This window comes from Stegostoma tigrinum, chromosome 13 (genome assembly GCF_030684315.1).
Source record: "Stegostoma tigrinum isolate sSteTig4 chromosome 13, sSteTig4.hap1, whole genome shotgun sequence".
NCBI lineage: Eukaryota > Metazoa > Chordata > Chondrichthyes > Orectolobiformes > Stegostomatidae > Stegostoma > Stegostoma tigrinum.
The window spans coordinates 75,266,930-75,411,108 of NC_081366.1; the positions used below are offsets into that span (position 1 = coordinate 75,266,930).

The window sequence follows — 144,179 nt, forward strand, 5'->3', positions numbered from 1 at the left end:
CCCAGTTATAGGAAGGATATTATTAAACTGGAGAGGCTTCAGAAGAGATTTGCCAGGATGTTACTGGGTATAGAAGGTTTGTAAAGAAAGGCTGGGACTTTTTTCACAAGAGTGTAGGAGGTTGAGAGACAACCTTACAGAAGTTTTACAAAATAATGAGAGATATAGATAAACTTAATGGTAGTTTTCTTTTCTCGAGAATGGGGGGATTTCAAGACTGGAGGCACATTTTTGAAAACAGAGATTTTAAAAAAGACATGAAGGGCATTTTTTTTTACACACGGTGTGGTTCATGTGTGGAATGAACTTCCTAAGGAAGTGGTGGATGTGGGTGCAATTACAAGGTTTAAAATACATTTGGATAAGTACATGAATAGGAAAAGTTTGGGGGGCATGGACCAGGAGCAGACAGTAGGGACTAGTTTCATTTGGGATCATGTTTGGCATGGACTTGTTGAACCAAAAGGGTCTGTTTCTATGCTGCATGTCTCTATGTCTATGACTGTACATAGAGGGTTGTGTATTACCCTTTTAAATAGTTCGAATGTTTGTGGTTCACTAAAACCATACTTAAGACATAAGATAGATGGAAAGTAAACTCAAACAGGGAATAATTTATTGTGGATCCTGTCAGATCCACAGTTAGTTTCAGACTACTGCCTTCTCTGGGTCACCTGACTTGCTTCTTAAAGGGGAAGATAGACCCAACTATTTACATAACAAATGCTTTTCTGGGGGCGATGTGAAAATGTCAGGTTTCCTACACTTGCCGTTCACACCCATTGCAGCACTTCACCCTTCCCCATCATATCTGTAATGGGTGACCTCTGAACCAGAGGGGATCCCTGTCACTTCCCATTGGCTTCCCACCTGGAACTTTATGAAATTAGGTTAGCAACATGTGAATGAAGCTCAAAAATTAAAGTATCTTTACACTGCAGTGTGGGAGCTGACTCCAAAACCCGCCCACAGAAATCAAATCCCTAAAGTCTGAATTTGCGCATCCTGAGACAAATGATGCTTCAGTCTTATAGCCATTGCATGCAACCGCTGCCAATTAAGCATTATTTCTTTGTGCTCCAGAAGTGTTGATTTACTAAAAAGGTATCAAATCATGCAAAGTAAATTACAATGCAAGACCATTTTAATTAACGCAACTTCTTGTTCAGAAAAGTTAACTGCAGCTTGATTTTTCATATCACCAAGCCATGTTTATAAAACTTCATTGTCTTAGCTAATAGGGTACTGGCAGTAATGAAGGAGTTCAGAAGGAAGTGGAGCCAGCTTTGGAACACAGCCAAATGTGTTTCCAATGCTAAACGATCCCTATAATTATGTTGGTGATCATTATCTTGGTCAACTGTTAAGAACCCTGTTAAGATGAGCATTGATTAGCACATCCTTATAAACGATGACAGATGTAACGCTGTATTTTCTCAAATATAGAAGCAAATTACTGCAGATATAATGTTTAGTTCCATGAACCTTAAGAGTAGGTCGCCTTTCCTGACTGCAGCTGCATTACATGAGATGAATACTTACATTAACACTCAAGCCCACGAGAATTAATTTCAGGGGCGCAGCCTTCTCAAACAAAAATGGACACTAAACATTCGTGTTAACAAAGTGTGAAGCTGGATGAACACAGCAGGCCAAGCAGCATCTTAGGATCACAAAAGCTGATGTTTCGAGCCTAGACCCTTCATCAGAAAAGGGGGATGGGGACAGGGTTCTGAAATAAATAGAGAGATTGGGGGAGGCGGACCAAAGATGGACAGAGGAGAAGATAGGTGGAGAGGAGAGTACAGGTGGGGAGGTAGGGAGGGGATAGGTCAGTCGGGGAGGATGGACAGGTCAAGGGGGTGGGATGAGGTTAGTAGGTAGGAAATGGAGGTGCAGCTTGAGATGGGAGGAGGGGATAGGTGAGAGGAGGAACAGGTTAGGGAGGCAGAGGGGAAGAGCTGGACTGGTTTTGGGATGCAGTGGGGGAGGGGAGATTTTGAAACTGGTGAAGTCCACATTGATAACATTGGGCTGCAGGGTTCCCAAGTGGAATATGAGTTGCTGTTCCTGCAACCTTCGGGTGGCATCATTGTGGCACTGCAGGAGGCCCATGATGGACATGTCGTCTAAGGAATGGGAGGGGGGAGTTAAAACGGTTCGCGACTGGGAGGTGCAGTTGTTTATTGCGAACCGAGTGTAGGTGTTCTGCAAAGCGGCCCCCAAGCCTCCGCTTGGTTTCCCCATTGTAGAGGAAGCCACAACGGGTACAGCGGATGCAGTATACCACATTGGCGGATGTGCAGGTGAACATCTACTTGATGTGGAAAGTCATCTTAGGGCCTGGGATGGGGGTGAGGGAGGAGGTGTGGGGGCAGGTGTAGCACTTCCTGCGGTTGCAGGGGAAGGTGCCAGGTGTGGTGAGGTCGGAGGGGAGTGTGGAGCGGACAAGGGAGTCACGGAGAGAGTGGTCTGTCCAGAAGGTAGACAAGGGTGGGGATGGAAAAATGTCTTTGGTGGTGGGGTCGGATTGTAGATGGCGGAAGTGTCGGAGGATAATGCGTTGTATCCGAAAGTTGGTGGGGTGGTATGTGAGGACGAGGGAGATTCTCATTTGACAGTTATTGCAGGGGCGGGGTGAAAGGGATGAGTTGCAGGAAATGCGGGAGACACCTTCGAGTGTATTCTCGACCACTGTGGGGGGAGCATTGCAGTCCTTGAAGAACGAGGACATCTGGGATGGACAGGAGTTGAACGCCTCATCCTGGGAGCGGATGCGACGGAGGCGAAGGAATTGGGAATAGGGGATGGAATTTTTTCAGGAAGGTGGGCGGGAGGGGGTGTATTCTAGGTAGCTGTGGGAGTCAGTGGGCTTAAAATGGACATCAGTTTCTAGGTGGTTGCCTGAGATGTGTGGAAAAGTTGCCCCTCAGGTCTCTTTTAAATCTTGCCCCTCTCATCTCAAAACTATGGACACTGGTTTTGAGCTCTCCTACTCTAAGGAAAAGACCTTTGTTGTGCACCTTACCCATGCCCCTCATGATTTTATAAACCTCTCAGTCAACGATGGCCCAGGAAACAAAAATGTCCCAGCTTACCCAACCTCTCTTTATAACTCAAAGCCTCCAGTCCTGGTAACATCTTTGTAAAGCTTTTTCTGCACCCTTTCTAACTTAATAATATCTTTTCTGTAACGGGGTGACCAGCGTCGCACACAGTATTCCAAAAGTAGCCTCACTATTGTCCTGCACAGCTGTAACATAATGACCCGACTCCATTTCTCATTTCTCTGACTAATGAAGGCAAGTGAGCCAAATATCTTTTTCACTGCCCTCTCAACCTCTGACGCCAATTTCAAGGAACTATGTACCTGAAGGTGTGTCTGTTCAACAACATTCCCCAGGGCCCAACCATTAGCTGTACAGGTCCTGCCCTGGTTTGCATCGACAAAATGCAATGTCTCACATTTATCTGAATTAAACTCCACCTGCCACTCCTCAGCCTATTGGCCAATCCCACTATACCCTCGGTCCACAACGTTACCTGTTTCGGGAGCTGCAGTTAGTGCAAGAGCATGGGTCTTTATACCTCTCACACTCCCATGCACCGGCCACCACCACTCTATTCTTGTACCTTTCTTCTTTCTGATATGTCATCCAACAGTAGCCTTTGTCACCCAGTAGCCACCCTTTGATGTCTCATGGCTCAATGTAGGTTTCACACTGCTGCAGAATGCAGGGTACATGGTTCCTGCCAGGACTGTAGGCAGTGAGCCACAAGATACAATGGATATAGTCATGCACCATCCGGAATCTGGGAGAGTGCAGTCCCTTCACCTGCATGGACACTCAGAGTTGCCAATCTGTGCCATCTGCAAGGTGATGTGTACATAATTAACAGCATTCTACATTGGAAAGCCTGCAATTTTCGCAAAGCTACATGTTCAATTCATTTTGAAATAATGGGAACTGCAGATGCTGGAGAATCCAAGATAACAAAGTGTGAAGCTGGATGAACACAGCAGGCCAAGTAGCATCTTAGGAGCACAAAAGCTGACATTTCGGGCCCGAAACGTCCGCTTTTGTGCTCCTAAGATGCTGCTTGGCCTGCTGTGTTCATCCAGCTTCACACTTTGTTACCTATGTTCAATTCATTTGCTTCGCTCCAGCAAGGTAGAATTAAACATATTCAACTCCCTTTACATTGGCACCGTGAACAAAGTCTCTCATTCAGTGGTGAGAGGAAAACAGAAATGTTACGAGCGTTACCTGCCCCAGCCAAGATGTGTAAAGTGGTCATCTTCACCTGCATAGCTCTGCTTGTTCTCTTCTGTTGCTGCAACTTTGTCTGCAGCAGGTAATAGATCGCAATGTGAAAGTGCTCACTGAAGTATTGACATCTCACACTTTGATCAGACAATAACTGGGCCACATTTCGTGTTCCACTGCTCGGTGTGAATGCACAATTGGGTAGTACTTACTGAACAACCCCAAGTGCACCAGTAACAATCCAAACATGTAACTCACCATCTGTCAGGCTCATAACATTTACCTTCGCTAGAAGCAACGTGCATTCGCGTTCAAACCCAAATTCTGTGCAAACTAGTAGAATGTGCTCACGTCTACTCCTTCTTCTGAACCTTCCAGGAAAATGCAGAGTCTATAGTTTTCTGGCATTTTCTCAGCCTCAGTCATTCACAGTCAACTTGTCAGCTTATTGAAACTCTTCAACACAAGTTGTTGTGATCGTTTGATATTTTGCATCCTTATCTGTCTTGATGAGTGCAAGGGTGACTTCTTTTTTAAGGGGAAAATTTGCCAATCAGCAAAAAAAGGGAGTGAAAATGAAATTAATATGATAGCTCTTTGAAAGAGCCAGTAGAGGTATGGTGGGCTGACTGAGCTTGTTCTATGCTGCATCATTCTACAATTCTCTAATGTGGATGCAAAAAGTAAATTCTGATCCCATTTATTCCAGAATTTCCAATGGATTTAGGGGCTGCAAACAGCTGTTTGGGAAATTGCATGTACTCGGCTATGGAGGTCTCTGGAATTGAACTCAATGTGACTGAGCAGGCCACTTCCCACACCAGAGATCTCTGTGCACGGGGGGATAAGACATCACATAAGTGCACAGGATGAGTCTGATGTTGTATCCTGTTCAATCACTCCTTGGCCTCATCATTTAGGCTTTTGGATGCAAAGTACCGTGCAGCTTGATGCACAAGCTGCTGTTATTTTGAACAATTCTTAGTAATCTCACACCAATCGTTAATGTCAATGTATCATAGAATCCATTCTGCACAGCTGGAGACAAGCTGGCTCGATCAAGTCTGTACTAAACCCCCCAGGAGGAGCGTTCCACCCAGGCCCACACCCTACTCTATTCTCATAACTCTGCATTTCCCATGGTTGATCCACCTAACCTGCACATCTTTGGACTGCGGGAAGAAACCAGAGCGCCCGGGGAAAGCCACGCACACACAGGCAAACTCCATCGTCAGACAAACAGAGAGTCACTTGGGGGTGGTATCGAACCTGGATCCCCAGCGCTGTGAGGCAGCAATGCTAACCACTCAGCTGCCCTCTGCGGCCACACTTCAAGGAAAGTCTCAAGCTGCACACATGCCACATTCAGCCGTCTCAGTCATAAATAACTCTTCATTTATTTGGGAAGCCAGAGTTATAGCTGGCGACGTGGACGCTGAGACCCAGCTCAGATGCACTGGATGGTAGTCTCTCCAACTTGGCGTACGCCAGGGGTTTAGAATTTACGTTCCTCAGCCAACACCTTCCTCTTCTGGCATACCTTTTCCAAGCTGATAGGCTTCACATAAAAGCTTCACTTTGACTTCCAGCACGTCCCTTGGTTCCCACAATCCATTCTGAGGCACTAGCACAATTACAGCAATTGGACTGTCGTTGCTGGAATGCCAATAAAGTCAGCTCCGATTTATTAAATAATTGAATGCTGCCATTGTACAAACACAATGATCAAAGCTGTCTGAGGAATAGTTTGCTACCCACTGTGTCATCCCTTTGCTTCATGCTGCTTAACCAACGCTCTGGTCTTTGCTCCTTATTTCCAGCATCTGCAATATTTTGCTTTTTGTTCTGATTTAATGGCTGCCTTAATGATTGGGCTGATTGACAGGCCACTAGAGGTCTGTGTGCAATTAAATGCTAATTTCCCAGTTCCTTTTTAAATTACCCTCCGATTTAGTCATCTGTTGGAGACTTTTAATTGAGTGCTTAAGGAAGAATAGAGTTCAAAATCAGTGGCATTCACTCAGTTGCGCATTTAGCATTTCCTGCTTGTGTCGGACTTTGTGAGGAGAAGTAATTTCACGCCTGTGAAAACGTTGTGCAGCTGCCATCAGCGTGGGGCAGTCCAGTTTGAATCTCAATGAAATGGTAATTCGCTCTCTGAAGTTTTTCCATGGCTCTGAATTTTGTTTCCCCAGCAACCATTTCTAAAGAAGGTTTTTGCAAAGGTCACCAGGTGTGCCTGGTTGCTCCAGGACTGCCCTGTACTTGAGCTGGATGAGGACAGCAGGCCAGGCAGCATCCGAGGAGCAGGAAAGCTGACGTTTCAGGTGTGGACACTTCAGAGATAAAAGGGGCCCTGCCCCGAAACGTCAGCTTTCCTGCTCCTCTGATGCTGCTTGGCCTGCTTTGTTCATCCAGCTCCCCACCTTGTTATCTCAGATTCTCCAGCATCAGCAGTTCCTACTATCCCTGTACTTGAGCGATGTCGCCTGTGATCCAGATTGTCTCTTGCCGGGATGTCCTTTTCCTGTAATTTACCATTTTGCAGCACACCAACTCCACCCCCATCGACTCCAATAGCTCCTGTAGCATCCCGTACAATGCACCCTCATCCAATGTGTCGCCTGAATTATCACCCAAGGTTCAACCCCATCTTCTTCGGGGATGCAGAGGCAAACGTTTAACCCAACTAGTCATCAGGTCATTGTGTACGCCCTAGATATCATACATGCGAATCTGTCTAAAAACAAATCCTAGAGGGCATAGGTTTAAGATGAGGGGAGAAAGATTTAAAAGGGACCTCAGGGGCAATTTTTTACGCAGAGGCTGGTGCGTGCCTGGAATGAATTGTCAGAGGAAGTGATACAATTATTACTGTCATCTGGATGGGTTTATGAATAGTTAGGCTTTAGAGGGAAATGGGCCAAATACTGGCAAATGAGACTAGATCAGTTCAGGATGCCTGGTCATTGCAGATGATTTGTATCACAGGGTGAGTTTCCATGCTGTACGACTGTTCATCCCAACAACACAAACCTAACATCAGGCAAGTTTTTTCTCCTCCTTATTCATTCGCAGGATGAAAACGTCATTGGCTAGGCAGCTTTTATTGCCCATCCCTAATTGCCCAGAGTCAACCACATTGCTTTGAGTCTGGAGTCACGTGCAGGCCAGATCAAGTAAGGAGTGCAGTTTCCTTCGCTAAAGGACAACAGTGAACCAGATGGGTTTTCCCGACATTTGATAATGTACCTCATTCGACCCTGAATTCCAGGCATTCTTTTTTAATTGAAATTCCGCCATCTGCCTTGGCAGGATTCCAACCCAGGTCCCCAGAACATTACTTGGGTCTCTGGATTAACAGCCCAGCGATAATGCCCCCAGGCCATCGTCTTCCCTATATTGTAGGGGATGGTGCAGGAGCTATTGGAGTGAGGGGGAAGGCCAGAGTTGGAGTCAGTGTGTTACATGTGTAAAAGCAGTAAATTACAGGAAAAGAACAGCCCAGCAAGAGACAATCTAGAACACAGGGGACATCGCTCAAGTACAGTAAATCCTGGTAACAGATTGCATACCACTGTAATAATGACCAGATCCTCATCATTAGTAACATTGGTGATAATGCCACTATACCATAGCCTCACTACTCTATGCTTCATGCTGAAAAGTGTAGGACAATGACCAGCGCAAACTCACGAGAAAGATGCAAGTCAAAAATGTCCCTCATCTTTCTCAAAACAACTGTTTTCTGAAGTTACCCTCTCTCCATCTTTCTCCGGTTCATTGTGGCTCACTTTCCATCAGTACTCCATACGTACGGCTCCAAATGAACCCTCAGGCTGTTTGAGCTGGACTTATTTTGTTGATTACGTACCCCCCTTCTTTATCAGCCACCAGTAATTCCTACTGTCAAGACTTCAGCACAAAATCCAGGTTAGTATTCCGTTGCAGCGAGATGCTAAAACTAAGACCCAGCCGTCATCTCACTGGGACACAAAAGATCCTAAAGCACCATGGTAAAGAAGTGCAGAGAAGTTCTTCCAGATGTTCAACCTACATCACTAAAACAGATTACTTGGTCATCTAAACATTGTTTTTGTGGTAGTTTTCTGTGTACAAATTAGTTACTGAGGTTCCTGCATCCCAACAATAGCTCCACTTCAAAGGTACTTATTGGCTGTAAAGCAGCTCAAAAGACCCTGAGGAGAAGACAGGCACCATATAAATGTAATCTTGAGGAAGGGTCACTGGACCCGAAACGTTAACTGGGATTTCTCTTCACAGACCTGCTGAGCTTTTCCAGCAACTTCTGATTCCATTTTTGATTTACAGTGCCCGCAGTTCTTTCGGTTTTTGCTGAGTAAATGTTAGTTTTCTTGGCTCTACAGGCCTCAGTGAACAGTATCCACTGGAAGGCACTGGCCTGTCCGACAACATTTTTCACAGCAGGTGCGACTGAGTTCCGGAACATTCTCAACTGAGATAACTGAAGTTGGGCATTCGCAGTTCTTCATTCCACCTGTTGACTTCAGTGTCTGAGCTGCTTTTTACATCTCACCTCTCTTCCCTGTAGACATCCAGCATTTTCCAATTCAGCATCCCTGCCGCAGGCCTGGAGTGGTTTGGGGAATCTGCTGTTCCTAGTTTGGTCTTCCAAGTAAGTGTGTATGAAGCTGCTAGGAGCCTGAAACCCCTAAATCTTTGCTGAGTTTTACTTTTACAGAATGCCTTGTCTGTGTGGCAATTTTTTCCCCAGTGATGTGCAGTGAACATCTTTGGCCAAGAGAGGGACCTCAGTTACTAGGATAACCCCTGCAAGGTCCACGGGGGATGACTACTTAATCTCCTCATGGATCTCATTGAGTATGAGTTCCCTTGACAACGGGCAATGACCTTGCCCCTCTGGACCTCATCAACTGAGCCCTTTATAAAGCAGACACAGATAAACCTCCTGTGGCACAATGATAGACTCACTACCTCTAGTCAAGAGATCCAGCTTCCAGTCCTACCTGCTCCCAAGGTGTATAATAATGTTGATGAACAGGTTGATTAGAAAAGTAGATCGGTAGTTTTTTTTAAATTATAAAGCAACCCCAGGTTATTTTTGGAGATAGTAGGAACTGCCGATGCTGGAAAATCTGCGATAACAAGGTGTAGAGCTGGATGAACACAGCAGGCCAAGCAGCATCAGAGGAGCAGGAAAGCTGATGTTTCAGGTCTGGACCCTTCTTCAGAAAATGGGCCCAGGCCCGAAATGTCAGCGTTCCTGCTCCTCTGATTCTGCTTGGCCTGCTATGTTTATCCAGTTCTGTACCTTGTTATCCCAGGTTTTTTGTTTTTTTTTACTTTTTCATTCTGGGATGAGGGTGTCATTGGCCAGGGCAGCATTTATTGTCCATCCCTAATTGCCCAGAGGGCAGCTCAGAGTCAGCCACATTGCTGTGGGTCTGGAGTCACATGGAGGCCAGACCGGGTAAGGATGGCAGTTTCCTTCCCTGAAGAACATGAGTGAACCAGACAGGATTTTCCTGACAACTGATTCATGGTCATCACTAGATTCTTAATTCCAAATAATTTTTATTGAATTCCAATTCCACCATCTCCCACAGTGGGATTTGAAACCTGGCCCCCAGAATGGTATCTGGATCTCTCGATTAGTAGTCCAGTGGTAATACCACTAGGCCATGGCGTCCCCTATTGGGATGGGGTATTGGGATTTCAGCTCAGGGATGAGGAAGATTTTGTGGCGTGGAGACGTATATCATTGGTGGAAAAAGAAGGAAAATATTCTGCACAAATGGGAATTGTCTTCTCCCAATTTCTCTGCTTTATGAACACTGAAGAGACTTTGTTTTCAATCTCCTGTCCCAGGACCTTATAAGGGGAGGGTTTATAAAAAAAATGGAAAATCAAACCCAGAAAACACTGTGGTGCAGACGGCCTGTCTCTGCCTCTGGAGCGAGAGGCCCACATTCAAGCCTCACCCGCTTCAGAGATGTGCAAAAGCATCTCCGAACACATTGTTTCGAGGGAACAAAAATAGCAGATCCAGGCCCCTTCCCACAGAATGAAAGCAGGCCATTCAGCCCATTGAGTCCACTGCAAACCTCAGAACAGCAGCCCATCCCAAGCCACACCCTCTACCCCATCCCTTTAACCCTACATCTACCATGGCTAATCCATCTAACCTACACTTGCCTAGACACTGTGGTCAATTTAGCACAGCCAATCTACCTAACCTGCACATATTTGGACTGTGGGAGGAATCCTTCTCGAGCACAAGGAGAACGTGCAAACTCCACACAGGCAGTCACTCAAGGGTGGGATCGAACGCAGGTCCCCGGTGCTGTGAGGCAGCAGTGCTAACCACTGAGACGCCATAACCAATTGCTCTCTCTCTGTCTCCCTGAATTTGAAGATTTGTGTCAACATTATCCGGCTTTGCATTTAAATATCAATTGGTTCAATGGGCATTTCACTGGTAGTCGTTGATAGTTAAGAATGATAAAAAATCACAGATATTTGGTGGTGAGTTGTAAGAGATAACATGTCCAAATGTAAGAAAAATAAAGCAAACCCAGGGATAGGTTTGCCCTGTGCTGGGACTAGTCTATGTTGGGTATAGGCAATATTCCTTTCCAGTTGGGTTTCTTGAGTTATTACAGTCACATTCGTAATGTTTAAGAACTGAAACAGACAAATTTCTCAGCGGACAGAAATAATTGCTTACAAATTCAGATCAGGCAAAATATTACCACATGCCATTAGATTGAACAGGAGAGTTTAATGAATGCTCTTTTTCACAAAATGAAGTGCAAAATGTGCAAATATCGCAGCACACAGGCAATTTACTTTTATCTTTTGGCATTTTGCTAAACCCACGCGATACAGTGTAAGGATGAAGATTAGAACCCACTTCTATTTGGATGCATCACAGCTGAGTACAACACTGCCCAGAGCCAAGAGAAACTGTGGTGAACACAGACCAACCTTCCGTCCATTGACTCAAAGATTATCATCTCTGAATCCCTACAGTGTGGGGACAGGCCATTTGTCCCAACAACTCCACACTGACTCTCCAAAGAGTATCCCACCCAGTCCCTGTAACCCTGCATTTCCCGTAGCTAGTCCACCTAGCATACACGTCCCTGGACAATTTCCCATGGCCAATCCACCCTTACCTGCACATCTTTGGACTGTGGAGGAAACCTATGCAGACACAGAGAGAATGTGCAAACTCCACACAGACGGTCACCCGAGGCTGGGATTGAACCTGGAATCCTAGAGGCAATATTGCAAGCCATTGTGCCATTGTGCCACCCAGCTCCAGCTACAATTCTTGATGGGATGGGAAGGCAGCCAACAGCATCAAGGACCCCTCCCGCCCCCAACATAATCCCTTCCAAACTTCTCCATAGGGCAGAAGATACAAAAGCTTGAAAAAAATGCACCCTCTGTTATTAGACTGTTGAATGGATCTCTCAAATTTCAAAACTAATATTGGGCTCACATTTTGTGCACCTTCTTGCAGCCATAACCTCATATTCCTCATTCTGTTCAAACACCCGATGATCTTAGTATCTTAGTATAGTATGATCTGCCGGTACTGCACACAAAACTATTCACTGTACTTAGGTACATGTGACAATAATAAATCAAATCAAGTCAAATGAAAGAGAACAGGACCACAACTGTACAGTCATTTCTCAAAAGGAGCCAAAATAAATGAACACAAAAGATTCATCAGTGACATAAGAGCATTGATGGGGTGCCAGACATGTTAGGAATTCTAAAAGCTGCAAATGAAGCTGCGTATTAGCCAGCACTTTACAGAAGCAGTGACACATTACATATCTATCAATGAGCTGTAAGTGTTTATTTGAATAGGTGCTAATTCCAGAGGGAAGGAGGATGAGTCAACTGCTATAACTTGGGAGCAAAAACAGAAATTGCTGAAAAAGCTCAGCAGTTTGGCAGCATCCATGCAGAGAAATCATAGATTAAATTTTGAGTCTGGTGACCCTTACTCAGAACGCCAGGTTCCCCAGAACTCAGGTCACCGGATCCAAAACGTTAACTCTGATTTCTCTTCACAGATGCTGCCAGAGCAGCTGAGCTTTTCGAGCAACTTCTCTTTTTGTTCCTTACTCATAGCACCAGCAGTTCTTTCGGTTTTTATTTAGTGTTATAACTTGGATGTGGCTCAGAAAGTGTGCGAGCATCGACACAATCTGGTGACGAGGGTAATTGTAGAACAGAAGGCATGACAATGCTTCAAAGTGAGTGTTGTGAACAGCACAAACATTGACATGGAAAACCTGTTCAGCTGGTGATTTGGTCCAAGGTAGTATTAAGAGGTTAGCTCTGATCACTTGGTCTGCGCACAAGTCATCCTGCACTACAGCTTCACCAGGTTGAAATCTTGGTGGAAGTTTCTCTCACTGAGACTGTTTAGGGGAGTGGGTGTAAATGAGGAGGGGCTTCTGCTCAGGGAGTGAGGGCAAGTGACAAGCTTATTCATACAATTAAACTCATGGCATATTCGTGTGCTAAAACACCACATTCTGTGGACAGGTTGGCCGTGCTCTGTCGTGAACGTTCTGGGCTCTGGCACCCATGTGCATTACTGGAAAGGCACCGAGACACCACTTCACTCTCTGCAACCTGGGAGAAATCACTCGATCTCTGCTCAACTCCTGCACCCATATTCTGGGCGTCAGTGACCAGGCCAGAAGTAACACTGCCAAACCTTAGTAATGCCTCTCTAGAGTATCTTCTGAGGGCCTTCCAGGATTGAAGGGATGTTCTTGGCCCAAAGGAATGACCATCCCAACTGATGAAGGCAACCTGGACAGTGGTGGTTACAAAGGTCAAAGCCCATGGGCACTTCAACAGGCTCGGGCTCCAGTGCCAAAGGAGAATGAATGATCTGCTGCCCTAGGCCAGGGCCTGCGCTACTGTTTCCTCAGTGCATCCTGCTCCTGTAATTAGCTTTGAGAGTTTGCTACCGAAAAGAACTAGTATCCAGGGGTTGTGTGCTTATCCTGGTCTTTAGATGCCTTGTGTGTAATTAATTTCTGTTACATCTGTACCGCTATAAATGCAGTCCCACTGACACCACAGTGGTACTGCCTCTCACACACCTGCCAGAGTTCACTCTGAAAGTCTAGAACACTGTTATCAGATTTATGAATGGGGCTCTCAAATATTCGAGTTGATCTTTCTCTGAACCTTCTCCGTAGCTGTAACACCATGTTCTGTAATCTGCTCTATTACCCTGATGTGGTACGGTATGATTTGTCTGGATGGTGCTCAAAATAAAGCTTTCACTGCACCTTGGTACATGTGACAATAATCAATCAAATCAAATTCATTTAAATCATGAGTGAGGACATGCAGAAGCTCACACACACTCAGTTCACTGACCTCTCATCACAACGAGGAGAGGGTTCACATCTGAGAGCTTTTCATCAAAGAGCTGCAATAACGTTGAAGAAGAGAACAGCTCTATTGTAATCACAGTGAGAACAGCGACCTGCTAGACAGCATCCAGAGGGAGAAACAGCAGAGGAAGATCCCAGGGGCTGGATAGCATCCAGAGGGAGAAACAGCATAGGAAGATCCCAGAGGCTGGACAGTATCCAGAGGGAGAAACAGCATAGGAAGATCCCAGAGGCCGGACAGTATCCAGAGGGAGAAACAGCAGATGCAAATTCCCCCAAGGAGATGGATGAGAATGACCAAACTTTGAAACTACCTGCCTCACTGTCATTATCTACAACTTCTAGACACCTATTGCGGTCTGTGACTAATGATCTCCCGTGTTATCATTGTCAAATTGTGTCATAAGCTGAATTAAGACTTCTACTTCAAAAAGTCCAGAGGTTATCTGATTACAATCAAAGGTATATTGGCCCTGAATTTGAATGCCCGAAGGAGTGTCTGAAGGAGTAATCAGTTATCTTGTGGCCCAAGGTTTGGAGCATGACACATAGGTCCCCAGTTGCTCCTTCAGGCAAGCCACGGGCATAAAAATTCAGGGCCAATATACCTTTGATTGCAATCAGATATCGTCTGGATTTTTTGAAGCAGAAGCCTTGCTTCAGCTGATAGGCCTTGGTCCACAAGATTACCAATCACAGGTTTTCCAAATAACTCCACTTTATATTGTCCCCCAGTTACAAGCAGAGTCAAGTAATCTAGCTTTGATTCCAGCCTCGGGTAACTGTCTGTGCGGAGTTTGCACATTCTCCCAGTGTCTGTGTGGGTTTCCTCCGGATGCTCCAGGTTCCTCCCACGGTCCAAAGATGTGCAGGTTAGGGTGAATTAGCCGTGGAAAATTGCCCGTAGTGTCCAGGAATGTGTGGGTTAGGTGGGTTAGACATGGGAAATACAGAGTTATCAGTAAGGGTGGGGTGCTCTTTGAAGGGTCACTGTAGACTCAATGGGCCAATTGGCATTTTTCCATACTGTTGGGTTTTTGTAATGATTCTAACCTAGAAAATGGGATTCTCCAACATTCCTGGTTTCTCCCAGATGCAGCTTGCCATAGAGCATGTATCGCACAACCTACAGACTTCATTCACCCCAGGAGTCTTCTGCGCCATCAACGTTCAGCTCCTCTGTGACCTGCAGTGGCAGAATGTGGTATTGTGTGCCTAATAGCTGGGAAAATTCCACGATGTGTGCATACTGGAGCACTCAAAAGCTCCGACCTCCTTCCATGACCCACAGACTGGGGGACAAAGGCTACCCTTCCCAAACATGACACATTGACAAAACTCTCAAGCTAACACAAAACGAAGATCCCATGCTTCCAATGCTTCTTCTAGGGCCTTACTAGAACAGACCATAGGACTCCTGAAGGTGATATTTCAATACGTGGACTGCAGTATGGACCAGAAAAGACTGCCCAATTACACTGTCATGTGGTGCCCTTTACAACTAAAGCTGACAAGTGGAAAATGTCCTGGATGTGGATGAAATGGAATGTCATGAGCAATTGATTGAGGATGAAATTGGCAATGACGATATGCAAGAAACCACGACAGGGCAACACACTATCAATTCCAAGATGCCAGAGTTAAACCTCATTGAAACTTGCTGCCATGGTGAATGAGCTGGGTTTGGAATTCATTTCATTGTGCTACTTCCTGTTGTTTATGTAGCAAACAGCCCGTGGACTACTCGAACTATACTATTACTGAATAAAGGCTTTCTTATCTGTCCTAATCAGACAATTCCTCTGTAAAATATCTGCATATTTCAGGTCGTCCTCACTGTCCAAAATTGAGTCACTGAGACAGGGCGCTAACATGGCGTAGTGCTGAGTTCAGGCAGCTTTTAACGCATTGGCTAGCATTTGATTTCCAAGAGTTGTTCAAAGTAGACTCTCATAATAGGGAGCAGGTGGATAGCAGCCCTGAAACTCCTCCTTTTCATCCCTCATCAGTTAGTTATCAATGTTTCAGGCATCGTGTTGATTGCTAACCTGTCCTGAAATGTTTGACTATCCTTTGGGATAGTGTTTAACCTGAGAGGAGGCAGCACTTTGTATAGTTTCTCTTGAAGCCACTGGGCTATGAGGGAGAGTGGAGATCAGAACCTCCCACTGTCTGCCTCCTAGTGCCAGCGTATTCCCTTGAGAATCTGAAAGACAGAACGAGAAGCTCCCTGCAGATGGAATTGGGCTCATCACCCGGTTGTCTAGTTTCTCCTTAAACAATTTAGACAACTTCGACCAACATATTATGGAAGAGTTTTCCGGTGTTTACAATACCAAAGTGATCTAATCACTATAAACACAAGCCAGTACCAATGCAAAAGTAAGTCATAACTTTACGAGGAAAACAGTTACAATAACCCGTCAAACTTAACACACTCTCTCTAATCCTACTTGGCCCCCTCAGCTTACAATACTTCCCACATCTCTTACAGATTTACACCGTTGCTCTCTCTCTTTGTGGCTGTGCGTCTGGGTCTGTGAATTTGCTCCCCCCCCCCCACCCGGATGGTCAGCGTGTCTCTGCCTCCTGCTATGCTGGTCTCCTTGGAAAGCCTCAGAGTGGCCTACAGGCCAATACTGTTTTTATACGGTTTAGATGGCTTTCTGGAACTTACTTTCGCCAATCAGGGAGATGCAATTGACAGTTTTAAACAGTGCCAATCGTTTGGATGGCATGCTACTGTTAGTTTCTTTGTGCAGGGCAGGACTCTGTGCCTTTCTGTCTGGGCCCATCTTTGTTTGGTGGATAAGTTGCTGGGGGTATGTCTGACCAGGATCACTATCACCATTCACACTACGCCAATAATATGAGCTTCTTGCTGCTGTGTTTACACTATGTCTGGTTGTGAGGGTCCTGTGATTTACTTGGCCAATGTACCCAGCATCCCTTGCTGTTTGGCCAAGTTAGCAATCTATCTGCCTTTCAGCAGACAGGAGGCTGCTACAACCCACATTTTCATTCACAGGGTGTGTGTAGGTTTGGATTACCTTGCAAAGGAGGTCCCTAACACAATCGCTGCAAACAGCCTCCAGCCTCAGTGTTGTCCACATTAAACTACAGTGCCACACCTGCATTATTGACTATTAAGGATTTTCAAGGTCTCAGGATGTCTGTAATCAAGGAGTCAGTTGTTTGGGAGCAATGAACAATACTTGGCCGCTCTAACTTGGAATGTCCAAAGAGGCTGTTGATGTCTCAAATGGATGAAACTTCAGCAAGTCCAAAACACTCATTCAAGAAGCTCTCGTATTTCTGCAGCATTGAACCAGCCCAGTGATGATGATACTCAAACTTAATGGTCTGAACGAAACGTCAGCTTCCCTGCTCCTCTGATGCTGCCTGGCCTGCTGTGTTCCTCCAGCTACGCACCTTGTTATCTCAGGCTCCAGCATCCTACTATCGGTGTCAAGTGCAACTGATTTCTATTTGATCCCACTGTTCTGGAATTGAGTCGAATGCACAATTTTGGACATTTCAGATACAGCAACGTGGGCAAACATAAAGTGGCTGATGGGTGTACCTTGTGTATTGGAAGATGCGCCATGAGCAGTCTGTTTCCATCTTTCGACAAGGCTTCAAGCAGTTTTATCAATGTGTAAGCTCCGTGACTGCACTTGCGTGTGGTAGAGTGGGTTTGGAAGATGTTATCAAAGGGAGCCTTGGTGCATTGCTGCAGTGCATCTTGTAAATAGTACATGCTGCATTGCCACTGGCTTGGCTTTTATTTTAATACCGTCAGCTCCAGCACAGAGCATCTGTGCCGAGGTTCCACCGAACCAGTGTAACTGTGCTGGATGTGGTCAGGGAAGCACAGAAGTGACCATGTTTCACCTGAACCAGCATCCAAAGTGGCATAATCACCGAGGCTACAGAACCAAATATCTCCAGCGGCGAATCTTAAAATGTAATTGTGTTATTGAGATGTGCGACGATGCAACCACTTTAAGAGGTTATTTTGTCCTTTTTTTTGAAGAGGGGTTGTAAAGCAGACATTCCAAGCTGTCTCTAAGGAGGTAAACAATTTGTGAGGCCTTGTTTTTTTCTTAAAGTTGGAACAATGCGAGTAGACTGAGTGTGGCCAGCTGTCATAGACCTGGCTTTCTAGTTAAAAACCAAAAGAAATGTGGATGCTGTGAATCAGGAACAAAAACAGAAGTTGCTGGGAAAGCTCAGCAGGTCTGGCAGCACCTGCGGACAGAAAATCAGAGTTAACGTCTCAGGTCCGGTGACACTTCCTCAGAACTTCGAGTGTACCAGTTTTTTTTTAGCTTTTGGGGTTAGCTTTAAGCAGAAGCTGTTTGGGGTCCCAGCATAGTTGGAAACGTCAGTGAATATCTCCTAGCTGCTATTTTCTCCGAATCTTCTCTTGATGTTTTTTTCCTCCTGGACTGGAGAACTGCCTGTGGGAATCTGTGACTGAATATACCATTTTGCCAAGGCATGTGATTATGGGATGTTACTATATTAATTAGCAATGGGTACTGTATCTATTATTTTGTTAAGTTTTTCAATAGTTAAGTCACTCTAAATTCCTCTATCTTTTAAATAAATTGAGTTTTGCTTAATTTCTAGTAGTTTGAGCAGTCGCATTGCATTGGGAACATGCACTTCACATCTGCTTTTAAAATAAGAAAAGGTTAGGGTGTAGGGACCTTCTTAAAATATATTGAGGGGGTTAGAAATCACAGGTTATAACACTAGGTTATGGTCTAACAGATTTATTTGAAATCACAAGGTTTCGGAGCGCTGCTCCTTTATCAGGTGAAGAGAGGCATATAGGCACTGAATTGATGGCAAAGAGATCAAAAGATCATATGAATGGTTTGAGAGGAGTGTTAACAGGCTGAATAATACTTCTCACAGGTAATCAAAAGTGTCAGATGGTGTGAGTAAAGTGTCAACAGCTGAACAGCAAGTGAAGGGATCTGCTATACCCTGAGTAATTGAGGCAGAGAGATAATTACAAAAACATTAAATATCAGGTGGTGCTGGAGTCAAACCAAATAGCTGGAATAGCATGATAGGTCTAAGAGTCACATGTCAAGGGTCTCACCAAAGTAACAAGTATATTGAGGGAGTCTGGTCTGGTCCATAATAGACTCCTTGAGCAAATATCTAGATTGTGCAAATTAGATATACAAATTCTCTTGGTCACACTTGCCCACTTTAACTTCAATGCAAGCCACCCTAAAGAGCTGCAGAAATGGACCAAATTAGCACTTAGCACAGTTTCTCCAGGATGTGTACTACCTTCCCTGAAATTATCGCCTCAAAAAAGATGTAGTAATGGATTTTGCACTCTCATCTGATTGAGCTCTGTCCAACGGACCTGTAAATCTCAGCCAGAAGCCTTGCTCATTAATTTACTGGTATTTTAGCCTCTGTAATTTTATAACTGAGAAGTTCTAAAGGTTTCTTTTAGCAACGTAGTGTGCATTACATGGTGGGTCATTAGACGATTAATGATGCTTCATTAATCCACAATACCCAGAAACTCATAGAGATTGCCCTAAAGCAGTGGCTAGAAATAATTTGTCACCTTAAAAGCTCTTTTAATAGAGCCAAGCGCACCCCAGCTCCTGAACAATTAATTCTGAACCAGCCCTCTGTGATTCATATTTCTGTTATAGAAACTGTGGTTTCGAATTCCTCCCATTACGTTTGAAGGTGTAATGAGACTACTAGCCATAACATTGGAGTATTCGTTGATATGTAATTGTTTAATAGTCCCCACTTCAGATTTTGCTATTCCAATAATTTTGCAGTGAGAACCAAACCTGACATCAAGCAGATATATTTGCATTTGCAAAGGACTTTTCATCATCTCAAGGATGGAAAGCATTCAACAGCTAATGAAGCTCTTTTTGAAGTGTAGTCACTCTTCTAAGATGATAAAGATGGCAGCTAATTTGTACACAGGGTCCCACAGCACAATACTCTGATACTCACCAATGATTATTTTATGATGTTGCTGGACATTAAGTGTTGTCTAAGGCAAAAATATCTTTGCAGTATTGTCCCAAGGTTTTTTTTTCACTATTTACTCACTCATGGGATGCGGGAATCTCTGACCCAGCCAGCAATCATTGCCCATCACTAACTACCCAGAGGGTACTTAAGCATCAACCATGTGTTGTGCGTCAGGAGTCACATGTAGACCAGACCAGGTTAGGATGGCAGCTTTCTTTCCTAAAGGAAGGTACTGAACCCGATGGGTGTCTCCCCGGAAAAGGCAATGGCATCTTGGTCATCTTTAGACTCTTAATTCCAGATTTTTGTTGAATTCAAATTCCACCATCTGCCGTGGCAAGGATTTGAACCCTAGTCCCCAGAACATTATCTGGGTCTCTGGATTAACTGTCTAGTGACAAAGCCACCAGACCCTCCCCTCCCTGATGTCTAGGCCCATTATGTCCACCTAAGAGGGCAGAAAAGTTCCAAGGTTCATCTGAAGTACGGCTCCTCTGGTAGTGCAACATCCCCCCGCAACGTCTGCTCAGATCAGTCATCTCAAGTTTCTGGAGTCTCGGGCATAGTTGCTGTTCACAACAACAGATGCACACAAAGAAACACACCATATTGATGCATAATCGCAGTTGAATGCAAATAAAATTCAGCGTGATGCAGGGGCTCAGTGGTGCCTCACAGCAGCAGGGACCCGGGTTCAATTCCCCCCTTGGATGACTGTATGGAATTTGCATGCTCTCCCTGTGTCTATGTTGGCTTTCTCCCACAATCCAAAGATGTGCAGGCTAGTTGGACTGGCCAAGCTAAATTGCTCACAATGTGTAGATTAGGGGGATGGGTCTGGGTGGGGTGCTTTGAGGGTCAGTGTGGACTTGTTGGGCTGAAGGGCCTGCTTCCACACTGTAGCGATTCTATGACTGAAAACCAGCTTTACTCATCAGGCCTTTGCGTTGTCCAAGCACATTTTATTTCAAATGATCAAGCTGTAAATGGTCAATAAAATGGTCACAGCCAGCACTGAACAAGTAATAAACTTTGCAAAATCTGAAATGCACTGAACTTCAAAACAGCTTGTGGCTCATCTTATAAATAAATATACAGACGTATTCACAATAAGGAGAATATCATTTATGGCAAGAAATCGCCAAACAATTAACATGGCAATGATTAACCTAACGCAACCAATTACTAGCCACAGGAAAATGACTACACCTTCAGGACAAAGAGAATGCACAGTGCAAAATGACACACTTCACTCAATGACTGCATGATACAGCCACAATCACCAAATCTGAACAAGACCAGCAATAAGAGAAGTCAAGAACATGCCTGGGAAATCTGGCATTTACTCTGCGAACCGCGCAGGCAGGATCTCTTCCCATTTTCAAGACCGGCTATGATAGATAAAATACTGCTGATGTGGAAAACTGAAGTAAGAACAGAGAAAATTAACAAGCCTGACAGTGTTAACTGAGTACATGTTTAGTGTTGTCATTGGGGATCTTCAGGACTCGAAGGAGATCGAGAGTGGGAGGTTTCACGTTGTTGAGTGAGGGGAAGAAGGATGTGAATGGTGTCTTTCTTTTTTGCTCAGGATGCCTCTCAGTCTGTCCCACTCACTCCTCCTCCCGATAAAAACCACCATTCGACAGCTCCTAGATAATAAAATGTGACTCTGGATGAACACAGCAGGCCCAGCAGCATCTCAGGAGCACAAAAGCTGACGTTTCGGGCCTAGACCCTTCATCAGAGAGGGGGATGGGGTGAGGGTTCTGGAATAAATAGGGAGAGAGGGGGAGGCGGACCGAAGATGGAGAGTAAAGAAGATAGGTGGAGAGAGTATGGGTGGGGAGGTAGGGAGGGGATAGGTCAGTCCAGGGAAGACGGACAGGTCAAGGAGGTGGGATGAGGTTGGTAGGTAGCTGGGGGTGCGGCTTGGGGTGGGAGGAAGGGATGGGTGAGAGGAAGAGCCGGTTAGGGAGGCAGAGACAGGTTGGACTGGTTTTGGGATGCAGTGGGTGGGGGGGAAGAGCTGGGCTGGTTGTGTGGTGCAGTGGGGGGAGGGGACGAACTAGGCTGGTTTAGGGATGCAGTAGGGGAAGGGGGGATTTTGAAACTGGTGAAGTCCACACTGATACCATATGGTTGCAGGGTTCCCAGGCGGAATATGAGTTGCTGTTCCTGCAACCTTCGGGTGGCATCATTGTGGCAGTGCAGGAGGCCCATGATGGACATGTCATCTAGAGAATGGGAGAGGGAGTGGAAATGGTTTGCAACTGCGAGGTGCAGTTGTTTGTTGCGAACTGAGCGGAGGTGTTCTGCAAAGCGGTCCCCAAGCCTCCGCTTGGTTTCCCCAATGTAGAGGTAGCCGCACCGGGTACAGTGGATGCAGTATACCACATTGGCAGATGTGCAGGTGAACCTCTGCTTAATGTGGAATGTCATCTTGGGGCCTGCGATAGGGGTGAGGGAGGAGGTGTGGGGACAAGTGTAGCATTTCCTGCGGTTGCAGGGGAAGGTGCCGGGTGTGGTGGGGTTGGAGGGCAGTGTGGAGCGAACAAGGGAGTCACGGAGAGAGTGGTCTCTCCGGAAAGCAGACAGGGGAGGGGATGGAAAAATGTCTTGGGTGGTGGGGTCGGATTGTAAATGGCGGAAGTGTCGGAGGATGATGCGTTGTATCCGGAGGTTGGTGGGGTGGTGTGTGAGAACGAGGGGGATCCTCTTAGGGCGGTTGTGGCGGGGGCGGGGTGTGAGGGATGTGTTGCGGGAAATACGGGAGACGCGGTCAAGGACGTTCTCGATCACTGTGGGGGGAAAGTTGTGGTCCTTAAAGAACTTGGACATCTGGGATGTGCGGGAGTGGAATGTCTGATCGTGGGAGCAGATGCGGCGGAGGCGGAGGAATTGGGAATAGGGGATGGAATTTTTGCAGGAGGGTGGGTGGGAGCAGGTGCATTCTAGGTAGCTGTGGGAGTCGGTGGGCTTGAAATGGACATCAGTTACAAGCTGGTTGCCTGAGATGGAGACTGAGAGGTCCAGGAAGGTGAGGGATGTGCTGGAGATGGCCCAGGTGAACTCGAGGTTGGGGTGGAAGGTGTTGGTGAAGTGGATGAACTGTTCGAGCTCCTTTGGGGAGGAAGAGGCGGCGCCAATACAGTCATCAATGTACCGGAGGAAGAGGTGGGGTTTGGGGCCTGTGTAGGTGTGGAAGAGGGACTGTTCCACGTAACCTACAAAGAGGCAGGCATAGCTGGGGCCCATGGCCACCCCCTTAGTCTGTAGGAAGTGGGAGGAGTCAAAAGAGAAGTTGTTGAGTGTGAGGACGAGTTCAGCTAGGCGGATGAGAGTGTCGGTGGAGGGGGACTGGTCGGGCCTGCGGGACAGGAAGAAGCAGAGGGCCTTGAGGCCATCTCCATGCGGAATGCAGGTGTACAGGGACTGGACGTCCATGGTGAATATGAGTTGTTGGGGGCCAGGGAATTGGAAGTCCTGGAGGAGGTGGAGGGCGTGGGTGGTGGCACGGATGTAGGTGGGGAGTTCCTGGACCAAAGGAGAGAAAATGGAGTCCAGATAGGTGGAGATGAGTTCGGTGGGGCAGGAGCAGGCTGAGACGATGGGTCGACCAGGGCAGGCAGGTTTGTGGATTTTGGGAAGGAGATAGAAACGGGCTGTGCGGGGTTGGGGAACAATGAGGTTGGAGGCTGTGGGTGGGAGGTCCCCTGAGGTGATGAGGTCATGAATGGTGTTGGAGATGATGGTTTGGTGCTCGGGTGTGGGGTCATGATCGAGGAGGCGGTAGGAGGTGGTGTCGGAGAGTTGGCGTCTGGCCTCGGCGATGTAGAGGTCAGTGCGCCATACTACCACTGCGCCACCCTTGTCTGCGGGTTTGATGGTGAGGTTGGGGTTGGAGCGGAGGGAGCGGAGGGCTGCCCGTTCTGTGGGGGAGAGGTTGGAGTGGGTGAGAGGGGTGGAGAGGTTGAGGCGGTTAATGTCTCGACGGCAGTTGGAGATGAAGAGGTCGAGGGAGGGTAGGAGGCCTGGGAGTGGTGTCCAGGAGGAGGACTTGTGTTGGAAGCGGGTGAAGGGGTCAGTGGAAGGAGGGTTAGGTTCCCGGTTGAAGAAGTAGGCGTGGAGGCGAAGACGGCGGAAAAACTGCTCTATGTCCGACCGTGACTGGTATTCCTTGATGTGTGGTTGTAGGGGGACAAAGGTGAGCCCCTTGCTAAGGACTGACCGTTCGTCCTCAGTCAGTGGGAGGTCTGGGGGGATGGTCAAGATGCGGCAGGGCTTAGTGTGGCTGTCTCCTCTGGAGTTGCTGGCTGTGGAGGTTGTGGGTGGAGCGATGAGGTCGTCGGCCGTGGGCGGGGTTTCGCCAGCGTCGGCCGTGGGCGGGGTTTCGCCGGCGTCGGCCGTGGGCGGGGTTCCGTCGGCGTCGACCGTGGGCGGGGTTCCGTCGGCGGTTGGAGGATCGCTTGGTATAGCAGGGCAACTCGAAGTGTACACCGTGCTCCAAAAGTGGCCTCACCAACATCCTGATAAATCTTTTCTGAACCATCTCCAATTTAATATTATGCTTGGTATAGCAGGGCAACTCGAAGTGTACACCGTGCTCCAAAAGTGGCCTCACCAACATCCTGTACAATCTCAACATAATGTCCCAGCTGCTATACTCAAAGGCAGCAAAAACAGAAATTGCTGAAAAAGCTCAGCAGGTTAGGCAGCATCTGTGGACAGAAGTCAGAGTTAATGTTTCAGATCGAGTGGCCCTTCCTCAAAACCCCAAACTCAACCCAAAACATCAACTCTGATTTCTCTCTGCAGATGCTGCCAGACCTGCTGAGCTTTTCCAGCAATTTCTCTTCTTCTTTCTGATTTATGGCATCTGCAGTTCTTTTGGTTCCAATACTCAATGGTCTGAATAATGAAGGTAAGCATGCGAAATGTCTTCTTAGCCACCCTGTCTACCTGTGATGCAAATTTCAAAGAACTATGTACCTGAACCCTTGGTATCTCTCTGTTTGACAACACCACCCAGGGCCCTACCATTAACTGTATAAGTCCAGCCCTTGTTTCTTTTACCAAAGTGCAACACCTTGCATTTATCCAAATTAACCACCATCTACCACTCCTCAGCCCATTGGCCCAATCGATCACAATCCCTTTGTAATCTTTGTCTCCAGCAAGATAGCGGTGGTGGGGAGGGGGGGGGGAACTAACATCTTTTCTTACTTTCCTTACTCACATCCACTTTTACTTAAGCCCACTACATGGGAAAACAGTTATATATTTTGCATTTTGTCATATTTACACATGGTGCAAATATTTCCATACTGCACTGTAGCACAGATAGGTCAGGGTGTTAGTCTGGCATTAGTTGTGTAGCAACCAAAGAGCAGTACAGCACAGGAGCAGGCCCTTTGGCCCACCAAGCCTGCACTGCCACATGATGCTTTATTAAACTAAAGCTGTTTGCTCCCTAAGCGTCCACATCCCTCTACTCCTGGCTAAACATCATTATTGTATCTGCTTCTACCACTTCCTCTGGGTAGCACATTCCAGGCACTTACTACCCTGTGTGTAAAATGTTTGCCTCCTTTAAACCTTCCCCCTTTTTTACAACAAACCTATGTTCCCCTGGTAATCGACATTTCTATCCTGGGAAGAAGACTATCCATTACTCAAATCATTTTGTAAACTCCTATCAGGATCCCCTCAGTCTCCGACACCCAAATGAAAACAAATCAAGATTGCCCAATCTCTCCTCCTAGCTAATACCCATCAAATGAGGCAACACTTCCATCCCTCTCCAAAACCTCCCCATCCTTTTGGTAGCATGGTGACCAGAATTGTACGCAATATTCCAAACATGGCCTTACCAAAGCTCTATACAACAGCAACATGACTTGCCAATTTTTATACTTTATGCCCTGGCCAATGAAGGGAGGCATGCCATATGCCTTCTTGACCAACTTTATGCACTTGTGTGGCCACTTTCAGGGAACTTTGAGCCTTTATGGTAATGTTTCTATGGGGTCCTGCCATTTACTATATACTTCCCTCCTGCATTAGACCTTTCGAAATGCATCACCTCATATTTGTCTGGATTAACCTCTATCTGCCATTTCTCTGTCCAAGTCGCCTTCTGCAATCCTCCTCACTATCCACAGCTCCTACAACCTTTGTGTTAGTTGAAAACTTATTAATCAGATCACCTATAATCTCCTCCAAATCATTAATGCATACATTATAAACAACAGGGGTCCCAGTACAGATCCCTGTGGAACATTACTGGTCACAGATTTCCAGTCAGAAAAGTATCCTTCCATCATTGACCCCTGTCTTCTATGACTAAGCCAGATCTTACCAGCTCACTGTAGATCCCATGGGACTTCACTTTTTGTATGAACCTGTCATGCGGGATCTTGTCTAAAGCCTCGCTAAAATCCACATAGTCAACTTGCAGCACTACATGGCCTTCAACAATCATCTTAGTCACTTCCTCAAATAACTCATTTAAGTTTGTGAAACCGGACCTCCTTTCACAAAACCATGCTGCCTATCGCTAATAAGTTCATATTTTTTCTAAAAATGTGAATAAATCTTGTCCCTCAGAATCTTTCCCTACCACAGGAAGGCAGGGCTCATTGGCCTGTAATTTCTCAGATTATCCCTGTTGCTCTTCTTAAACAAAGGAACATCCTTGTCTTTTCACCAGTCTTCAGTGATCTTGCCTGTGACTGAAGAGGATACAAAGACTTTTACAAGGTCCCAGAAATTTCCTCCCTCACCTCCCTCTGTGTTCTGGGATGGATCTCATTAGGTCCAGGGAATTTGTCAAACTAATGCTTTTCAAAACACCCAACAACTCCTCACTTCTTATATTATTATGCCCTCAAATCTCAATTTACCCCTCTCTGGACTCACCATCCACTATGGCCTTCTGTTTTGTGAATAGTATTTATTAAGGACCTCACCTACATCTTATGGTTTCATGCATACATTTCCTCCTTTGTCCTTAAGTGGACCAACTCTTTCCTAGTTACCCTCTTATGTCTTACGCACACACAAAAAGCCTTGGGATGTTTGCCAAGGTCATTTCATGGCACTTGTTTAATTTTGTTCCTGCTTTCTTTAAATTCCTCCAGGGCTCTGCGTTTCCTCGACCTTACACATGCCTCTTCTTTTCTTTCTGACTAAGCTCACAATCTCTTTTGTCATCCAATTTTCCCAAATCTTGCCATCCTCATCCTTCACTTTTACAGGAGCATGCTGGTCCTGAACTCTAATCAACCGGTCTTTAAAAGATTCCCACCTGCCAGACAAAATCCCAAGAATTGTGGATGTTGGGAAATCAGAAACAAAACTGGAAATTACTCAAAAAATTCAGCAGATCTGGCAACATCAATGGAGAGAAAGCAGAGTTAACATTTCAGGTCCAATGGCCCTTCTTTAGATCATGTGGATTTACCCTCAAGTAGCTGATCCTCGTCTGCTATGACAGTTCCTGCCTAATATTGTCACTGTAAGCGTGTCCCCAGTTTAGTGTTTTCATCCAAGCTCTACTCATCTTTATATTGTATGGCTCAGTGGTTAGCACTGCAGCCTCACAGCGCCAGGCACCCGGGTTCGATCCCACCCTCATGCGACTGCCTGCGTGGAGTTTGCACATTCTCCCCACGTCTGTGTGGGCTTCCTCCCACAGTCCAGAGATGTGCAGGTTAGGGTGGATTGGCCATTTAAGAAAAATGTGCCCCAATACTGTGCAGGTTAGGTGGATCAGTCATGGTTAAAAACCCTGTGTAAGGATTATGGGGATTGGGTGGAATAGTCTTTGGAGGGTTTGTGTGGGCTGAATGGCCTCTTTCTATACTATCGGATTTATCTGAATTATGGTCACTTTTCCTGAAATGCTGCCCCACCAAAACTTTGATCACCTGGCTAGGATCATTCTAGTATGATCCCTTCGCCAGTTGGGCTATTTACATATTCCTTCAAGGAACCTTCATGGATAAACCTAACAACTTCCACAACCCCAGCCACCACTCAAGCCCCTGGCACTAAGGGAGTCCCAGTCAATATCTGAGGAAATTACTGTGGTAATGCTGTTGCTTCAATGTTTTGCTATAATCTGTCCATATATCGGTTCCCCTGTGCCCCAGTTGCTGTTGGGTGGCTTGTAGAACAATTCTATCAGAGTGACTGCACCCTTCCTATTCTACCCATTATGCCTTGCTGAATGAGCCTTCCAAGGTATCATCCCTCAATACAGCTGAGATATCCTCCCTAATCAGTATCACTACTCCCCCAACACTTTTACATCCCTCTCTATCTCACCTGAAACAACTAATTGAAGGAATATTGCTGGATCAAATGTAAAGGTTCTTCATTCTGCACCTACTTCATATCCCTCAAATTTTGACCTGACCTCAGGATACTTACAGACTTCCATTCTGAGAGTCTGAAACATTCTGATAAATGGTAAGCTCACACAGGTTTGAAGTTTGAGTTATACAGTACGGAAATAGGCCCTTCGGCCCAACTCGTCCATGCTGACCAAGTTCCCCAAACTCAACTAGCCCTATCTGCCTGCATTTGGCCTATATCCCTCCAAACCTCTCCTACCCATGTACCTGCTGAATCATCTTTTAAATGTTGTAACTACCACTTCCTTCTGGCACATCATTCCACACGGGCACCACCCTTCATGTGAAAATGTAATCCCCTCAGGCCCCTTTTAAATATTTCCCCTCTCACCTTAGAACTATTCCCTCTCGTTTTGAACTCCCCCATGCTGAGGAAAAAGCCCTTTGCCATTCACCTTACCTTTACCCCTTGTGATTTTATAGACTTCTAAAGGGTCAGCCCTCAACCTCCTACAGGAAAATAGTCTCAGTTTATCCAGAACAAAAGCAAAGTTGCTGGAAATGCTCAGCAGGTCTGGCAACATCTGTGAAGGAGAAAACAGAGTTAACGTTTCGGGTCCGGTGACCCTTCCTCAGAACCGATCTGAGAACTAAACTTAGTTTATCCAGAAATAGATTATTAATAAAATCAAAACGAGGTGCTGTGGATGTTGTAGATCTGAAATAAAAACTAGAAATGCTGAGGCAGCGTCGATGAAAAGTGAAATCCAGACGAAAACCAAAGGAAATATTTTCACAGTTCCTCTCTCCACAATTGCTGAAGGTTCTGAGTCTTTGTGTCTTTATGAAAGTGAAAGCAACGAGTTTCCATTGTGTTAAACGTTTGCCGTAACCTCAGAGAGGATTTACACTGAGCTTTTACACTCAATTTCCAGGCTTTCACAAGTTCCAGCCCTTCTGGTGGTGGTCAACTTGACGTGGGAGATGGATCTGCTCTTTGTCATCATGCCACACAAACGCTCTTGGAAATTCTTTGTGAAGAACAGGAGCAGTAGAGGGTTGATGCAGCTGTGGGCATAGCTCAGACAAATACTAATGTGATAGACATAAAGAAACAGCAAGGTCGAGTTCACAGAGGTTAGGTTAAGCACCTGCATCACATGAAAAGGCAGCCAACAAACCAGAAAGACAGCTATCACCATGAGAACAGTTTTGGTTGCCCTCTTTGCCTGCACTGACTGTTTTCTACCCACTCTTCGGAGTGATTTAAAGACGTGAAAGAGAGTCATTGAGTAGAAAGTGATTATAATAATCAGAGGAATGATAAATCCCAGTATGGACTGATACAGTGTATACCAGTACATATCCTTTGCTCCCGAAGGTAGGTCCAGGGCACATATTTCTGAGGCTCCAATCTGGATAGTCCTGGCGTAAAGCATGACTGGGATTGTTAATAACAAGCTGCCAAGCCAAACGAGAGCATTCACAAGCACTGTGCGGCAGATGGTCCTTTTCTCTGTGGTGGGATGGACAATTGCAATATACCTGTTGAAGAACAAAAGAATTCATTTGTTATAGTTAGAACACAGGGCTTACTTACTAAACTATTATAGTAATTTGCTTCATGAGCAGAGTGAAGGAGAGATGTCATGTGCTTTTTCTATTTCTGAGCCCCTCAGTCACCCCTCTCTCCGGTTCATTTTTACCCCACCCTCTCACATGTTTCTGGTGCCCTGGAGGGAGGGAATGGCCTAGTGGTATTACCACTGGATGGTTTATCCTTTCACCCGAATAGCATTCTGAGGACCCAGGTTCAAATCCCACCACAGCAGATGGTGGAATTTGAATTGAATTTTTAAAAACAAATCTGGAATTAAGAATCTAATGATGACCAAGAATCCATTGCGGATTGTTGGAGGAAAACCCATCTGGTTCACTAATGTCCTTCAGGCAAGGAAACTGCCATCCTTACCCGGTCTGGCCTACATGCGACTCCAGACCCACAGCAACGTGGTTGACTCTGAACTGCCCTCTGGGAAAATAGCGATGGGCAATAAATGCCCTAGCCTGCGGGGCCCTCATCCCATGAATGAAAAAGGGAGGGAAAAAAAATTTGGAACCATAAACAAAGTGGAGTCAAGCCATTCTGTAGAGATCTTGTACAACTAATTGACTTTTGTAATCAAAGTCTCAATGCATAAAGCGCGCAGAACGTGCAGATTTCAGTATGGTCGCAAGCCAACCCTCTACCCATTGACCCCATCTACACTTCTGGCTGCCTCATAAAAACAGCTAACATCATCAAAGACCCCTCCCACCTCGATGAGAATCTCTTCCAACCTCTTACATCGGGCAGAAGATACAAAAGCTTAAACACACGCGCCAACAGATTCACCAACAGCTTCTCTCTTGCTGTCATTAAACTTCTGAATGGATCTCTCAAATTTTGTATCCAACGTCAATTTTGCTCTCTGTGCACCTTCTCTGCAGCCTCCCTCCGCACCACTCACTCTGTTTTATTACCGTAGTGCACTTTGAACCGTATGATCTGCCCTGTACTGCATGCAAAACAAAACTTTTCACTGTATCTAGATACATGAGACAATAATAAATCAAACCAAATCCAACAGCCATGGCTGTGTCAGGTAATTGCACACAAACTGGTCATTCATATGATGAAGCCAGCTCTGCTGTGAATCTGTTGGCGCGTGTGTTTAAGCTTTTGTATCTTCTGCCCGATGTAAGAGGTTGGAAGAGATTCTCATCGAGGTGGGAGGGGTCTTTGATGATGTTAGCTGTTTTTATGAGGCAGCCAGAAGTGTAGATGGGGTCAGTGGGTAGAGGGTTGGAAAAAAAATGAAAGAACTGTGGATGCTGGAAATCAGAGACAAAAGCCAGAAAATGCTGGAAAAGCTCAGCAGGTCTAGCAGCATCTGTGGAGAGAAATCAGAGTTCACGTTTCAGGTCAAGCGACCATTCCTCAGAACAGGTGGTAGCTAGGAAAATTTCAGTTTATATGTAGAAGATAGGGTAGGGGAGGGGCTAAGGAGTAAAGGGTAGGTGGAGATAGATCCCAAAGAGAGAGAACAGCGGTTAGACAGACAAAGGAGTGGATAATGTCAGCCTTCCTGTTCTTCTGATGCTGCTTGGCCTGCTGTGTTCATCCAGGTCTACACCTTGTAATCTTGGATAACAATCCAGCTATGAGGGTGAATAGCTGTTAGTGGCTAAAAATGGGTTGTGTGTAATAGCAGACTATGTGATAACAAGGCCTGGTGTGTGGGGTTTGGCGTAAGGACATGGGAGAACACAGGCTCTAAAGTAATTGAACTCAATATTGAGTCTGGAGGGCAGCAGGGTCCCCAGGAAGAAAATGAGGTGCTCTGTTGAACCTGGTCCTATGTATTATCAGGACAGCAATAATATTCAAAAAATAATCACAACAACCACATTCAATAATAATCTGATAAACAAATGGGGGCATTTTGCACTAACAGTGATGCGTTCAATTGTTGCATGATTCCTGGTTTCACTTCCAAGTTTAAAAATGGCAAAAATATTCCAGACAATTAGCACCGACTTATTCATCTACAGTAACATGTTATGTTCGTCCACACAAGTGGATAACAGTATAAAGTACACTTTGCAACTGAATGTTAAATACTTTCTTGCTTTAAATTGAAATTGACCACACTCATGTATGTCACGCTTAGAGCAAATCAAGAAGTGCAAAATGTTGCAGCTGCTAGGAAAATGACGCAACATTTTTCTTCAGGCTTACGTTTTGGATTTCAGTTGCAAAAATAAATGTTGTTGGAAAGCTGTTCTTGAACCTGTTGGCGCGGGTGTTAAAACTTTTGCATCTTCTGCCCGATGCAAGAGGTTGGAAGAGATTCTAACCAGGGTGGCAGGTCTGGCAGCATCTGTGCAGAGAAACTGCAGTTAACATTTCGTCTGTCTAGTTCTGACCACCCTGTTATAGCGAGGGTATTATCAAACTGGACCAGGTTCAGGAAAGTTTTACTACGATGTTGCCAGGAATGGAAGGTTTGAGATATAAAAGTAGACTGAAAGACTGGGACCTTTTTTCCACTGGAGTGTTGATTTCTGAGGGGGGTGACCTTATTGAGGCTTATAAAATCATGAGGTGAAAAACAAAGGTCTTTTGCCTAGATTAGGGGAGTGCAAAACAAGAGCTATATTTTTAAGGTGAGAGGAGAAAATTGAAAAAAAAAGACACAAGGGACAACATTTTTACATGGGGGTGGTTTGTGAGTGGGCAGAACTTCCAGAAAAAGTGGTGGATGTGGGTACAATTACAAAGTTTAAAATACATCTGGATAAGTGCATGAATGGGAAAGGTTTGAAGGGATATGGGCCAAGCACAGGCAGGTGGGACTAGTTTAATTTGGGATGATGTTTGACATGGACTGGTTGTACCGAAGGGTCTGTTTCTGTGCTGTATGACTCTGTGACCCGACTCTATAAGAGCATTCATCAACTCGACACCACAGTATTAAAACAAGACAATAATCATAAGTTAGAAGCAACAATGCTTTCAAAATAACGGGCACACATTCCTCAGAATCACAGAAGTGTTGCACTTCTGGAAAAGGCCATTCACCCCTTTGTATCTGCGCTGGGTTCTGGAAACAAAATCGATGCCAAACATCTGCTTTTTCCCTGCCTCCTCGCATATCGTCTCCAACTAAATAATTGTCCAGTTCCCTCTTGCATTCCACACCCCAACTACACACTGTGCGAAGTAAAAGTTTTCTCTTGCATTATATTTGTTCCCTTCACAAATCAGTTCAAAATTTATACTCTCCAATTCTTTTTCCTTTTACAAGTGGGAATAGTTCAACCCTATCTACTCTTATCTAGTTCACTGGTGATTTTGAAAACCTCGAATAGATCTCCTCTTAGTCTTCTTCTGTCCAAAGATAACCATCCCAACTTATTGGGGCATCACAGTGGCTTGGTGGTTAGCATTTCTCCCTCACCTCGCTAGTGACCCAGGTTCAATTCTACCCTCGGACTACTGTCTGTGTGGAGTTTACACATTCTCCTCAAGTCTATGCAGGATTCTTCCATGTGCTGCAGTTTCCTCCTGCAGTCCAAAGATGTGCAGGTTAGGTGGATTGGCCGTGGGAAATTGCTCCATAGTGTCCAGGGGTGTGTAGTTTAGGTGGATCAACTGTGGTAGATGCAGGGATTGGCTGGGATGCTCGATGGATGGGTGGGATGGGCTGAATGGCCTGATATCCACACTGCTGGAATTCTATGATTTCCTCGCTATCAAAGTTTCTCATGAGCAGAACCATTCTTGTAAATTGCTTATGCACACAGTCTCTCGTGTATTCATACCCTTCTATAATGTGGCACCCAGAACTGTACACAATATTCCAGCTGAGGTCGAGCTAATGTCTTATACAAGTTTGCTCTTGTGCTCTATGGCCCTACTAATCAAATTGAGGAAACTGCATGTTTAATTATATTCCCAAGTCCTTCTGCTTCTGAAACCCCTTTATAATTTTACGCCTTATTTTATGTTGTCTTTCAATGTTCTTCAAACCAAAGTGCATCAGCACACATCTCTGCATCGAATCTCATCAGTGACTGACTCACCTACTCCAAAAATTTAGAACATAGAACTGTACAGCACAGGAACAGGCCCTTTGGCCCACAATGTTGTGCCAAACATGACACCAAATAAAACTATTCCCTTCTGCCTGTCCTTAGTCCATATCCCTCCATTCCTTTCATTACCATGTGCCTATCTAAAAGTCCCTTAAATGCTCCTATTGTATCTGCCTCCACCACCACCCTGGCAGCGCAGTTCGGAAAATACCATGCTCTCTGTAAAAAACTTGCCCCTCATATCTCCTTTGAACTTTGCCCCCTCTCACCTTAAATGCATTCCCCAGAGTATTAGACATTTCAAGTTTGGGAAAAAGATTCTGACCATCAAACCTATCTCTGTATCTCATAATTTTACAGACTTCTATTTAGTCTCCCCTCAGCCTCACTGCTCCAGAGAAAACAACCCGAGTTTTTCTAGCCTCTGCTTATAACTCACACCCTCAAATCCAGGCAGCATCCTGGTAAACCTCTTCTGCACCCTCTCCAAAACCTCCACATCCTTCCTGTAATGTGCTGACCAGAATTGAACTCAATACTTTAAGCGAGGCCTAAACAAAGTCTGACAAAGCTGCAACATGTCATCCTGACTCTTGTACTCCATTCCCTGACCAATAAAGGCAAGCTCGCTATATGCCTTCTTAACCATCTGATCTATTTGTGAGGCCACTTCCTCACAAATCTGTACATCAAAGTTGTTCAGAGTCCTGGCATTAACTGTATACTTTTCCTTAACATTTGATCTCCCAAAGTGCAGCACCTCACGCTTACCCCATCTGCGATTGACCTATATCCTGCTGAATCCTTTGACAACCTTCTACACTATCCATAACTCCACTGATCTTTGTATCATCTTTGCATCTTTGTATCATCCGCAAATTTACTCACCCACCCATCTACATTTTCATCCAAGCCATTTATATTTATCCCAATGTCCTTTTTGAGTTCTATATTGTCCTTCTCCCAGTTTATGATTTTTCCAAGTTTTGTGTCATCCGTAATCTTTCCAACTGCCCTGCACACCAAGATCCAGATCATTAATATATATCAGGAGAACCGAGCTCCCAGCCGTTACTCTAAACACATGTACCAACAGGCCAGTGAAATCACAGCTAATGTGTTTCCATTGCAGCTCTTTATTTGCTGCATCTCACACCTCAATCTCAGATTTAAGTTTATAATTGTCACCGTGCTCACTGCAGTAACTTCCACAATACCCTCCCTGATGTAGCTCCTGACCAAATGTAGTTTGAAGATGGATATTCAATGATCCGATGCAAGTAGCAAATTATCTCCATAGTAACAGGGTTTCCTGGCTCCCAGTCGGACGCTGACCTTTTTCTTAAAAAAAAACTGCTCTCTGTCATTGCAACCTTCCTCTCTGTTTGCTTACACCCTCAGTCTCCCTCTCTTCACCAGAGCCCAGGCCTCCAGCTTCCTCCTCCCTTCGATCACTTTGCAGCCTCCCTCTTTTTCTCAGCAGATGGCACAACTGCCTGCCTGCGCCAGCCTACTGAGCAAATCGTACAGCGATAGTTCCTTCACACAATTCCAGGGAGATGTAGCCGAAGAAAAAGGGGAAGATGATAAATCAGAGGTCTTAGTGCACACTGGTATCAAAGATAAAGGTAGAATGAGGGATCAGGTCTTGCATCAAGAATTCAGAAGTGCCAGGCAGTAGGTTAAAATGCTGGACCTCCAAGGTAACAATCTGTGTTACTCCCAGTGCCATGTGCTAACTAGTGCAGAAATAGTACAGCAGATGAATGTATACCTCGGGAGTTGGCTTACGACAGAGATTTGAGATTCCTGGGTCACTGGGACCTCTACAAGTGAGATTTGACCAGAATGGACCTCTTTGCAGATGGATTTGCTAGTGTTGTTGGGAAAAATTTAAAGTAATTCGGTAGCAGGAATGGATATAGAACATTGATTAATGTTAGGACACAGCATACTTCAGTAAAGGAATCAAGGCAGAGGGAGCTCAGTTTTGTTGAGTCTCAAGGGAGTAAGGTAGGGTTGGATGGTCTGTACTTTAATGTTAGGAATATTATGGGTAAGACAGGTATTTTAAGGGTGCAGGGGAAGGTTGGGCGAGAAGATGGACAGGTTGTGGAGTCAAGGAGGCGGGTTCAACTTGTACATCATCTCTCCCATCTATCTGCTCCTCCCACCTCACTGACCAATCCCCACTACTGCCTACCTGCACTCACCTATCACCATCCCACCTGCCTTCCCCAGCCGCACCCCTCCTCTCTACTTATTTCAGAGCCCTCCTCCCCCTCCCCCATTTCTGAAGAAGGGTCCCAACCTGAAACATCAACTTTCCTGCTTTTCTGATACTGCCTGGCCTGCTGTGTTATCTTTTTCACACTGAGGGTGATGGGAATCTGGAATCCACTGCCTGGGAAGGTAGTGGAGGCTGGAAACCTTACAACATTTAAAAAAACATTTGGATGATTGCTTCAAATATTGTAACATCCAGGGATATGGGGCCAGTGCAAGAAATTGGGATTAGTGTGCTTTTGTTGATAGTTATGTCAGTGCAGACTTGATGGGCTGAAGGGCCTTTTCTGCACTGCGTGAATCCATGATCACTTCCATCCAGAAGGACAAGGGCATCAGATATACGGGAACACCACCATCTTCAAACTGCCCTCCAAGCCACTCACCATCCTGACTTGGAAATGTATCACCACTGCTTCACTGTCACTGGGTCAAAATCCTGGAACTCCCTTGCGAATGGCTATGTGGGTGTACCTATAGCACATGGGCTACAGCAACATAACAAAGTGTGAAGCTGGATGAACATAGCAGGCCAAGCAGCATCTCAGGAGCACAAAAGCTGACGTTTTGGGCCTAGAAAGGGTCTAGGCCCGAAACGTCAGCTTTTGTGCTCCTAAGATGCTACTTGGCCTGCTGTGTTCATCCAGCTCCACACTTTGTTATCTTGGATTCTCCAGCATCTGCAGCTCCCATTGTCACGGCTGCAGCAACAGTTCATGAGGGCAGCTCACCACCACCTTCTCAAGGGGCAACTAGGAACGGGCAATAAATGCTGTCCCAGCTGGCGAATCCCAAATCCCATGAATGAATTAAAGAAAAATTACAAACAACTGAAGCAGCTAGGTTTCACTGCATGTCATGTTCAGCTTTCGCTGTTCTCCATGTAAATGACAGCTCATCATTGTGACATTCACTTACAAAGAACATTTGGTATTTATTGGGTGAAGAAAAAAACAGTTAACATTTCGGGTCTGGTACTCAGGAAGGGTCACCGGACCCGAAATATTAACTCTGTTTTTACCTTCACAGATGCTGCCAGACCTGCTGAGCTGTTCCAGCAACTTTGTTTTAGTTCCAGATTTACACATCTGCAGTTTTTTCAGTTTTCATTTGGCATTTATTTTTTTCCAGAGCCCAGTACAACATGGACAGCAAAGGTGATAAGGCACTGAAGCTGCCTTGATTCTGATGTAATACACTGTTTTATACAAAGAGCATTTCTTCACCAGTGCTCTGGAGCAGTGTTTTGAAAATACATTAAACCATGCACGCAGCTTCAAGGCTGTTATAGGCTGAGACCCTTCTTCAGAAATGGTGGAGGGGAAGAGGGTTCTGAAATAAATAGGAGAGAGGGGGAGGCGGATGGAAGATGGATAGAGGAGAAGACAGGTGGAGAGGAGACAGACAGGTCAAAGGGGCGGGGATGGAGCCAGTAAAGGTGAGAGTAGGTGGGGCGGTAGGGAGGAGATAGGTCAGTCCAGGGAGGATGGACAGGTCAGGGGACAGGATGAGGTTAGTAGGTAGGAGATGGAGGTGGGGCTTGAAGCGGGAGGAGGGAATAGGTGGGAGGAAGGACAGGTTAGGGAGGCAGGAACGAGCTGGGCTGGTTTTGGGATGCAGTGGGGGTAGGGGAGATTTTGAAGATTGAGAAGTCTACATTGATACCATTGGGCTGCAGGGATCGCGAGCGGAACATGAGTTGCTGTTCCTGCAACCTTCAGGTGGCATCGTTGTGGCACTGCAGGATGGACATGTCTTTTGAGGAATGGGAGGGGGAGTTTAAATGGTTCGCGACTGGAAGGTGCAGTTGTTTAGTGCATGCCGAGCGGAGGTGTTCTGCAAAGCGGTCCCCAAGCATCTGCTTAATTTCCCCAATGTAGAGGTAGCCACAACGGGAACAGCAGATGCAGTATACCACATTGGCAGATGTGCAGGTGAACATCTGCTTGATGTGGAAAGTCTTCTTGGAGCCTGGGATAGGGGTGAAGGGGGAGGTGTAGGAGCAGGTATAGCACTTCCTGCAGTTGCAGGGAAAGATCCCGGGTGTGGTAGGGCTGGAGGGGAGTGTGGAGCGGACAAGGGAGTCACGGAGAGAATGGTCTCTCCGGAAGGCAGATTAGGATGGGAAGGGAAAAATGTCTTTACTGGTGGGGTTGGATTGCAGATGGCGGAAGTGTTGGAGGATGATGTGTTGTATCTGAAGGTTGGTGGGGTGGTATGTGAGGACTAGGGGGATTCTTTTAGGGCGATTAATGCAGGGGCAGGGTGTGAGGGATGAGTTGCCGGGAATGCAGGAGACACGTCGAGGGCATTCTCGACCATTGGGGGGTGGGGGGAAGTTGTGGTCCTTGAAAAACAAGGGCAACTGGGAGTGGAATGCTTCATCCTGGGAGCAGATTCGGCGGAGGAGAAGGGATTGGGAATAGGGGATGGCACTTTTGCATGAAGGTGGCTGGCAGGAGGTGTATTCTAGGTAGCTGTGGGAGTCAGTGGGATTGAAATAGATATCCGTTTCTAGGTGGTTGCTGGAGATGGAGACAGAGAGGTCCAGGAAGGAAAGAGAGGTATTAGAGATGGTCCAGGTGAACTTAAGGTTGGGGTGGAAGGTGTTGGTGAAGTGGATGAACTGTTCGAGCTCCTCTTGAGAGCACAAGGCAGCGCCGATACAGTCATCAATGTAACGGAGGAAGAGGTGGGTATTAGGGCCAGTAGGTAAGGAAGAGGGACTGTTCCACGTAACCTACAAAGAGGCAGGCATAGCTTGGGCCCATGCAGGTACCCATGGCCACCCACTTTGTCCGTAGAAAGTGGGAGGAATTAAAAGAGAAGTTGTTGACAGTGAGGACGAGTTTGGCTCAGCAGATGAGGGTATTGGTGGAAGCGGATTGGTCAGGCCTGCGGGACAAGAAGAAGCGGATAAGGCACTGGCCTCCTGAGCCAGGGATTGTAGGTTTGAGTTCCATGTGGGGTGTGTTAAATTCACTTTACTTTCTATAAACCAGGCAAGCAATCTGCTTTGTTTTCACTTCTTGGACAGACTACCTTCTCTCACTGGCTGCTGTTCTTCCAGGCAATGACATCCAGCTGTCTGTGTGATACATATTGATCAGAGAGAAAGGATAGAACAGAGAGGAAAAGAAATGGAGTGAAGCAGGGAAAGTGGCACTTTCCACCTGTAATTGTTGGGCGCTGCCACTGTATAAAATGAGAACAGCATTCTGGTTCCCAGCTTCAAACAGAATCTTGCTCATTGTCTCCACGGGAAAAGCATCAGCAGGACCTGAATGAAACAAAAGCTGCTATCTGAGTCAGTATTATAGATAGCAAACGGTTCAGCAATGTTGTTACACACCTCTGGAACAGGTAGGACCCAACAGGAGAGCCAGAAAACATTGTATGCTGATTGGACATGGACTCAAGTGTTCCTGCCACTTTAGGGATCTCAATCTTGTGTCTTTCTCTCTACTAGAAGTTTTTTTTTTGTAATCCACACATCTATTCAAATCTTACCATATGTTTTTGTTTGATTGAGAAACTGAGGTGAATCACAGAATCCTAACAGTATGAAAACAGGCTACTTGGCCCATCGAGTCTGCACCAATCCTCCGAAGAGAATCCCACCCAGACCCACTCCCATCCATGTGATCCTGCATGTCCCATGGCTAACCCACCTAGCCTGCACATACCTGGACACTATGGGCAACTTAGCCTGGCTGATCCACCTAACCTGCACATCTTTGGACCTGAGGAGGAAACACATTCAGATATGTGGAGAATGTACAAACGCCACAGAGACGGTTGCCCTAGATGGAGACATCAAGCCTGGGCTCTTAGCACTGTGAGGTAGCAGTGCTAACCTCTGAGCCACTGTGCCACCCAAGAAAAGAGCAATCCCAGAAAATAAGCCCCACCAGCATGGAGATAGTTGGAAGTGGGCATAAATCAGGAACAAATGATGGCCAATAATGAAAATTTTAAAAGCCCCAAGTTAGCCATAGAGATAGACATGACATTCACTTCAGAGCTTTAAATTCCTATGAAAGAATAGCTCAGAGTTGGAAGATTGCACTGAATGTTAATTTTCATATTATGGTGATGTGGAGCACAATTTGGTTCTAACTTATCAACCGACTTCACCTCCTAAACCCCATGTTTTCTAATAATGTAAATGGTTCTCCCTCTTCAGGTGCTGTGCTTCTCTCAGGTAAGTCTACCGTCATCGTCACATCTTCAAAAAGCAGATTAATCTCTACAACCTTGCAAATGGCCAACTGATCTCCAATTTTGGCCAAGAGGTATTATCGCTGGACTGTTAATCCAGAGATCTAAATAATGCTCTGGGGACCTGGGTTTGAATCCCCCCCACGACAGATGGTGGAATTGGAATTCAACAAAAATATCTGGAATTAAGAATCTAATGATGATCATGAATCCACTGGCGATTGTTGGAAAAACCGTTTGGTTCACTAATGTTGTTTAGGGAAGGAAACTGCTATCCTCATCTGGTTTGGCCTACATGTGACTTCAGACCCAAAGTAATGTGGCTGACTATGAACTGCCCTCTGGGCAATTAGGTTGACAATAAATAAATAAATAAATAAATAAATAAAGCAATAAATGCTGCCGAGCAGCAACGCCCTCAATCCATGAATGAATAAAGAAAGGAAATCTCCAATGCTCTTGTCCCAAATCTATTTCCATTTTTCCCAGAAGTCCTGCCTCTGTAATGAGGCATGTAATGTTGATGTCAAACCTATATCACGATGTGCATCATTATTAGCATCTGAACATATATGTTCCCATTATACTCCATTGATCAATCTCCTCTTCGTCCCACAGTGAAAGTGAGGGACTGAACAGACTAGGTTGTGGTGATTCTACAAGACATGCCATCTTAGCTCATTTGGAATGGTGGTAATTGAGCTAGATGTTCATTACTGTCAATGTGCACAACACTGCATTCATAAAATTGGGACAGAAAAATCTCAGGGAACATTGCATTTGGAAAAGAATGGGCTAATTAAGGATTGTCAATATAGTTTTGTACAGTCTTGTTTCACAAATTTAATTGAGTTTTTTGAGAAAGTGATGAAGATGATTGATGAGGGTAGGGCAGCAGATGTTGTCTGCATGGGCTTTACTAAAGCATTTGATAAGATCCCTCGTGGTAGGCTGGTTCTGGAGATTAAATCACATGGAATCCACAATGAGTTGGTAAGTTGGATACAAAGCTGGACTGGTCATAGAAGACAAAGGGTAGTTGCGAAAGGGTGTTTTTTGGACGAGAGATCTATGACCAGTGGTGTTAGAGTCACAGAGTCAAAGAGATATACAGCACAGAAACAGACCGTTCGGTCCAACTCATCCATACCAACCAAATATTTTACATTGATCCAGTCCTATTTGTCAGCATTTGGCCCATATCACTCCAAATCTTTCCTATTCATGTACACATCCAGATGCCTTTTAAATGTTATAATTCTACCAGCCTCCACCACTTCCTCTGCAAACTAAATCCATACAAGCACCATCCTCTGTGTGAAAAAGTTTTCTCTTAGGTCCCTGTTAAATCTTTCCCCTCTCACCTTAAACCTATGCTCTCTAGTTTTGACTCCTGTATCCTGTGTCTATTCACCCTATCCATGCCCCTCATGAATAAAATTCTATAAGGTCAGCCCTCAACCAGAGTGGAAGAACCAAATGCTAGGGGGCGCAGGTTTAAGGTGAGGGAGGAAAGTTTAAGGGAGATGTGGGGGGATGTAGTAGAAGCAGATAGCTTAGCAATGTTAAGAGATGTTTAGAGATTCCCATGTGCAGGCAGGAATTACAGAGATATGGACCATGCCCAGTCACTAAGTCACCCTTAATTTACACATGCATTGTTTCTGACACGAACCCAGCTAGCTCAGAGCTGGCTCCTAGAGTGAGCAGAACCCATGACACTCCTGTTTATATCTGTCAGCCAGGGCTCCCTAATTAGACCCGATTTACAGCCCCAATCAGGGAACTCACATTCCATAAGATCCACCTGGCTGACCTCATTCTAATCACTCCACGTGGGATTTGTTCAGAGTGGCACAGGCAGGACCTATTCCTGTGCTATATTGTTCCATTTCTACATGACAGAAAGGCAAAAGTGGACATCATATCACTGGAAAATGAAGCTGGAGAACTAGTGATGGGAAATAAAGAAATGGAGGAGGAACTGAATAGGTATTCTGCATCTGTCTTCATGGTGGAAAATGCCAGTAGCAGACCAGAACTTTAAGAGAGACAGGGGGCAGAGGTGAGTGTAGTGTCCATCACTAAGGATGGTCTGGAGGAGAATGAATCACCCGGATGTGATGGTCTATACCCTAGGTTTCTGAATGAGGTGATTGTGGAGGTGTTGACAGTGATCTTTCAAGAAGCACTGGAATCAGGGAGGGCCTGACCTCACTCGCTGATAAGCCTTTCAAGCCTAATGTTAAGGATAAGATTATAGAATACTTGGAAGCCCATTGGAAAATAGGAGGGAGTCAGCATGGCTTTGTCGAGGGGAAGTCATGCTTGATGAATCTGTTAGAATTCTTTGAGGAGGTAATGAGCAAGTTAGACAAAGGAGGGCCAGTGGACGTGAGCTATTCGGATCTACAGAGATCTTTTGATAAGGTGCCCCACAGGAGGCTGCTAAATAAGACAAGAGCCCATGGTGTTAGGGGCAAGCTACCGGCATTACTAGAGGATTGGCTGGCTGGCAGAAGGCGGTGAGCGGGATAAAGGGAGTCTTTTCCAGGATGGCAGCCGGTGACTAATGGAGGTCCACAATGGCCAGTGTTGGGACCATAACTGTTCATGTTATACATTAAGAATCTGGATGAAGGAACTGAGGGCATTGTTGTTAAGCTTGCAGATGACACAAGGGTAGGTGGAGGGGAATGTTGCATCGAGAAAGTGGGGAGGCTGCCAAAGGAGTAGAACAGGCTAGGAGAGTGGCCAAAGAAGATGGAATACAATGCGGGAAAGTGTAAGGCCATGCACCTTACTGACACATGTGGCAACACTGATAAAGTCCATGGGGAAATACTAAATAATCTCCTCATGGAGCTTGCTGAGTATGAGTTCCCTTGGTAACAGGTAATGCCTGTCCTGTTGGAACTCATCAGCTAAGCCCTTTATAGAGCAGACCTGGTTCTTCAGGAAATGTTTCATGCATACAAGCTTTGACCACATGTGTCATGAATCTAGCCTCATCAACTTACCTCACTGGACAGCCTGGAGTTGGCTGCTGTTGAGTAAAATATAGAAGATTCAGAATCCATGACAGAAAAGAAAAGCAGACCCAGAAATCAGTCTGTCGGCTACTTTCTGAATAGGGAAAGTCTTTGGAAATGTGGACTTAGAAGTCCTAGTTCAGGACTCGCTCAAGGTTTACATGCAGTTAAGGAGGCATTTGCAATGTTAGCATCCATTTCAAGAGGGTTAGAATATAAGACCAGGTAATATACTGCTAAGATTGTATAAGGCTCTGGTCAGAGCACATATGGAATATCAAATATTGCAGTTTCAGTTCCTAGATATCCAAGAAACGATGTGCTGGCCGTGGAGACGGTCCAGAGGGGGTTTACAAGATTGATCCCAGGGACGGAGAGCTTGTCACATGAGGACTCAAGCCTTTAGTCAATGGAGTTTAGGAGATGAGGAAGGATGTCAGTGAAACACTGAGAGGCCTGGATGGAATGGACATGGAGAAGATGTTTCCACCAGTAGGAGAGATTAGAAACTGAGGGCACAGCCTTAGAGTGGAGGAGTGATCCTTTAGAAACAACATGAGGAGAAATGTCTTCAGCCAAAGGGCGGTGGATCTGTGGAGCTCATTGCCACAGAGAGCTCTAGAGGCCAAGTTGTTGAGTATATTTAAGACTGAAATAGATAGAATCTTGATTAATAAGGGGATCAAGGGTTACAGGGATTAGGAAAGAGACTGGAGCTCAGAAATAAACCAACCATGATTGAATGGTGGAGCAGAATTGATGGGCTGAATGGCCGACTTCTGCTTGTGTATCTTATAGTCTTATGGAAACAATCTTCATCACCGTCACAGATTACACTCCATGTGACTGTGATAAAGGAGAAACTATTTCTCCCCATCCTTCTCATCCTATCTTCCAGCTTGATGGGACTGCTGTCATGTGCTTCCTATCTTCTCGATTTAACTATAACCATAGAAATGCTTGCACTGTCTTCTCTTACTCCTCCTGCTGGTGAATCTATCCTTGCTCCCATCCCATTTCCCATCCCCATGCTGTCCCTTAGTTGTGGAAGAATAAGAGTTAGTTTCCACGTGTATGCTGACGACAGCCAGCTCTACCTCAGCACCAGATCCCTCCATTTGTTGTTCAATTTTCACACAGCTCATCCAACATTCATTATCAGGCTTCCGCAGAAACATCTTTCAACTAAATATTAGGAGGACTGAAACTGGGGAGACTGTTCAATTCCCTGCTCTAAATTCCATTCCCTAATTTTTTTCCCTTTATTCATTTACAGGATGTGGGCATTGCTAGCCAGGCAGCTTTTATTATCCATCCCTAATTGCCCAGAGGACAGTTAGGAGTAAACCAAATTGCAGTGGGCCTGGAGTCCAATGAAGGGCAAACCAGGTGACGATGTCAGATTCCTTCCCTAAAGGACATTAGTGACCCAGGCTGGTTTTTCCCTGACAATTGACAGTAGCCTCATTAGATTCTTAATCCCAGATACTTTATTGAATTCAAATTCTGTCATCTGCTGAGGCAGGGTTTGAGCCTGGGTCCCCATAATGTTATCTGGGTTTCTGGATTAATAGGCCAGCGATAATACCATTAAGCCAATAGCCATCACTCCCCAGCCCTGCCCTGGAATTCTCTCCTTACATCTCAAACTTGCTTTGGTCTTAATGTGACTGTGAAACCCTTCCTTCTGTGCCTTGGAGTTGCTGAGAGTTCCAGCGTGCTCCTGCAAAGTACCTTGGGGATGTTTCTCTACTTTAAAGCTGATATAAAAACATACAGTTATTTAACTAAGAAGCCAAAAGGCACATTGCTTCTGAGGAAAACTGAACAACCCATGGATCTAATGAAGGGAAAGAGAGAGATTGGCAATGGAGTGAATAGCTGACGTTGTAAAGATGTTGGACCCTGGGGTTAAGAAACCTTCCCAGATGTCACTTACAACTGCATCACTTTCACCCCTCAAGTATGTCAACTCAGGTATGGTATGCCAGTCTCCAAGCTCCGGCAATTTCAGGCCAACACACACACTTGTAGACAACACTGTACCACCATCATCAAAAGCGGCTCAAGGGGTACAGGGAAAAGGCAAGAGAATGGAGCTCAGAAACATATCAGCCACAATTGAATGGCAGGTTCAATGGGCTAAATGGGCTATAGCATATATAGAACTAAAGTTCAGTGTGCTCCTAATTCTGACAGTGATCCACCTTTTCCCCTCCATAGCCCTGGGCCGTCCATCAAGTCTGAATGCCTGCCTTGTTCCCTGGGTTGAGCACAGATAAACCAGACAAACAGCAAACTACTCTTTGAGACTTTCCATTCTGTTCTGCCAACTGATTGATATCAGCTAACTCATCCTGGAATATGACGCTCACAGGCTGTAAGCCTCAGTACGTCACACTGTGAGTAACCAGCCTCGAAGGCTGATACATTTTCTGTGGCCACACTTCATTGTGAGCTATGTCATTTGTGCTATGTGTGGACAAACGTCATTAAAGCACCTACGCCACAGCCTTCTCATCAGTTAAAACGTTCCTTCATTTTGCAAGTGAGCGCGACCTTGTACTTTCAGTTAGTCTGCCCTCACATCTGTCTGTCAATTTATGTGTGACCTGGAAAGCTTCAAAAGAATGCACAAATAACACCAGCTGTGTGGCGTGATGAATGAAGCAAGGTGCACCATCTATTGTAATGTTCCCTGCTTTCCATGTGACTCATTATGATCTGACGATGGGTCGCTCTCTGCTCCTGTGTCAGCTTTCTGTGCATAAATCTGTCACAAATATACCCCGTCAGCCAGAAGTTCATACAATACCTGCATGTGTATCAAATAGCGATATTTATTAGGTACAATGCTGTGCCATTTCCATAACTCATGCATTAAACAAATCAAGTGCTTGTTTGGGCACTTGGAGCAAGAGGTTTGAATCCTTGTGATACCAGGGGAACTGAATATAATTACATTTTCTTTTCTTCATTTTCTCCCTTATCCTAAGTTTTCTGACCACACTGAACGACACTGGACTTTAGTCCTATATATGCTGTAAGCTTAACTGTAGGATCATTCTTGTATGAACTGAAACAGTGAGTAAAGAACCACATTCTAGAGGAGAGTTGAAGCTGATAGCCCTTGGCATCAAAGCAGTGTGTGACTAAGTGTGACACCAAGTGAAGTGAGTGGGCTTTGTTGTCACAAGTACTCCAATGAGTACAGTGGAAAGTTTACAAATTGTCACTTATGAACAGAGTCTTCAGTACAAATTCTTCGAGGAAAATCTGAGAAAAATAAAGAAATAAAAATTCCAGTGCTTCGGATTGTAGGAGTAAGTTAGAAAATAGAGAAAGTTCAGGACATTAGGCCTTCCAATGCAGTCTAGGCCAGCACCTAGCCTCCAGTCTGTACCAGGCCTTGAGTCCAGGCCACACTGGCCTACACCTTGAGGCGCTGAAGGCCAAGAGACTGCTCTGGAATCACCTCAAGGCCAAAAGTCCATGCTGAGGCCATGCTGGGCTGAAAGACCTCCACAGAACACCAGCCTGGGCTGAGAGACAACCAAGTGCTGCCGGGAGACCACCAGGCCAGGTCAAGAGGCCACCCGAACTGGGCTGGGAGATTACCATGCCAGGCCAGAGAGGGCCACCATGCTGGGCCACCAAGAAATTACCAAGCCGGACCAAGAGACCACTGGGCATGGGCTGGGAGTTGACCACACACAGCTGGCAGTCTTCCACGCTGGGACGAGAGAATGCCACAGCGAGCCGAGGGACAAATGCCAGTTAGCATCAGGAAAAGCTTTCAATTGGCTGAAGGCATGCCTTGCACAAATGAAGAATTCTGTGTTGACAAGAAGCCAAAAACATCCCAAGCCCAGGCTAATGCTGCAGGAATTTCTCAGGATAACACCACCTTCAACTGCCTCACTTGACGAACCTCCCTATATCAAACGGTCAGAAGTAGGGGTGCCCCCAAATATTTACAATATTTAGCTCTTCACAGCCCCTCAGATAATGAAGCAGCCCATGTCCATGTTTAAGGATTAGACAAAATTGCAGCTGAACCTGACAAACAGTAATATTCACACCACACAACTCACAAGAGTCATTATAACCTCCCATTCTTTAGAACTAATGGCATCAACATCACTGAGTTCCACACCATCCTGTGGCTGATCATTGACAAGAAACTGAATTGGTGCAGCCACATTAATACTGATCCTACCAGAGCAGGTTAGAGAATTGGTGCTCTGTGGTTTGTTATTACATGCCCACCTTGCCCTGAGTTCAAGTCCGGGGTGTGGTAGAATGCTCTCCACCTGCTTGGATGGGCGTAGCTCTAAGGACATTTGTGAAATGCAACATCGTGAGTGGTCAACAAAAGCAATGCTCTCCACTGGTTGCAGGAACAGCAACTCATATTCCGCCTGGGAACCCTGCAGCCATATGGTATCAATGTGGACTTCACCAGTTTCAAAATCTCCCCTTCCCCTACTGCATCCCTCAACCAGCCCAGTTCGTCCCCTCCCCCCACTGCACCACATAACCAGCCCAGCTCTTCCCCCCCACCCACTGCATCCCAAAACCAGTCCAACCTGTCTCTGCCTCCCTAACCGGTTCTTCCTCTCACCCATCCCTTCCTCCCACCCCAAGCCGCACCCCCCACTACCTACTAACCTCATCCCACCTCCTTGACCTGTCCGTCCTCCCTGGACTGACCTATCCCCTCCCTACCTCCCCACCTACACTCTCTCCACCTATCTTCTTTACTCCCCATCTTCGGTCCGCCTCCCCCTCTCTCCCTATTTATTCCAGTTCCCTCCCCCCATCCCCCTCTCTGATGAAGGGTCTAGGCCCGAAACGTCAGCTTTTGTGCTCCTGAGATGCTGCTTGGCCTGCTGTGTTCATCCAGCCTCACATTTTATTATCTTGGAATCTCCAGCATCTGCAGTTCCCATTATCTCTCTCTCTCCACTGGTATCCTGTCAGCTGGCTTAATTATCCATTGATTCCACCAGGAGCGAACTGTGGCTGCAATAAATATCTACAGGATGTATTTCAGTAACACACCAAGGCTTCACTGGTAGGGCTTCCCAAACCCTCAACCTCCAGTACCTACGGTGGCATTGAGAAGAGCGAGCTCAACACAGCCTTCTTACAGTCAATCAGGGAACACAACAGAATTTTTTGGAAAAGCTCAGCAGGTCTGGCAGCATCTGTGGAGAGAAATCAGAGACAACGTTTGCGGTCCAGTGACTTCCACAGAACTGATGGTAGCTAGGAGAAGGTTGTTGCTTTTATGCAGAAGACAGGATGGTGGAAGGGAGTAAGAAGTAAACAAAGGGTGGAGCTAGAGCCAAAGAATGATAAGAACAGTTGGATAGACAAAGGGTTGGATAATGATCAGCCTGGGAGAACAAATAGCAACAAATGGGGACTATGAGTGGCTAATAATGGGTTGTGAGTATAGCAGACCATGTGATAACAAGGCCTGGTGTGTGAGGTTTGAGATAAGGACATGAGAAAAGGTGCCTCAAGGCCTAAAATTGTTGCAGTTTCCTTCACAGTTGCTGCCAGGCCTGCAGAGCTTTTCCAGCAATGTTGTTTTTGTTCCTAAAATTGTTGAACTTGATACTGAGTCCAGAAGGCGATAGAGTTTCCAAGCAGAAAATGAGGCGCTGTACTTCCAAGTTATGGCCAATTAGGAATCAGAGAAATGACTGGCAGCCTTGCCACAACCCATATCCTGGGAAAATGAAATGTGAGGCTGGATGAACACAGCAGGCCCAGCAGCATCTCAGGAGCACAAAAGCTGACGTTTCGGGCCTAGACCCTTCTTCAGTTCTGATGAAGGCTCTAGGCCCGAAACATCAGCTTTTGTGCTCCTAAGATGCTGCTTGGCCTGCTGTGTTCATCCAGCTTCACATTTCATTATCTTGGATTCTCCAGCATCTGCAGTTCCCATTATCACACATATCCTGGGAACATCTTCAGAAGTTCAATTCGGTTCTTATTTACCATCTGCACATAAATAATTAAGCCTGGATAGCAACCAGGAGGTAATAAACCTGATTAGCCCCTTTTACAATTCAAGTTGATAGTACTACTGGACAGTCAGATCCCAGAACAAAACTGGCTCAATAGACCATATATTATTTCAAAACGTTTGTTACCATAGTGGTCCATCGCTGAAATATAGTCGCACGAGGCTGCAGATTTATTTACCAACAGAATAGAACACTTAGAAAGATTGTAACACACAAAGCAAAACCAGATTTTCAAGCCAACATCATCAATTTACTGAGATTTAAATCCAGAGAAAGCAGACCTCTTTCCTCAACTCCTTAGGGTTCTACTGAACAAATCCCTGATAGTTTCTTGGTTTTGGACTGAGGAAATGATTTGACGATTTTTTTTCCCCAAATCTGCCAAAATGAACTCTTCCACAACTCTGAGAGTCTAAGCTTTCTCAGCCTTAATAATGTGTAGTGTTCTAACTAGCACGTCCTGATTTGGATGTTTCACTGGCTAAGCTTTTCTATTGAGGTGATTATCTTTTTATTGATGTATGCTACACATATGGAAGGAGAGAAGACTGAACTTAATTCTGATACCAGTCAAGTCTTCTCCAAACTGCAGTAAAAACTTGCAATCTCTGTATTTTCTAAACTGAAATCAATCACTGACTAGTTTGAACTTTAGGCAAACTAAGGGGAGGCAATGGCCTAGTGGTATTAGCGCAGGACTGTTAATCCAGAGACCCAGATGAATCTGGGGACCTGGTTCACAATCCCACCACAGCTGCTGGTGGAATTTGTAATTCAATAAATATCTGGAATTAAGTGTCTAATGATGATCATTGCCAATTGTTGGGGAGGTGGGGGGAGAAACCATCTGGTTCACTCATGTCCTTTAAGGACAGAAACTGCCATTCTTACCTGATTTGGCCGAAAGGTGACTCCAGACCCAGAGCATAGTGGTTGACCCTAAACTGCCCTCTGGGCAATTAAGGATGGGCAATAAATGCTGCCTAGTCAGCAGAGCCCTCATCTGCTGAATGAATAAAGGAAGGACCTTTGATGATAACCAGTTGTTAACCCCATTGTATACATACTTTAGTCCAGGGGCTCACAGTTGCCTGTTTATTTGACACATACCAGGTCACTGTTCCAGAATAGCTGTCTAACCTAGTATCAGAGATAATGGGAACTGCAGATGCTGGAGAATTCCAAGATAATAAAATGTGAGGCTGGATGAACACAGCAGGCCAAGCAGCATCTCAGGAGCACAAAAGCTGACGTTTTGGGCCTAGACCCTTCATCAGAGAGGGGGATGGGGAGAGGGAACTGGAATAAATAGTGAGAGAGGGGGAGGCGGACCGAAGATGGGGAGTAAAGAAGATAGATGGAGAGAGTATAGGTGGGGAGGTGCCGGGTGTGGTGGGGTTGGAGGGCAGTGTGGAGCGAACAAGGGAGTCACGGAGAGAGTGGTCTCTCCGGAAAGCAGACAGGGGTGGGGATGGAAAAATGTCTTGGGTGGTGGGGTCGGATGGGGTCCACACCCGGCACCTTCCCCTGCAACCGCAGGAAATGCTACACTTGCCCACACACCTCCTCCCTCACCCCCATCCCAGGCCCCAAGATGGCATTCCACATTAAGCAGAGGTTCACCTGCACATCTGCCAATGTGGTATACTGCATCCACTGTACCCGGTGCGGCTTCCTCTACATTGGGGAAACCAAGCGGAGGCTTGGGGACCGCTTTGCAGAACACCTCCGCTCAGTTCGCAACAAACAACTGCACCTCCCAGTCGCAAACCATTTCCACTCCCCCTCCCATTCTCTAGATGACATGTCCATCATGGGCCTCCTGCACTGCCACAATGATGCCACCCGAAGGTTGCAGGAACAGCAACTCATATTCCGCCTGGGAACCCTGCAGCCATATGGTATCAATGTGGACTTCACCAGTTTCAAAATCTCCCCTTCCCCTACTGCATCCGTAAACCAGCCCAGTTCGTCCCCTCCCACCACTGCACCACACAACCAGCCCAGCTCTTCCCCCCCACCCACTGCATCCCAAAACCAGTCCAACCTGTCTCTGCCTCCCTAACCGGTTCTTCCTCTCACCCATCCCTTCCTCCCACCCCAAGCCGCACCCCCATCTACCTACTAACCTCATCCCACCTCCTTGACCTGTCCGTCTTCCCTGGACTGACCTATCCCCTCCCTACCTCCCCACCTACACTCTCTCCACCTATCTTCTTTACTCTCCATCTTCGGTCCGCCTCCCCGTCTCTCCCTATTTATTCCAGTTCCCTCCCCCCATCCCCCTCTCTGATGAAGGGTCTAGGCCCGAAACGTCAGCTTTTGTGCTCCTGAGATGCTGCTTGGCCTGCTGTGTTCATCCAGCCTCACATTTTATTATCTTAGCTGTCTAACCTAGTTTGGACTTAAACATAATTTGTCACAAAAGTAGTGGACACCATGTTGAAATGCAAGCCTTAAAAATGGCATATAAATCACAAATGCTTCATCACACCCATCCATTGATTTGATTGTGACCTCAACTCCACTTTCTCATCTGCCCCAATACCTTTTCACTCCCTTGCTAATGAGCTCCTGCGAATTAATTAGATACGATTCTTCCCTTAACAAATCCATGCTGGCTCTTCTGAATTAGCCCACATTTTTACATCTAATTCTGTCTCAAATAATTGATTCTAGAAGCTTATTCACTGCCAATTCTTGTATCAGCCAACATTGTGCTGACCTTTACAACTGTTTTTAAACAAGGGTATGAATCATTTGAAATTTCCCAGTCCTCCAGCACCATTCCCAAATCTAGGGAGGATTAGGAGATTGTCCTGGATTTTCTAATGGTCAGATAGTTGATTCTGCAGCACAGTTGGGATTTGCACATCGGGACTCTGCGGAATCACTATGTAGTGGTGTCCAGTGGATTTTCTCACAAATTGAAGATATCCCTGTGCCTTTCATTGTCCAAAGGTATCCATTCAAACTGCAGAATGCCATTAGAGTGAGATAAATGCTTTCCTTGTGGGAAGTTAGCTACTTAAAAAAATTGGTCTAACCCCTGGATGGCCATTAAAATGAGTGCGCTGACCTGTCACAACCTCTCATACAGTCTTGCACCTCCCAGAACCTGACCTGAAACTGTCTCATCTCCTCATGGGATCCTTATCCTAAGATGCCCCTTCATAGATCAGGAGCTGACGCTATCCCTCCACGCAAAATTTCACACCCTTCCCCCAATGCCACCTCCGTTTCCATTGGACTCCCTTTCCCTGTCCTGCTGGGACCACCACGATGTCCTCTCACCTGCCACCAGATCATACCAACTCTCCCCCAGTCTTGTCACTAGGCTTGACACACACTGCTTCCCCCTAGGGTACAATGCCTCCCCCACAAAACCACCTGGGACACAATAACCCCTTTCACCCAGGTTCCAACATCCCTGTCCAGCCAGGACCCAACACCACACTCTTCCCCACTGCTGGCCCAACATCATCCACCACCACACCCAAGCTCAACAGCCTCATGTCATCTTAACCTCATGGACATACTGTCTCACGCAGGATTTGTCAATGCTGGAGTCTGTGAGGATTAGACCAGATGATATGGCAAATGAATGCTGCGAGGAAGAGGGCTTCCCCGAATGATCCCACGTGAATCAGAAGATGCTTGGATTCAGAGTGTCCCGTCAGAAATGTCGAAATGTTGCTTCATGTGAAAATGCAGCAGTCTGATTATGCTTGCCCCTCCTCAGAAAATCTGGTCCATTATTGGCTGTACTGGCAATTTTCACTCTTACTTCGTTCAATATCCTTGGATGGATCTCATCTGGTCCTGGTGTGCTATCAACGTTAAGTTGCGACAGCCAATTAAATGCTGCCTGCTTATCAATTTTAAACGCTTCGAGCAAGTGAATTTCCTCTTCTGTCACCATGCTCTGAGCAATATCTGCCTTGTGGTTAGAGACAGATGCAAAATAATTTGTTTAACACCCCAGCCATGCCTTTTGCCTCTGTATGTAGATCATACCTTTAGTCTCTATGCGGTATTGCTCCTCCTTTTACCATCCTTTCACCAGTGATGCAATGTTGTAGACTTTGGGATTTCCCTTTACATGAGCTACCTGACCCTCATAATCGCACTTTGCTTCTCTCATTTGCTTTTCACCTCCCTCCTGAACTTGCATTCAGCTTGGCTCTGAATTGTATTAACCACCCCTTACCTGTCAAAAGCACACTGTGTCTTCTTTAACCTACATTTTCCTTCCTTCATCATCCATGGATCTCTGAATTCATCTGTCCCACATTTCCCTTCAGAAGTAACATACCCTGACTGTACCTGAGCCATCTCCTCTTTCATTATTCTCATTTTGAATTAACCAGTATCATTTTCTTCCATCATCCGATACCTTATGAGAAAACTATCACTGTTCCCTAGATGTTACTAAACTGGGAAGCATGCAACAAATATTAATAATATTTAACAAATATTAACAATTACAAGGAAGGTTTGAGTTATAAGGAGAGCTAAATGGAATCACAGAATCCTACAATCTCTACAGTGTGAAAGCAGGCCATTCAGCCCACCAAGTCCACACTGAGCCCCTGAAGAGCATTCCAATCAGAAACCCCTCCCCCTACCCTAAGATAGGCTAGGGCTTTTTCCCCTGGAGTATAGGAGACTGAGGGGGGAACTTATAAAGATTTATAAAATTATTAGGGATATGGATAGGGCAAAGGTCTTTTCCCCAGGGTAGGGGAGTTCAATGTTGGAGGGCATTGGTTTACAGTGAGGGGGAAAGATATAAAAGGGACCCGAGGGGGAACTTTTTCACACAGAGGGTGGTGAGTGTATGGAATGAGCTGCCAGAGAAAGTGGTAGAGGCTGGTATATTTACAACATTTAAAATGCTGCTGGATAGGTACGAGAATAGGAAACGTTTAGAGGGATATGGGCCAAACACAGGCAAATGGGGCTAGCTAAGTTTAGGAAACCTGGTCGGCATGGCCAGCTCAGGCCAAAGGATTGGCATGGTGACTCAGTGGTTAGCACTGAAGCCTCACAGCGCCAGGGACCCGGGTTCGATTCCAGCCTCAGGCAACTGTGTGGAGTTTGCACATTCTCCCCGTGTCTGTGTGGGTTTCCTCCGGGTGCTCCAGTTTCCTACCACAGTCCAAAGATGTGCAGGCTAGGTCGATGGGCCATGTTAAATTGCCCGTAGCATTCGGGGTATATGGGTTATAAGGGGATGGGTCTGGGTGGGATGCTCCAAGGGTCAGTGTGGACTTATTGGGCTGAAGGGCCTGTTTCCACACTGTAGGGATTCTATTCTTCTTTAAGAAGGGCCTGTTCCTGTGCTGTATGCCTCTAATACCTCACTGAGCGAGCATGTAGGAAATCAAGCTGTGCTATTCCTGGTGCCCTTGCAAACCTTAAGATTTTTAAAATTACCCATTTTAATTACCAATGTTCTAGACCCAAGTTAACAGAGATCAGGGAAGACCCAACCATGTCCATTCTTGTACAAAAGCAGACATTGCTGCAGACACTCAGCAAGTGTGGAGAGAAAGCACAGTCAGAGTCCTGTGACCCTCCTTCAGAGCTAAGGTTATGCCGTCTGGTTCATGCTTCCTAACTGGAAATGTATCTGTGCTGAGTGATTTGAAGTTTTCCCTTAAATTTCCCTTCCCACAAGTTGAGCACTAAAGGAAAGATTGACCAAATAAAGGCAGACTAACAAAGTCACTCGGCCTAAGCTTCATGTTGTAAGTAGTTACGAGGGCCACGCCTGAGGTGAGCGCGATGTGGAACTGTGTGCATTGGTAACCAATTCATCTGCGCCTACAACCAAATTTCCCAAGTCTTCAGCAACCCCATTGACTGGAGAGGGGTCACTCAAATCAGAGCTATTGTCAGAAATTATCAAGACTTCCACAGTCTCGAGTCGCCTCTTTCAAAGATTTCTGTCTTGCTTAGCAACCGAAAATGGTCGCTACTTTTCCACTGGGAACCGGTATTCAAGGTATTGAGTCATTCCTTTCGACTCCCCTCTCCTGTGTGGAGTACCTCAGCTGGTGTTGTTTTCATAATCAGGAACATTGTTGCGCACATTTCTGTCTGCAGTCACTCGGTCAAACTACACTGATGTACAACGGATGTCAGTCAACAGTCAGGGGATGTTTGTTAAGAGGTCTATTTTGTCCTGGGTATCTTTTTAATTGACGGAAGATTGAAAGAGAGAAGATGAGCCCTCTACTCAGAGCCACTACAGTAACCAGTTTGTGAGGCCTTGGGTTTTTATTTGAAGTTGGATTAATAGAAGGAGCCTGAGTAGGTGGGGTCAAGCACCCACAGAGACAGCTGCTGGAGTCTTGCAGCAGGCTATGGGAGCCCTTGTTCTTCTCTCTGTTACAGCTAAAAGCTGGGGTTCTCTTCCCGCTGCTAGAATTGCACAGGAGGCAATCTATTTTACCAAATTTGCCTTTGCCAAGGACATTTTTTCATGGGATGTTACTACATACTGACAGTCGCTGTTTTATGATTAAATAATCTACTATTCTGTTAAGTTTCCCAATAGAGTTAAGTTATTCCAATTTCTTTTTTTCTTTTGTTGTCTTTTAATTGCACTGTATGAATAAGGTGTGTTTTGCTTCAAATCTGGAACTCAGGTGTCTTTAAAATAAGGGAATAGGCTATCTTCTTAATATACTTTGAGGAGGCTTGGTTTGGTCCATTATAGATGTCATACAGTCATTGAGGTCTACAGCACTGAAAATGGCCCTTGGGCCCATAAATTCTGTTTTAGCAAAATTACCTCATTCTTCCAAACTAATTTTCTGTTACTTTGCCGATAGCCCTGGCATCACAAGTGCCCATCTAAGTACGTTGTATGTGATATGTGTCAAGCAGATCCCCTGACCATCATGGCTGCCCATTACCCACTGTCTGCCAACTTCCCCACATTCTCTGTAATTTCTTGGGAAAGGAGCAGGAACATAGAAAAAAACAGGGACAATAGTGAAAAAAGGATTTTGGAAAATGACACTCCAAATCTCTCAGAAGAACAAAATCGCTTTCAGACATCACATTGGCATCATATCCAGTCTTATAACTTTAGGAAGGACATGGAGGGGCACAGGAAAAATATTTATGAAAATAGTTTCAGCAATGAGGGGCTTCAGTTGTGGGGAGAGGATGGTGTTCGAAAATCATGAGGTAACTAGGCTGAGGAGATGGGGAGAAACTGTTCCTGATGGTGAGAAGGAGGAGAATGATAGAATCCCAATCCCTACAGTGTGGAGGTACACCGTTCAGCTCATCGAGTCCATAGCGACCCTCCAAAGAGCATCCAACTCAGACCCAACGCCACCCGACCCTATCCTGTAACCCTGTATTTCCCATGGCTAACTCACCTAGCCTGCACATCCCTGGATGCTATGGACAATTCAGCATGCACACCTTTGGACTGTGGGAAGAAACCAGAAGAAACCCAGACACAGGGATAACGTGTAAACTCCACACAGACTGTAACCACTAGTCAACATACAACCCTGAAAAAACAGAGGGCATAGGTTTTGCATGATTGACAAAGGCACTAGAAGCGTAAGAAGAAAGCTTCTTATGTCAAAAGCTGTTAACATCTGGAATCCTCAATCCAACAGACTGGTGGAGACAGAATGAGATAGGCTGCCAATTGGAAAGAAAATTGAGGAAGGGGTACGGGAGTAGGTCTAACTATGTTACTCTTGCAGACAGTTAGTGATAGCTCAATGGGCTGAATGGTCTCCTTCTGTGCTGAAACCACTTTATGGATCCTTTGGTTCCAGTCTGAGAGGCTAATTTTAACCTAAACCATCCACCAGAAACTGATGGGATCCTATTACTGGCTTGTTTTTGCACTTGTATTAATTTCAAAAAAAAGTAAAATTATGCAAGTCATTAATAGGGGAGCAGTTGACTGAACTGAACCCACACTTTGCTCAATGGGTAACATCAGAAATGAGCCTTGAGAATTAGGGCAGGAACATCAATTCAAGGGAAACACAGATCTCTGAGCAAGGGTTGGGGTGACACAGGGACATACTAAAACGCTCCACTACCAGACTGAACTGACTGGCTGGGGAAGATTTCATTGCTTACCTCTTTGCTCTTGATGTGTCATTACTGTTGCAAAATGACTCCACGACACAGCAACAGTCATTTCACTGAATAATTCATTGTGTGAGGTGCAATGAAATATTTTCACATTAAAAGATGAAATAAAATTGCCAAGACTTGTCACGAGAAAATCCAAATCATCACGCTTGTTACATAGAAAGTGATGATCTCTCTTATTCAGGGCCTCTGATCTATTTAAAGAAACACCCTAGAGGCCATTTCAACTGCGATAAAGAAAAAACAATATTGCCTATCTTACACTCTGCCCAAGTTTCTGTTCTATTGCAGTTAAGGAAAGGAATATCAGGAGAGGCATACAGTATATAACAAATACACTATTTTCTACTCCACAACATTGCCATCAAGTAAATCTCACTCCCTACTCTTTCCTTAGTATTTCTGCATGGGAGAACGTTTTAGAAAGGTCAAACCCATTGCTTGTAGATCTGCTGGGGACCAGTGAGATGTCTTCCGAACCAACAGACTTTTCCACAACAGGGTGCTGCTGGGATAACTGGATCTATCCTATCCTTCCTTTTTTGCCTTTCAGGCTCCTCTTCGCTGAACCTTAAACACGCCTGCAGCACTCCCGGTGCGGCATCTTCAGATAACAACGTCAATTGTCTACACTTGCCAGTGGCAATGCACAGAGAGAGAGACTTCTTCTCTGAGCCATTCACATGGGGGCCCTCTATTCCACTGGTCAGTGGTCGCTCTTGGTGGCTTTGGGCAGGTGACTGCCATATGGCTGTGCCATGTGACCTGCCCAATGCAGTTGGCACTTTGGAGGGCAGCCTTAGTGCCTGCGGTGTTAGATGTTTCCAGGACTTCCAGTCATCGTGATGTGACCCAGCCAGTAGAAATTGAGGATCATATAGAGGCAGTGTTGCTGGAAGTACTTTACAAGGTTGTTCTGAGGAAGGGTCACCGGACCCAAAAGGTTAACTCTGATTTCTCTCCACAGATGCTGCCAGACCTGCTGAGACTTTCCAGTGATTTCTGTTTTTCGTTTGTGTACTGTAGAAGTGCCTCTGTCAGGTGCAGAGGAATCTTGACCCAGCACCATGGTGGGGACAATACATTTGGTCTGTCCATTAATGTTGTGGTCACTTCACACTTGGTTCACAAGCTGCTGAATGTGCAGTGTCTGCTTTAGAAGGTCCGTTGTCCACTTCAGGCTGGATAGACAGTCGACCAGCCCCTTCTCATCCCCGCCTCCTTGACCTGTCCGTCTTCCCTCCCACCTATCCACCCTTCCTTCCTCACTGACCAATCCCCATCCCCACTTCCTACCAACACTCACCTTTACTGGCTTCATCCCTGCCTCCTTGACCTGCCCATCTTCTCTCCCAAATATCTGCTCCACTATCCACCTTCCACCCACCTCCCGCTCTCCCTATTTATTTCAGAATCCCCTTCCCCTCCCCCATTTCTGAAGAAGGGTCCAGACCTGAACCGTCAGCTTTCCTGCTCCTCTGATGCTGCCTGGCCTGCTCTGTTCATCCAGCCCCACACCTTCTTATCTCAGACTCCAGCATCAGCAGTTCCTACTATGTCTGAGCTATTCTCTTTAGTTGCGGCGAAGTAGAAACAAGGGCAATTATTGTGTGGATTTTGTCAGTGCAGACTTGATAGGCTGAAGTTTCTATCTGATTCTATGATTCCTTGCCTGCAGTGGCATTAAATGAGACGATGCTCCCTAAACAGGTACATTCTTCAACAGCGCTTCCTTCCATGATGCCACCCCACTTCTGGAACTAAAGGAAACTGTTGCTTTCTGCCTTGCATTCTCACAGAATCCCTATAGCGTGGGAAGCAGGCCATTCAGCCCTTTGAGCTGACACTGACCCTGCAAAGGGCATCCCACCCAGGCCCACCCCATAACCCTGCATTTTCCTGTGGCTGACACACCTAGCCTGGACATTATGGGGCAATTTAGCATGGCCAACCCACCCTAACCCAAGGGAGGAAACCAGGGGAAACCCACACAGACCCAGGAAGAACATGCAAGCCACAAACAGACAGTCAACCTGAGGCTGGAACCGAACCTGGGTCCCTGGCACTGCGAGGCATCAGTGCTAACCACTGCACACTTTAGCGCTTTTCTTAATGTGATGCGATTGCACATTTTTTAAAAAAGTATGGCGAGAGTCAGGAGTGATGTACTGATGCAAATCAATCAGGCACATTATACTTAACAAGTGATGATATGCAGGCACAATCTTACAAAACTGCTCGCTAAAAACTGGAGTTGTCAGAAAACTGGACAAGTTTAGAATGCAGAAGGCAACAATACTTCTTTAAAAAAAACTGATATTGAAATTAATTTACCTGGATAATTCAGCTAACGATCATCCGAGCCTGCACACTGTGCTTCATGAGGCTTGACCCAGCACTCAGCCCCAGCTCGACCATGTCCTGAAGCAAACCAGGTACCACAGCCAAATCACCTTCCTCAGCACCTGCCTACGGAACCTGTCCGTCTTCCCTGGACTGACCTATCCCCTCCCTACCTCCCCACCTATACTCTCCTCTCCACCTATCTTCTTTTCTCTCCATCTTCGGTCCACCTCCCCCTCTCTCCCTATTTATTCCCGAACCCTCTCCCCATCCCCCTTTTCTGATGAAGGGTCTAGGCCCGAAACGTCAGCTTTTGTGCTCCTGAGATGCTGCTTGGCCTGCTGTGTTCATCCAGCCCCACGCTTTGTTATCTGGGATTCTCCAGCATCTGCAGTTCCCATTATCTCCAAACTTCAAAATCCTGCACAGTCTCAATCCCGAGGCTATTTGTTTTAACTGGTCACTTCAAGCTACAGCTACAAATACACATGTGCAAAGCTGCTATCTGATAGCAATATCAAATCTCATTAAGATTCTGAGTTCCCTTTTAGATTCCCCAATCTCCATAAAACTACTTTGATAATATATTGAAAAGTTTTCGTAAGAGTCATGGGGAGGTGACATCATAGATTTCTTTCAACAGCAAATTCTAATGCCTTTCAGTTCATAGATAATGCTCTGCAACAGTGCAGAAATGATAAATCATTGAAGTAATTTATATTGTATATATTTTAAAGTGAAAACTAGTGAGATTGTAGAAAAAGCTTTGACACTGATGAATGAAATACACATTAATAATGCAGATGGAGATGACTGACACTGAGATGATCAGGTAACGCAGTCCAAAGCTGAAATGGGGAAGACAACTTACACATCTCATGGGATCTGGGCAGCCTGGTACAAGTTAGCTGGAAATCTTGTGTTAATTATAACAGATATTGTTGTAAATACACATTGTGTCCGACAACGTCAGTGGAATGAAAAAGATCTAACATTACAAGCCTTTCTCAGAACTGGAAAACTGAGGCATAGATTAGGCTAGGAGATAACAAGGTGTAAAGCTGGATGAACACAGTGAACCAAGCAGCATCAAGAGAAGCAGGAAGGCTGACATTTCAGGCCTAGATGCTTCCTCAGGAATGGGGGAGGGGAAGTGGGCTCTGAAATAAATAGGGAGACAGGGGGAGGCGGAAAGAAGACGGATAGGGGAGAGGATAGGTGGAGAGGAGACAGACAGGTCAAAGAGCCAGTAAAGGTGAGTATAGGTGAGGAGGTAGGGAGGGGATAGGTCAGTCCGGGGAGGACGGACAGGTCAAGGGGGTGGGATGAGGTTAGTAGGTAGGAGATGGGGGTGGGGCTTGAGGTGGGAGGAGGGGATAGGTGGGAGGAAGGACAGGTTAGGGAGGCGGGGAATAGCTGGGCTGGTTTTGGGATGCGGTGGGGGGAGGGGAGATTTTGAAGCTGGTGAAATCCACATTGATACCATTGGGCTGCAGGGTTCCCAAGCGGAATATGAGTTGCTGTTCCTGCAACCTTCGGGTGGCATCATTGTGGCACTGCAGGAGGCCCATGATGGACATGTCATCTAAAGAATGTGAGGGGGAGTGGAAATGGTTTGCGACTGGGAGGTGCAGTTGTTTGTTGCGAACCGAGCGGAGGTGTTCTGCAAAGTGGTCCCCAAGCCTCCGCTTGGTTTTCCCGATTAGGCTTCCAAGTGAGTTCATAGAGCACCGAACAGCACAGAACAGGAACAGGCCCTTCGGCTCATGATGTTGTGCCGAACACGACGCCAAATTAAACTTATCCCTTCAACTTTCCATGGTCCATATCCCACTGTTCCTTGCATATCCATATGGTTATCTAAAAGCCCTTTAAATGCCCTTATTGTATCTGCCTCCACCTCCATCCCTTGGCAGCACGTTCCAGGCACCCACCACTCTCTGTGTAAAAAAAAAGTGCCCCTCACACCTTCTTTGAACTTCCCCCTTCTTACGCTAAACACATGCTCCCCAGTATTAGATGTGGAAGTATCATTGTTGGGCTGAGGTGAACAAGTTCGGAAGTCATAGTGATCCAAAAGCTTGTGATTTCAAATAAACCTAATGGACTATAACCTGGTGTCGTATGACTTCTGACCTAGTATTAGAAGCAGGGGTAACTGGGTAGGAGAGACTGGTCAACAGGGGAGGTTCACAATAGCATGGAAAGAAGTGGGGGGATGATACAGAAGGCAAAGTGGACAAGCAATTTAACAAAAGTTGGGACTCGACAAAGTGTGAATGGGACAATTTAATTATTACCAACAGCTTGCACCTGAAAAAACAAGAGCAATGGGTATGTTCCGAAACTGCTGAGCTCAGTATTCAACGGAAGGCTGTACATTGCTGACTCAGGAAATGAGGTGTCATTCCTGCAGTTTCTGTTGAGAGCAACAAGCGAGAAACAGAAATGTCCAAGTTAGACTAAGTTTGCGGCAATGCCAACTCCTATCATTCTACGTTTAGGGTAGTTCGCTGCCACCATTCCCTTCTCATTACTGAGTCTAAGTGTCTACTTGGTTGACAGCGGTGGAGAAAAATGACTAGCGAGCTTAACGTCTCATTCTTGAGGTTTTAAGGAGAGGTCACTCGACTCAAAACATTAACTCTCATTTCTTTCCAGGGATGCTGCCAGACCTTTTCCAGCAATTTCTGTCTTTTGGAAACAAGCAGAAGCTCTTGTGTTCAATATAATGTGGTTTATTTCCTAATAGCAACGGGATAATCATAACATCAGTAAGTCAGGTCTAAAAATATTGTGAGACCTGTCGGTAGAGGATACATTCTACAATACCCTAAGATTTGTATACCTTCTTCCACTGAGTCCACAGATTGGGTGGAATAGTAACCTTCTCAGAAACATTACTTTCTACAATATTTATCCACCCCAACGCTTTTACACCATAGTTTTCTGTAGCTAAAAATGATAACTTAAAATACAGAATTATGCTTGCACTACTCCACCTCACTCTAAACACTCTGACAATTTGACTGTTCTGCAGTGCCACTCAATCCTATATAATTGCAGATTATGCAACGATTTTCTGGGACCCTTCTACTTTCTTGCAATCTCTGGCTACCACACTGCTGACTGAGCATTAGCTGTTGTTAAGGACTAGACTAGACCCCCCTCAAAATATTTTAAGAAGATAGCCCAGACCCTAACTTTTTCTTATTTTAAAGGCAAATATAAATGTGTCGGTGCCTGATACAATGCACCTGGTCAAATTACTCAACGTTAAGCAAAATACAACTTATTTAAACACTGTAGTCAAAATAAATCCAAAGAAAGAGGAATTTAGAATAACAACTCTATTGGAAAACTTAACCAAAGTAAAGATACTGTAACTATTACTGTAATTGACTGTTCAAATATAGTAAACGTAGAAATGAGGAGACATTTCTTTCGCCTGTGGAATTCTTGCCACGGATTGCAGTGGAGGCCGGGACATTAGACGTCTTCAAGACAGAGATCGGTAAATTCTTGATCTCACAAGGAATCAAGGGCTATGGGGAGAGTGCAGGGAAGTGGTGTTGAAATGCCCATCAGCCATGATTTAAATGGCGGAGTGGACTCGATGGGCTGATTGGCCTTACTTGCACTCCTATGTCTTATGGTCCTATGGTCTAGTAACATCCCATAAACACAGCCTTTGGCTCACTCAGGCACAGATTTTTACATGCAGCTCTCCAATCTAGGAAGAGAAAAAAAATCAAGAGAAAGTTCAGAGAGAGTAGCAGCCAGGCGACATTCACTGAAGATTCCAAATATGTTGAGGCCCCAATAGCTTCTAATGCTGTGAAAAGCATAAAACTCAGAGATCCTTATCTGTGAGAGCTGGCCACACCCATGTAGGCTGTTAAAAAAAACACCCAAGGCCTCCCAAACTGTTTACTCAAATTGCTAAAGTAGTCAGCTCTAACCTCTGCCTTACAACCTCTCTTTAAAAAAAGGACAAAATAACCTCTTAAAATGATAACATTGTCACACTGTACACCCGGTGGACCCTACGTATCTCTGGTATATCCTTTTGAGGATATCTTGCCAAACAAAAGCTGGAAAAATCAGACATCTGTCATACTTTAAAATATCACAAAGGACCGCAGTTGCTGAAGATCGGAAACAAAATAGAAATTGCTAAAAGAAACTCAGCAGATCTGAAATACTCTTAAGGAAAGTCACTGGATTCGAAATGCTGACTCTTCTTCCCTCTCCACAGAAGCTGCCCAACTTGCTGAGTTTCTCTAGTCATTTTTGTACCTGCCATACACAAGTTAAGTTTTGTATGATTTTGAAACACTGCTGATATATGTTGTGATCCAGGCCATTGTAAGGCTTCCTTACTCTACAATGACAACCAAGACTCTTAATCACTGTTATCTGGCTCACTGTTTGTGTTGGCGTGTTATTCGTGTTCTACTGTTATTTCTGTTCTCCTCTGATAGCCTTGTCCTTCCTCTCTCTAATTTAAGATTTCTCAGTAATCCTTTCCACTTTGAACACAATCTGAATAGTTTTCTCAATCTTCTTTAGGTTGTACTAAACCTGGCAAAGACATATCAGAAAGTCTAACAAAAATTCTATCTTCTGTAAATTATTACTCAAAGCTTCAGAGCCAAGGATCGAATAATTTGTAGAGATAAATAAATTTTTTTACCAAAACATTAAGTAAAAATCTTGTTCTTTCAAAAATTCTGCTTGTTCTCAGGTTAATAAGATAGTCTATATCCAATAAAACTTCATCAAATATATTTTTTGTGTTCTTTTATGCATTGATCAGCCATTAGCTGCTTGTCCCATTGAATACCATAGTGCATTTACTTGTGCAGCTTGTGATTTTGTGTCTGTCTTAGAAGAAATGCTGTATCAAAAGAATTGTTTTCTCCAAGATGTTCAATGCTGCATTCTATTTTGCCCTTCTCTGAAATTAAATCTGCTAAGCAACATTATTACTGCTGCCATTTCTTCCTTATTCTTATTTTAAAACTTTTGTTTCAATATCTCACTCATTCTGCATTTAAAGACGTTCAATTTTGCAGCATATCAACACTACTTCAATCACTTTAACTAGTACACTCTTCTGTCATAAATGTAACATAGCTGTTTCATCATCTTTGACTTTATGTTTATTCATTTGTGAGCTCATGGCATTAATGACAAGGATAGTATTTATTGTCCTCCTCTAATCAACTACATTCTGGAATCAGACCTTTGTCTGACCAGGTACAAATAGCAAACTTCCTTCCCCAAAGGACATTAGTGAACCAGGGAGGATTTATGACAATCAACAAGGGTGTTTCACGGTGATCATTAGCGAAGCTTTTTTTTAAAATTACAGAATGTCAACTGAATTCAAACTTCACCCTGGTGGAATTAAAATTCATGCCCCAAGAACATTAGACTGGGGTGCTGGTTTACTAGTCCACTTACATCAACACTATGTCACCACTTCCCCAGAAAAGCCGAAATAATGAGAAAAGAAAGTCGAACAAACAGAACCTATTCAGCTGCATGGCATATATTGGACAAATTTATGTACTGTTCGTATTGCACTTCATTATAGTGCTGTGAAGTTGGGTAGAGTACCTGTGGACTGGAAGGCAAGGCGTTAGAATTTGTTTGTAAAATGATAAGGTGGAAGAGTGCATGGTCCATTTAAAAGGAAGTGTGCTTTTTGTAGGCTTCACGAATGAAAAAAATGTCTACAAGCAGCAGCAGGCACAGAGAGTTCCTGAAATTGAAAACTTTGTCACAAAAGGCTGAATGGCTGGCGACCCAAGTAGCCTTGTTTTGTTCTTAGGGTAACAAGTTTGAATATCAGCACAATAATTGAAACCAGGCACTAAAAGAAAGAGACTAAGAGGAGCAATTAAATTTAAATCTGGCAGTTTTGACAACTTAGGACTAATCCTATTGTAAGAAATCGATATGACATAAAGGGTATAAAAGAAGATAGTATTTCAAAACTGGTGTGAGAGCAACTGCCATCTATTAGAATTAACAATCTGCAGCCCTAAAGAGAAATTCACAGTCCCCCCGGAATTCTGTAAGCTCTCAGAAAACCATCATCTAACTAAAGGTAGAGTGGCACTCTTAGCTAATATTCCTGACACAAGACTTTGATGGGGAAAGTTGTTCCTGACTGAAGAATAACAGAAAGGGTACCAAACATTCCAGAAGTTGTATTCTAGCTGTAACTTTGAGAGATTAAGTTTTATGTTTTTAAAATTAATTTGGTTTATGTACATGGGAATTCTATCTATTGGAACAGCATACTATGAGAATTTTGTTTTATTTGGGGATAGTAGTTAAGTGGGGGGGGTGGGGGAAATTGTTTGATTTGTACTTCATTCTGTTCATTTGTACACTGTTAGGGTTAGATAAATGAATCATTACTTGTTTTTTATAGAATGACTGTTAGGAATTCTTTCATTTAACAGAGTCGGGGTGGGGTGTGAGAGGCAGGTTATACCACTTTTCACACTTCCATTGACTGATTATGAGGTGAGGTGAGCTTCTCCAGATGTTTCAGTTTTAGTTATTCAGAGGGGGGTGTCAACCTCCCCTTCCTAACAATAGCATCCCTATATCTCTGTACTCCTTACTGGGGCTTTCCAATGTTTTGTGGCCAACATTGAGGTTTTCAACCAACTGTGGGCAAAGTGGAGGATGTCTTCCCTTTTTTGTAGGCAAAATGATTTTTATTTTTCCACCTTTCTTGGCCAAATCCCATCCTTCACTATGACATCAGCAAACAAAGCCTGATGCCTGAAGCTTTGTCTGAACTGCAGTCTAAATTGTGGATCTCTTGCTCTCATCGTGGCTTCAAAGGTTCCCATAAAGTTCTGAGGAAGGGTAATTGAACCAGAAACGTTAACTCTGTCTTCTCCTTCACAGATGCTGCCAGGCCTGCTGAGCTTTTCCAGCAACTTATTCTTCTGTTCCTGATTTACAGCATCCACTGTTCTTCTGGCTTCCCTTACTATAAGGTTCTGTTAGATTCTTTCCATTTAGGTTTTGACTTATCCTATTTGCTGCATTATTTCTTGCCACACAATGTTTCTTGTCCTACAACCTCAGTTTAAAGAATTTCTCCGGCTCTTGGTTTCCTTCCCATTGTCAATGTTTCTAGGTATCTGCTCACTATAGTGATCACATGAGCTATAAGTACTCCATTTTAAAAAAAGTCTCGCCTTCTAAACCCATTTCTGCTGAGCAAAATTGTTCTGCTGTATATTCATTTGTAGAGACAAGATATTCTGCTAATCAATCCATGTAGGTCTCTTACTCCCTGAGGAACATCTCGACTCACCCAACTCTCCCATTTGCCCCCAACTCTAAAATAATCAGGAAGCAGCAATTATCTATCTTCCTTTCGTAAGTCTCTATAAATTCTGTTTCAACAACAGTTTGTGGCAAAGGAGTACAGAAGCCAACCATAATCTGTCAATAATTTTTGTGTGATTGCCTTAAATTATTACCAACTCATCAATCTGTCGAAACGAAATCCGAAAGACTGGTGGGTGCTGGAAATCTGAAATAAGAACAGAAATTGCAGGGAAAACTCAGCAGGTCTGGCAGCCCCAGTGGAGAGAAATCAGAGTTGACGTTTCAGGTTCGGTGACCTTGCCTCAGTTCTGAGATAGGGTCACTGAACACCAAAATGTTAAATCTGTAGAAATAGTCAATTGTTATGCATCTTGTCTATATACTTCATTATCTTGGAGTGTTATAAGGAGGGGTTAGATAGGCTGGGACTCTTTTCCCTGGACCATAGGAGACTGAAGGGTCACCTTATAATTGTATATAAAATCATGAGACAGATGGATGAATGAGATAGCTAACAGCTTTTCCCCATGACAGGGGAGTCCATAAGTAGGGCATTGGTGTAAGTGTCTAGGCAATTTTTTCAAATAGACAGAGGTGAGTGTCTGGAGTGGGCTGCTAGTGGTACTTGTGGAAGTGAATACAATTTTGTTAATTCGAAAACATTTGGACAGGTATGTGGATGGGATAGGTATGGAGAGATATGGACCAAATGCAGCACTAGACTAAATTGTGAAAACTGGGTGAGGTGGGCAAGTTGAGCTGGATTCATGCTGTAGACCTCTCTGAGTTTATGACTCTATCTTTGTCAGGTCTAGTCAGATAGGCCTTTGTAACCTGATAATATAGTGACACTGTAACATTGCTATTGTTTCAATTTCTTCCCTATAACGAGGTGATTAAAATTATTCACAATGTAATACAAACAGTACATAAACCCGGCCAACATACTTCAACCACAGCTGCTTGGGTTCTGTTAATTTGGCTTTGTTCTCTCAATATCTCAATTTTTCTGCCTCTGCTTTTCACTGCTCTCTTTACTGTCTCTTTCTAAAGCCAACTTCTGCGAATAATTAAGTGACTGCTCACCTTCATCTTCTGTTCACCCTCCTCCATCAATTGTGCGCTTGTCACAGCATGGGGTTCATTCTGTCCTCAGTTTAAAGGTGGACCTTATAGGCAGAGGCACTACTAGAGGTTAGAAATACACGGGTTGTTCTCTCTGGAGCGGCAGAGGTTGAGGGGAGGCTTAACGGAAGTCTGTAAAATTATGAGATAATAGGTCAAGTTGACAGTCAGAATCTTTTCCCAGAGATGTCGAGAACAAGGGGGCATTCATTCAAGGTGACAGGAGGAATGTTCAGAGGAGATGTGCGGAGCAAGTCTTTACACAGAGAGTGGGAAGAGTGTGGAATGGCTGTGGTGGAGGCAGATATGACAGGGGTGTTTAAGGGACTTTTAGCTAAGCACGTGAATCTGCAGGGAATGGAGGGAGATGGTCCAATGGCAGTTAGTTTGGGTTAATTTCACTTGGTGTCGTGTCTGGCACAACATTGTGGACCGAAGGGCCCGTTACTGCACTGTACAGTTCTACATTCTTTTGAAGAAAGCTCTGCTGATGTTTTTGCCCCTCTTTTATTATCCACCAGCTAATTAGCTAAATTCTAATGCCTCTCGTGCTAAAAGGTGCAACTTTGAGTTCAGAACTTCAGACGTAGAGTCATAGGCTAGGATGTTACAGTCTCCACAGCTGTGATAGCATGTGGGCAGTGGTATAAAATTCAGTGCCAACTCTATGACACTCCTGCCAGCACTTGCCTATGCCTACTTATCCTCACTGCAGTTTCAGCTGCACTGAAAGAATCCCATATCTGTTCAACAAATCATCAATAAAACCTCGGCATGCCTTGGTGCTAGGGTGACCTCTTTGGTCCATGACTATCAGAGGACTGCGTAAGTGCAAAATGCCCCTGCGTTCCTGGCACTCCCCTACCTCAGTGAAACCAAAGGCTCGCCTTCCACATCTGCCCCAATGCTGAGCACCTTCCCCTTGGCCGCAATACCAGCAGTGGCCACCATGTGGCGCATCAGAGCTGCCCGCTGTCTGGTTGGCCAGCACTTCTCCAAGGTTAGGACTGCCTCTTGCTAAAGGATACTTGATACACCTCAAAGCAAAGGAATGGCTGTCAGCAGTTTACACACAGGACCATAAACTAAGCATAAAAACTCAGCAAACTGAATCATGACAGCGCAGCAAGAAGCCATTCAGCCCATCGAGTCCATGAGGTTCACTGTGCAGCAAGTAACTGAGCCCATTCCCCGTTCTATCCCTGTCGTCCTGTAAGTGATTCAATTTAAGTCATTCAAGTGTCAATCAAACTTCCTTTTGAAGAGTTGTATCATGCCTCTGTTTCCATCTCCCATGTGTCTAGGCAGTTCCAGACATTAATTTAGCACCTAAGCTGAGAGAATAGGTTCTTTCTCACATACCCCAGTACATTTATTGTCCAAAACCTTAAATCTGTATCCATCACCTTCATTCCATCAAAAAAAAAGCTTCTCTTTGTAATCTTAGTGAAATACGCCATACTCTTGAAAAACACCATCAAATTTTCCCTCGATTACTTTTGATCCAGGAAGATCAGATCTCACTCCGCTAAATTTCTCACTTAAATCCCTTAATGCTAGAAGCTTTCAGGGAAATCTCCTCTGCACCTTCTCAAAGACACTCAGAATCACATCCCTCTTAGAGTTTGGTGATCAAAACTGGATTGTTACTCCAACTGCAGTATAATCAGAGTCTAATGTATATTCATAATTTTCCAGACCCCTACTCAATACATCTGTTTCTGAAGCCCAAGATCTATATGCCTTGTTTACCTACTCTCTCAAATGTCCTGCTACCATCTGTACACATGAACACCCGCGTTCCTCTCTTCTTTTCTGGGATCTTGATATTTAGCCTATTTTGCATCTCCTATTCCTTCTGCCAAAGTGAACCATGACATATTGCTCTGAATTACATTCTGTCTTTGGGGTGTCTCAGTGGTTAGCACTGCTGTCTCACAGTGTCGGGGACCCGGCTTCAATCCCACCCCCAGGTGACTGTGTGGAGTTTGCACATTCTCCCCGTGTCCGTGTGGGTTTCCTCCAGGTGCTCCGGTTTCCTCCCACAGTCCAAAGCTGTGCCGGTGAGGGTGGATTGGCCATGCTAAATTTCCCCATAGTGTGCAAATTAGACAGATTAGCCATGTGAGTTGCAGGGATACAGTGATGAGATAGATCTGGATGGGATGCTGTTCAGAGAGTCAGTGTGGACTCAATTTCCAAATGGCCTGCTCCCACACTGTAATGATTCGATGATTCCATGAATGCAGCTTTGCTCAGAGTGAAGTAGATGTTTAACTTGCAGTTTGGGTGCGTATAAATCCATGGATCATCTTTTATTAAAATATTGCCTTATGTTCCTTTTCGCTGAAATTAATGCATTATTTTTATAATGGGAAGACAGTCTTGGCCTGTTATTCAATGATATAAAAGTTACCAGTATCTATGTAAAATATTGGCACTGACCGTTGTGAAACGTCATTATCTGCCATCTGAAAGAAACACTATTTACGATCAAGAGACAGGACGAACTGCCGACGCTGGAGAGTCTGAGATAACAAGGTCTAGAGCTGGATGAACACAACAGGCCAAGCAGCATCAGAGGAGCAGGAAGGCTGACATTTTGATAATTTCTGAAGAAGGCACCAGACCTGAAACGTCAGCTTTCCTGCTCCTCAAGATCCCAGAAAAGAAGAGACACCCCAAAGACAGAATGTAATAGAGGAATATGTCATGGTTCACTTTGGCAGAAGGAATAGGAGATGCAAAATAGGCTAAATATCAAGATCCCAGAAAAGAAGAGAGGAACGCGGGTGTTCATGTGTATAGATGGTAGCAGGACATTTGAGAGAGTAGGTAAATAAGGCATATAGATCTTGGGCTTCAGCTTGGCCTGCTGTGTTCATCCAGCTCTACACCTTGTTATCCTTATTTACTATGAATCCCTGTTTTCTGTCCTTCTGCCAATTTTTTTATTGAGGTTGACAATCATCTTTCATTTCGATCAGCTTCAATTTTGTGAGCCAGCTTTTAAAGTGGTATTTTGCCAAAGGCTTTCTTAAAATTATACAACATCTAGACGTCATTTCATCGATCCTCTCTGCTGCTTCATCAGACCAATATTCGTTAAACATGATCAGCTTTTGTAAATGTCTATGCTGGCCCTCCATACATAACTTAAATTTCTCCAAATACTTGCAGCTTTTTCTGCCCCCGATTATTTCCTCTAAAATATCACTCACCACAGATGTTAAACTGACCAGCCTGTCGTTAATGAGAATGTCCTTACAATCTTTTTTGAATGAGAGTGTCAGATTTGCACTCTCCAGTCCTCTGGCACCTTGTATATAGAGAAGATTGGAAGGTAACAGCTAAACCTTCCAGTATCTCCACCTCCAATTCTATTATTAGCCTTAGATACCAACCATCCATACCAGGTGATTTATTTAAAAACCAAAAGAACTGCAGATGCTGTAAAACATGTGATTTATATATTAAATATAAGGCGGGGCCTAGTGGCATTATCACTGGACTTTAATCCAGAGACCCAGTTAACGTTCTGGGGACCTGGGTTCAAATCCTGCCACGGCAGATGGTGGAATCTGAATTTAATAAAAATACCTGGATTTAAGAATCAAATGAAGATGGTGAATCCATTGTCGATTGTTGGGGGAAGAAAACTGCTATCCTTATCTGGTCTGGCCTACATGTAAGTCCAGACCTGTACCAATATGGCTGCCTCTGAACTGCCCTCTGGGCAATAAATGCTGCCTAGCCTCATCCTGTTAATGAATATAGGGGAAAAATATTATAGATCAAACCAAACTCCCTCAAAGTATGTCAGAAGATAACCTAGACCCTAACTTTTTCTTATTTTAAAAGCACCAGATGTTGCATTTCAGGTGCAATTCGATTGGTCAAACTACCAAGCTTGAAGCAAAACACACTTTATTAATACACTGTAGTTAAAATATAACAAAAGAAGAAATTGGAATAACTTAACTGGAAGCCTCAGCAGAATAATCGATTATTTAACTGCTAAACAGTAACTGTTCCAACACAGTAACATCCCATAAACACACACTTGGCAAAGGCAAGTTCAGTAAAACATATTGTCTCACATGCATTTCTCCAGTCCACCAGGAAAAAAAAGCTCCAAGAGAAAACTCGGAGAGAGGGAATGACATACTGCAGCTTCCAAACTCAGCTTCAAGACCCCAGCGACTGTTAATGAAAAACTAAGATTCTTGGTTTGTTGGAAGCTTGGCCCCACCTATTCAGGCTGCTTTTATTGTTCCAAACTTTGGGGAAAAAAATAACCCAAGGTCTTACCAAGCTTGTTAGTAATGGCCTTTGGAGCAGATTACTGGTACCTCTGATCTCAAACTTTGTTCATTTAAAAGAAAGAACAAAAGTACACAGATATTTGATTTTGCCTCATTACCTTTTGTTGCCTTCAAGAACTAAGACTTATTGGGGCAGAAGTGTTTTCTTTCCAAAGTGAATTTCTGGACACAATAAAAAAATTGCCCACTTCATCTGGTGTGTTTGTAACTGTTTGCATGTGTGTGTTTGTCATGTTGTTTAGAGGGGTAAACATTTATATTTTTATGTTACAAACTGCACTTATCGGTTTTGTCTATAATTAGTTGTATCTGTAATAAATCAACAATCTTCTGTTTATTAGAGAAGTTTGATTGATCTACCTATTTTACCAGGTAGCAAATAAAACAGTTCGTGTTTTGAACAATGCAGTAATGGGACGAGAGAAAGAAAGAAACAGCACTCCTATCATCTCGACCATCACACAGTTCTTATATTCCAGTCTTTATTTTTTCCCTATTTGAATCAGCTTTTTACTCTGGACAATTTCAATTCGTGGCATACTTGGAAGAAATCGGTGGTAGGTTTCGAATTCATCTTATAAAAGCTTCAACATTGATGTGCGCAAGAGAAGGGCACTTCCAGCAAGCTTGTATCTGGTGTTCGAATCACTGTCGGAAGCAGTTTACATTTGGTGAAAATTGATGAATGTTCTTGATCAACAAAATATCCATCTGGGTCAAATACTAAACACTGAAGTGGAAGTCTGCATCCCTTTTAATTATCCTCCTTCTACTTACAATGAATTAAATTGTTGGAATGCTTGGCTACTCACCAAGTTCTAGGCTGGCTGAAATACTGCCATGGAGAAAGAAGAGCTGACCATCTCAAGAACACACATTACACTCTACTTTACAGTGTCTGGGGACATTATGCTATACACCAGCCTAAACTGCTGGTCTCAGTACACAGCAAAGGATCAAAGAATCCCTATAGCGTGGGAGCAGGCCATTCATTCCATCAAGTCCCAACCAGACCCATCTCCCTACATTTCCCACGGTGAACACATCTATCCTGCACAGCATTTTAACACTCCGGGCAATTTAGCATGGCCAGCCCAGCCAGCCTGCACATCTTTGGACTGTGGGAGGAAACCGGAGCACCCAGATGAAACCCACGCAGACACAGGGAGAACGTGCAAAATCCACACAGACAGTTTCCCGAGGGTGAGTTTGAACCCAGGTCCCCAGTGCTGTGAGGCAGCAGTGCTAACCACTGAGCCACCGTGCTGCCACTAAAGTTGAAGGAATTGTTGAAGATTACAGCGAATTGATAAAAGACATACGATAAAATTATTTTATGATTAGATGAGTTATAACAATTGAGTGCAGCAACCATAATAGAGCTGGTGTTCTGAGGAAGGGTCACTGGACCCGGAACGTTAACTCTGATTGTTACTTCACAGATGCTGCCAGACCTGTTGTATTTTTCCAGCAACTTCTGTCTTTGCTCCTGATCTACAGTTCTTTGAGTTTTTATACAAAATCTGACCTCAGTAGTTACCCAGCTCAGTGTTTCTCCTTCTGTCCGTCCTTTCAGTTCCTTTCAGGCAGATCATTCTATTCTTTATTTCCCCTTTTCCCTTTTTTAACCTTTCTTGAGGGATTCCCACTTAGTGTAGGGAAACCTTTCTCACATGCCCTGCTCAGAGTTCCTTTACCCTCAGCTGACTGACAATGTGTGACTTGCACCTCTGGATATTTCTATGGATATTGCTGAACAAAAGCTTTAGAGGTCAGTCCCGAAGAGCAAAGAATTTAATTTTACTTAATTTTGTTGGAATGTTGTGCACGTGCTAACATAATTTTGTTAAAGATGTAAATGTGACAACAGAACTCAAGCAGCTTCGTAATAATATCAGAGTTCTGCAATGCATCACTTTTCTGAACACATTTGAACTTCTAAAACAAGACACAGCTCAAAGAAACAGGGCATTCAGAACAACGACTAATACAGTTTTTGCAAACTCTTCTCCTTTTCCCTTTGTCACGGCTGTCATAGCGGGTAACAATATTTTCAAAGTGAGAGCGAAGAGATTTAAAAAAGACCCAAGGGTCATTTTTGTTGACACAGAGGGTGGTACACGCGTGGAATGAACTTCCCGAGGAAGTGGTGGTTGTGGGCACAATTTAAAGGACATTTAGATCAATACGAGAGTAGGAAAGGTTTGGAGGGATATGGGCCAGGAGCAGGCAGGTGAGACTATCTTAGTCTGGGCATATGGACCGGTTGGACCAAAGGGTCTATTTCCATTACTGTATGACTCTATGACTGTGAGAGACTCCCGTGCTTGAACTGTATGGGTTCATCACTGTTGGAACACAGGACCTGAGCTGGAGTGGTTAAAGGCAGCAGGGATAATTACAGGTTAGAGATGCATTGGAGATAGTGAGAGGTATTTCATTATTCAGTGCTAGGTCGGGTGGTGGAGAATTCTTTGGCTGCCAGCAAAGATTAGATAGCCTGAGGTTGTTTTCTTTGGTATCTAGAAGAGTTTGCACAAAACTTAACTGTATATTAATAAAACCTTCTTTGCAGTGATTTCTTTTCACTGTTGTATTTATCAGAGGTCTGGAGAGGAAGGTTCAATTACAGGGTTCGAGAATCATTAATCACTCAGAATGTGATGGAGCTACGGAACTCACTGTCTCAAAGGTGGAAAGAGCTGAAAATCTAATTTACACTTGAAATGCACTTGCAATGTTCTAAACTAATGGGCTACGAGAGCTGGCAAATAGCAATAGGCTGGATAACACAGTGTGGAGCTGGAAGAACACAGCAGGCCAGGCAGCATCAGCAGAGCAGGAAAGCTGATGTTTCAGGTCTGGACCCTTCTTCGGAAACAAATTTTCTGCTCCTCATTTTCTGAAGAAGGGTCCCGACCCGAAACGTCAGCTTTCCTGCCCCTCTGATGCTGCCTGGCCTGCTGTGTTCATCCAGCTCCACACTATGTTGTCTCTGACTCCAGCATCTGCAGTTCTTACCATCTCTGAATAGGCTGGATAACTTTTTCTCAGATACACAGATGCAGAAGGCTGTTTGCCTTCCTTTCGCTGATATAAAAGGAAAAAGTTACTATTTTCCCAGATTTGGAAGAGCTATTAGAGGTTTAAAAGACTTTGGAAATTCTGGTAACACCTTCAGTGTGTGAATGGCCTGTCAGTTCATTCGATATATTCACAGCATCTATGTCTCTTTCCCTGTGTCATCCCTTAAAAATACTGGCTTGCCCCGAGATTCCCTGCTGATTGAAAGGATACAAGGATCTCCTGCTTAAATTCTTCAAATGTCAACTCTCAAAATACAACGGTGAAAAGAAATCACTGCAAAGATTTTTTTATTAATATACAGCAATGCCATGGCTTAGTAATGAGCCAAAAAATGAAGAATGCTGATGAGACAGTCATTTCTCACCCTCCTCCCAGCCTCTGTATGATTGCTGAGGAAATAGACTGCTTGGGGATCTCTGAACCAAATATGCGCAATAGGAGTAAAACCATTTGGCTCCTGCAGCCTGCTCCATTTAATAAGATTACAGTAGATCTGCTTGTGTTTCAATTTTCACTCCCATCTACTCCCGATAAGCTGCAATTCCCTTATCAACCGAGAATTTCTTTGCCTTAAAAACACGCCATGATCCCAGCTTCACCACATCTGAGGCAAGGGAGCCCAAAGACACTCAACCCTCTGAGAGAAAGTATTTCTCATCTCTGTCTTGCTCATTATAAACAGCCACCCTTGTAGTTCTGGGCTCACCCACAAGAGGAAACATCCTCTCCTTCTCGACCTGATCAAGACCATTCAAGGTCTTATACACTTCAATCAAGTCCAACAGAAAAAAGCCCAGTCTGTCCAATGTATCTTTATAAGATGGCCAATGCTCATATTATGCTCCATCTTCATCATTTGTTCCCACTCACTCAAACTATCTATATCCACCAGCTACTTCTTATGTCTTGCACATTATACACTTCCCTGTTACACTACAAACTGTTATTTTCCACAATAACCTTTGATGTGATACTATCAAGTGCCTTCTGGAAATCCAAGTATAGTACGTCTATTGGTTCTCCTTTATCCATAGCACATGCTACCCCTTCAATGAACTCCAAAAAATTGGCTCTACATGATTTCCCTTTGATGATTCTTCCCTCAGTTTTCTAAGTATGCAGCTTTAAAATTGATTCTAACACCATCCCCAAGACAGATATCAAGGCAATCAGTCTATAGTTCTTATTTTCTACCTCCCCTTTTTCTTGAGTAGAGGTGACAATTTGCTACTTTCCAGATTGATGGAATCTTTACTGAATCTAGGCAATTTTGGAAAATCAACACCAACACATCCACCTATCTCATTAGCACCCTTGTTTAAGACCCTAGGATGAAATCCATCTGGGCCTGGATACTTGTCAGCTCACAATTCCAACAATTTTCTTTGTACAACTTCCTCGCGCTTTATTTTGCAAAATTCCTCTTCTTTTCCACCTTCTCATTTATTTGAATGTTTTATTTTGTATTCTGTGTAGTGAAGACAAGCAAAATATTTGCTTAATGTATCTACTAATTGCTTATCATCCACTAATAACTGCCCATTCTCATTGTTTAGAAAATCAACACTCACTTACTACTTTCCTTTTCTTGTTATTCAATTTTACATTTCCATCTAACTCCTTCACCTACTTAAACTCTTGTCTTTTCATTATCTTTTTAGTCATTCTCTGCTGTTCTTTATTTTCTGACCTATCACCTAACCTGTCATTCATCTTTTGACAATTATTTACTCATCTAACCCGTCATTCATCTTTTGATAATTATTTACTTTTCTCCTTAAGTTTAATACTTTTCCTAAATTCTTTAGTTAATCGCAGATGTTGGCTCCTTCCTTTAAAATTGTTATTTATGCTCGGAACATACTTATTCCAAAGTCTCCCTTAAATATCATTTACCAATTCCTTATTGATCTATTCCCTGGTCTGGAATGCCAGGTCACTTCACTTAGCTCACCTTTCAACCACCCCCCCCAGTTTCCTTTACTCAGGCTTAAAATACTAGCCTTAACCCCAATCTTTTCCCTTTCAAATGGGGTGGCACGGTGGCTCAGTGGTTAGCACTGCTGCCTCACAGAACCAGCAGCCTGGGCTTGATTCCACCCTCTGGTGACTCTCTGTGTAGTGTGTGCACGTTCTCCTTGTGACTGCGTGAGATCCCTTGGGGTGCCCTGGTTTGCTCCCATAGCCCAATGATGCGCAGGCTAGGTGGATTGACATGCTAAATTGCCTGTAGTGTTCAGGGATGTGCAGAATAGGTAGATTATGGCGGATGAGTCTGGGTGAGATGCATTGAGGTTTGGTGTGGGCTTGTTGAGCCAAAGGGGCCTGTTACCACACAGTAGGGATTCTATGATTGCCTCATGAATCTAGATGAAAATCATTTCAAGTTGCTGCTACCTCAGGGTGTCTTAACTCTGAGGCTGTTAATTGATGCCCAATATCAAGTCGAATATAACCAGTCCTCTGGTCAGTTCCACAGCATACTACTTGAAGAAAGCATTCTTCAAATTCCTTATTCAGACATCTCCTGCCAACTTGATTTTTATATATCAATTAAAATCAATCATTATTGTTGATATTTTCTCATCAAAAGCACCAAGGTTTCTGCTGTATCCTATCTTAGGGTTACTGTTAAGGGTCTGTAGATCACTGCCACCGGTAGCCTCTTTCCTCGAACATTTCTCAGCCCCTACCCAAACCAATTATACCTCCTGAGCTCCTGAACCAAGGTCATCCCAAATGATTGCATAAAGAAATCATCTTTAATTAGTAGTGCTACCCCTCCACCCTCTACCTCAATTTCTACTTTTCTCAAATTCCATAATCCCCACAACATTCAAAACCCAAACCTTGTCACCCTGAAGCCATGCCTCTGCAATGTCAATCTGATAGTTTTTTATTTATTTTAATGTAAGCTATAGTTGTGGCTCACTGCTGTAGTGCTTCAGAAGATTTCAGGATTTTAAAAACCTGGGTTTGATTCCACCCTTGGGCGATCATGTGGAGTCTACATGTTCTCCCTGTGTCTGCGTGGGTTTCCTCCCACAGTAGAAAGGGGTGCAGGTTAGGGTGGATAGGCCATGCTAAATTGGCCGCAATGTGCAGGGATGTGTAGACTAGGTGGGTTATTGGGGTTGGGTCTGGGTGGGATGCTCTGAGGGCCATTCTGGATTAGTTGGGCCGAAGGGCCTGTTTCCACACTGTAGGGATTTTAAGATCCTAGGATTCTAAGATTCTAAAAAGTATACCACATTCTCCATATGACATGCATCAGATTTCTGTCCTTAGCAAGAATTACAATCATTACAAACAAATAGTTTCTAGCTACAGGTAAATGATTATGAGCCACTAACATATCTACACGTATACACGCACATTAACTCAAGTATACACACGTACACGCATGTACACACACGGATATACAAATACACACACGCAAACACACAGGCACATAAACACACACTCATACTGACAAACTCACAAACACAGACTTGTTAACACAAGTACACACACACATGTACACTCACAGATACACAAACACACAAAGGCACACACATATGGGGGCGGCACGGTGGCTCAGTGGTTAGCACTGCAGCCTCACAGCGCCAGGGACCTGGGTTTGATTCCAGCCTCGGTCTGTGTGGAGTTTGCACATTCTCCCCATGTCTGTGTGGGTTTCCTCTGGGTGCTCCGGTTTCCTCCCACAGTCCAAAGATGTGCAGGTTAGATGAGTTGGGCATGCTAAATTGCCCGTAGTGTTCAAGGGTGTGTGGGTTATAGGGGGATGGGTTTGGGTGGGATGGCCCAAAGGGCAGTGTGGACTTGTTGGGCTGAAGGGCTTGTTTCCACACTGTAGGGAACCTAATCTAATCTAATCTAATCACATACACTCATGTATACACACAAACACACACACACACATATACAGAGACACACACAAACATGCACACATGTAAACACACAGGCACACATGTATAGAGTCCACACACAGACATGGAAACACAGAGACACGCACTCATACTGACACACACCCACTCACGTACTCTCTCTCTCACACACACACACACTCTCTCATACACACACACACATACACACATGTATACACACACACACATGCACACACAGATACACAGACACATATACAGAGACACACACAAACATATACACACACACACACTTGTACAGGCACACATGTAAACACACAGACATGGAAACACAGAGACACACACACACACACACACACACACACACACACGCACACACACGCGCGCACAAGAAAACTGGGAAAGCATTTCAGTGGTCTCTGTTCCCAGAATCTGCTGACCTGGTCTGTGCAATAATCAGAACACTGCTTCTCAATCTCCGCACTTTGGATGTTTCCCTGGTTAGCAGGAGGTGAAGGCTGTCTGACTCTCACTTATAAGACCTCTGAGTTATTAATTCAAAGACACAGCTTACAGCAACTGCTGGAGGAAAAGTAAATTGGTTTAGAGCAGCTTTTGCTGCAGAGACAAGAGACGGCACCCGAGCCGGAAGATTTCTGATTACTTCTCACTACCTTTTACACAGTCCCAAGAGGTTCAGCTACCTGGGAACCAGCCACATTGTTGTTGCTAGTCAATGATAACTGGACACTAAGCTGTGGACCAATCAGCTGCTTGTTTCCAGTGGAATCCCCATCTGTAATCATTCCTGGATCTAGCTCATCTGCACCCTCTCTTCCTACTGCTTGTACTAGCAGCTGTGTAAACAGTACTCACCATGAGTGCCAGGTCACTTAAAGTCATAGAGTCATAGAGTCACACAGCACAGAAACAGACCCTTCAGTCCAATCAGTCCACACCGACCATAATCCCAAACCAACCTAGTCCCACCTGCCTGCTCCTGGCCCATATCCCTCCAAACCTTTCCCATTCATTTATCCATCCGTCTTTTGAACAGTGTAACTGTACCCACGTCCACCGCTAATAGGGCGACCAGAACTGCACACAACATTTCAGAAGAGGCCTCACCAGCATCCTGTACAACCTGAACATGACATCCCAACTTCTACACTCAAAGGTCTGAGCAATGAAAGTCAGTGTGCTAAACACCTTCTTAACCACCCTGTCTACCTGTGATGCAAATTTCAAAGAATTATGCACATGAGGCCCCAGGTCTCTCTGTTCTACAACACTACCCTAGGTCCTACTTTTAACTGAATAAGTCCTGGCCTTGCTTATTTTACCGATAAGTACCAATATAACAAATATGTTCCTGTTACTGATCATTGGTTGTGTCAGATGACGTTATCCTAAGTGATGAGCCTCATCGTATAAAGACTCCAGGGACCATTCCCTTTCAGATACATCACAGTGTCTGGCTCAGCTTCATAAACTCTGTTCAGAATTCAAGCACTTAGTGCAGATAGCATTTGCCCTGGATTGAAATGATATTCATGATCTCCCACATTCTGCAGCCTTGACACATCACCCACAGCATGGTGACACAGTGGTTAGCACTGCTACCTCACAGCGCTGGGGACCTGGGTTCAATTCCATCCTTTGGGCGAATGACTGTGTGGAGTTTGCACATTCCCTCTGTGCCTGCATGGGTGCGCTCTGGCTTCCTCCCAAAGTCCAAACATGTGCAGGCTAGGGTGGATTGGCCATGCGAAATTGCCTGTAGTGTTCACAGATGTGTAGTTTAGGGGGATGGGTCTGGGTGGGATGATCTGAGGGTCAGTGTGGACTTGTTGGGCCGAAAGGGCCTGTTTCCACTCTGTAGCGATTCTACAAAGCTGCCATCCTTGATGATATTTAACTGCAATATTCACCTACTTTACTTATATATTTTATTACGTTTACCACCAATGTATCTCCCACGTTACAACTTACAAGCAGAAGAGACCTTAACCGCACACACAAGCATTTTTTTTTTCCTTGCTTAATAATAGAACAAGCTCCAATTGCAATCAGCCCCTGAGTCTCTGATTCAGGACCATTTCTCCCAGATTCAAGATGGCGGCAGAGTAGCATGGCTGTCTACTGGCTCTTCCCCGGGGCTCATCCACTCCCACAAACTTTCTTTCTTTTTTACTTCTGTTCTTTCTCCTTCACTTATTTCTTCCCTTTTTCTTTTCTTTGGAGCCTTTTGCAACGGGTTAGTCAACAAACTCAGTGTGTGGCAGACAGAGAGGGCCGTGCATGGAATGGGAGCCCCCTCTGGTGGTGGGAGGTGGTGGCAGCAATGGGCTGTTCAAGATGGCGGCGCTGGCAAAGAGAGATCTCGGAGGACGGGTGCCGGAGAGGGACTCTTGGCGAGACGAGCGGCGGCCTGGTTTGGCAGCAGAGCCAGCGATTCCTGGTCGCTGTAGGCCCAGAGGCAGGGACTCCTGGTGCCACTGAACCACCAGCAAAGCCGAGGACTAATGGCTGAGAGGCAAGTGTGGGTTCAGAATGGGACCCAATATCAGCAGTGGAGAGGTGGGCGCAGCGGCGACGACATGGTACCTGAAGAGTAGCCACTCCTACTTTGGTGGGCCTGGCGCAGACAGCAGTGAGGGGGCGGAGGAGGGCTGGCAGTGCAATGTCGTTGGTGAGCCAACTTGTCCATGCCAACCAGATATCCTAAGGAAATCTAGTCACATCTGTTCCATATCCCTTTGAATCCTTCCAAATGCCTTTTAGATGTTGTAACTGTGTCAGCCTCCACCCTAACATTTTCCCTCCAGTGTGTTCCATACACACACCACCCTCTGCGTGAAAAAGTTGCTCTTTAGGTCTTTTTCCCCTCACACCTTAAACCTATGCCCTCCAGTTTTGGACACCCCTACCCTGGGGAAAAGACCTTGGTTATTCACCCTCTCTGCACCCCTCATGATTTCATAAACCTCTACAAGGTCACCCCCTCAGCCTCGGATGCTCCAGGGAAAATAGCCCCAGCCCGTTCAGCCTCTCCCTGTAGCTCAAACCCTCTGACCCTGGCAACACCCCTTTGTAAATCTTTTCTGCTACTCCTCAGCCCTTCAGCCCATCTGATCAAGGTCACATTGTACTGGTGCTGGTGTTGGACTGGATTGGACAAAGTCAGGAGTCACACAACACCAGGTTATGATCCAACATGCAGATTTGAAATCACAAGCTTTCACAGCGTAGCCCCTTTGTCTGGTGAAGAAACACTCCAAAAGCTTGTTATTTCAACTAAATCTGTTGGACCATAAACTAGTGCCACGTAACTTCTGACTCTGTGGTAATCTTCTTCGCCGTCCACTACACCACCAACTTTGGTGTCAGCTGCAAACTTACTAATCACATCTCCTGTGTTCACAGTCAAATCATTTACATAAATGGCAAAAAGCAGTGGACCCAGCACTGATGCTTGTGGCACACCGCTGGTCACAGGCCTCCAGTCCGAAAAGCAACACTACACTACCACCCTCTGTCTCCTGTGGTTGAGCCAATTTTGTATCCAAATTGTTAGTTCCCCCTGTATTCCATGTGAGCTAACCTTGCTAACCAGCCTACCATGAGGAACCTTGTCAAATGCCTTAGTGAATTCCATAAAGGTGACATTCACTGCTCTGTCCTCATCAATTTTCTTTGTTACTTCTTTAAAAAGACTCAAACAAGTTAGTGAGATATGATTTCTCATGCACAAAGCCATGTTGACTATCCCTAATCAGTCCTTGCCTTTCCAAATACATGTAAATCCTGTCCCTCAGGATTCCCTCCAACAACTTGCCTATAACTGATGTCAGGCTCACAAGTCTACAGTTCCCTGGTTTTTCCTTACCACTTTTCTTATATAGAAGCACCACATTAGCCAAACTCCAGTCTTCCTCACCCATTACAATCCATGAGAAAAATATCTCAGATAATAAAATGTGAGGCTGGGTGAACACAGCAGGCCCAGCAGCATCTCAGGAGCACAAAAGCTGACGTTTCGGGCCTAGACCCTTCATCAGAGGATGCTCTGATGAAGGGTCTAGGACCGAAACGTCAGCTTTTGTGCTCCTGAGATGCTGCTGGGCCTGCTGTGTTCATCCAGCCTCACATTTTATTATCTGAGATTCTCCAGCATCTGCAGTTCCCATTATCACAGAAAAATATCTCAGCAAGGGGACCAGCAATTTCTTCCCTAACTTTCCATAAAGTTTGAGTGTACTCCTGATCAGTTCCCAGGGATTTATCTATCTTTATGCATTTTAAAACATCCAGCAGCATGAATACTTTTCAAGATGTCATTATTTATTTCCCCAAGTTCTCTAGCTTCCATATCTTACTTCACAGTAAACGCTGATGTAAAATACTTGTTTAGTATCTCTCCCCATCTCCTGCAGTTTCCACACACAGGCAGCTCTGTTGATCTTTAAAAGACCCTATTCTCTCCCCTGCTGCTCTTTCGCCCTTAATGTATTTGTAGCATCAGTTTGGATTCTCCATAAACCTATTTGCCAAAGCTATCTCATGTCACCTTTTTCACCCTCCTGATCTTCCTCTTAAATATACCCCTACTTCCCTTATACTCCTGTAGAGATTCATTACCCTTAACATATGCTTCATTCTTATTCTTGAAGAAAACCTCAATTTTTTTAAAAATAGAATCCCTACAGTGTGGAAACAGGCCACTCGGCCCAACACATCCACACTGACCCTTGAAGCATACCACCCAGACCCATTCCCTATAACCCACCTAATGTACACATCCCTGAACACTGTGGGCAATTTAGCACAGCCAATCCACCCAGCCTGCACATCTTTCGAGGAAGTTGCAGCACCCGGAGGAAACCTGCAGAGACACGGGGAGACTGTGCAAACTCCACACAAACAGTTGCGCAAGGCTGGAATTGAACCTGGGTCCCTGCTATGAGGCAACAGTGCTAACAACTGAGCCACTGTGGCACCCTCTTGTCAACCATCATTCCCTGCAACTACCAGCCTTACCCTTCACTCTAACAGGAACATGCTGTCTCTGGGCTCTCATTATCTCATTTTTGAAGGCTTCCCACTTTCCAGCCATCCTTTTGCCTGTAAATATTCGCCCACCCCAATCATCTTCTGAAAGTTCGACTAGTACCATCAAAATTAGCCTTCCTCCAATTTAGAACTTTAACTTGTGGTGACAGTTGAAACTTTTCGCTGTAATTTACTGTATTATTCACCGGAAAATGCAAGTGACAATAAATAAATCATTTATTCATTCATGCATTGTGATGCTGACTGCCCGTTTGAGGGCCCAGCCCTCATCTGCAGCTCTCAACAGGGCTACATTTCTGATCATGTTCTCTACAATACAGACCCACTGCTGAAAATATTAATACAATTTATCTGGCAGCATCTGTGGGAAGAAATGCCAGTTAATGTTCCGGGTCCAGTGACCCTTCCTCAGGAACAGGACCTGAAACGTTAACTCTGATCTCCCTCCACAGGTGCTGCCAGACTTGCTGAGTTTTTCCAGCAATTTCTGTTTTTGTTTCTGATTTCCAGCAAATACTGTTCTTTCAGTTTTCACACAATGTGTTCCTGGCTGTTAAAAAAAATCCCTGATTACACAGATTCACAGCAGATATCGAATAAGCGACGTCTTTTTTAACCTGCCCCTCTGATTTTTGTTTATGAAAGAGTTGATTATCAAACTTATCCCAAAAGCATTTCCGTGTGGATCTAGGTCGTGTTTAGTTAATCACTCATAATAATACCCTTCGCAACACAAAAACAACAATGAATATCAATGTGTTAGGATTCTTGGGAGTCACGCTATTAATGGTAAATGATCAGATACAGTCTATACAGTTAATGTTGCTATTTTCTTGATTTGGAATAGTTAAGAGTCATCGAGTCATCGAGTCATCGATATATACTGCAAGGAAACAGACCGTTTGGTCAACCCATCCATGCTGACCACATATCCTAAATTAATCTAGTCCCGTTTGCCAGCATTTGGCCCGTATCCCTCTTAACCCTTCCTACTCATATATCGACCCAAATGCCTTTTAAATGCTGTAATTGTACCAGCCTCCACCACTTCCTCTGGCAGCTCATTCCATACACACACCACCCTCTGCGTGAAAAAGTTACTCCTTAGGTCCCTTTTAAATCTTTCCCCTCTCACCTTAAACCTGTGCCTGTCCAGTTTTGGACTCCCCCACCCTGGGGAAAAGATTGTTCATCCTATCCATGCCCCTCATGATGTTATAAACTTCTATAAGGTCATCTCTCAGCCTCCAATGATCCAGGGAAAATAGGCCCAGTCTATTCAGCCTCTCTCTGTAGCTCAAACCCTCCAACCCTGGCAACATCCTTGTAAATCTTTTCTTAGCTCTTTCTAGTTTCACAACATAGAGTCACAGAACGACACAGCACGGAAACAGACCCTACGGTGCAACCTGCCCATCTGGACATGTTCGCAAAGTAAACTAGTCCCACTTGCCTGCTCCTAGCCTAACCTTTCCTATTCCTGTACTTATCCAAATGTCCCTTAAAAAGTACCCACATCCACCACTTCCTCAGGAAGTTCATTCCACACGCGAAGCATCCTCAGCGTAAAAATAATAAAAATTGCCCCTAGTGTCTCCTGTTTTAAATCTTTCACCTCGCATCTGGAAAGTAGTCTTGAAACCCTGGGTGGGGGGAATCCACCTATCTTTCCTGTTACTCCAGTATTAACCAAAGTAGGGCATGACCATAGAAATTCTCTCTCAACTTTAGCAAGCGCTTAAAAGGCATGCAAGATTTCTTTTGAATCTGGGGGGTGATCAAGGTGTGTGTTTGTTTTGGGGAGGGGGGCTTGAGGTTGAACTCTGATTGGAATCTCTCCTGCTCCCCCCCCCCCCATCCCAAAGCACTTACCTGTCCACACACAGCACAGTGACGATACCCACTGTGGTGAACTGGTTGGTGACATCCAGCACAGTTACCACCTTGCATATAAACTGCCCGAACACCCAGTCCCTGTCCCTGACCAGCTGATGGATGGTGAAAGGCATTCCCAGGAGAAACAGCAAATCTGCCGTGGCCAAGCTCAGCACGTAGATGTCCGACACCCCTTTGGTTTTGCAGGCGAGCAGCGTGTAGATCACCAGGCAGTTCGCCCCGACCCCGACGATACACAGGATCCCGTAGACGGAGGGTAAAATGTGCATCACGGTGGCACTGTCCAGAAACTCAATGTCCCCAGCTCCCGAGCTATTCGCCGTGCTGGAGCCTGCAGAAGCGTTCATGTCCCAGCCCCCTGCACCGTTTCCAGCCTGAGTCTCCATACCCAGGGAACTTGTGTTTGCAAACAGTGCAGAGCCTCCTCTGAAAGCTGCTCCCATCAGGATATTTTTTTAGAAAATCTGTTTGCAGGGATAGACGCTTGCTCGGCTTTCGCTCTCTGTGCCTGGAACGCTGCAGCTTGAATTCACGCTCTCCCCTCTCCGCTGCACACAGCCTCACTGCAACTCCAATCCCATTTTACCCTCCTGCCTGTGACTGAGCTTCCCTGAACTGCTTGCTGGACTTTATACCTGCTTCAGAGCTGCCGCTCCAGCCGTGCACGGAGGGTGAGGGCGGGGGATTGGTCCAGGTTTGCAAAGTAAATGTTCAGCGCCGATTTGCCCGAGGTGGGATTTTGACAAACTGTCCCGGCACAGTCCTTTGTAAATCTCAGTGCAGCAAGTGTGACAGGGCAGGGGGATGCCTCCAGTTGGGCTAAAATAGGGGGGGGGGGGGGGGAAGGCAGTAAAACATACTAATGACACACAGAAAAATATCAACGACACAGAAAACATGCCAATGACACACCTAGGGTCATAGAGCTGTGCGATACGGAAACATACCCTTCAGTGCAACTCGTCCATGCTGACCAGATATCCCACATTAATCCAGTCCCATTTGCCAGCATTTGGCCCATATCCCTCTAAACCCTTCTTATTCATATACACATCCAGATGCCTTTTAAATGCTGTAATTGTACCAGCCCCCACCACTTCCTCTGGCATTTCGTTCCATACACGCACCACCCTCTGTGTGAAAAAGTTGCCCCTCGGGTCCCTTTTAAATATTTCCCCTCTCACCTTAAACCTATGCCTCTCTAGTTTTGGGCTCCCCTAACCTGGGAAAAAGACCTTGGCTACTCTCCCTATCCATGCCCCTCATGATTTTATGAACCTCTATAAGGTCACCCCTCAGCCTCCGACACTCCAGGGAGAATAGCCCCAGCCCATTCAGCCTCTCCCTGTAGCTCAAACCCTCCAACCCTGGCAACATGCTTGTAAATCTCTTCTGCACCTTTTCTAGTTTCACAATATCTTTCTTGTAGCAGGGAGACCAGAATTGCACACTATTTCAAAAGTGGCCTCACAAGGGACTCGTACAGCCACAACATGAACCCCCAACTCCAATGCTCAATGCACCGACCAATAAAGGCAAGCATGTCAACATGACGACTTCAAAATGGAGCTCCATCTCCAAGCATTTATATTTATTTTCATCCCACCTGCCCCGGGGAGAAAATGTGGTGCCTTCTGAGGAACAGCTGATATTTACTGCAGCTACGTCAGTGACCTGAGCAAAATTCTACCCCATCTTGTTTTAATGGAGACAAGGAAGGATGCGCTTTTTTTGACATTCATCCTCAATAGTACCTGTAAACCAGTTAGTGCGCAGGAAAAAAAATTTGCATTTATATAGCACCCGTCACGTCCTGGAGCCGTACCAAAGTACCCCAGTACCAGTTAAGCACGTTTGAAGTGCCGTCACTGTTGTACTGTGGGAAATGGGGGCGGCCACTTTGGAGATTACGATTCCCAATTCTGCAGATGTTTTAATGATAATGGGAACTGCAGATGCTGGAGAATCCAAGATAACAAAGTGTGGAGGTGGATGAACACAGCAGGCCAAGCAGCATCTCAGGAGCACAAAAGCTGACGTTTCGGGCCTAGACCCTTCATCAGAGAGGGGGATGGGGAGAGGGAACTGGAATAAATAGGGAGAGAGGGGGAGGCGGACTGAATATGGAGAGAAAAGAAGATGGGTGGAGAGGACAGTACAAGTGAGGAGGTAGGGAGGGGATAGGTCAGCCCAGGGAAGATGGACAGGTCAAGGAGGCGGGATGAGGTGGTAGGTAGGAAATGGAGGTGCGGCTTGAGGTGGGAGGAAGGGATGGGGGAGAGGAAGAACAGGTTAGGGAAGCAGAGACAGGCTGGGCTGGTTTTGTGATGCAGTGGGGGAAGGGGAGATTTTGAAACTGGTGAAATCCATATTGATACCATTGGGCTGCAGTGTTCTCAAGCGGAATATGAGTTGCTGTTCTTGCAACCTTTGGGTGGCATCATTGTGGCACTGCAGGAGGCCCATGATGGACATGTTGTCTGAGGAATGGTAGGGGGAGTTGAAATGGTTCGCATCAGGGAGGTGCAGTTGTTTGTTGCGAACCAAGCGGAGGCGTTCTGCAAAGCAGTCCCCAAGCCTCCGCTTGGTTTCCCCAATGTAGAGGAAGGCACACCGGGTACAATGGATACAATATACCACATTGGCGGATGTGCAAGTGAACACTTGCCACTTCCTACAGACAAAGGGGGTGACCATGGGTACCCGCATGGGCCCAAGCTATGCCTGCCTCTTTGTAGGTTACGTGGAGCAATCCCTCTTCTGCATCTACACAGGCCCCAACCCCACCTCTTCCTCCATGACATTGATGACTGTATCAGCGCCGCCTCTTGCTCCCCAGAGGAGCTCGAACAGTTCATTCACTTCACTAACACCTTTCACCCCAACCTCAAGATCACCTGGGCCATCTCCAACACATCCCTCACCTTCCTGGACCTCTCAGTCTGCAATCTCAGGCAACCAGCTGGAAACTGATATCCATTTCAAGCCCACTGACTCCCACAGCTACCTAGAATACATCTCCTCCCACCCACCCTCCTGCAAAAATTCCATCCCCTATTCCCAATTCCTCCGCCTCCAGCTCATCTGCTCCCAGGATGAGGCATTCCACTCCCGCACATCCCAGACGTCCACGTTCTTCAAGGACCACAACTTTCCCCCCGCAGTGGTCGAGAACACCCTTGACCGCGTCTCCCGCATTTCCCGCAACACATCCCTCACACCCTGCCCCCGCCACAACCGCCCCAAGAGGATCCCCCTCATTCTCACACACCACTCCACCAACCTCCGGATACAACGCATCATCCTCCGACACTTCCGCCATCTACAATCCGACCCCACCACCCAAGACATTTTTCCATCCCCACCCTTGTCTGCCGTCTGGAGAGAAACACTCTCTCCGCGACTCCCTTGTCCGCTCCACATTCCCCTCCAAACCCACCACACCTGGCACCTTCCCCTGCAACTGCAGGAAGTGCTACGCTTGCCCACACACCTCCTCCCTCAACCCCATCCCAGGCCCCAAGTTCACTTTCCATATTAAGCAGATGTTCACCTGCACATCTACCAATGTAGTATATTGTATCCATTGTACCCGGTGTGGCTTCCTCTACATTGGGGAAACCAAGCGGAGGCTTGCGGACCGCTTTGCAGAACACCTCCACTCAGTTCGCCACAAAAAACTGCACCTCCCAGTCGCAAACCATTTCCACTCCCCCTCCCATTCTCTAGATGACATGTCCATCGTGGCCCTCCTGCAGTGCCACAATGATGCCACCCGAAGGTTGCAGGAACAGCAACTCATATTCCGCTTGGGAACCCTGCAGCCCAATGGTATCAATGTGGACTTCACAAGCTTCAAAATCTCCCCTTCCCCCACTGCATCCCAAAACCAACCCAGTTCTTCCCCTCCCCCCACTGCATCACAAAACCAGCCCAACCTGTCTCTGCTTCCCTAACCTGTTCTTCCTCTCACCCATCCCTTCCTCCCACCCCAAGCCGCACCTCCATTTCCTACCTACTAACCTCATCCCACCTCCTTGACCTGTCCATCTTCCCTGGACTGACCTATCCCCTCCCTACCTCCCCACCTATACTCTCCTCTCCACCTATCTTCTTTTCTCTCCATCTTCGGTCCGCCTCCCCCTCTCTCCCTATTCATTCCAGAACCCTCACCCCATCCCCCTCTCTGATGAAGGGTCTAGGCCCAAAACGTCAGCTTTTGTGCTTCTGAGATGCTGCTTGGCCTGCTGTGTTCATCCAGCTCCACACTTTGTTATCTGCAGATGTTTTGATGGCCGACCGTCTGATTGACACGGAAATCCTGAACTCGTGGTCTATCCAGCGCAACGCCGCAGGGCCCAGGAAAGGAATCACGAGCTCTCGTGTATTTTACCCATTTCCGGATCCCCTACTCTCCACTCCCCGCCTCCAGCCCTTTCCCACATCCTCTGTGTGCCCAAGTTAGGGAGGTTCATCACCACGGGGTCAAACTGTTTGTGTAAGCTTAATAAAATCTCTTGGCTTTTGTCTGTTTATTTCTAAAGCCTATCAAAATCTCAAGTTTTAAGTATTTTACAACCAGTGCTTTGTCTGACAATTACATACAACTTGGTTGTTTGTATTATTCATGCAAATTCTGTTACTTTGAACCTGGCTTTCTTCAATATCCAGGCAGAAACAATGTCCAACATGACTTGAACAGCATCACAAATACTGAATTGCAGCATCACGACAAATATTGAACCATTATCCTACGTACAAATGATAATGATTTGCATTAACAGTGATGCATTCGACAGGTGCATGAAGTTCAAGCAGACGATAACCAATTAGTGTCCTTGCAGGACTGTTAACACAGAGATCCAGGTAAAGTTCTGAGGACAAAAACAGGAGTTGCTAGAAAAGCTCAGCAGGCCTGGCAGTGTCTGTGAAGGGAAAAAAAATCACCTCTGACTCTGAGTTATTCTTCACAGATGCTGCCAGGCCTGCTGAGCTTTACCAGCAACTTCTGTTTTTGTTCCTGATTTACAACATCTGCAGTGCTTCCAGTTTTTATTTAATGTTCTAGGGACCCAGGTTCGAATCCTTCCGCGGCCAATGGTGGATTGTGAATTCAATAAAAACCTGAAATTAAGAGCCTAACGATAGCTGTGAATCCATGAGCAACTGTCGGAAAACCCCATCTGGTTCACTAATGTCCTTTAGGGAAGGAATCTGCCATCCTTACCTGGTCTGCCCTACATGTGACTCCAGACCCACAGCAATGTGGTTGACTTTTAACTGCCCTCTGGGCAATTAGGGATGGACAATGAATGATGAATAAAGTTTAAAAAAAAGTTTCACTTCCAAGTTCAAAAATCATAATAAAAATTCAATCAAGTCGACATTAACCAACCCACCTGCACTAACATGCTCATTTTATTCCACCAATGAGCTGTGATAACTGAACTTTTACACTCCCAACTAGACATATAAACGTCCAGCTTGAATACATAATGGGAGAGCAAGGTACTGCAGATGCCAGGAAACTGAAACATAAACACAAATGTCAGAATCACTCACCAGGCCAAGGAGTCTTCATGGAGAGAGAAAAACAGAGCTATGACCTGCACGGTCTTCCATCACATCCAGCATTACCTCTGTGACTGACCACAACAAGAAGACACAACATGGCTAGAAACACCAGTCACCCTACCATACATCAGAGACAGATCAGATGTGACCACAGGGCTACTCAGACCCCAAGGTATCAGGGTTTCCCACAAACCAACAACCACCCTGCGACAACTACTGACAAACATAATGGACCCCATACCCCCAACCAATAACACTGATGTAATACACAAAATACCATGGAAGGTCTGTTAGAAACATTACACAGGCCAAACTGGAAGAAAACTGACAATATGATACACGAACACAAAATGGCCACCAAGAGACACGACCAATTTTCACTAGCCTCAATATACACGGACACAGAAGGACACAAATTTGATCGGGACAACAGATCCATAATATCACAAGCCAAACCGAGACACACTAAGGAATTCCTGGAGGCCTGGCATTCTAGCCGGAACACTCCATCAACAAACACATTGAACCGGACCCCTGTATACAAACCCCACTGAAAAACAGAACCGGAAGTGATGGCAACCACCCCAGCCAACTGAGGGATATAAATAACAAGAAGGACAGAACACCAATGCTTCAGCAGGGGCACACTGATGATGTTGCTTAGCAGGGTGACGAAACATCTACAACAAATACACCAGCTTGGCAAGAAAGCCTACTACCTCAGAAGATACTGAATCTTGAACCAACAGGTTCAAGAACAGCTTCTTCCCTGCTGTTATTAGGCTGCTGGATGGGTCTCTCTAATTTCAAATCTAATGTTGACTTTGCTATTGTACACCTTCTGTGCAGCCATAACCTCGCTCTGTTTAAGCAGCCTTACTGTCTGTATGTCCTTGTTTGCTATCATCTGCCTGTACTGCTGGCAAAACAAAACTTTTCACAGTACTGAGGTACACGTGGTGACAATAAACCAAGCCGAACCAGTTCCGATGGATATAGACATGTTGAGCATTTGCAGAACTTCCCATTTCTAAACCCTTTTGGCTGTCCACAGTGAGATATCTTATCAGCTTCGCATACTCCACCAGCAAGAGTTCCCACCTGGGCTCAACATTAAACATGAATTTGAAAAAAACCTTAAGAATTAGAATGTTGACAGTGTGGAAACAGGCCCTTTGGCCCAACAAGCCCACACTGAACCTTGGGGCATTCTGCCTAGACCCATCTCCCTACTAACCCACCCAATATACACCTCCCTGCAAACTCTGGGCAATTTAACATGGCCCAATCCACCCTAACCTGCACATGTTTGGACTATGGGATGAAACTGGAGCACACCCATGCAGATGTAGGGAAAAGGTGCCAACTCCACACAGACAGCCACCCGAGGCTGGAATTGACCCAGGTCCCTGGTGCTGTGGGACAGCAATGCTAACCAGTGTGCCACCACACTGCCCCACTTAATACCAGGAGGGAACATAGCATGCTGATGAAAAGAAAATGTCAACAGAATAAATTGACAGAGGTATTTAAAAAAAGAATTAATAAAAATAACCACTTTAAAAACACTACATTGCAGATCGAACTAACGAAGCCTGTTTTCCCTTGCAGTCCAGAAGAGCTGGATAGATTCCAACAAAGTATCATGTCCTGGTCACCAGGGGAGGGAGAGGTTATGAGGGCCAAACTAAGCAGTTGATTTGAACTGACAGCGACCTTGCACTCTCTCAGATAGTAGGAACTGCAGATGCTGGAGAATCTGAGATAATAAGGCGTGGAGCGGGATGAACACGGCAGGCCAAGCAACACCTTAGGAGCAGGAAAGCTGACGTTTCGGGCCTGAAGGGTCGAGGCCTGAAACGTCAGCTTTCCTGCTCCCCTGATGCTGCTTGGCCTGCCGTGTTCATCCAGCTCTACACCTTGTTATCTTGCACTCTCTGAACTGGTCCCATTGGAATTCTTCTGAAATAGGAGCTGGAAACAGGTTATTTTTCACCCTGCATGTTTCTCCTTTCTTGGTCCATTGTGAGGACAGGTTCTTGGTGGGCGGGGGGGGTTGTGGAGGAAGGGAGAGCTTGTGTATTACGCACATTCACTCCCTCAAACTCTCTTAGATGCACACTCTTCATGACAGACCCTCTCCTGTACACAACTCCAGGGGTCAACTTTGAGACCGTTTCTTTTCCATCCTGTATTTTAATGATCCAGTTCTAGGTCCACAAGGGACAATTTTGAAGCTTGCCAAAGACACAAAACTTGAGAGCAATGTCAATTGTGAGGAGTACAATGTCAAACTCCAAAAGGACATTGGCCAGTTGGTGGAGTGGGTGGATATGTGACAAAGTAACTTCATATGGACAAGTATGAGGTGATATATTTTGTTACAAAGGCATTAAAAAATGAAGGAATTGATTCTAAAGCATGTGCAGAACATGTGTACAGATGCATAAGCCATTAAAGATGTCAAGACAGATAGATATAACTGTTGATAAAGCAAATAGTATTCTAGTTTTCATAAATGGAAGCAAAGATTACAAGACCAGGTTGGTTATGCTGAACTTGTATAAGCCCTCAGCTGGAGTACTGTGTATAGTTCTGGGTAACACACTATAGGAAGGATGTGAACATATTGGACAGAGGATGGAAAATGTTTACGATCATGTTTCCAGGGATGAGAAGCGTCATTTCTGAGGATAGATCAATGAAATTAGGATTGCTTTACTTGGAGAAGAGAAAGCTAAGAGAAGATTTTATACAGACGTTTTTTGAATCATAAGTCTGGACAGAAACTGTTCCCACATGTATAAAGATCAAAAGCCTTGTGGGCACAGATTTAAAATGCTTTTGAAAAGAAACAAATGCAATGTGAGAGGAAAAAAAATCCTGTTGACAGGGCAAGTACTTGAATGTGCTGTCTGGAAATGTGGTGGAGGATTAATGAAATAAAAACACTATGCAGCCTTACAGGGAACAGACAGGAGATTGATAATAAGTCCAATATCCAGTGAGCTATTGCTTACACAAGATTGCAATGTACACTCGAACAACTTTCTGATTTTGTCACTTAACATTCCATACATTGTCTCACCCGCACCCTCTCACTCACAATTGCTAACGCAGGCTGACTCTTCTTTCACACAGTCTCTCTCAAACACTCTCACTGACTCACACACAATGTCTCTCCCATACACACACACTGATGTTCTCACAGACTGACTCTCTCACATACACAGACTCTCTCACACATACTGACACACACACAACACACACACACACACACACACACACTCATGTACTCACACACTGATTCCCAAACACACACACAAACTCTCACACGCAGTGACTCTCTCGCATACATACAGACTCTCATACGCATTGACTTACTCACACTTATAGTGTCTGTCTCACACACACACCGACTCTCATGCACATACTGACCCTCTCATGTACTGATTCTCACACGCACACTGACCCTCTCACACATATACTGTCTCTCTCTCTCACTCTTTCTCACACAAACACACACACAGAGACTCACACACACACTGACTCTCTCACACACACTGTCTCTCTCACACACACACTGACTCACACACACACTGACTCTCACACACACACTGACGCTCTCACACACATACTGTCTCTCTCTCACTCTCTCTCACACACACACAGAACTCACATACACTGACTCTCTCACACACACTGTCTCTCTTACACACACACTGACACACACACACTGACTCTCTCACACACAGTCTCTCTCTCTCTCACACACACATACACACACACACACACACACACACACACACACACACACACACAGTCTCTCTCTCTCACACACACACATACACACACACACACACACACACACACACACAGACTATCTCACACACACTGAGTCTCTCACGCACTGTCTCCCACACACTCAGACTCATACAAACACCTGACTCTCTCACTTACTTAATCTCTCATATACACTGACTCTATCAAACACACACTCGCACTAAAACACACAGTGACTCACACACACTCACTAATGGTCTCACACACTCTGACACTCCCACATACACACTGAATTTCACATGCACAGACACACACACACACACACACACACACACACACACACGTTGACGCTCACACACACACACACACACACACACTGATGCTCATACACAGACTAAATAAAAACCGAAAGAACTGCGGATGCTGTAAATCAGGAACAAAAACAAAGTTGCTGAAAAAGCTCAGCAAGTCTGGCAGCATCTGTGGAGGAGAAAACAGAGTTTCAGGTCCGGTGACCCTTCCTCAGAACTGGGGAATGCAGTTCTCAGGAAGAATGTATGTGAGAATGTGTGATTGTGAGAATGTGTGCGTGTGAGAATGTGTGCATGTGAGAATGTATGTATGTGATAATGTGTGTATGTGAGAATGTGTGTATGTGAGAATGTGTGTATGTGAGAATGAAAGGTTATGAGTCTGTAAGGACCTTGCCAACTTTTACAGAAAGTATTCTATCTGGATGCAGTTCAGCCTTGGTATGACAACTGCTTTGTTCAGGGCTGCGAAACTACAGACAATTATGAACATAGCCAGACCATCACACAAGCCAACCGTCCAGCAATTGACTCCATCTATGCTTCTCGCTGCCTCAAAAAGGCAGCCAACATCATCAAAGTCTCCTTCCATCCCGGTTATCATCTTGACGCTCTATTCACGGCTCCACTCTGCTCACCAGTTCTCTTTCTCTTTCTTTCTTTGCCTTTGTTTTTCCTCCACTTCTTCTCTCTCTTTCTGGAATATTTCCCCCCTCCCCCTAACCTGTTTAAATCAAGTTTTCTCCTCCACAGATGCTGCCAGACTTGCTGAGCTTTTTCAGAAACTTTGTTTTTGTTCCTGATTTACAGCATCCGCAGTTCTTTCGGTTTTTATTTAGTCTGTGTATGAGGAGCTGAAAGCGCAGGTTGTGTCCTGCGGTGACAGCGGATCAAGTGTGGGATGGTGAGTGAGGGCCGGTGAGGCAGCAGAGACTGGGACTCCGCTAGAGGCTTGGCAAGGGCCAGGAAAGGGGAGTTGCAAGGAAAGTTGGACTCTCTTTAAGTTATTTTTTCTTCTAAGTTAATGTGAATAGCGCCATGAATGTACGGCAAAAGTGCACACTTTTCACTGCATTTTTACATTGAATATATGTGGCAATAAATGATTCTACTCAATTCAATTCTAAGCCCTTCCACCAGACAGAAGATACAAAATCTTAAACATATGTACCAACAGATTCAAGAACAGCTTCTTCCCTGCTGTTATTAGACCTCGAAATGGACCTCTCAAGTTTCAAACATAATATTGCTCAAGCTGTCTGTGCAACTTCTCTGCACCTATAACATTGTATTGCTCGCTCTGTCCTATTACCCAAATGCACTTTGTATGATAAGATAAACTGCATGCAAAGCAAAACTTTTCACTGATCCCTAGGTACATAGGACAATAATAAATCAAATCACAAATAATTCTGTGACAAAATGATTGGTTAGGATCTTGATGGTCTAAATGTGATTGGGGACAGGGAGTGAGATTAGCTGAGTTATCCGTGTAAAGTCTCAGCATATACAAAGCAGTGTCCTTTAGGACTGTACCAACTGAGTCATTCAGCCTGGAACGGTTACATGAATGAGCGACGAGAGATTTACTTGATGGAGCAGCTTCCACATAAGAATTGGAGGGATGAGCACAGCGCAGAGCAGATGGTAAAGAGCTTAAACAAAACAATGCTGGTTATCAAACTGTTGCAGAAATAGTTACCCATAGCACTGCAACACAGAGTGAAACTATTGTATACCTGTGGATGGTTGAGAATTTTCTAAGGATTTATTCAGTATAACTTTGAGAGGGGGAATCTACTGCAAGGGAAACACACTGTTTGCAAACAAAAGGTAATTGCATTAGTATTTCAGGCCATTGTGAGTTTTGTCATGAAAATGTCAGTAAATTTGATCAGATGCAGATTTGATGGAAATGTAGGCAGTTGGAATTATAGAAGTTAGTGGAGTCAAACAATAGAAACAATCTGAGCCCTGAGCACAAAGATCAATACACTGTTACAGCTTCATTGCAATTTTTTTGTTCGATTCATTCCTCTCATTGGCGCAGCATTCGCAGCAGGGTTGATGGATACACGGCTGAATGTGAAGAAATGGCAGCCAGTAGGAAGCATAATTCCAGCCCTCTGTTTATAAAGTACACACAATCTCACAAACGCATTCAGGAGAAAATCCTGGCCAAGTGACTCTTTCACAACCTAAAGCCGGACATGACATTAAATCTCAATTCGCCACCAGTTCCACAACACTACTTTTTAAAATAAGTTTCGCCAACGGAGTTATAGTCAGCTGTCAAAAGCCACTCTCAGTCACAGAAAAAGGGTTGCTGATGATGGCAGGCACAACGGGGGCAGGGTTGTCTGGGGTTAAAAATGTAAAGTCTGCATCTATCTTTGGCAAAGAATAAGACAACAAAATTGGTGGTTTCGTGTAGGGTTTTCTCAGATTAAAAAGAGATCTGGATCAGTTGGGTCAACGGGCTGAGAAGTGGCAGAGGATAAATGTGAGAGGTCACAACTTGGTAAAACAAACAAGGGCACTTTTTGAAGTTTGCATCACACGTGGTCGTTTAGAAGACATTTCCTTCATTGCTCAGACCATTGAGTAGAAGGGAAATCAGGTTGAGGTTGCACAGGACATTTGGTGAAGCCTCTTCTGGAATATTGCGTCCAGTTCTGGTCAGAGGGACAACATTTTTACAGAGAGAGTAGGTCATGTGTGGAATGAACTTGCAGGGGAAATAATGGGTGCAGGTACAATTACAGCATTTATTAGGCGAATGGATAAGTCCATGAATAAGAAATGTTTGGAGGGATTTGGGCGAAGGGCAGGCAGGTGGGACTAGTGTAGTTTGGGAGTATGGACAGCATGGACTCTATGTTGCTAATGTCATTGTGAAAAGGGGTCTTGCTGAGGTACCTAAAATAAAAACAGAAAGTACTGGAGAAACTCAACTGGTCTGACAGTATCTGTGGAGCAAAAATAAAGAGTTAACACTTTGCATTCACTGAGGCTGCTCTTTCTGTTTTCATTTCATATCTTGAGCCCCTTGTTGTATTTTAGTTGAGATACCCTATCAGATGAAACTTTGATGAGAAGAAATGAGAAAGCGAAGTTATATTTAAAATTGATAACTCACTGAGATCAGTTGCGATGCATCTGAGATTGCTGAGGAGAATATTGGCAACATTTGCTAAAACACTGGTCATAAAATTCCCTTGCTGCTTTGTTATGGGTCTGGTATCAAAGGACTTTAGCTACATTAGATGGATTGGAAAAGTGCAATTGTCTGAAAGAAGGGAAGGTTGAGAGAAGATTTAATAATGTGTTCGAAAGCATTAGGAGTCTGGGCAGAGTGGATAGAGAGATGAACTCTTCCCATTGAAATGTCAAGAACCAGAACACCACAGTTTAGTTTGGGATTATGTTGGACGGGGACTTGTTTGGCCAAAGGGTCTGTTTCTGTGCTGTATGACTCTATAACTGACAATGGAGACATTGGAGTCAAGAGGAAAGTTGTTTTCCATAGCAAAGAGATAGGGTGTGCAGTGTGGGAAATGAGATTGTGATGGAGATGGGAGCAATTGAGGCTTTCAAAAGGGAATTGGAGACATATCTGAAGAAAGATATTTAAAGGGTTAGGGGAAAAGGGTGGAGGGATGGGACTGGGTTCGTGCATTGAGACAGCACAGGCACAGATGAACCTAATGCTTTCACTCTGAGCTGCAAACCATTGTACAATTCATTGAATATGGAATAGCTGAATGATTTTGCAATGTGAAAATTACTTGATGGAACATGATGAAATGAATGCTGCCTAAAATAGATGAGGGCTTAAACATGACAATGCTGGCAATAATAGTGATGCAGAAGCAGTTATCCATAGCGCAGCACCCAGAGTGAAAGTATTCTCTTCCTGTGATCAGCTCAGCCTTCTCAGAGTAATTATTCAGCGTAACTTTGAGAATTTCCAACAGCCATGGAAACATTCTAATTTTAAAGAGAAGACGGCTGTGTTAGCTCTGTAGGACACTGTGAATCTTCTGCTGAATATGGTCATCAAAAAACAAAACTGAAACATAGCAGAGGAGTGCTAACATCCACTGGGACATCCAAAAGACACCGTCAATTCTGATTTAAAGAAAATACACAATTGTCAATTGTTCAGCTTGGTCTGTACATTTGGAGGCATCCTTTCTGTTGTGTTTTTTTAATCCTTTATTCAGTCACAGGATGAGGGTGTTGCTGGCCAGGCAGTATTTACCGTTATAAATTATAACCATGGTTACCCAGAGGGCAGTTAAGAGTCAACCACATTGCTGTGGGCCTGGAGTCACATGTAGGCCAGACCAGGTAAGGATAGCAGTTTCCTTCCCTAAAGGACACAGTGAACCAGGTGGGCTTTTCCTGACAATAGACAATGGATTCGCTGTCATGACCAGATCCGTAATTGCAGATATCCATTGAATTCAAATTCCACCACCTGCCGTGGCGGGATTTGAGTTCAGGTCACCACATCATTCCTGGGTCTCTGATTAACGATAATACCACTAGGCCACTGCCTCCCTTCTGATGACTTTATTTGATGAATTTAACCCACAGGACACTGTCCATGGTCTGTAGTCTAGAGATGGAAGGATAAGAAGAAGTGGTGACCTCTGGGGTGAGAGTTTAGTGGAAAAAGTGATGGTATAGCTGCCCACATACAGCCAACACACCGCTAAGGATTTAAGACGCCTCCTTCCTGCCTTTTTTTCCCTCTTATCCTTCGCACCCCCCCCCCACCCCCACCCCGCCTTCCCTCTTCCTATGATGCTCTTGTTGTGCTGAGAGCCAGATTTGGAGAATGTCGCAGATCAGGGTGGATTTGGAGATCCAGCACTACCTGGATGCCTCCCTGCTAAGTTACCCTGGGAGCAGAGCAGCTGTTTCTAAACTCTGATGGCATGCTCCAGGGCATTATTTAAGGCAACATGCCCCTCGCTGGTAGTGCACCGGCCAGGTGGTAAAGCGATACCATACATCAAGTGCACACGTTTTAGCCAACTGCTTGTTCACCTTGGTGGCTGATGGGCGCAGGATAGAGCCATCATGACTTCTGCCGTGCTAACGGACATTCACCAACGTGATGCCCTCTGGACAGTTCCGTACCAACCGGCTGCTAACAGATTCCCAGCCCTTGCAGTTGGAGTACATCTCCTCATTGATAATGTGGTACACGCAGATCCATGTACATGTCACACAAGGCTGCCTCTATCACCTGAAACAGCCACCCTACTCCCTCACTACCCTCTTTTCGGAGGGCAGACACGAAAGCCCTTTCTCATGCTGTACAGACTCTCTGTTACCTCCCTGAGGTGGAAGAGCAATAGGCTGACGATGCCAATGACTGCCATCTGTAAGCACCCCGTTCAGTGGAGGCAGGGAGTGACATGGAATCTCACGGATACTGAAAGCGCCCTTGACATGCTGCTCCAGCTCTGCAATTCAGCAGAGGTAGCAGTTCAGTGATCATCTCCTTGGTAAATCGCAGGCACATCCGAGTGAAGAAGTACCGTCTGCTCATTGTGCGAATTCCTCCACTTCTCTTCATGCACAGCTTCCTCTCTGTGCTCCCTCTGGCTCCATGCCCCTGTCCTGTAGCCCTGGTCTGTCAGGACTTAGTCTGGTGACAAACCTTCAATCAACTTCCTTGGTTAAACCCAGCACCGCTGCCCTCTGATTCCAACCATTTTTCCCAACTCCTTCAACAAACTGAACATAACTTCACCGCTCAGGCCAAAGGACAAAGTCAGGGCACCAGGTTATAAGCCAACAGGTTTATTTAAAATCACAAGCTTTCGCAGCGCTGCCCCTTCGTTGGTTGAAGTTCGAAGGTAGAATGTGAAAATAATCTTACCAGATAGTCAGGTTCTGATGTCTTTATTGACGGCTATGGGAAGGTTCCAGTCTACCTCATGCTGCTCAGTGTGTACTCAGCTCCCAATAGTTCAGGCAGGGTTCCACCAGAGCACATAGCTTGTGACATCATTACAGGCTTGAGTTCACTGCCCTCAGCTGCTTTCTGTGAAGTATTCTAGGTTACTAGCATGTTTGTCTCATTGGGCCTGGTGCTGCCCAATTAAAACCCATACTTATTACCACTTTGTGTTTTCTCCTACTGATATTTCCTAAGTGAGCAGGTTCTTTAGGGGTTTATGTGCGTGAGGGCCAGGTTTTTCTGCTGTAGTGAGAATAGTCTGCTGTAGAAAACATGATGGATTTTATTGCCTCTGACCAACAATATATAGGTTATAAGATTAGTATTACTCACAAAGTTACTGGGAGGACTTGACTATGTCAATGGTCATTCAGAATAGGAGAACATGGATCAGTTCTGCTGTAAACATACAAAGGGCAGGCAGAGGGGAGGTAGTCAATGACTTCAGATTATGTACAATGCCCTCAATTTTAATTACCTCCCTTCCGCCTGCCCTCTGCGCGTTTACAGCAAAGGTAACCAATATTCTCCTATTCAGAATGACTATTGACACTTAGTTTGCATCTCAATCGCTCCGTTACGGCCACCAGAGCTTTCTTTTTCTTTCGCTCTGGGACACCATCACCATCTATTTTACTTACTCCTCCTCCCCCCTCTGTCAGCAGCATAAAGTGCACCAATTTTCAATCCTCCTTCAGTTCTGAAGAAGGTGCTTTGGATTCAGAACGCTAACTCTTATTTCTATCTGCAAGGTGCTGCCGAACTTCTCCAGCATTCTGCCTTTAACCTGCTAATGTTTTGTTGAGCATGGATTGGGCTGAATTGGTGACAGCATAGGATTTCGTTTGTTTTCCAGCCACCAGCTGCATTCCTATGAAAAATCTGAAAGAAATCCCACAATGCTGTTTGGCTACAGCAATAACATCTTGCATTCATGACTCTGCTGCCCATCGCAGAGCGGACTGAATCACTTGAATCGGAAAGCTATAACTGATACAAATCTGAAAAATCTTTTGTGCTGGAACTCACTCCGAGGGAGCTTGTGATAGAGCTTCTTGCAAAGCTCTGGTGGTCAGAAGAGAATATTTTCAAAAGTGACATCAAAGAAATATTATCATGTCAATGAAGGTTTTTTTTTCAGGTAGACTCCGTCCTGGGAAATGTCATAAGTATTCTTCAGTGCAATCTGCGAGTTAACACTGAATGTTTTGATAAGGGTCTTTAGAGAGCATTTTCTGTCAAAATTAAGCTTCAATTATCTCTCCTCGCTGCTGCTTTCTCATCTCTGCCTTTCATTGAGTCATAGAGTCATACAGTATGGAAACAGACCCTTTGGTTCAATACTGAACATAATTCCAAACTGAACTGCCTGCCTGTGCCTGGCCCATACCCCTCCAAACCTTTCCTAAAGTGATACCATGCATCAAGTGCTTCTCCAAGATAACAAAGTCTGGAGCTGGATGAACACAGCAGGCCAAGCAGCATCTCAGGAGCTTTTAAACATTGTAATTGTACCCACATCGACCACTTCCTCTGAAAGTTCATTCCACACGTGAAACACTCTCTGTGTAAAACGATTCCCCTCCCTGTCTTTTCTAAATCTTTCTCCCCTCACCTTAAAAATGTGCCACTTAGTTTCCCCTACACTAGAGGAAAGAGACCTGCCATTCATCATATCGATACGACTCCTGAGTTTGTAAACATCTATAAGGTCACCCCTCAACCTCCTAATCTCCAAGAAAAATATACCCCAGCCTGTCCTCACAAGTCAAATCTTCCATTACCAGCAACATCCTGGTAAATCTTTGCTGAACCCTCCCCAGCTTGATAATATTGTTGAGATGAGAATCGTACTGGAGAAACTCTAAGCAGTTATTCTTCTTTATTTATACCGTAACAGTAACATTACTAAGGACCCATTCTCAACAATGTATTTTATGAGCTAAAATGGGTTTGGCCGGTACAACTTGTTTGATCCAGTCCTCAACAAACGACATTGGTTTATTTCTATTGAAGATACAAGCACGATCATTGCATTCTGAAAACTACTAAATACAGACGAACCACCGCTTCCAACACAAGAAGGCGTATATAAGAATGCTGGCTGAACACATCAAAATTAATAGCAAAATATATTGCAAAGTTCAGTTGAAGCAGAAGTGGTGTGACCAGTAAAGCACATTAAGCTGCAATTCACTGGAGCCAGTTACTTCCCTTTTAAATGTTAACTGTGTATGCATTAGTGCCTTCCAGAATATAATTCACTGGAGAATTAAAACATTGCAAAGAACTGTGGATGCCAGAAATCAGGTATATAAACAAAAAAAGTTGCACCAAAGAGTCTGCTTCCATGCTGCACTACGCAATGACTCCATGACTTCAGAGTTGAGGCTTATGGGCATAACACAGGGGCTAAGTGCCACATTTGAATGGAAATGTGCCACAACATGGTCACCTCGTCTCCCCAGTGCAGAGATTAGAAATGATCTGAACACTTTAAAACTGAGGAGTACCATAGACACTTCCCACGCTAATGATGCTATTTGGACTTTATGAGCAGGATGGTTTAGGGTTTCAAAGAAGTGAAGCCTTGTAATTAGTCCACAACAAAGTCTCTGTAACTATATCTATTGCATTACGGTGCCCTGCAGCTATTTGCTCATATAAACTTTATCTGTTTATCTACAAAAGTTAGACTTGGAAATTTTTTTTTGTCTACAGTACAGAAAACAGCAAGAGCGGTAGCTGCGAAGGTTGATAGCAGCAACAAGCCCAGTGAAAGCTGGAGAAATTCAGCAGGTCTGGCAGTATCTGTGGAGAGAGAAGCAGAGCTAACGTGTCAAGTCTGATATGATTCTTCTTCAGAACTTCAGCAAAAAGTAAGAGCAACTTTCATCATTAGCAGAGATAACAAGGTGTGGAGCTGGATGAACACAGCAGGCCAGGCAGCATCAGAGGAACAGGAGAGTTGATGTTTCGAGTCTAGACCCTTCTTCAGAAATGGGGTAGGGGAAGGGGGCTCTGAAATAAATAGAGAGAGAAGGGCCAAGGCAATGATGGGAGGTGGATAAAGGAGCAGATAGGTGGAGAGGAGACGGACAGGTCAAGGAGGCAGGGATGGAGTCAGTAAAGGTGAGTGTAGGTGGGCAGTTGGGATGAGGGTTGTTCAGTGGAGGGAAGGCGGACAGGTCAAGAAGGCGGGGGTGAGGCTGGTAGATGGGGGTGTGGGTGGGGGTTGAGGTGGGAGGAGTGGATAGGTGGGAGAAAGGATGGACAGGTTCAGGAGGCGGGGATGAGCTGGTCTGGTTCTGGGAATGAGGTCGAGAGTGGGGAGATTTTGAAGCTCGCGAAGTCCACATTACTGGCTCCATCCCTACCTCCTCGATCTGTCCGTCTTCTCTCCACCTATCTGCTCTTTTACCTACCTTCCATCATCGCCTCCCTCCATCTCTCTATTTATTTCAGAGCCCCCTTCCCCTCCCCCATTTCTAAAGAAGGGTCCAGACCCGAAACATCAGCCTTCCTGCACCTCTGATGCTGCCTGGCCTGCTGTGCTCATCCAGCTCCACACTGTGTTATCACTTTCATCATTAGCAGTAGTTCATACAGTGTAGTGCGTTAGCCTACAACAGAGAACACATAGTGACCAGTGAATATAGTTGCTTAAATAGAAAGAGGTACAAGAAAATCACTGTTTCATGTAGCAGGGTCGTTCAGGGTCTTGAGCAGTGAGAAGAGAGGAGGGAAAATGTGACATCTTACAAGCCATATTTTGGGTTGCATTGGGATTTGGAGCAGTTTTAGGAGCTGATTGAGGAATATTTTCATCACTATGTTGAGAAGCTATTTTAGTATAATGCCCATTTTTTCAGAGGTTTTGGCCCCAAACCTTATGCAAAGAAAATCCTTTCTTCTAGAAGCATTAACATAAAGTCGTACGACAAAGGAATAGAATGAGGCCAGACGGCCCTTCGAGTCTGCTCTGCCATTCGATCATGGCTGATGTGTTTCTCAATGCTGTCATCCTTCCTTGATCCCCTTACTAACCAAGAACCTATCTCCCTCTGCCTTAAATACACTCAACGGCTTGGCCTCCACAACATTCTGCGACGATGAGTCCCACCCTCTGTCTATAGTAATTTTTTCTCTTCTCAGTTCTGAAGGGTCCTCCCTTCACTCTGCGGCTGCGCCCTCATGTCCTGGTCTCTCCCACAAGTGGAAACATCTGCTCCATGCACGCTTTATCCAGGCCCCTCAGTGTACAGTAAGTTTCAATCAGGTCCGCCCCTCATCCTTCTAAACTCCACTGAATCATGTCTGACTGAAGGATTGCTTGACATTTAGAAGCATTCAGCAGATTGCTGATAGGTAATTGTTTCCTACAAAACTATTCAACTTTATATCAAGTTAAATACGGAAGACTGTGAATTTGCTGTTGAAATCGTGGGCAGCATTACCAACTGCGAATGGAATCTGAATGCAATTACCAGGAGCCCAATTTGTCAGTAATACAAAACACTCGAGCCGTGAAAAAGAAGAACAAATTTATTTTCCCCGATACAGCATTTGTCTCCATTCATGCAAACATCATCAAATTGTATTTATGTAGCACTTTTAACATCACGGTTTTTTAAAAGAGGTAACACTAAGGAAAGGACACGGGGCCACAGCAGGAATTTTTGAAGAGACTGCCAACAACTTTGTTGGAGCTGTAGGTTTTGAGGTTGGTTTGGAAGATGAAGGTAAAAAGGAAAGGTTTGGTGAGAACGTTTTGGGCGATTAGATGGAAGGGAGCAGAAGGCTTGGCAGTAGTCGCGGACATAGTCATGCACTGAAGATTAGATAAGAAGACCAAGGACTGCAGGAGTGGCTTTATGCTTGGAGAGGATTAGCAACCATAAAGCAGCCGACCCTGAAATCAGAAGGTAGTCATATCAAAGGTTCAATCAGAGTTGGAAGCAGAAGTAGTGCTGGTTACCACTGGCATCATCCTTCAGGTGAGGCCTTTAGCCCAATGCCCATCTACCCCTCGATGGACGGATGTGTCAAAGTACTCTTTTAAGAATGTTACGGGCACTTCTCTTGACATCTAGTTCCATTACCTTAGCAAACACCTAAAACCAGATTAGTTGTTCATTCCTATCTGTAGGGCATTGCTGTGTGCAAATGCATGTGTTTCTTAATTATATGACTGTAGTCCGGAAGTCCTTGTTTTGCTGCAAATGCTTTGCGAGCATCCTGAGGTTATAAAAAGTGTTATACAAGCGCAAGATCTGTTTTTTATTTGCAGAAAAATCATGAAAGGATTTGAAGATTAGGAGGAATGTTACAAATGCAATGTATGAATAGATAAGCGGGCCAATGGGGTTCCACAGAGATTGGCAAAAAGGACCTTGCGCAGGACACCAAATAAGCAACTGATTCTTATTGATAAATCTGGGGAGAGAACACTGCGAGCAGGGCAAATTTGGTAATGGAAACATTGAGATGTCACGGTAAAATGCTGGTTTAGACAGAACAGGTTGTAAGGAGTGACAATATTGCAGAGTTGGAGGCAAGCATGAAAGATAAATCAGGTGGGAGGTTTGAACCTCACGTGAACATTTTATGAATCAGCCATAAGGGAAGAAATGGGATCCATTACAAAGGAGAAGAGTATTGATAGAGTCAAAAACAATCCTTCTAACACTGAGTTTGAGGCAATATTTGATCATTCAAAACAGCTTTTCTCAAACAACGTGACATTATGGTGGGCTGGCACAATGAGTCACAGAACCAAGGGCCTGGGTTTGACTCCATTCTCAGGCGACTGTCTGTGTGGAGTTTGCGCATCCTGCCCGTGTCTGCGTGGATTTCCACTGGTTTCCTCCCAGAGTCCAAAGATGTGCAGGTTGGTTGGCTAGGCCATGGTAAATTACCCATAGTGTCCAGGGATGTGCAGATTAGGTGGAGTAGCCAAGGGAAATACAGGGTTAGATTGATAAATTAGGGGGATGGGTCTGGGTGCATTACTCTTTGGAGGGCCAGTATGACTTGATGGGCTGAATGGCCTGCTTCCACAGTGCAGGGATTCTATGATTTTACATGGAATAAGGAGAAATGCCATCAGCTGGATAAGGACAGAAAAGTTACAAAGTGCTGTTGTTATTCAGTCTGAATTCTTTTTATGTGAGTTTGCTCTCCTTCTCCTCAGGAGGGGCTAAAGGAGTCAATTTTGGGGTCACCTAATGAATAGTGGTGCCATATGGTGACTCACAATACCCATGTACATATTTCCCAGGTTGACAAACAGACAAGCTGAAGCCTATGTGTTCATGTCAAATGATAAACCTATGTAAATGATATGTGTAGAATCACTTTTGTGGGTTTCAGAAGCACAGGACCCATCCCAGCTTGGGATATATGTCATTGCTCCTTCACTGTGCTGTTTACCCAGACAGCTCCAGAGTCCAGACCAGTCTGCTGTCTCTCCATCACTTCCTACTCAAGACATCAGGACCCTTCTAGTCTCCAAGACTTAGTTTCTTTCAAACCAGAAGCTAACTGAACCATCTGGTATTGTTGACAGATGGAACTCGTGAACCTATCACAAAATGCTTAATCACCAGTTACAGCCCAGTGTTATAGAGTCATACAATCATACAGCATGGAAACAGACCCTTCAGTCCAACCAGTCCATGCCAAACATAATCCCAAACTAAACTAGTCCCACCTGCTGGCCCATATCCCTCCAACATTTCTTATTCATGTACTTATCCAAATGTCTTTTAAATGTTGTAAATGTACCCCCATTCACCACTTCCTGGGGAAGTTCATTCCACACGCAAACTACTCTCCGCATAAAACAATTGCTCTTCACATCTCATTTAAACCTTTCTCCTCTCACCTTAAAAATATGCCCCCCAGCCTTGAAATCCCCCATCCTAGGGAAAATTCGCCTGCCATTCACCTTAGCTGTACCCCTCATGATTTTATAAACCTCTAAAAGATTCCAACTCCTGTGATCCAGGGAAAGAAAGTTCCAGACTGTCCAGGCCCTCCTGAAAACTCAAACCCTTCATTCCAGGCAATATCGTGGTAAACCTCTTCCGAGCCCTCTCCAGCTTAATAGTACGCGGTAATTTAATTCAGGTATCCTATGTCAATGTAAGTCACTGCTTCCATTCTATTGAGTGCACATTAAAACCATGATGTAGCAATTGAATTTGTTCAGTAACTGTTCAGTGGATAACGGTCCCTGCTACCTCAGCAATCCAAGGTGCGTACGTTGAATTTCTGGAAAGATCTCCTTATTCAGATTGTTAATTCGCTTCCCAAGTTCACAGCTAAAGGAAATGATTTGTGAGAGTTTCAACTCATTCCCTGTGACTTCTTTACAGCTTGACATAATCAGGATACGTACGCGTTGAATTTTCATTGCTCAGTGCTGTCTCTGTAAAGAGAACAGTTATGATTCACTGGCACAGCATGCCATCAATCAAGCTTTACTATTCCTGGTGTTCTATCAAATCATGGAATCCCTACAGTGTGGGAACAGGCCCTTCGGCCCAACAAGTCCACACTGAACCTCAGAGCATCCCACCCAGCCCATCCCCCTGTAACCCACCTAACCTGCACGTCCCTGAACACTACGGGCAAATTCCCATGGCCAATCCACCTAACCTGCAGATCTTTGGGAGGAAGCCAGAGCAAACTCACACTGACACAGGGAGAACGTACAAATTCCACACAGACAGTTACCTGAGGCTGGGTTTGAACCCGGGTCCCTGGTGCTGTGAGGCAGCAGTGCTAACTGCTGATCCACCATGCCACCTTATTTAAGCTTTTCTTAAAGTATACACTGTAGCCCAAATAGCCTGGCTTTCAGTCCAAGGTTGGTCAAAAACACAGATCAGGTATCTGTGCCAAGCAAGAATTCTTATTTATCTTGAGGAATTTACACTGTATGCAAACAACCTTAATAGTCTTCTTGCTTACATCAAGCGCCCAATACCAAAATTGTGAGAGCTGTGTCTTAGGCTACCAAAGCAACAACCTGACATAGTTATACTCATAGAATGATACCTTACAAAGTCCCAGACACCACCATCACCATTCCTGGGTACGTCCTGGCAGGACAATTTGACCTCAGTAGTGAGAAAGCTTTTGGAAAGCATGGGTTGGATTTTAAAGCCTTTGAGTAGCCTGGGCAGCGGTGAGGAATCTGATTAAGTACGTCAATAAGACTGAAAGGACTATTTTCCCCTTAAGGTTTTGGTAGCTGGATGAGAATCACACTTCTAAGCCAACACGATCTACTTTCCACGGTTGACATCCCATTATTTGTTAATCCTGCTCCACTTCTATGCAGTTTGCAATTCTCTCAGACCACACAGGCGCAGGATTCTGTTTGCTTCTCTCGGTCTCTTCTGAGGCAGGCTCACTGGACTCGAATAAGCAACTCCATTTTCTCTCTCTGCACACATGCACTCAGATCTGTGATCATGGGAACTGCAGATGCTGGAGAATCCAAGATAACAAAGTGTGCAGCTGGATGAACACAGCGGGCCACCCCTGAGATGCTGCACTCAGATCTGCTTCGGTTTTTTCCAGCACTTTCAGAGTTTTATTTTATATATATGTGTAGACCTACAGTTGATTTTTTTGTTTTATATCGCAGGATGCCTGGTGGGTAGGGTGCTGGATGGATAGTATGCCAGGAAAGCAGGGTGTTGTGTGTGTAAGACGCCGGGCCACAAAATGGTTGAGTTGCCAAGAAAGAAATGCAGCGCCTTGGGGGCACAGAGTGGTGAAGTGAGGCTACTGAACCTTGGAGGAATAGAACCCCTTCAGTGCAGAAGCAGGCCACTCAGCCAACCTCCAAAGAGACACAACCCCATAAACCTACATTCCCCATGGCCAACCCACACACCCCTGGTCACTACAAGGCAATTTAGCATGCCCAATCCACCCATCTTTAGGGTGCAGGAGGTAATGGGAGCAAACTCGCAAAGATACAGGGAAAACGTGCAAACTCTACACAGACTAAGGCTAGAATCAAACCGGGGTCCCCAGCACCATGACGCAGCGGTGCTAACCACTGGGCCACTGTGCTGTGCAATAGAAGGGGGGTTTGTCCACGTGGGAAGGGGGTTTCGCATCCCAAAGTGAGAACGGAAAGTTTGTTAACATGCAGGTGGGTAGGGGTATTAGGTGTGCTGGTAGGAAGTTTCAGAGTCCTCAGGAAGAGAGAGGTTTTTGGCTCAGGCTCTGAGGGGTGTGCGATGGGGCTTTTGGTGGCAAATTAGATGCATCGGTTTAATAATTATCCAGAAGCTTTCGATGGTACTTAATGGCCCAACCTTTTTCTGAACAGCTATTTAGTTAACTGCATCGGAGCACTCAAAATTCTCTGCTTTTAATAGAACCTTTTTCAGGATTCTGGATGTAGGGGAATGGCCAGAAGAAAATCCAATTTCCAACACAATTCCCTCAAACTCTGCCACATCAGGGTTCTGAAAGGCCCCAGTAGAGAAGCCCAATCTACATTGTCGAAACAACCATCTGGCCATTGGGAAATCCATTTTTTTCAGTATTTTACTTTGGCTTATAAAATCATGAGAGGCACAGAGAAGATGCATAGCAAAGGTCTTTTCCGCAGGTTAGGGGAATTCAAATGAACCGTATATTTTTAAGGTAAGAGGAGAAAGATTTTGCAGTGTTTGCAGTGGGGGCCAGGTGGATCTCATGGACTATTCAAGTGACTGGGGTTGTTAACCTGGGTCAGTCAGGGAGCCCTGGCTGACAGATATAAACAGGAGATTCAGAGAGTCTACTCAGCCTAGGGACTGGCTGTATACATGTAAACAAAGGGTGATTTAGTGATGGGATACCAGCCTCTGTGCAGTTATTTCAGATTTAAAAGGATCCTGAAGATTTACTTTTTCACACAGTGGATGATTCATAAGTGGAATGAACTGCCAGAGAAAGTGCTAGATGTGGGTAGATTTGCAACATTTAAAAGGCATTTGGACTGGGTACATGAATAGGAAAGGTTTAGAGGGAATATGGGCCAAATGAAAGCAGTTTAGGGTGGGAAATCTGATTGGCATGTGTGGGTTGGACTGAAGGGTCTGTTTCTACACTAGATAATTCTCTATGTTTATGACACTGGCCTTGTAAGTGATGGTCATGGACGCATCCAAAAGAGCTCATGCTGTCTCCCTGAAATCCAATTCTAGAGATGTACAGCATGGAAACAGACCCTTCTGTCCATCTTGTCTATGCGAGGATGGAGGGAGAATGTTCAAACTCCACAAAGACCAGGGGTGGAATTGAACTGGGGTCCCTGGCACTGTGAGGTAGCAATGCTAACCACTGAGCCCCATGCTGCCCGGTGGAAGGGTGCTTAAATCTAGTCCCATTTGCCAGCATTTGGCCCATATCCCTCCGAACCTTTCTATTTACGTACCCACACGTACCTATCCAGTCTAATAACAGCTGGGAAGAAACTGTTCTTGAACCAGTTGGTGCATGTGTTCAAGCTTCTGTATCTTCTCCCAATGGAAGAAGCCAGAAGACAGTATTACCAGGTCTTTGATATTATTGGCAGCCTTTCTGTGGGAACAAGAAGTGTAAATGGGAGGCTGGCTTGCGTGATGGTCTGGGCTGTAGTTTCTTATGGTCTTGGCCAAAGCAGTTGCTGTACCAGGCCATCATGCACCTGGACAGTATGCTTGCTATGATGCATCTGTGAAAGTTGTTGACGGTCTTTATGGACATGCCAAATTTCCTCAGCTTCCTGAGGAAGAATGGGGCGCCATTGAGCCTTGTGAATTTCCAGGCAGGAATGTTGTACAATTCACTGTGCTCACATACAGTTGCCAGTCACTAGGCAAATACTGAATTAGTCTGTAAAATAACATTCTACTCCCAATGACTTAAACTGACCAACTTGGTCCACCCAGAGGAGATTAGTTGATGATTCTGACGCAACTTTTTGTGCCAAATAAAAGCAAAGAAACCCACATGTTCTCCCTACAGCACTAAGCGCAGAAAACAAAATAATTCTAAAAGATGTTTCCAAGAATAAATCTAACAGCAGTGGGCTACAGCAGAATGATTACTGATATCAACTACAATTTCAGTGAAAGACAGCATGACAAAACGTTAGTGAGGACCAAAAAGAGTTTGTGAAGACCCCATGGTGTTTCCACTCTTTATCTCCAGCTGCCAGCAGTGACTGCGATAAAGTTGTGAGTGACTGGTTTCATGCTTGTCTTGGCAGAAGGCTGGCAGGACTGGGAGGAGATTGGTTACTGCTGAGAAACCAGGGAAGGATAAATGGAAAATAGGCTTGCTTACAATGTCATAAAATAAACAAAATACTTTTCACAACAAAAAGATCTCTCTAACAGGCTGATAAACTGTTCCAGGCTTTTACAGCAAGCGGTCCCTCTGCCTATTATGTAGAGCATAGGCAAGTGATATTGGGTAGGGGGCTAACGAAGGACATTTTGACACAGTGACTGGTAAACAATCTGAAGTTCTTTACCAATCATGGGTCAAAGTGGAGATGATTTAAGATATCAAAAGAAGCTTGGAAGGGGGAAGACACGATGGGGCAATTTAGCATGGCCAATCCACCTAACCTGCACATCTTTAGACTGTGGGAGGAAACTGGAGCAAACCCACCCGGACACAGGGAAAAACATACAAACTCCACACAGTCAGCAAGAGCAGAACCGAACCTGGGTCCCTGGCGCTGTGAGGCGGCAGTGCTAATAGCGGTTAAAGGTTTAGAAGGTGCTGGTGAATTTCTGCAGTGTGTTTTGTACATCGTAATAGTAATTCCAAGGAAACCCGTATCATTTTGGTACGGCTCCTGCTCTTTGTGCATCCTTACAAGCTACCTCCTGGCTCCTTTAAATTCTACTTCCTCCGCTGGTATTCTGCTGCTCCTAAGCATTGGTGAAATTAACGACAAGGATCTCCTGTTTGCCCCCCGTCATTTACATAACATTGAAATCTCCTTCCACTCAGAGGTCTTGTGTATTTTCGTGTACAAATATGCCACAACAAATGGAAGATTAAAGTAATCCTGTAAGTGACTCTATCTGCCACAGGCAAACAAGGTTGACAAATCTGATCCAATATCGGAATAGTTATGACTTGACAGAATACAAATCATGTGCAGATTCACTCAGTTAGTTTTGCAGTTTTTTTTCCAGGCAGACGTGTTAAGCAAGGCTTTGTCACATATTCTGTTTGAAAAGCCTTTTCTGTTAGACTATATGCCAAAAAGTAAAAGCATAGCAGAGCGTTTCTCCGTTTAAGCAGAGAAATATCTTGAAGCAGCCAGTTAGTCATAAGGTTATAGCACTTTATTCTAACAAAACGAAACAGAATTCACCATTGTGACATTTGGCCGTTGTGTTTTGACTTCTGTAAAATCAAAGAGAACAGGTAGGTACAGGAATAGACCTTTAGTTTGATGTGCCAATGGAACCATGGCTGAGCTTCCAGCTCAACTTCAGTTTCCTGGGAGATCATCTTAGTCCTGAATAGATTCAGCAACGAGGCATCTACATCCCTTTGAAACTGGCATTTCAAAATATTCATATTCCTTTGGATAAAGGAAACTCCCTTTTCATTTCAATACTATACAGTCAAACCCCACCATGAGGCTGTGCTCTTGAGTTTCTAGATTCCTCAGCTAGGGGGAACAATCTTTCAGTGCCTCGCCAATCAAGCCTCTTCAAAGTCTTCTGTGCGTCAATGAGGGCACCCCTCATTCTGCTAAACTCAGAAAATACAGGTCCCCATTCACTCAACCTTGCATTCTCGGATAGCCCAGGGCGGCACAGTGGCTCAGTGCAGAGCACTGCTGCCTCACAGCACCGGGAACCCAGGTTTGATTCCAGCCTCAGGTGACTGTGTGGAGTTTGCACATTCTCCCCGTGTCTGTGTGGGTTTCCTCTGGGTGTTCCAGTCTCTTCCCACAGTCCAAAGATACGCATGTTAGCTGGTTTGGCCATGCTAAATTGCCCAAAGCATCCAGGGAGGTGCAGGCTAAGTGGGTTAGCCATGGGAAGTGCAGGGTTATAGGGGCAGGACGGGATGCTCTTCAGAGAGTGAGGGTGGACTTGATGGGCTGAATGGCCTGCTACTGCGCTGTAGGGATTCTAGAGTCATACAGCAGTCCTGTCATCCCCCTTTATCAGCCTAGAGCACCTCTATAGCAAGTGCATCCTCTCCTCGGCAGGAAGACCCAAAAAATTGTTTATTTTGTAAACTGCATTACTATTTTGCTTACTATAACAATGTGTTGCTGCTTGTTCAAATGCATCAAATCTTATGGTTTTGTTCACTTCATAAGCCCCTTAGATCTCAACTCCTGTCAACTTTATAAGTAAAGTCAACTCGTCCCTAACCAAATCACAACGTAAAGTTAGCAGCCGATCTGGAATAGTAACAGGTCTCACTAAAGCCCTATATATTTGTTGCATGTATTCCTTATTATGATGCGCCTACCTTCTTGCAATAAAAGTCAATATACAAATTGCCTTCCTAATTGCTAGCTGTGCCAGCATGCTAATATTTTTGTGCGCTTTGTCTGATTGCACACAAATCTGGAAGTTTTACACCATTTGAAAGCTTTACGCCATTAAGAAGGTATGCTGCTTTTCTATTCAGACTTCACCACATTATACTCCATCTACCATATCATTGCTCACTCACTTGCTCTGTCTATATCTCTTTCGAGTCTCTTGGTCTCCCTCTCAGCGTATACTCCCACCTAACTTTCCATAATCAGTCGGTACTCGGGCTTTTTCAGACAACCAGGAGTAGCAGCAGGAGTTAGGCCACTCAAACTCTCAAGCCTGCCCTGTCATTCAATAGGATCATTAATGTTGATTGTAAATAACTGAGGCACCAATACTAATACCTGCAGCCTGTCAATTTGAGAATGCCCAATTTATTCCTATTTTGTGTTTCCTGTCGATGACCTATTCTCTATCCAGACTAATATATTACACCCAACTCCATGATCTCTTATTTTGTACATTAACCTTGTCAACAGCAGCTTGTTGAATGTTCCTTCAATGATCCAAATATGTTACATTACTCATTCACTTTTACCTCCTGTGATTGGAACCAGGTGGATCCATTGACTGTGGGATCCTTAATTAGGGCAGTTAACCTGGGCCAATAAGGGAGCGTTGGCTGACAGATATAAACAGGAGATTCAGAGAGCCTCCTCACTCTAGGAATGGGCTCTGAGCTGACTGGTCAGAGCCCATGTAAACAATGGGTGACTTGGTGACAGGATACTGGCCTCTGGGCAGTTATTTCATCAGCCTAGTACTATTTGCTTAAGAAGTTGAATAAATTTGTCAAACATAATTGCAAAGTAGAGAAAACAAGGTGTAGATCTGGATGAACACAGCAGGCCAAGTGGCATCAGAGGAGCAGGAAGACTGACATTTCAGTTCGAGACCCTTCTTGTTTCCTTTTCTGAAGAAGGGTCCAGACCTGAAACATCAGCCTTCCTGCTCCTCTGATGCTGCTTGGCCTGCTGTGTTCATCCAGCTCTACACCTTGTTATCTCAGATTCTCCAGCATTGGCAGTTGCTACTGTCTCTCAATTATAAAGTAATTTTAATTTTGACCAAATTATGATTTTCTAAGAGCATTGCAAAAAAATTCCTGAATAACCATCTTTGAATGAATGAACATTATCTAATTTCCAATTTGCTTATGTTGTTCCCAACTCTAGGAAACTTAAGAAAATTGTTAGCAGTATTTCATTGACGAGTAGGCCTACCTCTGTAGGATGTAGACTAGCAGCTCTCAGGGACTTGTCAGCCTTTAGTTTCTTAAACTTTTCCAATATTTTTTCTGTGCTGGTATTAACTGGTTCCCCTCATTCTGAATAGTCTATTTGTTTCTCTTTTCTTCATGGTATGCGAATGAAGTTCTACACTGAAAACAAATTATCAGTTCAATGTTTCTGCCATTTCCTCCGTCCTCATTATAATTTCTTCTGTTGCCACTCATTGCGGCCTGTCATTTAATTATTTTCCTCAACAAGAACTGAGCTAGGTTACTTTTTTTGTTGGAGCTTAAAGTCCCAATGTTCACTTTGTTGCTGCTCAAAATTCATTGAAGTCCTCAAAAGCCTATATGTTCTGGCACTTTCTGTGCTGTAGAACGGTACAATTCTATGAACTCACACCTTCTTGGACTGTGATGTAGAATACAATTTTTAAAAATATCCCACTCCAAGATGGCTGACCAGACCAGCTCCTGAACAGGTGGAAAACACCTTTCAGAATTTGAGTGTTCAATCCAAATTCTGGTTGGCGGAAGTACACAATCTATCTCTCATATATCTCCTTTACAGCCCCTATTTTCTGGCATTCCTACACATGCACAATTCTCCCTTCAAGATGCAAGGGGGTTAAGTTACAACATTTAAAAGATATTTGGACAGGTACATGAATAGAGGGGTATGGGTCACCTGCAGATAAATGAAATTATAAAATGTGAGGCTGGATGAACACAGCAGGCCCAGCAGCATCTCAGGAGCACAAAAGCTGACGTTTCGGGCCTAGACCCTTCATCAGAGAGGGGGATGGGGAGAGGGTTCTGGAATAAAGAGGGAGAGAGGGGGAGGTGGACCGAAGATGGAGAAAAAAGAAGATAGGTGGAGAGGAGAGTATAGGTGGGGAGGTAGGGAGGGGATAGGCCAGTCCAGGGAAGACGGACAGGTCAAGGAGGCGGGATGAGGTGGTCGGTAGAAAATGGAGGTGCAGCTTGGGGTGGGAGGAAGGGATGGGTGAGAGGAAGAACAGGTTAGGGAAGCGGAGACAGGCTGGGCTGGTTTTGGAATGCAGTGGGGCAAGGGGAAGAGCTGGGCTGGTTGTATGGTGCAGTGGGGGGAGTGGACAAACTGGGCTGGTTTTGGGATGCGGTGAGGGAAGGGGAGATTTTGAAGCTGGTGAAGTCCACATTGATACCATAGGGCTGCAGGGTTCCCAAGCGGAATATGAGTTGCTGTATGAGATTAGTTCAGTTTAGGACACCTTGGCACTTGGTTGGATGAGTTGGGCTGAAGGTTGTGTTCCAGTGCTGTATGACTCTGTGCAGAAGCTCCAATTCATTCAGAGAAGGGTCTCTTGTGAACACCACCATTGTTAGCCATGTCTTCATCTGTCTTTGCCGTAACTTCAGGAATTCCCTCCTTAAACATTTCCATTCCCTATTTCTTCCTTATGATGCTTTACTGAAGTAAAAGTGCTCCATATCATTGCTATGAATTGTTGTAGGCAGGATATTTGCATATTCGTATGATGAAGAGGACAGAACAGTGAAGAGCTGACATATTCACTTTTAGATTTCTGAACTGATGAGATGTTGCTTTTCAGTTAGTCTCTGCAGTGCAGGTTGAAGAACAATTGACTCCTTCATTAACACTGGATCCATACATTAATGATAACGCGTGAACTATGCTCATATAGCAGACGGACTCTGATATTTGCAAATACATTTAAGGGTGATGTTTTTTGAGATCATGCCATCGATTGTTCAGATGACAAGCAAGATAAGTAAAACACAGTCCCAGTCACCTACTCTCTTTCCCCAGCCCTGCATATCTTCCCTTTGCTTCGGAATATTCAGTTCCCTTTTAGAAGTTTGTACAGAATCTGATATAACTCCACAGAGGCTGGTATCCTATCACTGTCACTCGTTATTTACAAATGAACAGTCCTTGACCCATATCTCCTCCAAACTTGTGTATTGCATTTGCTGCACCCAATGTGACCTACTCTGCATAGGAGAAACCAAACACAGACTGGGTGGCCCCTTTGCAGAACATCTCTGGCCCATGCGCAGTTATGACCTCAACCTTCCCATTGCTGGTCATTTTAACACAGTTTCCTCCTCCCATGCCCATGTGCCTGTCGTTGGCATGCTGCAGTGTTGCAGTGAACTGCAGTGCACACTGAAGGGACAACATTTCATCTTCAGACTCGGCACTTTACAGCCTTCTGGACTTAATATTGAATTCAACACCTTCAAATTGTAAACTCACTCCCACTGCTACCCTTTCTTTTAGCTTCACTTGGTACATTTTCTGTAACCACGGCCTCTCCCACTCCCACCGACCCAAGTGGGACTGCTTATTCTTTCTAGTCTAGCCACACCATTTTTCTGCCATTCTCACATTCTGATCGCTTAATCTGAACTATCAACCTCCTTTCTCCCACAGCACTCTACACTCCACTCTACCACCACCCAACCTTAGCATAAATGCTACCCCACCACACTTCACGTCAACTCCAACGAAGAGTCATCTAGATTCGAAACATTAGCTTGCTGTCTCTCCATTGAGGCTGCCTGACCCTCTGTGTTGTCCAGCATTTGTTGTTTTCAGTTCTTGACGATAGTACTGCCTCATAAGTAGTCAGGCACCAGAGTGTCAGACTTCCTGACAGTCAACATTTTATGTCAGCCAGGGCTCCCTAATTGGATTAAGTTAACAGCCCCAATCAGGGAACTCATATTCTAGGACTCTCCCGGCTGGCTGACCTCACTCCAATCACTACTGCATCTGCTTCCACAATTTTTCAGGCAGTATATTCTCGATAAAAACACCTTGCTTCGAAAATTTGCTTTTGTGTCGGCAACCTCACTTCTGTGAAGGCATTGCCCATTTGCCTGGGTGAATCAATAACATCAGGCTGATGGTGGTAGAAGTGGGAGCACATAAAAGTTTGCCGATGACACAAAATCTTGGAAATGTAACAAATCATGAAGAGGACATCAACTGATGAAATAGGCAGCTACAGAACAAATAAAATTTAATGCAGGAAAGTGTGAAGTGCTCTATTTAGAAGGAGGAAAGAAGATGATACAATACGAACTGAAAGGAAGCATTTTTAACAGGATTGGAGGACAAATATCCAACAATTTGACAAGGTTCTTCAAAAAATATATACAGAACCCCAAGCGTTTAAACTAAAGATCCAGAGTTCAAAAGCAGAGAAGTTAAATATATATGCCTTTGTACAAAAATGCCTTTGCTTCCGTTGCATTATTGTGTTTACTTCTGAGCAAGACTCTTTACAAAGGATGTTAAAGCCTTAGAGAGAAGAAATTTAATAAAATACTACCACAGATGCAGAACAGAGCAGTTGGCACAGAGATTATGGCAAGATTTAATAAAAATACATGGAATGGTGAAGGGTTTTAATTGTGTACATAAGGAGAAAGTGATTTTACTGGAAAGATGGATAATAACTATAGGACAGATTTTAAAATGATTCAAAAAAGTGTTAAACTCTGAATGCCATGACCCTCCTGATGATACTGATATTTGACTGTGTTGATGCATTGTCACAGGAGTCAGTGAATAATTAATGGAAAAATGAAGCATGAGTGGGAAGGACATAATTTCACCAGAGCCAGGGACAGTGAGCATAGAAATGACCAGCTGATAAGGTTTTTACTGTATTCTTTTTACAATTATACGAATGAGGTTCATTACCATAAAAGACTTTTATGCAATTAAAATATTTGTGCAGAGACTGCTGTGTGATTGATTTATAAATTAAAGTTATTTGCATTATCTGAGTTTGAAATAATTACCTTTTAGATAAGACTGAAAGATGTCGCAGCAAAAATAAACCACTCAAAGCATTGAGCCTGCTCCACCATCAGGGAGATCAAGCAGACCTGATAATCCTCAGCTTTGGCCTTTTACGGCATGATCACCATTCTATGATTCTATATTTTTAACGTTTAACACATTTTAAATTAATATAAATTTTCCACATGTTTAAGCATGTGGTTTTCCTTCACCCCTGAGGGTAATTGTAGAGTCTAGAGGTGAACAAAATTTCTTGGTCTAACATAGTATTCAGTCTGGATGGTTTTCAAAGTGAGAGATTATCATCGTAGACACAGTTTAAATCTGTCACTTTCTGTCACTGTTCCCCTCTCAGCAATTTGACACCGTTTCCATAACCCTGTTTTACCATCTATGTTCTAGATGTTATAAATTCTCAGCAATCTGTCCTGTCGGTTATTAGACCCTTACCATTGACAATGACTCATACCTGCAGACTGGTCTGTACATATTGTGCTAAGTTTTTGCACCCTGCAGAATTCTGTTCAAAATTAGAACAGATAGATAGATAGATGGTTAGATGGATAGATGGATGGATGGATGGATGGACGGACGGATGGATGGATGGACAGACAGATGAATAGATAGATAGTTAGATAGATAGATAGATAGATAGATAGATAGATAGATAGATAGATAGATAGATAGATAGATAACAAGTTGACCAGGTTTTAATATTCTACCTAATTGAAAAGGAATAAAGAATAAATATGATATATGATTGATTTTTTTTTCCAAAATGTACTAGTTTTTGGAATAAGGTGTCATTAGCAAGGCCGATATTTACTCGTTATTCTAAGCATATGTTGAAGGTAGCAGTGGACCTGTCTCTGGAATTGCTGCAATATGTGTGATGGAGTTGTGGCCGAATGGTTAAGGTAATGCATTTAAAATCCATTGTGGTGACCCTCATGCAGGTTTGAATCTTACCAAATATGCTTCCACAACTTGCAGAAAGAAGGGTTCCAAACTAAAGCATCGATTTTCCAGCTCCCCTGATGCTGCCTGACCTGCTGTGTTCCTCCAGCTCCACACTGTGTTGTCTTTGAAGCCAGCTTTTGTTGCTTTTTGGTAGGGAATTCTAAAAGTTTGGCAGAACCACAGTGAAGGAGCAGTGATATACATTCAAGCCAATGATACCATTCGATAAGGGGAGTTTGCAGTTGGCACTGCTGCCAGCTACATACTGCCATTAGCCTTCAAAGTGGTGAGGCTTGCAGGTTGGGAAGGTGCCATTAAATGAGCCTTGATAGATACACGGAAACATAGAAAATAGGATTAGGCTATTTACCATTTGAGTCTGCTCTGTCATTCATGGGGTCATAGAGCATGGAAGCAGACCTTTTGGTCCAACTCATCCATTTTCTTTTATATTCATTCACAGGATGAGGGCATCACTGGCTAAGCAGCATTTATTGCCCATCACTAATTGCCCAGAGTCAAGCACATTGCTGTGGGTCTGGAGTCACATGTAGGCCAGACCAGGTAAGGATGGCAGCTTCCTTCCCTAAAGACATTAGTGAACCAGATGGGTTTTTCCAGACAATCAACAATGGATTCATCGTCAACATGAGACTCTTAATTCCAGGTATTTATTGAATTCAAATTCCACCACCTGCCATGGTGGAATTCAAACCCGGGTCCCCAGCACATTACCTAGGTCTCTAGATTAACAGTCCAGCGATAATACCACTAGGCCATCACCTCCCCTATGCTGACTGTGTCCCCAACCTAAAGCAGTCCCACCTGCCTGCACTTGGCCCATATACCTTTAAACCCTTCCAACTCATGAACTTACCAAAATGTAACGACCTGCATCCATCACTTCCCCTAGCAGTTCATTCCACACATGAATCACTCTCTGTGCAAACAAGTTGCCCCTCATGTCCTTGTTAAAACTTTCTCTTCTCACCTTAAGAACATGCCCCCTAGTTTTGAATTATTCCACCCGAGGAAAAAGGCCTTTTGCTAGTCACCTTATCGATGCCTCTCTTTTTTTTATAAATCTCTCTAAGGTCATCCCTCAACTTCCCATGCTCGAGTGAAAAAAGCCCCAGCCTATCCAACCTCTCCTCATAACTCTCACCCTCCAGGCTCAGTGACACCGCGGAGAATCTTTTCTGAACCCACTCCAATTTTATCTGCAGACTTGGAGACACAACACATAGTTTCCTCAGTGAGATCATTGTAATGTATACATTGCGAATGATCACTGATCCCTGTGTAACCCACTAGCCACTGACTGCTACTCAGGGAAAGATCTGCTCTTTATTTCCTGTTTGCCAACAACTTCTCATTCCATTTCAGTACATGACCTTCAATCACATGTGCTTTAATTTCGCTTGCTAACATCTTACGTGGGAGCCTGTTCAAAGCCTCCTGAAAATCAAGGAAACTAAACCCCTTTGCCTCCCCCTTATCTACTGCACCAGTTACGTCCCCAAAACTTTCCAACAGATTGGTCAGAGCACGCCTTCCCCTTTGTAAGGCCAAGCTGATCTTGTCACAATCTTTTAAATGCTCCTCTATCACTTCTTTAATATTAGACAATTCTTTTTCCCCTGCTGACATCAAGCTATCCGGTCAATAGCTGGCAGTTTTCTCTCTGCCTCCCTCTTAAATAGTGGGGTTTCATTAGTTACCCTCCAATCTCGAGTCTGCAGGAGAGTGCAGAATTCCAAAGCCTGCAGAACTTTGGAAGACAACCACTTGTGCTCTCTGCAGAACAGAAAGAGATCATTTGGCCCATCGGGTCTGCACTGATCCTCTGAATAACATCCCTCCTAGTTGGACCCTCTTTTCTTATCCCTGTATTTTCCATAGCTAATCCAGCTAGGTTGCTCTTGCCTGGTCACTATGGGCAATTTAGCATGGCCATTCTGCCCTAACCTGCACCATCTTTGCACTAGAGACCCTAGAGCCACTTCCTAACATTCTCTGGGACTGTACTGTATGACTCTATGACTATACCTCTGTTTTTTTTCCCGTTATTCATTCACGGGATAATGGTGTTGCTGACTAGACCACAATTTATTGCACATCACTAATTGCCCAGAGTCAACCACATTGCTGTGGGTCTGGAATCCATATAGGCCAGACCAGGTAAGGATGGCAGTTTCCTTCCCTAAAGGACATTAGTGAACCAGATGGGTTTTTCCTGACAATTGACAATAGATTCACGGTCATCATTAGATTTTTAATTCCAAACATTTATTGAAGTCAAATTCCATCATCTGCCATGGTAGGATTCAAATCCAGGTCCCCAGAACACTTTTCTGAAGAAGGGTCCTGACCCAAAATGTCAAGCTTTCCTGCTCGTCTGATGCTGCTTGGCCTGCTGTGTTCATCCAGCTTCACACCGTGTTACCCCAGAACATTACCTGGGTCTCTGGATTAACAGCCCAGCAATAATACTGCTAGGCCATTGTCTCCCCATGATAAGAATCACATCAGCCCCTGGGGATTTATCTGCCTTTAATCTAATTAGTTTCCTCCCATAGTTTCCTTATTTAGATTAATTTCTTTGAATTCCTCCTCCCCATTCGACCCTGTGCTCCCCTATGCTACTGGAGCATTCCTGGTGTCTTCATTTCCAAAGGCAGTGTTCATGTGCGTTTTAAATAGATCTGCCACTTCTTTGTTCCCTATTATAAATGCCCCTGTTTTTGCCTGTAGGGGACCTACATTTGTCTTTAATAATCTTTGTCAGTTCACATATCCAAAGCAGCTTTTATTTTCAGCTTGCATGTTCCCTGCCAGCTTCCTCTCATTTCTCCAACTTAATCTGCCTTTCTGTTTCACTTCACTGGATTCTAAAATTCAGGACCCTGGTCTCAAAAACAACCACTTTGCTCAGTACGGATGAAGAATTCTGCCCTGACTCTAAAGACCCACACACAAGTAGATTGTGAATTATTCCTTCCTCGACACACATTGCCCAGTCCAGCCTCGTCTTTTCTCCAGTTAGTTCCTCACTATATCGATTTGTAAAACTATCCTGTACACACTCCAAGGACTCCTCCCCTATGATATTGCTACTGACTTGATTAACCCACTCTACATGCAGATTGAAGTCACCCACACTTACAGCTGTACCTTTATTAATTGCATCGCTAATTTCCTTTTTAATACCTTATAGAGTCATACAGCGTGGAAACAGACCCTTCGGCCCAATCAGCCCACACAGACCATAATCTCAAACTAAAATAGTCCCTACCTAAGATAACATGGTGTGAAGCTGGATGAACACAGCAGGCCAAGCCGCATCAGAGGAGCAGGAAAGTTTCACGTTTCGAGTTGAGACACTTTTTCTTTCAAACTTTCCTGCTCCTCTGATGCTGCTTGGCCCGCTGTGTTCATCCAGCTTCACACTGTGTTATCTCAGATTCTCCAGCATCGGCAGTTCCTATTATCTCTGTAACAACGTTAGTCCCTACCCACCTGTTCCTGGCCCATATCCCTCTAAACCTTGATAATAAAGTGTGAAGCTGGATGAACACAGCAGGCCCAGCAGCATCTCAGGAGCACAAAAGCTGACGTTTCGGGCCTAGACCCTTCATCAGAGAGGGGGATGGGGTGAGGGTTCTGGAATAAATAGGGAGAGAGGGGGAGGTGGACCGAAGATGGAGAGAAAAGAAGATAGGTAGGGAGGAGAGTATAGGTGGGGAGGTAGGGAGGGGATAGGTCAGTCCAGGGAAGACGGACAGGTCAAGGAGGTGGGATGAGGTTAGTAGGTAGGAAATGGAGGTGCGGCTTGGGGTGGGAGGAAGGGATGGGTGAGAGGAAGAACAGGTTAGGGAGGCAGAGACAGGCTGGGCTGGTTTTGGGATGCAGTGGGGGTAAGGGAAGAGCTGGGCTGGTTGTGTGGTGCAGTGGGGGGAGGGGACGAACTGGGCTGGTTTTGGGATGCGGTGGGGGAAGGGGAGATTTTGAAGCTGGTGAAGTCCACATTGATACCATTGGGCTGCAGCGTTCCCAGGCGGAATATGAGTTGCTGTTCCTGCAACCTTCGGGTGGCATCATTGTGGCACTGTATATTCATGAATGTATCCAAATGTTTTTTAAACATTGTAATTGTACCCACATCCACTACTTCCTCAGGAAGTTCATTCCACATGCGAACCACCCTCTGTGTAAAATAATTGCTCCTCATGTCTTTTTTAAATCTCTTTCCTCTCACGCTAGAAATGCCCCACTAGTCTTGAAATTCCCGCATACCTACCTTTAACTCTATCTATACCCATCATTATTTATAAACTTCTATCAGTTCACCTCTCAAATCTCCTATGCTCCAGTGAAAAGTGTCCCAGCCTATCCACCCTCTCCTGATAACGCAATCCTTCCATATCTGGTAAATCTCTTCTGAACCCTCCCCAGCTTCATAATATCCTTCCTATAACTGGTTGACAGGAACTGGACACGGTATTCCAGAAGAGGCCTCACCAATGTCCCGGGCAACCTCAACATGACTTTCTAACTCCTATACTCAAAGGACTAAGCAATGAAGTCAAGTGTGCCTACTCAATATCACTACAATATTGTGTGCTATTGTCGTGCAACAGATAGTACACAGCACAGCTGCAGTGCACTAGTGCTGAGGATATAAATTGAGAGGCAATTGGTAGATTATTTTATCTTGGATGGATACAAGCTGGTTAAATCGCCAATTAGAGAATATTCCTTAACATTCCTGATTTGTGCCTTGCAGTTAGGAGAAGAGCCTTGGGGAGTCATGGTGTGGGACACATACCACAGAATACCAGCCCATGACCCGCTCCTGCAGACATAGAATTTATATAGGTGCTCCATTTGAATTTGTAGTTAATAGTAACACCAGATATTGATGGTGGAAGTTCAGTAACAGTGGTGCCCTTGCACATAAGGGGAAGGTGATTAATTTCTCTCTCATTGGAGATATCAATCCCTGACACTTGTGTAACATAAATATTATTGATCGTCTAACTATCTTTGCTTGGAAGCCATGCAAATCTTGCTGAGGATCTTGTAGAAACATTTAAAATTATGAATTGATTGGGTAAGAGAGAAGCCGGGATGTTTTTCCCACTGGCAGGTGAAACTACGACCGGGGACATAGCCACAAAATAGGAAGGAGCAGGTTTAGGGCTGAGTTGAGGAGGAGCTTCTTCAGCCAAAGGGTTGTGAATGTGTGGAATTCCCTGCCCAGTGAAGCAGTTGAGGCTTCCTTATTGAATCTTTTTAAGGCAAAGCTAGATAGATTTGTGAACAGTAAAGGAATTAAGGGCTGTAGGAATTAAGAAGACAGGTAAGTGGATCTGAGTCCATGAAAAGATCAGCCATGATCTTACTGAATGGAGGAGCAGGCTCCAGGGGCCAGATGGCCCACTCCTGCTCCTAGTTCTTATGTTCTTATGAGTGCTGACTTGAGCTGGTTCATTATCTTAGGATTTGGCAACAGAGATGAGCACAGAAATTAACCATCCTGAGGAATGCATGCAGTAAAAACCATTTGAGATGCTTGACTTCCAAAACACACAACCATCTTGTTTAATGCTGAGAACTTTGCAGGATTGATTGGGATAAGTGTGCCTTTACCTTGCCTTGCTTCAAGACTTCGGTCCTGACTGAAGTGGTCAATCTGATTTTATTCTTGATTTCTGTTCCTTGCTTCTGTCCATATACTTCAGGGAGCAGTTGGGATTCAACTGTGGAGTCACATTTAGCTCGGCCTGAACAAAGATAGCAAGCTTCCCTCCCTTAGGGGCAACAGTGAAGCAGACGAGATTTTGCTATCAACCAGTTTAATTACCAAATAGATTAGTTTTATTTCTAATGCTCTTTCAACTATATAGAAATTCTCAAATTGCTGTGATTGAATTTGAACTCATGTTCCTTCATTTATTAGTCTGTGCTTCTGAATTTGTAATCTAATAGCATAACCATAACATTACTGTATTCTATTAAGAGAAATACAATAAGCATGGTTAAAAAGTCTTTGGAAAATAATAGCAATTGCCAAAACCTATCTAGTGTACCTCCGTTTGGTCTCAATCAAGTGTGAACTTGAATTGAAAAAGGCAGAGAATAAATTTCATTATAAAGTTTTCCAAATCCCAAAATGTGTTTGATAATCACAATGGTGCCAAACATTAGTCCCCATCAATTCCATTTGAAGCCAGACTTAACAAATACAAATCAATCCAAATAAAATTTGGATCTGTCTTTATGTTCAACAGCGAACATCGGAACAAATTGTAACAATACTCCATAAAAATGTATAAATGCATAAAAATTTTCGACTAACAAGGAAGATTTTTATGCAATGTGTATACTGTTTGGCTGACTGTTAAATGGAAACTGTTATTTACATGCATACACACAACTTAAAGCAAGAGATTTACCTTACTGCAGGATCAGAGGGAATAATGACTGATCAGCTCCTGCTGAAATTGAAATTGAAAACTCAATTGAAATTCTGAAAATCACCTCATTCATAGTTACAGACTGAACACTCTTATCAGTAAAGAAAGATCAAACAAACTAATTCACATTTTACACTTGTTAGAGTTTCATATACACGTTTCACATCTTCAGAACACCCAAAGACACTCAGCAGCCCATTGCCCCTTTTTGAAGTAGAATCACTGTTATCATGTAGACAAGCTTGGTTACCAATATGTCATGCATGATCCATTGGGCTTATGCGGCTTGAGCATCAAAGTAACGGTATTTCACAAGGAGGCTTTTGTCATTCCTTCCAGTGCAGCTAACATCCATCAAATACACCCAGGCAGCTGGCAGAGCAGAGGCTGGTAGGGTGTTGTCTAAAGGCTGATTGCCATGGCATGTGCCAATAAAATTATAGCACAGAATTGGGCCAACTGGCCTGCTGTCTGTGTGGCAGCTCTTTGAAAAGCCATCCAACTAATTCTTCACCTGCCCTGGAGCCCTGTAAATCCATGTTCTGTCATCCTTAGTGCTGGTAAAGATAACAGATTGGAGAATCAGATGCACAAGGGCAGCTAGGAAGTCTGTGTCATCAGGTGTGAGGCCTGGATCATTTTTGAGTGCCAGTTCATACCAACGTGTGGCTGATGATCTCTGGGCCAACTGCTCCAGTGGCAGTGTCCCTACTTTGAGCCAGGAGACCGGGGTTCAAACCTGTTCCAGGAGTGCGTAGTAACATCTCTGAACGGCTAATTCGAAAATAGGTCAAATAATGAAAAAAAAATCAGGTGGGCCAGAAGTAGCCTCTCTTGGAGGAAGGCAGGACTATTTGTGAAATGAGGGGAGACAGGAAATCGTGCCCAAGGCCAGCAGTAACTCACAATGTTTGTGGAAACCGGAAGAAATAGCCTTGAGCTTTCTAGCTTGATAGAACCCGATCAACACCACAGGAAGGGAGTTCAGATCATAAGGTCCACACAGGGAGTGAGCATTAGCCCCAGGGAATTCTGATTTACATGGACCGGCGAGGCTTCTGTTTGATCGAATCAGAGCTCCTCAAGGGAATAAGTGACAAGGGTGGGCCTGTAATTCTGAACCACCTGTACCTTGTCTCTAATACTGACCTTCTGCTGCCATAAAACCTCAGTGTTTTATTAAAGCCCACTCTCCATCTGCACTCTTTCTCAGCACAGTTTTTTCTTCTCTCTCACGCAGAGAGGGCGCCTCCTCCGATCTCTTACCCTGATAACCCCTGATCTCCTTTCCTGATTAATATTTCAGATGCTGTCAAAGCTCCCTACAGGTGGTCAATGAAATACGACTTACTAAATCACATGAGCTTGATAACTCCATTTCATTTTGCATCAGTTTTTTTTTGGGCAATAAATCAAAGTGTTGGCAAGGCAACTGGAATGTGACAGGATTTGGTTTTGTTCCTCTTGAGTGTGGCCTTTGGTTTGGTCCCTTTCTAATTGGAGTGAGTTTAACCTTCCCAGCCTGTACATTTTGTTGACAAAGCAGCTCCATTCACACTCTGCATATCCCAGAGAAGCCCAGATTTCCAGATTATCCAGGAAATACATTCTGCATTTGAGTTAAAGCATCTGCAGAATGCCAAAGGGCTGTGGAATCTTGAAACGGACAAAAGTTACATAAAAGCGGCAGAACAAGTATTAATCATGATTGCAATTGCCTTAAACTGTGACTAAACTGGTGCGTTTTAATGGTATTGAAGACTACCCATTATAATCATTAAATATTGAGTCCGTCTTCAATGTGCAACGTGATGGATAGAAATCGGCCATTTTACTTTTGCAAAAACTACTAACAATCCCCAAAAAGGCTTGATTTTAACCTGATTTGATTTGTTTTACTGCAGTCACATGTGCCTAAATATAGTGAAAAGTTTTGTTTTGTGAGCAGTACAGGCAGATCATAGCAAGCAAGGACATACTGATCGTAGGGTGCTTAGGCAGAGTGAAACATACAAGGTTACAACTGCACAGGAGGTGCTCAAGGCAAGGTCAACATTATTTGAAGTTGGAGAGGTTCATTCAGCAGTTTAATAACAGCAGGGGAGAAGCTCTTCATGAACATGTTGGTGCATGTGTTCAAGACCTTTACATACTTGAGAAAATAATAATAAAAGATGCTTTTTTTAAAAGTTGTCTGGCCACTTTTATCCCTTTCCACTTTTCAAAGAGGCCAATGTCAACAATGAACCCAGTTTCCCCATTTCAGGCTGGAATGTGTTAGGAATCTCTCTTTCCATCTATCCAGCCATTTGATGGCCAACTACAGCAAAAACACTCCCTGATCTGCACTTTCCCTTCTGCAGTGAAAGACTTTTCTTTTCAAGCACAATATTTCCATTGCTCTTTCAGCCATCTCAATAAAAGAAAGAAGCTTGAGTCAGATACAGAGCTCAATACTGCACAAAGCAGCCAGGACAAAGCAGCCGTTTGATTGACACTACATCCATAAGCGTCCACTCCCTCCACCACTGACACTCAGCAGTAGCAGCAGTGTGTACTACCTACAAGTGCACTTCAGAAATTCACTGAAGATCCTCAGACAGCACCTTCCACACCCATGACCACTTCCATCCAGAAGGACAAGGGCAGCAGACACATGGGAACACCACCACCTCCATGTTCCCCTCCAAGCCACTCACTATCCTTAGAAATATATTGCCGTTCCTCTACTGTCGCTAGGTCAAAATCCTGGAATTCCCTCCCTAATAACATTGTGGGTCAACCCACAGCAGGAGGACTGTGGCGGTTCAAGAAGGCAGCTCACCCCCACTTTCTCAAGGGGCAACTAGGGACAGGGCAGTAAATGCTGACCCATCCAGCAATGCCCATATCCCACAAATGAATCAATAAAACAAATTGTGGATGACTGAGCAAAAAGTGAGACCTTTTCAAGGCCAAAACGGTAGTATGTGTGAAAGTGGAAGATGTGAGTTTGATTCTTCACTAAATCTTCACAGTGTGGGGGCAGGCCACACTTACACTTTGAAGGGCACCCCATCCCGTTGTATTTCCCACACCTAATCCACCTCGCCTGCACATACCCTTGGCACAATGGCCTATTTTGTGTGGCCCATCCACCTAACGTGCACATCTTTAGATCATGCAAGAAAGCTGGAGCACGCAGAAGAAATACAGACAGACATGGGGAGAATGTGCAAACTCCAGACAGACCCAGCACTGGGATTGAACCCTGGTCCCTGAATCTGAGACATCGGCGCTAACCACTGAGCCAATGTTTCACCTCAAGAACTGCTATGGTGCAGAAGGAATTTACTTAGCCATTCATTTTGTACCATCTGCCAAGGCATTTTGGCTTTTTGTTGTTCTGTTGTTTCCCAGTAACCCTGCACACAGTTCCCATTATTCTCATCAATGCCCCAATTGAACCTGTCCTCACCATGTTTCCAAAGCCGTGCATTCAAGACTCGAACCATTGGCAGTGTGAAAAAGTGCGTACATTTTACATTTACTTTCCAAAAACAGTGCAGACGATGTGTTGCAAGGGGAGAAGTGTAAACCGTTGAATGGGATGAATGTAACGAGAGAGCCGATGATGTTGAACAGCATCACCGAATAGCATCGTTAAATCAAAATAAATTTCCAGGCGCAGACGAGACTTATTCCGGTCTATCAAGCCTGAAACAAGGGATGACAAAGTGCATCATTTTCCAATTTCGCTGGACACAGCTGTGGTGCCGGAAGTCCCAAGGATAGCCAATATTGCACTGCTGTTTAAAAATAGAAAACAGGGTCGAGCGAGTAATTACAGGACTGAGCAAATTATTTTCAGACGAAGGGTCTAGTCCCGAAACGTCAACCTTCCTGCTCCTCTGATGCTGCTTGGCCTGCTGTGTTCATCCAGCTCTACACCTTGTTATCTCTGAGCAAATTATTGGAGGAATTTCTGACAACAGTATGAATGATATTTTAGCAATGCATAGATTAATCGGGGACAGTTGGATTTGTTCAAAGAATGCTGTGTTTAACTAACACTTTTCGAGGAGCTAACAATGAAGCATCGATGATGGCAATAAAATCAGAGAATGCTTGAAATACCCAGTCGGTTTGACCTCAGCTGAGGAGAGAGAAACGGAGTTAACCGGTGACATTATTCGTTCTCTGAGGCAGCGAGAGTCGTGGTGAGCGTGGTGAATTGCCTGGGCAAGGATCCAAGAATCAGATTCTCGCTGTGGGAGCTAAGCTTTCACAATTCAATCCTCCCTCCTAAGACAGCAAAAAGCCGAGATACAGGGATTTACATTCTCGTTAATTACCTTGCTCACAGGATTTAACAGCCCTTTCCCAATTAACTGCTACCCACGTGAGCCAGACTTACTTGTGTGGGAAGGAGCTTTGGAGAAAGTGCCTCAGAGTGATCGCCAGGTCAGGAACAGCTGATAAACAACTTGGGACGGAGCAGGCTGTTCACCTGCTTTGGTCTGATCCTTGTAAACACACGTAAACCAGGTCATTTGCGTTGTAAGAATTGTGTGGGTAAACTTCTGATGTTTAACTATTATCCCAATATTACTGTAGTCTACATCACTTCAACAAAGAACAATTAGATATAGAGATAATGGGAACTGCAGATGCTGGAGAATCCAAGATAATAAAATGTGAGGCTGGATGAACACAGCAGGCCAAGCAGCATCTCAGGAGCACAAAAGCTGACGTTTCGGGCCTAGACCCTTCATCCGAGAGCTCTCTGATGAAGGGTCTAGGCCCGAAACGTCAGCTTTTGTGCTCCTGAGATGCTGCTTGGCCTGCTGTGTTCATCCAGCCTCACATTTTATTATCAACAATTAGATATATCCTGTTGTTAGGACCTTGGGTTATTGATATCCAAAATAAACAGCCGAGGAAAAGTAGAAATAAAAGTCTATAATGAGCCCACTAATGATTAAGTGATGCTACCTTCAGTTATATACCATAAGAGCATCAAATATAGGAGCAGAATTAGGATATTAAGCCCAACAGATTTGCTGCACCATTCGATCCTCCCATTCTCCTGGCTTCTCCCCATTGCCCTTGGAAGCCTTACTAATCAAGATCCTATCTATCTCAGTCTTAAAGACACTCTCAATGACTTGGCCTTCACAACTTTCTGTGGCAACACGTTCCACAGATTCTCCACCCTCTGGCTGAAGATTTCCTCCTCATCTCAGTTCTTTCATTCTGAGGCTGTTCCCTCAATTCCTAATCTCTCCTTCTAATGGGAACATCTTCTCCATGTCCATCCTCTCAGTATTCTGTAAGTTTCAATCAGATACCCCCGCCATCCTTCCAAAGCCTATCAAGTACAGACCCAGAGCCCTCAACCACTCTTCTTATGACAAGCCCTTCATCCTTGGGAACATTTTCAGACATCTCCTCTGGGCCGCCTCCAACACTGGCACATCATTCCTTAGATACAGAGTCCCAAAACTGCTCATTATATTTCAAAAGCAGTTCGACCAGAGCCTTACATAGACTCAGCAGTACAGCTCTGCTCTAGTATTCTAGGCCTTTTGAAATGAATGAGAATATTTCATTTACCTTTCTAATTTACAACTTAACAGAATCCTAAACTAGGACTCCCAAGAAACTTGGAGTTTCAGATTTTTGAAGCCTTGCTCCATTTGGAAAACAGAGCATGCCTCTATTCTTCCCTACCTAAGTGCATAACCTCACATTATCCCACATTGTACCCCATCAGAACCTTTTTAGAACTCCATTAGTCACCTGCTACCATCTTGAAAAAGACCCATTTATTTGACTTTTTGCCAGCTAATCCTCTATCCATGCCAGTACCTTGCACCTAACACCATGGGCTCTTATTTAGCAGTCTCCCGTGCAGCACCTTCTCAAAAGCCTTCTGAAGATCCAAATAGATCACTTCCACTGGCTTCCCTTTGTCAGGCATGATACCCCCTTGTCAAAGCCATACTGACTCCACTCTATTTTACCATCCACTTCCAAATATTCCACAATCTCATCCTTGATAAAGGGCTCTAAAATCTTACCGATGACCAAGGCCAGGCTAACCAGCCTATAGATTCCTGTCTTCTGCCTCCCTTCTTAAACAGAGTGTTACATTAGCCTTTTCCAGTCTTCTGGGACTGTCCCTGGCTTCAGTGGTTCCTGAAAGATCACCACCAATGCCTCCACAATCTCCTCAGCGATCTCCTTCAGATCTCTGGGGTATGGCCCAGTTTAGGTGATTTATCCACATTCAGACTTTTCGGCTTCCTTAGCACCTTCTCCTGAGTGATGGTCACTACGCTCACATCTATCTCCCAATTCCTTGATGTTGTGGTAGGCTACTGGTGTCTTCCACCATGAAAGTACCTATTTCATTCCTCCACCATTTCTTTGTTCCTCATTGCTACTTCTTCAGCTACATTTTCTTGAGGCCCAATGTCCACTCTCAATGTCCTCACTCTCTTACCTTTTATATGTCTAAATAAAAGCTCCTGCAATCTTATTTTACATTACTAGTTAGCTTGCCCTGTTGTTTCATATGGTCACCAATTTTTGTTTTTGGTTATCCTCTGCTGGTTTTTAAAGGCTACCCAATCCTCTGGCTTCCCACTAATCTTCACCACATTGTGTGCTTTTTTTGCTTTTGCTTTAATGCTGTCCCTGAATTCCCTTGTCAGCATCGGTGACCTCAAATTCCCATTAGTATGTTTCTTCTTCTTTCAGTTGAATTCGCCTTGTGCCTCTGAATTGGCCCGAGATGAATTAGTGGATAATGGTGTAATGTGTCAGAGTGATGTGGTTATCATAGTCAAACTGATACTAAGTATGTGTAAGTCTTGTGAAATTGGAATGAGGCTTACAGCAGTGCATGACAGCAAGGAAAAGATACAAATATGAGGTATGAGGCATGCTTGATGGTAATCAGTGGTAGGAGAGAGATAGGTGCTTGGTGCTTTGAAGTTTATTGATGCAGTTGATGTAATCTCACATTTAAAAGGCATCTGGATGGGCATATGAACAGGAAGAATTAAGAGAGCTTTGGGCTAAATACTGGCAAATGGGACAGGATTAATTTAGAATATCTGGTCAACATGGATAAGATGGACTGAAGGGTCTGTTTCAGTGCTGTGCATTTCTATGACTCTATGATGCATTTGAAAGTGCATTTACTGACCGGGTCCACTTGTGTGAGGTAATTGAACCTTTGTATTGGTGTGACAGTCCCAGTATTAACCTACACTTCTATTCGCTGATGATCCCTTCTGAGTTGGTCTGGGAGGGCTTCCTTCATGAAGACACATCCTCTCTTCCTGTGCCTGTAAAGTTTGAAATACAGTCTCTGCCGTTCCAGTGCCTTGTGGAGTTCCAAGTGAATTCTGCACCGAGTGATTTACATCCCAGGAATGAAAGGCTTAACATATCAGGAACATTTGAGGACTCTGGGTCTACACTCGATGGAGTTTAGAAGGATCAGGGAGGATCAAATTGAAACATATTTAATACTGAATGGCCTGGACAGAGTGGAAGTTGGAAAGATGTTTCCATTGGTAGGAGAGACTAGGACCTGAGGGCACAGACTTAGAGTCAAGGGATGACCCATTAGAACGGAGATGAGGAGAAACTTCTTCAGCCAGAGAGTGATGAAGCTAGGGAATTCATTGCCACAGAAAGTTGTGGAGGCCAGGTCAGTGAATATATTTAAGTCCGAGATAGAAAGGCTCTTGATTGTCAAGGGGATCAGGGGCTATCGGGAGGCAACAGCAGAATGGGGCAGAGAAACTTACCGGCCACGATTGAATGGTAGAGCAGGCTCAACGGGCCGAATGGCCTAATATCTGTTCCAGGAGCAAAAACAGAAGTTGCTGAAGAAGCTCAGCAGGTCTGGCAGCATCTGTAAAGGAAAAAGCAGAGTTAATGCTTCGGGTCCGGACCTGAAATGTTAACTCTGTTTTTTTCCTTCACAGATGCTGCCAGACCTGCTGAACTTTCCCAGCACTTCTGTTTTTGTTCTTGGTTTATGGCATCTGCCGTTCTTTTGGTTTTTAATTTCTGTTCCCATGTGTTATGGTTTTATGCTCTTATCTCCTTAATTCAAAGATCACTTGGTTAGATGCCTTTCCACATCAGCCACATCCCCCTAATTGATATGACGGTGAGACTGTTAGCCAACTTCCCCTGTGTATAATTATTTTTGGAAAATGTTCAGCACAAAATTATTATAAATGCCACTAAAACCTGCTTAATGATTTGTGTATCAATTCCCACTGCGCTTGTCTAGATTCTGACAATGTGTTGCAAACATTTATTTTCTGTTGTAAAGCTTGAGTTTGCTGAAATAGATGTATACTGCAAGTGAGAAGCAACCATGAAATTAAACAATCTAAAACAAATTTTAATTTGTGCATTTGAGAGCCATTGAAACATAAGTGAACAACATAGAATCATAGAATTCCCTGCAATGTCGAACAGGCCATTCAGCCCATTGAGTCCACACTGGCCTTCTGAAGAGCAACCCACCCTGACCCACTCCCCTACCCTATCCTTGTCACTCTATATTTCCCAGTGGCTAACCTGCCTAGCTTGCATGACCGTGAACACTACGGGCAGGTTCGCATGGCCAATCCATCCAGCCTGCACATATTTGGACTGGTGTGTAGGAACTGGTGTTGGACTGGGGTGGACAAAGTCAGAAGTCACACAACAATCTCTTTGCCTAATTTAATTGGAGTATAGGTCATCCCATCCAGCTGTTGACACTTTACTTGCACCATCTGACACTTTTGATCATCTGCGGAAACTTATTATTCTACACTCAACTCGCACTATTTGTATCATATATAACACAGTGTGGAGTTGGGGGAACACAGCAGGCCAGGCAGCATCAGAAGAGCAGGAAAGCTGACATTTTGGGTTGGGACCTTTCTTCAGAAATTATTGTTTGATCTCTCTGCTCTTGATCTCTCTGCCTATACATTCAGAGTTCTGTGTGCTTCTCTCTCACTTCATCTGATGCAGGCACTATGCCTCGAAAGCTGGTGGTTTCAAATAAACCTGTCGGACTATAATCTGTTGTTGTGTGACTTGCAACTTCATCTTTGGATCGTGGGAGAAAACCCATGCAGGTACAGGAAGAATGTGCAAACTCCACACGGATCATCGTCCTGGGGCTGTGAAATGGCAGTGCTAACAACTGAGCCACTGTGCCACCAATGCATGATCTTATTTTAACAGCAATGAGACTGAAATTGAAGATGAAACTGACGCATCCAAGCAATGCAGCACATTTCTCGGGGCACTGGGGCCATGTGAGAATAGGGCAAGTTCCTTTATTCGGTGTCTTTAATTAGCCAATTAAATTGATATGCCATTAATAAGCAGAAAAGAGGTTGGGCTAGGAAATATGAGCTAGAATAATTAATTCAATTATTTCAATGAGTTCTGAGGAAGGGTCACGGAACCAAAACTTCAACTCTGGTTTTCCCTTCACAGATGCTGCCAGACCTGCTGAGCTTTTCCAGCAATTTCTATTTTTGTTTGTGGTTAATTCTCAGCGGCAGCTGTAATATTGCATGCAGCACTCTTATTCTGTTGCCCTGATGCTATTGTATAGTACGATCTGCCTGTGAAGCACATAAGGCAATACTTCACACTGTACCTCAGTTCACATGATAGTAATAAATCTAATCAAATGTGTAAACAGTACTTCGACTGGAGTGGATATCCCTAATCTCTTGTGGTACGTTTAGGCTATTATTATGACACCAAGCTGGCAACACATGCCATTCAAAACTTTAGAACGAGGAACAAAACGGTGAGAGAAGTTTTTGTAAACTTTATGGAGGATTCCTTGAAAAGCAAATTCTAGGTTTTAATATTTAGCTGTGTCTGTGCCTTCAGAGGAGCTTGTTGTTTGATTCACATAACTAAAAGCACACTGTTAGCTTGTCTGCTTTTTGCAGCATAATTCAGCCTCAAACAGTCCGCATGTCTTTAAATTCTTCATCTCTGAGAATTGAAAATAGTGGGCGAGAAGTGATTGTCAATTCTGTAGGAGACCATATAGAACATTGTACAACGCAGCCCAGGAACAGGACCTTTGGCCCACGATGTTGTGCCAATCATGTCGCCAAAATAAACTAACCCTTTCTGCCTGTCCTTAGTCCATATCCCACCATTCCTTGCATATTCATGTGCTTATCTAAAAGCCCCTTAAACACCCCTATGGTATCTACCTACACCATCACCCCTGGCAGCGAGTTGCAGGCTCCTGTTATCCTCTGTGCAAAAAACTTACCCCTCACATCTCCTTTGAACTGTCCTCCTCTCACCTTTAACGCACGCTCCCTAGTTTTAGGCATTTCTACTCTGGGAAGTAGATTCTGACTGTCAACCCTGTCTGTGCATCTCATAATTTGATAGATTTCTCTCAAGTCTCACCTCAGCCCCTGAGATAGCAAGAACTGCTGATGCTGGAGTCAGAGATAACACAGTGCGGAGCTGGAGGAACACAGCAGGCCAGGCAGCATCAGAGGAGCAGGAGAGTTCATGTTTCAGGTCGGGTCATTTCTGAAGAAAGGTGCCGACCCAAGACATTAACTTTCCTGCCCCTCTGACGCTGCCTGACCCGTTGTGTTCCTCCAGCTCCACACCTTGTTACCTCCCCTCAGCATCCGCCACTCCAGATATTTTCCAGCCGAGTTTTGCAACTTGAAAATTTGCATACTGTTGAGTTGCGCGCCACTTTTTGAAGCAGGGAGGGGTCAATTTAAGACTAAGCAGTGCTGCGAATCCTTTAGAGTTAATGAAATTCTGTCTGACAATAGCCCTCTGATTGGTCGAGTTGCAGAGCGTTAAAGAAACTGTAATTCTTGGGGCTGCAGCAGAGGAGAAATATCCAGAGACTTCAAACAGAAAGCATTCAAGTCTCCCGTTCTCCCTCTCTGTGAGTGGGAAAAGGACAGAAACAGGAAGAAAGTTTGAAACAAAGAATTTGAAAACAAGAGAAGACCTACGTCCAAGATAATAAAATGTGAGGCTGGATGAACACAGCAGGCCAAGCAGCATCTCAGGAGCACAAAAGCTGACGTTTCGGGCCTAGACCCTTCATCAGAGAGAGTAGATTAATTAATCCTCTCTCTCTGATGAAGGGTCTAGGCCCGAAACGTCAGCTTTTGTGCTCCTGAGATGCTGCTTGGCCTGCTGTGTTCATCCAGCCTCACATTTTATGATCTTGGAATTCTCCAGCATCTGCAGTTCCCATTATCTCCAAGACTTACGTCCATCTGATCAACTGCTGAATGACAATCAACTTATCAATGACAGTGTGCTATCTGTGTTAAAGATCATAACAAGACTGAGAGAATAACTTTTCACTTTATGGTCCAGGCTTTTGCTAGAGTCATAGAGCTGTACAGCACAGAAACAGACCCTTCAATTCAAGATAATAAAGTGTGAGGCTGGATGAACACAGCAGGCCAAACAGCATCTCAGGAGCACAAAAGCTGACGTTTCGGGCCTAGACCCTTCATCAATTCAACTTGTTCATGTTGAACAGACATCCTGAATTAATCTACTGCCATTTTCTGGCATTTGGTCCATATCCCTCTAAACCCTTCTTATTCATGTACCCTTCCAGATGCCTTTTAAATGTTGTAATTGTACCAGCCTCCACCACTTCCTCTGGCAGCTCATCCCATACACGCACCACCCTCTGTGTGAAAAGAAAATGACCATGATGTCCCTTTTAAATCTTTCCCCTCTCTCACCTTAAACCTATGCCCCTCTAGTTTTGGACTCCCCTACCCTGGGGAAAAGACCTTGGCTATTCACTCTATCCATGCCCCTCACGATTTTATAAACCTCTCTATAAGCTCACCCCTCAACCTCTGACGCTCCAGGGAAAATAGCCCCAGCCTATTTAGCCTCTCCCTGTAGCTCAAACCCTCCAGCCCTGGCAACATCCTCATAAATCTTTTCTGAGCCCTTTCGATTTTAACAACATTGATCTTTGGAAATTTTTTTATCCGGTCTATTATTTTTTCCACACGTTACATGTATGTTAAGCCATTTCTTTTTTATCGTTCGAAATTGGCATTGAGTGTGTGCATAATTGTGGTTTTCAAGCAGAATTGTTTACTTTGCATCATATTAGATTAGAAATATTTTTCCCTTGTAACTGTGTGATAATAAATAGTTATTTTTCTGTTAATGACAAAACCTAGTGTGAATTGCTATCGTCCTGAGCAAGTGGTCAGTCAGGCAGATTGGCATTTTTGGCTGTCTCAACGTGATTTTATATATTTCTACCCTTTACAGTGACTTGGAGAATAGCGGAGCTTGATTATAAGTGCACTATTCCTGGTTAAGTCATGACAACACAGAGCCAATGAATTACCTCTCAGCAGTGTCTCTGGGCTTAGATTGAATCCCATCAGTAGAGACCTACATGCGATAATTAGCCATAATGTATTTGAACTGCCTGGTTTCTTTTAATAAATCTCAAACAGAAAGGACTATAACCTCTATCACCTAAGTTTGCTTTTCTCCTGCCTACCTGCAGGCAATTTAGTTTATGAGTTATGTCTGAGAAACGAACCAAATTAAATAAAGCTTTACTGTTTTTCTTTAATAAAACCATTGGCTTTATCAATGAATTAACTCCCAATACTGAATTTCTTTCACATTTATATTCAATTTTGTGTGTCACACGCTAGGCCAGGACTAATTGCCTGAGTTTAATTATTCTTCGGAAGGTGGAGATGAGATATGTGCTTGTACTGTTTAAGATCCTGCGCTGTGGAAATGTGAAGCATGACAATAGGAAGGGAGTTCCAGGCTTTTGTTCCTGTAAAGGAACAGTAAAATAGTTCCAACTCAAGATGTCATGTGTAGATTTGACAGGGATTATCAAAGAAAACTTTACCTTTGCTGCAATACAACTATTAGACACTACACATGGCTGTCACTGAGTACAGGTGGCGAAAGGAGTGATTTGGTGCATGAGGCATCGATCAGGCATGTCAAATAGTGTCAGGAGCAAGTGACAGACAAAGCCAAGTGATTCCACAGCCAGCCAAACAGATCTAAGCTCTGCAGTCTTGCCGCATCCAGTCGCGAACGGTGATGGACAATAAAACAACGTATAGCAGGAGTGGGGTCCACAAATATCTCCATCCTCAATGATGGAAGAGCCCAGCACACGTCAGGGCAAAAGATAAGGCTGAAGCTTTCTCCACAATCTTCAGCCAGAAGTGCCGAGTGGATAATCCATCACGGCCTCCTCCAGTGGTCCCCAGTATTAGCCTGCAGTGATTCAATTCACTGCACATGATATCAAGAATCAACTGCAGGCACTGGGTACTATAAAGGCTCTGGGTCCTGACAACATTCCCACAATTGTGCTAAAGACCTGTGGGCCAGAACTTGCTGTACTGTTCCAGTACAGCTGCAATGTCGGTATCTACTGAGAACCGAACCAAACTAAATAAAGTCTTACTGTTCTTTTTTAATAAAACCATTGGATTTATCAATGAATTAGCTCCTGATATTTACTGGAATTGGACTTCGTTAACATTTATATTCAATTTTGTGTGCCACAGGCTAGACCAAGACTAATTGCCTGAGTCTAATTATTCTTGGGAAGGTGCTAGTGAGGTATGGGCTTGTACTGTTTTAAGACCCTGTGCCGTGGCTATGTGAAACATGACAACAGGAAGGGAGAATTGCCCAGTTATGTCCAGCACACAAAGAGCAGGCCAAATCAAACCCAACCCATTACTGCCCCATCAGTCTCCCCTCGATCATCAGTAAAGTGATGGAAGGTGTCAGCTATCCAGCAGCACCTGCTCAGCAATAACCTGCTCAGTGACGCCCAGTTTGGGTTCCGGCAGGGCCACTCAGCTCCTGACCTCATTACAGCCTTTGTTCAAACATGGACAAAAGGGCTGAATCCCAGAGGTGAGGGGAGAGGGACAGCCCTTGACATCAAGGCTGCCTTTGACCGAGTGTGGCATCAAGAAGCCCTGGCTAAACGGAAACCAGTGGGTATCAGGGGCAAAGTCTCTGGTGATTGGAGTCATACTTGACACGTAGGCAGTGGTTAGAGCATAGAACATAGAACAGTACAGCGCAGAACAGGCCCTTCGGCCCTCGATGTTGCGCCAACCTGTGAACTAATCTAAGCCCCTTCCCCTACACTATCCCATCATCATCCATATGTTTACCAAGGACTGTTTAAATGCCCCTAATGTGGCTGAGTTCACTACATTGGCAGGCAGGGCGTTCCACGCCCTTATCACTCCCTGAGTAAAGAAGCTGCCTCTGGCATCTGTCTTAAATCTATCACCCCTCAATTTGTAGCTATGTCCCCTTGTACAAGCTGAAGTCATCATCCTCGGAAAAGGACTCTCACTGTCCACCCTATCTAATCCTCTGACTATCTTGTATGTCTCTATTAAATCCCCTCTTAGCCTCCTTCTCTCCAATGAGAACAGACCCAAGTCCCTCAGCCTTTCTTCATAGGGCCTGCTCTCCAGACCAGGCAACATCCTGGTAAATCTCCTCCACACCTTTTCCAATGCTTCCACATCCTTCCTGTAATGGGGCGACCAGGACTGCATGCAATATTCCAAATGAGGCCGCACTAGCGTTTTGTACAGTTGCAGCATGACATCACGGCTCCGGAACTCAATCCCTCTACCAATAAAACCTAACACACCGTAAGCCTTCTTAACAGCACTATCAACCTGGATGGCAACTTTCAGGGATCTATGTACATAGACACCAAGATCCCTCTGCATATCCACATTACCAAGAATCTTTCCATTGACCCAGTATTCTGCCTTCCTATTATTCCTCCCAAAGTGAATCACCTCACAGTTATCCATATTAAACTCCATTTGCCTCCTGTCAGCCCAATTCTGCAGTTTATCCAAGTCTCCCCGCAACCTGCAACATTCTTCCACACTGTCCACCACTCCACCGACTTTAGTGTCATCTGCAAACTTACTAAGCCATCCACCTATGCCTGCGTCCAAGTCATTTATAAAAATAACAAACAGTAGTGGTCCCAAAACAGATCCTTGAGGCACACCACTAGTGACCTAACTCCAGGATGAATATTTTCCATCAACCACCACTTGTTGTTGGAGATCAGTCATCTCAGCTCCAGGACATCTCGGCAGGAGTTCCTCAGGGTAGTGTCCCAGGTCCAACCATCTTCAGGTGCACCATCGATGACCTTCCCTCCATCATAGGGTCAGAAGTGGGGATGTTCACTGATGATTGTGCAATGTGCAATAGCATTTGCACCTCGAGTTGAAGCAGTCCACATTCAAATGCAGCATGACCTGGAGAATATCCAGGCTTGGGATAATCAGTAGCAAAGAAACATTCATGTCACACAAGTGCCAGGCAAGGACCATCTCCAACAAGAAAGAATTTAACTATCGACCCTTGACAATCAATGGCATTCCCATCATTGAATCCCACACAGCAGTCAACATCCCAGAGTTATGGCAGTGAAAACTTTTTGCAGTGAAAACACTGGAGATCTTTCCCTTCTTTTCCACCTTCCTGGGTTTCCTTTTTCACATGGGGTAAACTGTTCCCAGTGTGACCAACTTCCTGTTTTTCATTGAAGGATCTCCCCCTTTCCTAATTTCTGTCCCTCACGGAATGAAATTGCTGTTGGAAGGTACATTTCAATTTATGTACTAATGCATGTTCACCCACCATCTCTGCAGCTCTTCTCACTGTTTAACTTTCTGTTCCTCAGCATGAGTTCTCATCCCTTCTGGTAGCGAGTTTTGAAAATTTTTCAGCATAATAATATCTCTGAGAGCATCTCATGTTTTTTCTATCTTTAATGCT

At 44.6% G+C, this 144,179-nt stretch overlaps 1 protein-coding gene across 1 annotated transcript; it reads right to left on the reverse strand.

Annotated features, from left to right (window-relative positions):
* Window positions 1-28,810: 28,810 nt before the first annotated feature.
* mchr2b (melanin concentrating hormone receptor 2b) lies at window positions 28,811-87,010 on the reverse strand. The gene is made up of 2 exons (XM_048543904.2): window positions 86,544-87,010; window positions 28,811-29,649 (listed from the first exon to the last, which is right to left on the reverse strand). The coding sequence occupies exons 1-2, from the start codon at window positions 87,008-87,010 to the stop codon at window positions 29,010-29,012; spliced, it is 1,107 nt and encodes a 368-aa protein (XP_048399861.2). The 3' UTR covers window positions 28,811-29,009.
* Window positions 87,011-144,179: the final 57,169 nt, after the last annotated feature.

Bases quoted from the DNA above. Each gene is read 5' to 3' on its own strand.
- mchr2b (XM_048543904.2), bottom strand. From the start codon at position 87,010: ATGGGAGCAGCTTTCAGAGGAGGCTCTGCACTGTTTGCAAACACAAGT. The intron at 29,650-86,543 runs GTAAGTGCTTTG...GTTCTTCAACAG, and splicing joins ACTGTGCTGTGTGTGGACAG to GTATATTGCAATTGTCCATC.